Genomic DNA, 143525 nt, shown 5'->3' on the forward strand with positions numbered 1-143525 from the left:
ATTTCAAAACGTTGCTGCTTCTGCTATGTGTGTTGCAGTGTAAGCATGGCTATGCATGTGTATATACATGTGTATGGACTTTGTTTGCTGAGTGTTCTGTTTGCACTTAGTGTTCTCTCTAATGTTGACATGTTACTGAACATGTCAACTTTGGGACACCAACACAGTGAAGAATTCAAAGCGGTCCCAGCATTGAAATGTAGATGAATTTTCTTCTGACATGAGAATTCCCTCACCTGTGCAACTTAAAACTGGATCCCTCTGGCCTCAGAGGAAGGACTTTCGAAATTCAGTCAGAAATGTGAGGAAATAATTGAAAAGAAAATGCGTGTAAATTGTCCATGGGCCTGATACATCACCCCTGCAGTGAGGGGTCACCCGTATTTTTGTTTGTTGAATGTTTTTGTTACATCTCACCCCAGATTTCTGAAACACAGCATCACTGTTTTTATCAATCGATGGATTTTGAATTCTGTGTCTCAACAGATTTGGTGGTTTGTCCTGTTCCTTCATGTCCTGTAGCACGGGGTGGTCGCTGGCAGTCAGCATGCAGAGCCTCTACTTCCTTCATGGCACCCAGCCCACTGCAACCCAATCTGCACCGTTCCACCTCAGCAGTGAATTTTCCTCAAGCATCAGAGCTGAATTTACTGAAGACTTCACTCCTGGTTAAGGTCTGTACTGCCAAAACCCAGGAACAACTGGCCACCCCAAAAGCCTGTGAACTTGGTTTAAGGCGAAACCCCCCCAGTAGGTAACACGCAAGCTGCTGGGTTCCAAAGGTGGAGCATTTGCAGTCTGCGTGTGGTTATTGTATAGGCAGTCCTTTTGGAGGCAGCACAGTGGGGACAAGTCTGGAAGAGGGGAAATTAAGTTGTACTTTAATCACAGCACACCCGTTGTCACGGAACTTCAGTTCATTTGTAAAAATAATCATCTTTCCAAATTAGGAGACAATTGTTTGATACAATCAATAGCTTTTTTAATAGGCCCTTAAGAAGTATCTTCTAGTTAGAAGAAGCCAAGGAAGACTGAAGTTTTCCCTTCCAATTCAGTACGCTGGAAGTAGCAGCAAAGAACATGGCTGATCAGAGACACAGTGGGTTTATGTCGCTCGGTGCCATATCATCCTTTGGAGGCTCAGGTAGGAAAGGCTTGCTCTGCAGAAGGTCAGACTAACTCCCTCTGCATGGCTCCCTTGCCACCCGTCCTCCTCTCTCACGGGGTCTGCTATTTTCCAAGTCTGGTTAAAGCTGTCCAGAAGAGGTGCAGTGTTTACTGGCTCAGAACGGACAGCGGATGCAGAGCGCATGGGAATGTGCGTGACGAGTGCTCTGGGACAGAAGGGGTCTGATGGTGACTTGGTTAATAAATCACTCAAGGAACACCTTCCCTGAAGGGCCATACGCTGCTCCCCTCCCAGTTGCCCTTGATGAACCTTTTCTTTGCTTCAACGCGCGGATATGGCTAAACAGAGGTGGTGGGAAGTGAGCTATCTGTGGAGAGCGGTGGTCGCGGGGCGAGGGCTGGGTTTAATGGGGAGACCATGGCTGTTCAGGAGTCCAGCGCCTTTTGTGGCTGGTCTCTTGACCTTTGCATGAAGCCAGCCTGGGGCGGTACAGTTGCTTGATTTCTGCTGTAATAAGTGTATGCTGTGTGCTGTCCTGATGAGGACAGCTCCTTGTTCTCCTACAGCATCAGCTTGTTTTCCTGCAGTGATTTGCCTGGCATTTGCTTTCTGAAGACAGCAGAATGCACTTTGTCAGGCTTCTATTATTTTATGTCTTCTACCTTTGCTGGTGTGGCGTGGGTTTACTTGTGTGGTGGAGAGAACACTTCAACTGGTAGGAAAGTCTCCGCCAAAGGCTGGGCCAGGTGCCTGTCTTGCAGATGTTTTGGCAGTTCAGCTTGTCAGGTTGCGGTTTGTAAAGGCGTGTTGCAGAATCAGGTACTCTAAAGGCACCCGTATGTGGCTGTGGGCAGCCTGCTCCAGGTGACCCTGCTTGAGCAGTGGGGTGGATCAGGTAACCTTGGTGACTGACTGCATTGTGATGCAGTGCGATGGGACACGGTTGCCGTGTCCTGGAACAGTCTGGGTAACTCCTGCATCTCTCCTCGGGGAGGGCTGCGTGTGTGTTGTGCACCGAGACACTTGGCAGCTACTTCTGGCTGTCCAGGTACTGTCAAAAAGAGCACAATTGGCGAACTGTCACGAGGAACTGTTGCAAGCTGAGCCACGTTACACAGGTATGGCAACTCTTGAATGGAAGTACAGTTGTGTTGGAGAGTAATCACAGGAGGCAGCTGGGCAAACTGGCCCCAATGTCACTTCTGTTCTGCGTGGCTTTTCTCTGTTTTCCTAATCAACGGGAAATCCAAGCTACGTTGTGCATCAGAGGCGGCGCGATCTTAGCTGTTGGGGTTGTTGGGATGGAGAGCTGAAATTCCTTCTTCTTTTTCCTCACCTTCTGCTGTGGATTTGTGCTTCTCGCAGAACTTGCGGAGCACAAGCTCTGCAAGGCAGTTGGGAAGCTGCACTGGAGCAAAATAAGCCTGATTGTAGATTTGTGATAGCGACCATCTCTCTGTTATGCTGTTGGCTTTTTAGACGGAGACCGAGGCTTTGCATTCAATGTCGGACTTTTGCCTGAAACATGGGGCAGGATTTCTGCCTGAGTGGGAAAGGAAGGACCCAGTGCTGTGGGCTAAATGGCCGGCTACCTGCCTTGCTAAATCCTCTGTCTGCACGGGTTAAATATGGCAAAGTGGAAATTCATGGAACTTGACTCCTAAGGTGCAGGAAGTGTCTTTCCCATCTGCTTGTCCTCCAGTGCTTGTGGGTTGCTTCCCGATTTTCTGGGGAAAACGCCCCTGAGCCAGTCAGTAGTTTTCTTCTCAGACTCTTGAGTTGTGCTCAGTGCAGGACCCTGACTGTGATGTGCTGTGAGTTCACGCGCTTGTGGCTTTCATGCTGGCAGAAGGTACTGGGATGTATTCGCAGGTAGAGAGCTTGTGGCTTGAAACTGAGTCGATTCCAGTGCCCAGGCTTTAGAGCATAACCTTTCTTCACCAAAGTAAGGATTCCTAGAGACTGGATGTATTCACAAAAGCTTGCCTTCAGTAACTTTCTGTTGCTCCTAGAGCCTAGTCTTGGACACCAGCTGTGACCTCCTACGTTGTAAGGAAGAGAGGTTATTCGTGCAGGCCTGGGGTGCTTGTAATGTGACAAGAGCAGCAGTATATTTTGTGGAAGAATTTGAGAGTGAAGGAGCTTAAGTGTTGCTTAATGTTCTAATCAAAAGGGGAAAAAGGGAAGGAGCCATCAGCGCTGCATGAAACCTACTAGGCGGCCACTGACAATAAAGAATCAAATAGAAACCAAGGGAAGGGACAAATCATGAGGAAACTCATCCTGTTACTGAGCAGCTTTTCAAAGTAGGATTCTTTCTTTCTGAGGTATTTTCCTGTTACTTACCTTGTCAGTACCTCTGTGGCATTTTTTGTTGGTGATCTCATAGGAATCAGAAAAGCAAAGGGTTCTCCTTTTGCTCTGCTGGGAGATCAAAGTCTGTCCCAAGTGCCATTGTTTTAGGCTGAGAGCTACAAGTGACATACAGGAGATTTCACACTGCGTGCTGATGCCACTTCTGTCAATCTCCAAGCTAGGTATGGCAGCCATGAGTCTATTTTTGCCTTTTTTTGTCTTTATTTACAGTGAAGAATGCAAGAGCTACAGGCTGAGGTAACAACCAGTCTGCTGCAGTTTCCAGAGGTGACACTTCAGGCCCTTGGGCAAGATGGGAAAAGCCCGGATTCTGTGCTGTGCGGGAAGTTTTCTGGAGGTGAGCGTTTTCCTTTAAAGTTGGTCTCCTTACCAAGTTATTCTTGCCTAGAAGGGAGAGGACAACGCTGCTAAGCGCTGCGGCCACACTCCCAGAGTATTTAGTAGGATGCAGAGAGTGATCAGAGAGAGAGCTGCTGCAAGTGGCTGAGCAGGCTAGGCAGCTGACTTTCTAGGTGATCTGACAGTAGAGCTGGGTGCCTCTCTGGACCTCTAGGCTGCTCTTACGGCCAGGTAGACCCTATCTACCGGACTGTCAATGCAGTAATTGAGTTAAGATGGCTTTCTCTTCTCTTCTCTTCCCTTCCAGGGAGAAACGCGCTAGCCTGGCTGGCACGTGGCCCTCATCTGGAGGTAGTGAACTCTGTCACCGGAGAGCGTCTTTCTGCTTACCGATTCAGTGGAGTAAACCAAGAGCTTCCCACTGTTCGTGTGGTAAGGGAGTTTTCCTGGCAGAAGAGAACTGGGCTGCTGGTTGGCTTGGAAGAAGCAGAAGGAAGCGTTCTCTGCCTGTACGACCTTGGGATATCGAGAGTGGTTAAAGCTGTTTTTATTCCTGGACGGGTACGTACTTTTTCTTTGGAGACACGAAGGCTTTGTGATGTTAGGAGCTGCATAATCCTGTCAGAAAACTGTCTTCAAAATATCCCAAACCTCCATAGGCATGCTGCCAATGACTCAGACATGTTCCCAAGAGTGTCCCACTTGCAAGCAGGTGCTTTAGAGCAGAACACGATTTTGTCTTGACTCGGGGTAGTGAGTCTTGGAGCTTTAGCTGGCAGAGGAGAGCTGTGGGCTGTCACAAGCGTATAGCTAGTAGACCAATGAGGCCAATGCGGACAGGACACAAGTCTTACTGGTTGGACTGTTTGCTAGTAAATGGAAGGCACTAACAGGGTTTTGTGCAGGGCTTTTTTGGTTTTTTCCTCTCTCTTTTCCTTGTTGTCATGGGAAGCAAGGGTTTGTTTTTAAATCTTACAGTCCTGTATTTACTTTCTGGCTTTGCTTTTGAATGATTTCTATTGAGCTTTCCAAACAGCAGAAATAGTAATTTGCAGTTTTCCTATAGGTAACTGCTATAGAAGTCATAAGTAATTACGGAGGAGCCAGTGTGAGCACTCAGCACCTACATCAGAGCCTGCGATGTCTCTTTGGAGTGGCAGCAGTGGCTACAGATGCTGGTTACGTCCTTCTGGTTGACCTTTGCTTGGATGATTTATCTGGCAGTCAGAGCGAAGTAGAAGAATCAGGTAAGCTTTCAGTTTTCAAACTGGAATTGAAAAATAAGGCAACTTGTGGCTTTTACCTCAACCCTGAGCATGCCGCTTTGAAGATGCTAGCGTGCAGACATGTGTGACTCCTGATTACAGGCAGCGATTTGACATCCTACAGTCCTGAACAAGCTTCCAAAGCTTCGCAAGCCATGGATTTGGAGGAGTGAAACCTCCAGTTTGTGTCTGTAGCGTTCATATGGTGTTTTGCCTGTTGCAACAGTGGCTTCAGGAGTTGCTGTCACTTCAGATGACAGCTTTGTGGCAAGGCCCAAAGTCCTGGTTTCCAGAGTCTAAGATCCTCTTTTCTGTGGAGGTTATACTTCTACCGGTTTTGAAATGTGAATGGGAGCCCCTGTCTGATGGGAGAGTTTGTGGTTCTTTGAATACATGCACGATGGCAATGGCAAAGAGAGTGCTGCCTAAATAGGTATTTGGCCTGGAGCGGTAGAATTGGATTACAGGTGCTGTCACATCAGTATTTAAAATGCCACCTCCATGGAATCATTTATTGCCTGGTTTGTGTGTGCAGATCTAGAAGTTTTCTTTATTATTCCTGCTGAAGTCCCGGAAAGAAGAGCAATTGCGACCAGGGAACGCAGACATATCTCTTTTCAATTGCAAGCACCTTCAGGACCATCAGTATCAACCCTGTGCTACATAAGCAGAACCAATCAGCTGGTGGTGGGCTTTTCAGATGGCTACCTGTCACTATGGAACATGAAAACTCTGAAGAGGGAGTAAGTAGGCCTTTACGCTCGGCCATGCCTGGGGTAGCACTCTTTTTGCTTAAGGAAGCATGTTAATGTAAAGAGAGGTTTTCTTTTTTCATTGTTGTTGCTGTTGTTTTTGTTTTTTAAACCTGTAGGCACCACGCTCAACCAGAAGGTGGCCGGATTCCTGTCTATGCTGTTACTTTTCAAGAGCCTGAGAATGATCCTCGCAATCGTTGCTACCTCTGGGCCGTTCAGTCTACACAAGAAAGGTGAATAACAAGTTACCACGAGCCACGGAATGAATTTAATTTTTTGTTCAGTATGTGTTCACCTGCAGTTGATACGTGTCTGGTTGTTCTGGTTTTTGTAGCTGCGCAGGAGATTCTCTCGGGTACGGAAGGTACCTGATCTTACAATGAGCTTACAATGCAATCTCAACAGGATTTCACTGTTGGGAAGAGGGAGCTACTAATTCCTGCCTTCTGAATGAAGGCAAAGCAGCAGTGGCTAATCATTTGTGCTTGCATTCTTGAATGATTTCCGTTGTTTCTTGACGACTGCTTCTGACATGTTTGGTATTTGCAGCGTGACACGAAAATACCATTGAGCCCAGCTGAGCTGCAGGTCAGATGTGCCGGGCTGCTGCCCCTAAAGGAGGGAGGTGCCGGCATTGCCCATTCCCTTCTGCCAACTGGAGCAGCCTCTGGAGCCTTTGTGAGCCAGTTCAGCTCACCTGGCAGACAACAGCCACTGTTCAGCAGACAAGTCAATGGTTTCCTGCTGGGCTAAGGAATCAGATCAGAATGTTGCAGGGTGCAGTGGCTTGGCACTTTGGGAGGAAGGGAAGGGAAGGGATGAGATCTCTCTCTCCTTCAGCATCTGGAAACTCCCTAATCAGCTCAGCAGTTTCTATTAGGTTTGACTTGAAAACCTTGTTGACTGAGAACTCTTCCCTTTGAAGAACTACTTCCAACAACTTTTAGTTTGTACAGCAACACCAGACTAAAGCTTTCCAATTGTAGGGTTAGCACTTGCCCCCGAAGCTGTCAGTGTTTCCTCCTTTATGTTTTAATGGCTGAATGTGACCAGCCTGTCGTGTTTTTGGAGGTCGTGGTGCTGGTCTTCTCAGCAAAAGCGTGCCATTAAGATGTCTTCAGTCTAGATCTAATGAAATGAGGACTATAAAGCAGCTTTGTAACCAAATTCCATCACTGATACTTTTTTCAGCGGAGGGGATGTTGTGAGTTTACATCTGTTGCAGCTGGCTTTTGGTGGCAGAAAACGTTTGGCATCCGGACAAGTCATGTATGAGGTAAATGATGCATGTATGAGAGAGGATGAAAGGAGTCGTTTTCTCTATGGGACTATCACCTAAGTTGGCCTGTGCAGTATTTACCCTTAAAATTCAGAGCTGACTGAAAAAAAATAGTAAGTCTTTTGCTGGTGCTTCTTGGGCGTGGCGTTTGTCCACGGTTTTTGAAAGCAAGCCATGGAATTTGATCCTGCAGTGTCATGTGTGGACTGGCTCCTCTTTGCATTGGAATAAAAGTTGGAAATTCAGCAGTTAAAATTAATCTCTGACAGGCTCCTGATACTATTGGTTTTAGTGTTTGTTTATTCTATAATAAAAGTGAGAGTCTCCGCTTAGGCTTCATGTTAGTTTCTCAAAGAGATGGGTTTGATTTTTCTTAGCTGCTGCTCTTGTCTGTTATTTCCAAAGTTACTTGATGAAAGAGAAGGGAGCATGCGTGCTTCACAGACAACTTCAGCATTTTTCTTTGTAGCCAGACATACGTTCTTTCAGATTTAGGAATAATGTCGGATTGGATCTCAAATGCCCTTTCTGCTTGTCGCTTCTTTTTTCCCCAGGGTTTGAAATCCTGCGGCGAATGCTACAGTTTGGATCTCACAGGTGGAATTGGTCCCTTGAGAGGGCAGACCAGGAATACTAAACTACTCAGCTGTCAGACCATTGAAAAATTTAGCCACCCTGATGGCAGTGAGGAAAGCCTTAATGAAGGTTTGTTCATTAGACTAGCTTGCTGGGCTTACTGAAAAGGAAACACTGGATGCCTAGGTTATCTGAGATTCCTCAAGGGAACAAGTGGTTTCCATTTTAATCTCTCTAAAGGCAGTTTAGTTTCAGGAGCTAACAAAAGAGAAATGGCACAGAAGCTCACAACGAGACATCCCTGGAGGTATTTGAGAGGCATGGAGATGTGGTGCTTAGGGACATGGTCCCTAAAAAGAAGTTAATGGTGGACTTGGCAGTGCTAGGTTGATGTTCTTAAAGGTCTTTCCAACCAAAACAAGTCTATGATTCTATTCCAACTGGAGGGAAAATCCATACTGTATATAGTTTCTCACTGGAATCAACGTCCATGTTTTTCTGAAGTGTAGCAAACACAAGGCAGATGACGTTTGCTGCTGAGTCCTGCAACTAATAGTGAAGTGTATGAGGTTCCCTAAATGGTAATAATGAAATCAACAGAAATAGCACCTTGTTCCTTACTCAATTATGGAAAATGAAATGCCACCTACTTTGCTTACGTCCAGCAAATGCATTCTCCCCAGAGAAGAGAGACGGCTCCACTTAGTGAGAGAACTGGAGTAGAATGTTACTGAGCGACACAATTGTATACTAGACATGTTTGCATGCTTTCTGAAAGCATCCTAGGATGCTTTGGGTTTTGCTAAACTCTTCCTCATCCCAATCAGTACGTGTTGTGCTTGGTGACAGAACTAAGGTAAAACGGAAAGTGGTGTTTTAAAAATAGCAGACAAATCGTATTTTCCACCAATGAGAATCAACGTCTTGTCTTTTACAGTCATCTCTCCTGAGACCAGTGTCTCAGTCTTCAGCTGGCAAGTGAATACCTATGGTCAGCGAACACCATCGACTTTTTTGTGTGTATTTGACATTAATCGCTGGTATCAGACTGAAATGCCGGATTCACTAAGGTAGGTTTTTCTTTCGTTGTTCTCCATATATCGCTTTGGAAGAATTCACTGAGCTGTCAGCGTTGAGCTTATGCACTGCTTTTCTTTAAGGGCGGAAGAATTCCTTCACGATTGCCCCTACTTTGCACTGTGGTCGCTGGATGCTGTAACGAGGGTGACTTCTCCAAAGCTCATTTTGGATGTTCTGGTACAGGAGCGGAGTCTCAGTCGGGGAGTTCCTCCATCTCATCCACCACCTGAGCAGTTTTTTCATCCAGGCATCTATAACTTTGGTAGGTATTTCACTGCTTTGAATAGTGCTAAGCTGCCATGGAGGTCAGAGGCCATGGACTGGTTCTCCGATTCATTGTTTGTCACTCCAATACCCAAGGAAAAAGCTCCAGGCCCCTCCCAAGGCCAACTCTGAAACATGTCTTTGAGCTTGCTGTCTGGGTTTTAGTGTTTGTTGCTTTGGTAATGCCGACACTGAAGTGGTGATGGTTATAAAATGAAAGGGCCTTGAACTGAAGCTCACAGCACAGCACCTGGATAGCACTCGAGAGAAATTGTTTTGTATCCCAAACTGCGTCAGTGCTCTGCTGAAGACAACGGGTGCTCAGTTACATCTGTCCAGATACTGCTACGTGCGAGTGTAAAGTGCTCAGAGAGTAACCGTGAGAGTACAGGGGGCTGTCACATGCTCATTGTTTCTGCAGATGGTACGTGCTTGCTGAACTCCGGAGTGGTTCACATGACTTGCACCGGCTTCCAGAAGGAGGTGATCTTTGCTGTACCTCTGTTGCGAGTGTCGGGAGATGTAGCTTTTCCGTGTTCTCTCTTGCCCCACTTTCAGCCTCAGAGACCCTTTATGCTCACCCTGCCCATTCGCAGGCATCATTCCAGTTGCGTCCTGCCAGTTTTAGGTGCGCGGTAATGTTTTAGGGCGACTCTTGGGACTGTAACACTCCTGTTGTCACCCATTGAAGCACGATCGGGGATTGAATGCCTAGAAAGAAATGCAGCATTGCTTTAGGGGAGGGAAAGCCATTACTTCTTTGTTCCTCACCCGTGGAACTGCTGGCATGGCCTGAAGCGAGGGTTTTGATCCCTGATTAACTTGAAGGAGGGGGGCAGAAGGGAGAACAGGAGAAAGTACTGGGCTGTTGGAGAAAAGCAATGCTGTCTTAACCTGTATTTTGTGACTGATGTTTCAGGCGTTGCAGTTGCTAAAGAAATCCGGTCCTTCAATAATCAAAGCCATTCCTGAGACCTACAACAGGTGTCTTGTATCTGGCTTGCTGTCTCCGAGACTGTCTGATGTCTCGCCATCCAGTTTGAGTCAGGTGCGTGCGCATCAGGGGATCACAGGGGAGATCCATCCCTCTTGTTTGCCAGGGCTGCAGAGGCTCCGAGAGGTGATGATATGGTCTTCCTCATATTTGCCCTGAAGCACGAGTGTTGCCTTCAGTTAGCAGAAGTAACAGTCGCCTGAGGTCCCAAGTGCCGTATTTGACTGGCAGCAGCCACAGTGGATCTGGGGCTAGGGAACCATCGGCTTATTCTGTGCCACAGAGAGGCCCAAGGCATCGTGCAGTTAGTGCTGGTCGGGTGCAAGAGGAGGCATTGTTCCCTCAGAGGAACCTCCATCCCCGCCGGTTTCCCAAAGCATTAGGTTTGGCATTTAGTACCTGACAAGGCGGGGAGTCTGCCTCAGAGGCAAACTACTGCATCCTCTGAAAGCAGAGCTATACCTCTGGACTAATTGACTTGTGATCTCTGAATGAATCGGCAGTTAGAGATAAACACTTAGAGTTGAGGGTTCAGATATCAAAATATGTCAGAGTCTCATTTTATTTTGTCTGTTGTGATTAGGAGGAGCAATTTGAAGCGATACTGTCAGCTGCTGTCCGGACAGGCTCTTTAGATTTTCTGACGGGATGCATTAAACATTGGGCATCTGAAGGTAATCCTTGACTTCTGAGGCTGGTTTTATGGTAGACTTTTTAGCTTTGAGTTTGAAGGTGCTGATTCATTTCTTCTTTTGTTTTCTTACAGAGCGGCCAAGTTCTGCTGCCAATTGGCGGTTTGTTCTTGCGTGGACGTGGAACAAAGTGATCTGTACAAAAAATGAGTTGGACCAAATGTGTGAGTACTAATGTGGTCATTCTGCACCTGTAAAATCATTCCTACTGATTGAACTTGCTCAGAAGTCTGCTGGCACCTGTTATTGCACACGGTTCCCTAAGGGAACCTTGAAACTCTGCAATTGCTTTGTATGCTAATGATGGACTATTTCTTCTTGAAAAGGTGCTCCGCTCTTCGATGGTTCTTGCAACTTCATTGACCCACAGACGTTACGGTCTCTTCAGCACTGCCAGTTGCTTTTGACCAACCTTAGCAGAGTCTTAAACTGTTTTCTAACAGAGGCACGAGAGCTTACCGAACAAGGTTTGTAACAGCATCATTCAATCTCTCATACATTCTGTTAAGATTTGGAGTGATGCTTGGGTTGTAATTGTGGAAACAGGAGCTTTGGTTGGTTTTGATGATGGGAAGGCAGTCAGACGCAGCTGGGAGAAGGGGCTTAAATCTGAGAAGTTGTGACTGTCACGTAATATGCACAGAGTTCCGGGACATAGTTTGTTGAGTGGCTGGGGAGGTTACGTTCAGCAAGAAGCTACGCAGGCAGCAGCTGGGTTGAGATGACAGCAAGTGAATGTGGTAGCATTTGCTATAGTAAAAATGTCTGCTATGTGAAAAGCTCTAGTTGCATTTTAACCTCTAGTGAACCTGTTTCTTTGCAGGGGTTGCTTTTTGTTTTGGTGGTGACTGTGTGGGATTCTCTTCAGAGAAGAGAGTCATACCGAGTGAGAATACAAGGAGAAAGATTTCTGCCCTGTTATTTAAATACTTCCTATTGAGTAGGATGAAGGGAATTGTGTAGAAGTGAAGATTTGCAGAAAGAGAAATCATCTTATGCCTTGTTTCAGGTTTTGCCAACTTGAGAAAGAAGCAGTTGGTAACCAGCCTTGTTTCTTTGTATGCGCAAGTGGTTGCCTGGTTCTGTCGATCCAGTCTCCTTCCAGAGGGTTTAGGTAAGCATGAACTGTAATTCATTTGCAACAGGGAGACCATCCGCTCAGCCATGTCTATGGAGACATTCTCAGCTGTGCTTTAGTAGTCGTTTCATCAGTAACAAGTCGTGTTGGTTCCGTGGTCACAGCGTATGCTGGAGTTCTGTTTCTGAAACGGAGCTGTTCCTGTTTGAGCAAGTACGGGGTGTAGAATAATGCAGCCAGTTTCTTTCCTGGGTGCCCTTCTAGAAATACCAACAGTGTTCCTCTGATCTCCAGGAGCTGCTCTTGGCCACAGGTTGAAATCCTTGGGATTTGAAACCAGTAACTAGTAAGGAACAAATACTGGAATGCTCTTTTTTTACAGGAGAAGCATTGCCTGCATGTTTTGAAAATATTGCTTGAGGAAAAAATAAACCTTGGAAATGCTTCCTTTAACTGAGGGATTATGAATTCTATTATCAGCTCAGCTGACATGTTCAAAACCTGCTCCCTTTGAGAACGGGGATTTGGGGTTTTTTTGATAGTGAACTTCAGGTTACACGACAAGTTCTGAAGGCTACCTCAGCTGTAAACCAAAAATGGCACTTGAGACAGGAAGGACTTGAGTCTAGTGTCAAAGGCAGAAAGAACCCTGGCTTCGTTCAGAGTCGGAGGCTTCTCGGTGCTGAGCTCATTTCCTGCTATTTTAGTCAAAGTTTTGCTTTAAAAATGTGCTGTTCCATCTTTAACTTGCTTGGACTTTCTTGCCTGCAGATGACGATGTGCCTTTGGCTCGACCTTTCTACAATTATCCTCTGCTGCAGAGCTACTACACCGGCCATCGACAGCAACTTGAGCGTCTGTCAAGGTAGGCCTTACAGGGAAACTCTGGAAGGCTTCTGCTGCACATCCAGGAGCGGAAGGGAATGGCTGTTGTGTCAACAGTTGTCTCTGCTGTGCTGAATTCATTTGCTGTCAATCCTCCTGGCTTCAGGGATGTGTGTGTTCCTTTGAACACAGAGGTTGCTTTCCTCTGTTAGAATGTTTGTACCTAAGGCTGCTTTGCAGCGTCTCTTGGTGACATCATTGTTTTAAAAAAAGGCCTCTCTCTCCTTGACTAGTGATCTCTGGGAACCATGGTATTGGCCTGAATCCCCTACTCACAAGTACGTCGGTGTTATTTACGCACATGAAGCGGTTGGCAGAGCCAGCACTCGCTGGCTGTTGGATAGAAGTCGGTTCCCAGTGGGAGCTTTCGTCCCTGCCTGGCTGACTAGCATCCGGGTGATAGGCCTTGGATGAGGGGGTCTGAGGTTCTTCTTTGGAAATTGTACTGAAAAGGAAATAAGGGCCTAACACAGATTGGGCTATGACGCTGCTGCAATGACAAACAGGCTCAGGCTGTTTCCACTTTCAAGCCCTTGATCTTGAACCATTTCCTCTGTGCAACCTGAGCCATGTACTCTGTGCAACTCCTTGCTGCCTCTTGTTCCAGAGGAAAATGGGATTCTGACTGCTTGATGATTGATGGAATGGTTTCCCAGTTAGGAGACCAGGCTGAGAAGTTGTGGCAGAGAGATGAAGGAGGAACTGGGAAATATCCCCCTGCTAGTTTACACGTGAGCGTCATTTCTCTGAAAACACACCCCTCCCCTCCATACACCAAGGATTAATGAAAGACAGTTTATAAGAAAACTCTTCATTACTTTTTCATGCCAGGCACTGCTGGATCTCTATTTGCTAGAAAGCATTGAAGAAAGCGACAAGCATGCAATTGTATCCTTTCCAGTTACCGGTATGACACCTTCAGTATGTGCACGTAAATGTTCTGTGATGCTGAGATGTTTGGATTGTCCATCTGGCAGCTCCACTGAGCAGAGGGAGGCTGAGTGAGTAATGGGAGTGCTTTCAGGGTCTGAAGGTAACCTTTCTGAATGGCTGGCAGAAGCCAATGAGCATTCCTTTCTGGTAACTTATTCGGAAGGTGGTTTTGAGCTCAGGACCTGTCTGTCTGCTGTTTCTAAGAGCTTCAAAAGGCAAGACTGATACCTCAGCAGATTTGTCTTCCTCCCATTCTTGTGTTTGCCTTTCATAGTGCTTTTTCTAACTGTAATGTGACCCATCTTTGGTCCTACAAATTTATGATCCTTAATTAGATGCTCGATGCCAGACAATTTACCTGCTGCTAGACATCATGCATTCCTTTCCGAACCAAACAGATGCTTCAATCAACTCCTTCCAAACAGCCTTTGCCATCCCTTGGGATCTGGTTAAGATGATCCAAGGGTTTTGGCTTCTAGACCACAAGGATTATGAAGTAAGTAGATAATGGATTTCTCCAATATGCATTGCAGTACAAGGCTGTAATCTCGAAAATGCTGCTAAAAGCTGCTGCTTAGCTAATAAGGGGTGAGAAAACTTTGGGACCCTTTTTGTAACAGTGCTAAAATATACTCAGCACTAAAGGATGGGTTGAAATTTTAACTGTGTTGCCAGGCAGCTGATTGAAAGAAAGACAAAGTCCTCTTTTGTACTGCTTGCTATCTGAGTTTTCAAAGCCACCCCTTTAGGTTGAGCTGAGCAGAGCAGTTGGATGCTGCCTCAGAGCAGCCTGTCCTGATGTTAGTGTAAGGCGTGTGTCTGGGAGAACAGGTACCTATTTTGTAAGGTATTTCCATAAAGGGCTCTTTGTAGCCAGAGGTTTGGTTAACCCCCAAGAGTGGGAATGACACCGTTGAAAACACACCCTCAGTTCTGTCTGGCACACTGAACTTCTTCTCTGTAAGCACTTAAGAACTGAGGTGAACCTGTCCTGTATGAAGCATTTCCTTGGTAGCTCACAGAAGTTTGTTTAACCCACATGCACCCTCAGTTAAGAAATTGGGAGCTTTTTGCTTTGTGTGCGCAGTTAATAACCATGACCTCTATCTTCTACAGAACTCACTGGCCCTGCTCTTTCACCCAGCTACAATGAGACCTGTGTCATGGCAACACTGGAGAGTTCTTCAGTGCCTCATGTGCCAAGGAGAGCACAGGCAAGCCCTCCGATACATGCAGATGATGAAGCCACCCATGTCAAGCAGCGGGGAAGTGAAGCTTTCCCTCAGTGTGTTGCTGTCCAATAGGTAACGAAATAGATCCCACTATTTTGGCATAATATCTTGGGGCAGCTTTTGGGGCATAATGTTAATAATCTTTGTTATCCTTGTAATAGTCTCAAAAGAAAATAATACAAGAAATTAATTGCAGGTGCCTGGTGGAGGCTTGGGGCCTGTTGCATCAACACAGCACCAAGTTAAACATGGAGGAGCTGCTAAAACACACGTACGAAATCTGTCGGGAGCTGGGACTAATGGAAGATTTATTGAAACTACATTTTACAGTCACTCAACAAGTAAGTGTGGACAACAAATCTTTAAAAAGAGAAGAGGTGGAATCCTAGTACAGTTCTGACAGGTGTTATTTCTCACAGGAGCATTTGGAGAAGTTTTTACTGACCGATGCTGATGTTCAGAGTCATGAATTGCTTTTAGCCCACCAACGGCAGCGTGCCAATTCTAACCCTGCAGAACAGCTGAATCAGTCACTGCAGGTTAATCTTGTGGTAAGCATAAAGGTTCTGGCCAGTGGGCAAGTTTCTCTTACGGGTTACAACTCATTCTTCCTAGTACTCACTAAAAGTCCTGCCTGGGCTTTTTTAACTTTCCTGGAAATATTCAATTCCTCAAAATAGCCAGATAAGGTTTGAGAGCTTCTGTTCTGGGCCTGTGATGCACTGCTTGTTGTCCAGAGCCAAAGTTTTCCAGTGAGTCAGACTCAGCAGGTGGTTTTGCAGGTTGTAGGTCCCATATCACATTTGAAACCTTTCAGCCAGCCGGAAGGTGTCTGCAGGTAGCTTTTCCCTTAGTCCTTGCAATATTCACTTCAGTTTGACCAAGAGAATTAGTAATTGCGCTGTGGATTCGGTCATCTCAGACATGGGTGTTACAGGAGAAGGGCAGAGCCTGCTCTTTTGTGAGCAGATTGAAAATGGCAGGTGCTGACGAGGGTGTGAGAATTGTTTTCCCTCCGAGTGGCAGGTTCTGTAGCTGCACTAGTCTTGCTGCTCGTTGGCTACAAGAACCAGGTGGAATTGGTGGGTGCTGGTGGGTAGAACTTGCTGCTCTTTGGTCACTACGTAGAAATAGCACAGCTCGTTGTGTGCAGTGGACTTCTTGTAATGAGGTGGCTTTTGGCTGTACACCTTTCCTTCACCAGAATGATCGTGATCCTCGCCTGAGAGAGCGAGCAGTCACCAGAAATTCTGTATTAGACCAATGTGGCAAGATCCTTCCCAGAGTGCAGAGGAAGCTGGCTAGAGAGAGCGGCAAACCTTACCATGTGCCTTCATCTGTCATCACAGAAGGTAATTTTAGGAGGGTGAAGGAAGTGTGCAACTAACCATCACTCACTTGGATGAGACAGGGCTGACACCCCTTCTCTCTTGTTTCACAGTCTCCAGACCAACATGGTTATCAACAGCAGCAAAAGAAGGAAATGCAACAAATGTGCATACAAGGGCAACATTCACCAGGAACATTCTGTCCAAAATTGGAGAAGTCTGTATCGGAAATAAGCAGAAAGCCCACGTCACACAACGTGATAGGTAAGAAGCCTCCTAGTAATGTTGTGTCTTGAGCTAGATGCTTGGAAAGAGAGGGAGGGGAAAAGTCCTTATAAGTAATGTTGGAAGAGAGAGGTTTTCTTCTACGGCAATTCTATTTCTGCAAACACATATTTTTACGTGCATTCAGAGTTTTAGATAGCTGCAACCAAATGGACTAGATATTTTTTCAGGGTTCCTTAAAAACCCCTAACATGCTCTGATTCTGTGGATCTAAAGCTATGATTACCATCTACCCATTGGTGTAGGGGTTTGGATGGATGTGACTATGCCATCAAGTTGTGATCTTTTACCTCTTCCTGCCCAGTTTTGGCTTCATTTTTCCAGGCTTAGTTAGAAATAGTCAGAATTCTACAGAATAGAAAAAAGGCTGGGAGTTTTCCAAAGCTATGGTGAAATAAATGGGAATTCCTGTATGTTTGGGCTTCAGAGGACTGAAAGTCATTTACACCTTCCTTGTAATTCCAGCCCTGGAGCTACCAAACCACCAGTCAGAGCACATCGTCTTCCCGATGCAGAGTTGCCCAATGCAGTCGTAGGGACACCAGTTGCACAACGTGGTGGTCGCTGGCACTCAGCATGCAGAGCCTCAACTTCCTTCGTGGCACCCAGCCCACTGCAACCCAACATGCACGGTTCCACCTCGGCAGTGGATTCTACCCAAGCATCAGAGCTGAATTTACTGAAGACTCCACTCGTGGTTAAGGTCTGTACTGCCAAAACCCAGGAACAACTGGCCACCCCAAAAGCCTGTGAACTTGGTTTAAGGCGAAACCCCCCCAGTAGGTAACACACCAACTGCTGGGTTCCAAAGGTGGAGCATTTGCAGTCCGCGTGTCAGTACTGTATAGGCAGTACATTTGGAGACAGTACGGTGGGGACGGGTCTGGAAGAGGGGAAGTTAAGTTGTAGTTAAATCACAGCACGCCCGTTGTCACAGAGCTCCGTGAAATAAGCTTGTTTTTACTGGATAGAACAAAGGAAGTCCAATTTGGAACTCTCACCATGCTTAGATATTGAAAGATGCAATTTGTCGCTTAAATGATCCTGCTTTTAAACCCTTTCCATACTGTGAAATCACCTTCAGCTGAGGAAGGAAGACCTGAACGCTCCTCGCTGAAGCTGGGTGGGGACTTCTACAGCAGGGTCACTTATTTTCGTCTGGCGCACAGATGGATCCATTGATTAGTAAAGGAATCGGCTCTGGCTGTTGCTGTGCTGGGTGGTGCTTCACATGGCAGCGTGCTCAGTCACTGTGTCTGGGGTGCCATGTGAAGCTGTGTGCCTTTTAGAAAAGCTGCATAGATATTGCAAATCTCATCGGGTGGGGAGATAGTGTTGCAGACAAGAAGATGCCCTATCTGTGTTCCGTCAGGTAATCGGTTGGAAACATTTTATGTTGGCATTAAGAAAGAGGCAAGGAGAAACGTGAAAAGCCTGGGGTTTGTCCTTCAGGATTTTCTACCTTTGGGAGAAGAGCAGCGTAGAGGCAAAGCTTTGTCCTTGCTGCTGGCACAGACTCTGTAACTTAAACTAACTTAACATGGTTTTAATGAGTCAACTGTGGTTTAAATGGAGTGGTTTTATCTCTGTTCATAGCGAGCTAAAGCCTTGGCCACATCAGCTCCTGGCTTTTCTGGGATCACCCCTCAGTCTATTCTGAGACCCAGCCTCCGCACCACACCCCTAGCGACTCCCTCTGCATCTCCAGGACGATCCATTTGTCCTGTACGGCCAAAGAAACCGAGAATATCTTTCAGGGAAGAGAACTCGAATGCCAGATGGACTGCTGAGGTAAGCAGGGCTGCACTTAAGGATTGTTACAGTTAAAGGCCTTACTGATTCTGATCTGATTGGGATGGTTTTTTCCCAGTTTGCCAAAAGTCCTTACATTGCGAATAGGGATTGTGCTTCAGAACGGCAGACTTGAATTTGGTCAAAAAAGCCAGGGCAGAGCTTCTGTAACGCCTCGTGCCTACAGCACCATACTCACAAGAAATGCCCATGACCTTGGAGGTCTTTACTTGGCGTTGTTAGGAGCTGTGATTCCAAATGAACGTACCGAAACTGGGAGCAGAACAGGGCCATGTGCTAATCTACACATGCGATCTTTCTGTATATGTACTAAGGAATTGTCATCATCTGCTTTTATTATAACGATGACTGCCTCTTATAGAGAGCTTCTGAATTATAACAGGCGGCCCCTGCGTGCGTGCGCTCGCTCGCTCTCTGATATATCAGTGTCTTACTAATAGAGCAGGGTGGCCAGCTTAATTTACTTGTTCCATCCTACAAGCATAGTGAGTGCTACGGTTCTCATGGTAGTGCGTGCCAGCATCAGCAAAAAGAGGTTTTGAGTTATGATTCTGGGTATGCAAAGCCTCCCTTTCCTTGAAGACACAGTAGTGAACCCGATGTGTAGCTTGATACAAATAGTAAAGGCAAGTACATGCAAGACCCACTTCATCTTGCAGAACAACCAGAAACGGAGCACGCGGGTTGCATACACCGAATGCTCTGTTCTCTGACCCTTACATGCATACATTTTGCTCTGTAGTAGGGAATGTGTTGCACAGCTCTAACTACCTTCAGGGGTGATCTGAAAGAGAAAAGCAGCGTTTCAGTGTCCTCTGTTTCATCCAGCTCCGTCGGAAGTTAATCAGCCTGCTAACTAGTAATGCATTAACAGTCGCTTTTTAACTTTAGGTTCTTGAAGATGGTGCAGATGAGGCGCAAGCCACAGCAGAACCACCTGAAACATCACCGTATAGGAAACTACGTGTTAGTCCTAGGAGACGAAGGAAGCGTAATGTAGGAAAAGTAAAAAGCAGCTGCTTTATTTGTTCTGATGGACAAACACTACCTGTCAGGACGCAATTTGTAGCAGTGACTCCAAGAAGAAGATTGAGAAGAGCAAAGGAAGCTGCATCTTAACTCTTGAGAGAGGCTAGTAAGGAAATGCCTGTTGCTGAAGGTAGCAATATTTTTTCCGCTCCTTCCAGAAAGACTGGATGAGGAAAAAGTGCTAGGAAGGGGACACAAAATCTCTTGCCACAAACAGAATCTCTCTCTACTCGGGAAGACACACAGTCAGGTGAGAAAGTGGAACTCCTTGATACTCCAAGGAGAAGAGCAAGAAGAATTCCACATGCTAAACCATGCAAAACGGATACTGGTGAACAAACACCTGCACAGACAAATGAAGAACCAACCACATCCAGGGCTCCAGTAAGGACAGGACGCTGGGGCAGAAAGCGACTATCAATATAGCTTTAATACTTGTCTATGAAGAACTAAAGTAAATAAATGTTATCTCTGTTAAGTGCTTGAAGTGTTAACTGATTTACTTTGATTCTGTTTTGTTGCCACCTTGTTTGTGTTGCCCGGTGTGCAAATATGGCCGCAGATAACTAATAGAATCCTCCATCAGAACTTCCTCCATGCAAGACTAATCTCAGGGTCATCACCAAAATACATTTATTTGCTGTGATGTAATCGGTTCCCTTGTAATGAATCAAAAACATCCGAGTTGTTCATTTCTGGTGTGGGGAAAAACCACAGGCAGAAGGCAAGCCACAGCTGCTTGTGAGTAGTTGCAATCTATTAGCCTACCCCATTGTCTCCCTCACCAAACTTCCACGTTTCCATTCCAGGAATGCTCTTAATTCCAAAGTAGTCAAGATAGGAAGTCTCTTTTACAGACTTGCAGGTAACTGTGCTGCTGTTCCTTCTGGATTAAAGCTGTTCCTAAAATAGAATGCCTTTGCCAGTGCACTGTGCTGCGTAGGTGAGCACTGTGTGTGAGGCAAAGGGAAAATGCCAGTTAGGGTTACCGATGCGCCCGTTGCTTTAAGCCGGTCCTTGGCTGCGTTTCACCCGACCGGGCTCAAGAGCAGGCTTGTCCCACAGCAGTCACCGACCAGTGAGGTGCATCTTGCCGCTGCATTTGGTTAGCACCCAGACAAAAGCTGAACGTAGTAGTGAATGACTGCTGGTATTTGGATGTGATGAGTGTAATTTCAATACACGGAGAGGGAAGGGGGCAGGAAGGAAGAGTGTGGTTTCTGTGGACAGCACAAGCATATTGGACCCCAGGAATCCAGGGCACAGGGAAACCGTGAGCTTTGATCTGGCCTCTTGGCCTTGCAGTGGCTTCCTAAAGTACAAGAAAGGGCACCCTCTTTGCAGCGGGATCCAGCGGCTGCACAGGCCAGGTAAAATTTTATTCAGAGAAGTAGCCACAACCAGTTTTAGCTCAAGTACACCCAGCTGGAGGCTAGCCAGTGCATTTCTCTGCCATTGTGCCCATTCGTGCAAGTGTGAGGCAAATGACTGGCTTTTGTAGCTGTACTGGTTTGAAGCATATCTAGATTTTACCTACAGTTCAGTCACCATGTGTTGCAGTTTTGTGAGGCTGTGCTGCTGAGACGAGATTTTTTAAGCAGCAGTTACAGTTTTCTGCCAGCCTAAACTATGAACAACGAGCAATTCAAGGCCAAAGTTGCGGCCTGAAAGATAGCAAGCGCCTCTGAGAATCACATATAGGAGAAAACAACCCAGAAGCAGCTGCATTTTGCCACTGGAGAAGGGAGTGAGGAGATGTAACAAGCTGTACAGACACCAAGGCTGGAACAGGGCGGGGGAGGAGGCAGCCCAGGTACTGGAGAGAAAGATGCCCCTGCAGCCCGTGGAGAAACCCATGGGAAAGGCCGAGACCCCACCTGCAGCCCGTGGAGGGGCTCCACGCTGGATGGAGCAGGTGGAGGCACAGAGAAGGCGCCGTGACCCTACGCTGGAACAAACCCCTGCCAGCACTTGCAGCCATGGAGAGAAACAGACATGAGAAGGAGATTTGCACTGGAACAGGTTTGCTCGGGGGAGGCTGGTGACCCCACAGAGGACTGGGACTGAGAGACATTGTGATTTATGACTGCCCGCCATAGCAGTGACCCACACCAGGGCAGCTGGTGAATAGATAAAGCCCGGGGGAAAGGATTCACGTTGGAGAAGTTCATGGAGGACTATCTCCTGTGGGTGAGACCCTACGGTGCAGAAGGGGGAGGGTGTGGAGTGAATGCCCCCCCACACCCTCCGGCCAAGAGGGAAACCAACTTGCAAGGGACTGACCAAAGCCCCCATCTCCCAGTCCCTGTCCCCCTGTACTGCGAGCAGGGGGAAGAAGGGAGCATAATCCTGACTAAAGTCTGCTAAGAAGGGAATGGTGGGGGGAAAGTTTTTTAAGATATGGTTACGTTTGTTTTAAGATCTGATCATGCTCTATAAATCGGTTTTTTAACTGTTCTTTGTAGTTGTAGTGTAGTGTAATAATGTAGTTTTTCTCTTCTTCACTTTGTGTTGAGTCTGTTTTGCCCACGTTGATGACAGAGTGATCTCTCCCTGTCCTTATTTGACTCCTGAGCCTCTTAATATATATTTTCTCCCCTGTCCAACTAAGAAGGGGAGTAGTAGACTGACTTCGGTGGACATCTGGCCTCCAGCCAGGGCTAAACCAGAACACCCTGGAACTCCGTATTACTTCCAAGCACGTTTGCAAATGTTTATTCCTGACTTGGAGGGTTGGTGGCGCCATTCCCACCGGACAGCGGTGAATCAGGATTAGTTCTCCAAGGTATTCAGCCAGTACTGACAGGCACCAGTGTCTGGGACAGAATCCCCTGGGCATTTTGTGCCAGTAGCGCTGACAGAGGTGAGCGACCTGTCTGGCCCATTCACTCGGCTCGAAGCAGGAGAATCACTGTGCACGCTGCAGCTTTGGCAAAAGTTACACGGCTCTTCTCTGATGCCTTCACCAAGGGGCCAGAAACGGTTGGTGGTTCACAAAGGATGATTTTCCTAGTCCCATACAGAATGACCAGATGCAAGATAAACATGCACAGAGCAGGGACCACAACAAAAAAATCCTGTTCTCCCTCTGCATGGACGTTTTTCATCGGTGCTTTGGATTTCTTGATTTTCTTCAGTATGTGACTTGGGAGTCCCCCGAGCAAGCCCTGAGAGAAGGGCTTGCTGAGCACACAAGGGAGCTTTCTGGTGGCTTCTACTGTAACCATAGCCCCAGGCATTAATGGCACCACTTCTCCTGCCCGAGCCCTGCAAACCAAGGGACTTCAGCCACCCCAGAAGACTTCTTCTCCAGACCCTTCGCCACCCCGGTTGCACTCCTCCATCCATCCATCCATCAGCAATTGGCATGGATGCAGAGATGTCAGTCCTGCAACCAAAACTGAACTGCCTGCAGAGCTTCAGATGCAGAATCCCTTTGGTATTTCACAGCTCTAGAATGTGGTTTCCTTTGACAGCCCACAGACACCACCACTGAAACCAGTGGCTAACATAAACAGGCTACTGGCTGAAGCCCATCTCATTCTCACAGCTCTTCCATTCATGCCTCCAGTGGCTTTACTTGGATGACATTTGCTGTCCCACTCTGTTTATGGTTGTCATCTACTTGTTGAGTGTCGTCACTGGCGATGACAAAAATGATAGAGGAAGAACTGAACGTCACTTTCTTCTTTGGCCTGTCCCCTGTTGTCTGAGCCATAACTATTGGACGTAGTCGTTTGCCATTCCCTGTTGCTGGTGTCTCTCTCACAGTCCTCTGGAACCTCATCAGGCGAAAGCACAGGAGCTGCAAAAGGCATCGCCGAAACTGCAAGAGATGACATACAATGAAGTGACAGCTTCCTAAGCGCTCCCCATCAGGTGTGATGTGGTGAAGAAGAGAGGAGCAGAGGAAAAGGCTCCCAATAACAAATTTCTACAGCTCTCCACCTTGTTCCAAGTTCCTCTTGTGCTGTAAGAAACACGGTGGCTTTTTAGTGGGTGCTTTTTCCCTGCACCAGAAAGCTGCACAGGACCACCTCCCCAGCAGAGGGCACTGAAATGCAGTGTAATATATTCCCAGCAGCATGAGCTGTAGCCTATAACCTGCCAGGAAGAAGCCTATGCTCCAAAGGGGCTATTAGTACTGTTCCCATCTTTGGGTATTCATAAAAGTCACACAATTCATCTAGCAGGGGAAGAACAGTCTCAGAAACACTTCATAGGAGTCCACAGAGGGAAGGCAAAAAGGAGAGGAAGGGAATCAAAAGTGATGTTTTCCTCCTTCTACATAAGGCAATTGTTTCCCTCCCTGCTATTTTACTAATATTGAAATATTTTGCTGACATATTTGCTTACCTAAACACAGTCTAAAATCCGAAACAGGCTGTCACTGAGTTTTTTGTGATCATACTTACTTTGTGAGCACACTCTGCTGAGTTGTTTGATCCTTGTGTTGCCGTAATGGAAGAGTCAGAGGCACAGGTTTTTCTTCCTAAAACACAAACGCCAGATACACTGAATTTTGCCTGATGGACTTTTGCTGTGGTAAAGGGATTGATTCAGATGAGGCTTTCTAGTGATCCATTTCATGGGTAAATTGCCAGAAGCAGACACTTAGATTTTGGCACTCCTTCCCCGCCTTTCACGCAAGTATTCATACATGAATTCTGACATTTAAAAATCGGGTATCTGACAGGGCAGTACTTTACACATTATCATCACCCCCCTAGCAGTGTTCAAAGAACAGGCAGATGTGGTGCTTCGGGGGATGGTTTAGTGGTTACCATGGTGTAGGGCGGACTGTTGGACTTGATAATCCTGAAGGTCTTTTCCAAACTTGATGATTCTGTGATCCGATATTTTAATTCTAGTAAATATTTACCATTTATCCTAATTGTTCAAATGTTTAAAAAATAGGCCTGACAGATTAAAGTACATCAGATCTAAAATTACTGAAAGAAGAAAGTCTTTAATGTACCTACCTTTCTACTCATGAAGATATAGATAACTGGATTGTAAGCAGTGCTTGACTTGGCAAAGAAAGATGGCACCACAGATACTGTTGGAGTTACAAGGTTGCTATAGCCGTACGTTACCAGGAGGGGCAGCACTGCATAGGGCATCCAGCATATAAGGAATGTGGAGATCATTAAGAAAAACATTTTAGCCACCTTCTTTTAGAAGTTTGATGACTTGAACTGTCCTGGTAAGCTTCCACACAGCGAAGCTGTAGAAGAAAGAGAAAACATGTAAAAGCTCTGTTTCACTTGAAACTGAAGAGTTCTCAATTTAAAGTAATTTGCCAATTTAGTTTTAGGCTCAGTCACTACACAGTTTATCTTGTGAACCATAATTCCTCAGGAAGCTTACATCATGCTTCCCAGGCTTCTGCTTCTACGAAGTGTAAAAATATGATCTGAAAAGAAGTAGATTAGCAAATCTACTGGAAAGCAAACTATCCAGTGATGTTACAAACCATGCAGCACTTAATCAGTAAAAGCATTTTAGAAAACTAACTTGCCCTCGCCCACTGGTGTAAGCAAGTCCCCTTCGGATTTAGTGGTCCTTTGTCTAACTAGCTAGACAATCCCATAGATTTGTCTTGTGGCACGCAGCTTGAGAAACAAAGCCTCAAGCACTGCCAGGTTAACAGATAACAGGATGGAGCCTTTAGGCCGTGAACCTCCTGGAAACTAAACAAGGTGGCAGCATCCTTGCCGGCCCCCTGCTGGGACAGGCTCCAGGAAAAAGTGTCCTCTATTGTTAAGGTATAGCTGCTGTCTGAGGAGGTTTTAGAAGTTCTATTAGCATGATAAGATAGAGATGCTGCTGTGACAGCAAAACGTTGACCCATCAGATGTAGCCCACGAACACCCTATGTTTGAAAGAAAGCAGCCGTCTGCAGAGCATATAAAAAGGAATGATTCCTTACAATAAATGGACTCGTGCTTGCATCAAGCTGTGTCCCGTCTCTCTCCGTCGCCGCATTGTCTTATCAGCAACGTTAGAGAGAAGAAAATACCATTATTAGATTTCTCTATACTGCTCTGACACTTAGTTTGTTACCCTGCTGGCATTAGGAAACCTCTATTTAAAGCGGAGTAGTAGGCAGCAGGTTCCCAGTGTCATCTGAGCGAGTCATAAAATGCGGAAGAGACAGGACGTGTGCGTGAGCGTTCTTCGTAATGGTTATCGGTTGTGCCAATACTGCTGACCACGAACTTGAATAGACCCAGAATAATTACCCACAGGATATGAAACAAACACTTTCTGACATGAAAAATCTGAACTAAAATGGCTTGCCTTAACACAGAAAACTGGTTTAACAGGACTTCATCTCCACTTGTACAGTTATCTTCTCAAGACTTGCAAAGAGAAAAGGAGGAGTTAGCTAATCAGGAGAACTACAATGTCATCTCTTCCCCCTGTTTCAAGGGAGAATCTGATGTGGATTTGTGAACATGAACAGTTCCGCAACCTGCGTCCCAGTAAAACTACACAACAAATCCATCCTGGGAACTCTGGGTCAATTCTACCCCAGCCTTACATCTAGCGGTCCCTGGTGTGGATGACCATTAAACATTCAAAAGTCTGAAGAGGAAGCAAGACTTGCATCAGCAACTTTCCCTGACACTATTATACTCAGAGAAGTCTTGTATTTGACGTGGCTTACCATTCTTAACGCATAGAGAATATGGCCACAGCAATAGGCCATGACTCCAACAGGTGCTACGAGACTGCTAAGGAAGAAAAGGAGCACAAAGGAGGTATCATTGGGATCTTTCGACCTCCAGTCCACTGAGCAACCCAATCCATGAATTTCCAGGGTATATCTGTTCCAGCCCAGAAGAGGTGCTCCAGTCCAGGCTAATGAATAGAGCCAGATGCATGTTATAGCCCGCCAAGACCAAGAGAAGTCAATCACTTTTCCATGGACTATGCGAATGTAGCGTTCATAGGCAAGAGCAGTGAGAGTCATAATTGAAACAATTCCTGTAAGAAAAAGAAAATAAAATCAATTAAACAGTTCACAAACATTGCCAATGGAATGGAAATCCTCTCAATAACCTGCTTAACAAAGGAAGCACTTAACTCAAAATTAGCTGTCTCATGTTACGAATCTAATACAATAAGCTTTTTGGTGAACACCCCACTACTCACTACTAACTTCAAACGAACTTGAGAACGACTCAGAGCAGGGTGCTGGAATCTGACCCATGGTGTAGGATGTCCAAATAGGACAAGGAGGGAAAAAAAAAAAAAAAAAAAAAGAAGGTGGTAATAGTTTTTCCTAAGCATTACTTCCTTAAGCCAGAGATTGTGTGGCAAGGGGCTTTTCTTTGTTGGCAGTTGTTGGGGGGGGGTTGTTTGTTTTGGTGGTATTGGAGGTTGGTGGTTGAGTTGGTTGGTTGGGGTTTTTTATGGGGGGGAGGAAGTACTAGGTTTGTCTTTTTGTTTTTAAAAGAAAAAGTGATAACCAAGTGTGCTAGAAACCTCGGGAGTTCAGAGTCAAGACTGAAGTCAAAGTGAGCTTTGAACAACTGAAAGCATAGAAATGCAACTTTAACGTCAACAAAACGATGAGGAGAATTCCAACTTCTTTCAAGATTTCTTGTAAATCCTTGCATTCCAAGGAACAAGCAGGAAAGCAAAAGGTTACGCTGCTGAAGGGGCCTCACCTAGAAAACGCTGGGTTATACTTTGTGGCCCCTCCTATCTGGCTGCTATCATAAAAATATAGTTTTTACTGCAATTATTTGTCTGCTCTTTTCCTTTTCTCTCCACCTCAACCCCATGACACACTTAAGAAAGTGTTATGGCAGCAATCAGATTATTTCCCACTCCCAGCATTACCCTGCACATACACTATTATAACTTAATGAATTCAATTCTGTCTTGATTAGAATATAAGGATTTCTATTTCAGTGGTCTGACATTTGATGATCAAAAGCCAATCTGCTCTTCACGCATCTATCAGTCACCTGATATCTGTTAAAATTCATTCAGCAAGCTCATATACACGGCCCCTTAAACAATACAAAAGAGTGTATTTCACAGCACTCTGCAGTTATATAAATACCTGTGTGCAAGTCTGTGTGTATTTTATTTTATTTTTGTAAATGTTTATTTTTTGTATTTATTTTTGTAAGGATCATCTGGCTCAGAGTTCCACAAACAGGTTCAGCAATGTCTAGTATACCAGGGGTGTTTTAAAGCTACTCAGCCTTGAGGCCCCATCTCCACAGAGACAACTCTTGGGGAGCTGTGGAGATAGCTCAAACTGGAGTTATCCTGCAAACCGAGACTAAACAGGGCAGCACTGCGTAATTCAAGGAACCCAAAACCTGTGTTGAGCCTTGAATTCCTTCAACAATATACCCTGAGTCCCAATCAAGCCGCTATTCAGCTGTCTAGCAGAAGATAAAGGCAAGCCAGAGGGTCCCTATTTGGCTTCAGTGGGCACAGACAATGCAAAGGTGTGCAGCAGATAGGGCATAAGATAAGGGGGGAACACTGCTAATGACAAACATGTCCCCTCTGGCATAGTCCTGCCCACTCTCATGGAGATCAAAGACATAAAAACCCTGGGACTGGGTCTGAGACGGGGGAGCAGCATCAACTCTGCAAGGAGACTCTTCCCCCTTGGCCAGGATGTTGGCTAAGGTAACGTACTGGGAGTCCTTCCCTGGAGAGATGGGTAAGTGAATATTTGATATGCTTTAAGCTTCTGATTGACTAATGGACATGTAGTATTTAGTGTGGTAGTGATAAGCACAGTCTTACTTCTAAACTGCACTGGTGCATCTCTCCATTGTATCCGTAAGACTCGCAATAGTGACATATTGAATCTGCATGTGGGTTTTCAATAAATTATTCTCATTTTTTAGTTTGAAACCCTACAGCTGAGTGTCTTTCCATCACAATCTGACCTAGTAAGAAGCACAGACATTTTGTCACACATATATCCAGCTTTCAATTTCTTTGAGTACATTCATATTAGTGCGTTGCATGCACTGATACAGCAGTGAGACGGGTAAAACTACACATTTCACTGCCAAACAGAAAATAAACCTTCTGTCTTCGGAGGTTTCTGCTGTATACCACAGATGTTTCATCTTGATTTGAGAAAAGGTGTCATGGTTCTGCCCCCAGCTGCCAACTGAGCACCGCCCAGCTGCTTGCTCTGGAGGGGGGCAAACCTTGAGGGTTGGGATAAGGATAGTTTACTAGGACAGCAGAGAGAGAAATAACAACAACTGGTGACACACAATGCAGTTTCTCACCAAACTGCACAACTCAGGCCATACAGCTCAGAGGCGTCCTGGAGCTGGACCATTCCCAAAAACTGCGCGTCCTGGAGCTGTGCGCTCCTCCGCCCCAAACCCCCCCTTTATGCCAAGCATGATGTAATCGGTATGGAATAGCCCCTTTGGCCAGTTTGGGTCCCCTCCCAGCTTCCTGAGCACTCCCCACCTTCTGGTCTGAAGGGCAATATGAACAACTGAAAAGTCCCTGACTGGTCGGCAGCACCTAAAAACATCAGGGTGTGATCATCCTGACTCCCAAGCACCATTACACCAACTGCTAGAAAGAAAATTCACTCTATCCTGGATGAAACCAGGACAAAAGGATAAGCTTTTAAGGAAGACAAATTAACAACAGGATGCTTAAACACCAGCACCACGGATCTGGGAAGGCAACTAAGAATTACAGTATCTCGACAAACACGTAGCCTCTGTATCAAGGCATTCATCAGCAAACCCCACATTAATTCTTGTGGAGGGTTCTGGAGACACTGCTGTTTAAAAGTAGTTTCAGGTTTGCTGTTCTCCTTATTTCTCCACGACAGAGGAATTCACCTTTTTTGTGTTCACCTTGTAGAAGCTACCTGGCAAGCATGCACCACATCTAAGTAAACATGCTTTTGAAAGGGTGGGTAAGAGCCTTTTAACTTTCAGATGAGGGACTACGAATGAGCTCAGCAGCAGCAGTTCAGTAGCAGCAACCATTTGACCATGACAAGACAAGGTGCTCCTGCACGCTGGAGTTTTGTATTGCTGAACACAGTAACTTATCTCATTGAATTCAGCAATTAGGCAATACAATGTTTTGGGTGACAGTTATGTATCACACCTAATTTTTCAACAAGCTTTAGCCCCTGCAAACAAATCTAGATAGATGAAAATAATTTCTCCTGGACACAATAGGCTTCTAGTCTATTTTATATACACCTCCCCTATAAAACTACAGCGGAATTAAGCACCTCTTCCACATTCAATCCTGCAAGTGATTAATTCATTTCAAATAAATTGCTAAAGCTGAAAGCATGCTGATAGAGCCTCCAGCTGTCTGAAACACAAGATCCTAAAACTGTCTGCTGAGTAACCATCAAAACTGCTTTTAGTGAAATTAAATCAGTGCATAGAACATGTATCGGTAATGCCAGAGGATGGCACAGGGCATCATTCTTCCAGTGTGCAGAGAAGAGCCATAGATGAAGAAGCTAACAATTATATCCTGATAAATGTTTTGGGTCTGGTTTAAAATAGGTTGTAACTAAAGCCAGGGCCACAGGAGACTCTCGGGCAATTAATCCTTACTTCAGTATTGCTATGGGGGAGGGGGAGCTTGCTTTAAAGTGCATAAATACAATCACCTTTCCTAATTGCACCCCTTCTTTCTCTGCAAACAGTTGAACACACTGCAGCTTTGCACAGGGAAGCACAGTCTGTACAACTGCTTACAAACTTTCCCATCCTCCAGTTCACGTCACTGGAAGGGAAGATGCACCCAGATCTCAATGTTTACTTGCTATCTCATGAAAATCTAGCTGCTGTGTACCAGTGGCAAACGGTCCAGAAATGTCATAATACTGTCAATACTACTGGCAGATGGCTCGGGTGCCATTATTTGTAGCCGGAGCAATTTATGCTTGAGAGGTACATGTTTACACTCACAGCATCGGACCAGCTGACTTCTGAACCCTCAGGGCTTGATCCCATCTTCAGAAGGTGTTACAGCAGACACCCACTGCCTCTGGACAGGCACGATACCAACTTCTCTTGCACGTATCACATCCTGTGTATCACAAAAATCATTTGTCTCATTGTGAAGTGCCAGCAGATGCACACAGAGATTATTATGCCCTGAGCCTGTGTTCCACAACTAAACAAACTCTTGCTTCAGGTTACAGCACATCCATGTCTCTTGACGGAGACATTTGGCTATGTTTATTTGTCAGGTGTCTTCTCCAGCAGTTGCAGCCCAAAACCTATGCTCTCAGTGACAGGCAGTAACCCTCCCATGTAAGAGTTGTATTACTCAACTGGATAAAGGATAAATGCAGATCTCTGCTCCTGGCAGCTTGGTTGACGACCAACTGACCAAAAGAGTTAGAAGCTTTTGCATGAGGAGAGGGTGGCATGCTCAGCAGGACCAGCAGAGGGTTGACTGCACACCCCCATAAAAAGGTGAACCTCACAGGTTAAACACAGCACTTAACTGAAGTAGCTATCCTGCCCTACTAGGACACACTGCCCGTTAGAAAAAGGAATGCTGGAACTCTGTATAACTAAATTAAATGGGGATTACCATCCAAGACAGACAACCACGGCAGCCAAGTGTTGACTGAGACTCCTCAGTTCCCGGATCTGCATTGTTTCCCCCTCACTAGTATGGGTGGCGCTGCGAGTGGCTTTGTAATGACAGAGAGCAGCTCTTCCCATGGGCTCTCTCATGAGGACATCTGTACCTAAGCACACGTGTCTTCACTTCTGAATCTGGTGAGTAAAAACATCATCTGCATTGTTACTTGTGCAGCCAGGACAGATGCAGATGTACAGCAGCCGAAGGGAGCAGAGAATATGAAAACAATACTCCTTACAAAAGGAAAGGCTGTTATAGCTTCAAGCCTCAAGATCTGGCTATTATAATTGGATGCTAAGCTAATCATGCCTAGTTACTCTTACTTTCATTATGCCTAGCTAATACTAACCTAATTATGCCTCGCTTTCCATTACTTCACATTGTAGCTGAAGAGAGTAATTCAGGCATTGGACCTTCCTGAACATCAGGTTGTGCGTTGACTCTCTACTTCCATATGACAGACTACACACATACACACGCTTTTCCAATACATGATTACAACAAATTCCTCCCATAGAAGCACACTGTGGCAGAGGAAAATAATACCATGAGGCACAGGAAGATGAAATTTTGCAAGCCAGCGATGCTAGCTGAACCACTGTAGCTAAGTGGAATTTGCCTCTATTTCCTTAGGAACGCATTTATTCAATACAAGGATGTAGGAAAGCATCAACACTGGACACATTTATAGCAACAAATTATATATCACAACTGAAAAAAGTGAAAAAAATAATCACACGTGATCAAGCACTTTGCTTGCCAGTTTCTCTTTCATTCCTTCTATTTGTTCCACTTTGGAAGATGACAGAGATGATTATAGTCTGGGTTTTTTTATTATCCATACTACACCTCTAATTTTTAGACCGTTTATGCAAAATGCCTTGATCAAAAATAGCAACCATAATGTGTGAGGGATCAAGACAGGAACGGACATACACCTCACTTCTCCTGTGCAAGCCTGATGTTTAGCTGCCTAGCAGAACCTAGCTGGCAGATGCTTGAGTTTCCCAAGTATTCCAGAGAGCTGTGCACCACAGAAATCATCCAATACACTAGCTAGACATTGCACAAATGTCTAACTACATCCCGCATCCACCACAGCTTCCGAGACCCGAGATTTTTGCTGTACTTCACAACAGCAGTCAAATCGATCAGGGGAATCATGCACCTTCCTCCCTACAGATTTTGGAAGTGGAAGTAGCAGGGCAGCAGTCCTTCTGCGGCACTAAAAATCCCACTTCACGGGAACCGGTGGCTTCCCAAATCCCGACCAGCCTGTGACACTGCTACCGGCTGGAAGACAGCATTTGCACTCCACACAGGGACAGAGAAACCCACGGCCGTGACTGCCACACGCCGGGAGCTTTATCGGCGGGCAGTCGGGACACCGGGGGGCTGCGGCCTCCGGCAGGGCGCCCCTGCCCCGAGGGGCGCGTCCAGGCTGCCGCCTGCCCCACCCAGGCGGGACACTGCCCGCCCGACAGCCCGAGCCGTCCCGTGCTCCTCACCCACACACCGATCGCCGCCCTTCCTCACACAAAGCTCATCCGGGCTGTGCCACAGGCGGGCACCTCCGGGGCCTTTTCGACCAACGCTGCAACTCCCCGGGCGGGAGCCCGAGAAGGATTCGCGGTGAATTTTCCGGGAGCTCCGGATCGCTTTTCTCAGCGCCGTCGACTTTCGTGCCAGAACTCTGACGCGCGGCGCCGCCGGGAGAGGGGCCACGGGAGTGAGGGATCCCCAGGGTCGGCTCCTCGCCGGCCCTGCCCCGGGCAACCCCGCCGTGCCCCGGCTCCCACGGCGAGGAACGCGGCTCCCCCGCGAGGGAGCCGCGCACCCCGGCAAAGCGGGAAGGAGGGAACGGGGCGAAGCCGTGAGGGACGCGGCGGTCGCTTCAGGGAGGAGGGGAGCGACGGTTGGAGCGGAGCTACGTGACGGTTGGGGACAGTGCGCGGGGCCCCGGAGAAAGCGGGCAAGGACGGAGAGGGCAGCCGAGAGAAGGGACCCAGCGCCACAGGGAGGGGACGCGGCCCCGTTACCTACCGAAGAGGCTGTTGCTGAAGCCGTCCCAGACGCAGCCGGCGGAGTCCCACACCCAGCGGCTCCTCAGACAGCACAGAAAGGTGAGACTGGCGCCGAACACGGCCATCAGCAGGTCGCTGAGGCTGATGTTGACGAGGAAGAGGTTAGTGGGCGTACGGAGCCGTTTGAACTTGTAGTAGAGCACCAGCACCAGCAGGTTGTTGCACAAGCCCAGCATACCGATAGCGGCGACGAGCAGCGCCAGCAACTCGTAGGTGCCGGCGCTGAAGAGAGGCCGCTCACCCGGCACCTCCCGTCCCGCAGCCGCGGGCTCCGGGCGGCTCGTCGTCCCCGTGCTGTTGCCCGAGGGCATGGCTCGCCGCTCGCAGCCCGCCGCAGCGGGGCTAAACCTCCCGACCAGCTCCCAGCCCCATCGGTGACAGCTAATGCGGGCGGGAGAAGGAGGAGCCCCCTTCGGCCGCCCGCCCACGAAGGGCGCGCCCTCGGGTGGCTTCGCTCTGTGCCGGTCTAAGGTGGGCCCGGCCCCTGGCCCTGCCGCCGCCCCAGTGGTCAAGGCGTTTCTCCCGGCATTATAAAGCCTGCGAGCGCGGTCTGGCCGCCACACGACGCCCGTGGGCGGCCGCACGGCTCCTTCTCAACAAACACCTCACCTCGCCCTCTCAGAAGCTGCGGTGAGCAGCCTGGTCACGGCCAGGACGTGGCTGTCCCCTCCTCTTCAAATCCTCCGCGCGTTTTGGGCTCGGTACGGCTGCCTTCTGCAGCACTTTCACCTGGGGAGCCGCTTTTCAGGCAAGACCTCTGCGCCCTGCTCCAGGAGGAGGTAGAAACCGCTGAACTTAGGCTGCTTCTCCAGATAACCTGCCAATGAAAACTCCTATTATGGCAATAGCTTCTGAGGTGCTTCCCCACAGGGCTCAGAGGTGGCTCCAGTAGTTGCATCCTCACAGAGCAACCAGCAGCATCACAGGCCAGGGGAACTTGTGATGCAAGTGAACACATTTTTGTCAGCCACAGAGCATCGATACCAAACCTTACACCTGCTTTTATACCTTTCTTTCCACTGTGTGTTGTGTGGCAATGGTACAGCATTGCGCAAGCTGCCTGTGTACAGCTCTAGTTGGTTTTATTCAGGGTGCTGTACTGACCCCCAGCTGTGCTGGGTCTGTCTTCAAACCCAGCCTGTCCTGACTATAGTGCAGTGACTTTTGCTCAGTATGTTATCCACCTTGCCAGACACAACACCATTCTTCCTTACAGAACAAATCACAGAATCACAAGGTTGGAAAAGACCTTTGAAGATCAAGTCCAACCATTCCCATCCTAAGCTAAGCCATATACCTAAGTACGTCATCAACCCTTTTTTTGAACACATCCAGGGAAGGTGACTCAACCACTTCCCTGGGCAGCTGTTCCAGGCCCTGACAACTCTTTCAGTAAAAAAAATTTTTCTAACATCTCATCTAAGCTACCCTGGCACAGCTTCATGCCATTTCCCCTTGTCCTATCTCCTGTTACTTGGCTGAAGAGACAACTGCCCACCGCTCTACAACCTCCCTTCAAGTAGTTGTAGGTGGTGATAAGGTCTCCCCTCAGCCTCCTTTTCTCCAAGCTAAACAGCCCCAGCTCCCTCAGCCGTTCCTCATAGGATTTGCCCTCCAGCCCCTTCACCAGCCTGGTTGCCCTTCTCTGCACTTGCTGCAGGACCTCAATGTCCTTTTTATGCTGAGGAGCCCAGAACTGGACACAGTACTCAAGGTGTGGCCTCACCATTGCCGAGTACAGGGGCACAATTACCTCCCTAGACCTACTGGCCACACTGTTTTTGATACAAGCCAAGATGCCATTGGCCTTCTTGGCTGCCCGGGCACACTGCTGGCTCTTATTCAGCCTGCAGTCAACCAACACCCCCAGGTCCTTCTCTTCCTGACAGCTCTCCAGCCAACCTCCCCCAAGCCTGTAGTGGTACATAGGGTTGTTATGTCCCATGTGCAGCACTCTACACTTGGCCATGTTAAAATTCATCCCCTTGGTCTCAGCCCTTCGGTCCAGTCTGTTCAGATCAGAGCCATCCAATCGGTTCAGAGCCTCCCTAGTTTAGTGTCATCTGCAAACTTACTGAGGGAACATTCAATCCCTTCATCGAGGTCATTGATAAAGATGTTGAACAAGACTGGACGCAGGACTGAGCCCTGGGGGATGCCACTCGTGACCGGCCTCCAGCTGGATTTGGTTTCATTCCCCACCATCCTTTGGGCTCATCCAGCCAGCCAGTTTTTAACCCAGTTGAGGGTCCACCTGTCAAGGCCAGTGGCAGCCAGTTTCTCAGTCAGAATGCTGTGAGAAACCATGTCAAAGGCTTTACTGAATTCCAGGTAGACCACATCCACAGCCTTCCCCTTGTCCATTGAGCGGGTCACCTTGTCATAGAAGGTGATCAGGTTAGTTTGACAGGATCTACCTTTTGTAAACCCATGTTGACTAGGCCTGATCCCCTGGCCATCTCGCATGTGCTGCATGATAACTCCCAAGATGACCCTCTCCATGATCTTCCCCAGGACTGAGGTCAGACTGACAGGCCTGTAGTTCCCCGGATCCTCCTTCCGGACGTTCTTATATATGGGGGTAACATCTGCCAGCCTCCAGTCGAGTGGAACTTCCCCAGTCTGCCAGGATTTCTGATAGATGATGGAAAGGGGTTTGGCTAGCACATCTGCCAGCTCTCTCAGCACCCTCGGGTGAATCCCATCAGGCCCCATTGACTTGTTAGTGTCTAACTGGCCAAGTAGGTTGCTAATCATTTCCTCCTTAACCATGGGAATTTTGCTATTCTTCCCCTCTCTGTCAGCCAGAGGATGAGTACTCAGGGAATAACCATCTTTACTATTATAGACTGAGGTAAAGAAGGCATTAAGGACCTCAGCCTTGCCCTTATCCCTTGTCACTAATGTTCCCTCAGTATCCAATAAGGGCTGGAGATTCTCCTTGATCCTCCTCTTACTGTTAATGTACCTATAGAAGGACTTCTTATTATCTTTTACAGAACTGTCCAGTCTGAGTTCCAGTTCAGCTTTAGCCCTTCTGACTTTCTCCCTACATGATCTCTCTAAATTCCTATAGTCGTCCTGAGACACCTGCCCCTTCTTCCAAAGGTCATATTTTTCCCTCTTTTCCCCAAGATCTTCCTGGATCTCCCTAACCAGCCAAGCTGGCTTCCTTCCTTGCCAACTCCTCTTCTGACAGACTGGGACAGCCAGTTCTTGTACTGCCAAGATTTCCTTCTTGAGGAGCAACCAACCCTCTTGGGCTCCTCTGCCCTCAAGGGCTGCCTCCCATGGAATCTTATTGAGCAGCTTCCTGAACAGACCAAAGTCAGCCCTATGGAAGTCTAAGGTGCTTGTTCTGGTGTCTCCCTTTCTTAATTCTCCCAGTACTAAGAATTCTATAACTCATGATCCCTATGCCCCAGGCATCCTCCAACCTTCACATCCCCCACTAGGCCTTCTCTGTTTACAAACAACAAGTCCATCAAGGCACCTTCCCTGGTGGGTTCATTCACCAGCTGGGTCAGGAAGTTGTCTTCCAAACACTCCAGGAATCTGCTATCCTGCTTCCTCCCTGCTGTATTGTACCTCCAGGAGACATCCGGTAAATTGAAGTCCCCAATAAGGACGAGGGCTAGTGGTCATGAGATGTCTCCCAGTTGTTTAAAAACCAACTCATCAGCTTCCTCCTCCTGATCAGGTGGTCTATAGTAGACCCCCATCACTATATCTCCCTGATTTCGTTTTCCTCTGATCTTTACCCAGAGGCACTCAACCCTTTCATCATCATACTCCAGTTCCAGGCAGTCAAAACATTCTCTGACACACAGGGCTACCCCACCTCCTCTCCTACCCAGCCTGTCACACCTGTATAGTTTGTAACCAGCAATTGCAGTACTCCAATCATGTGAATTGTCCCACCGCGTTTCAGTGATGACAATCACATCATAGTCTCCCTTAGTAACAAGGGCTTCTAATTCCTCCTGTTTATTGCCCATGCTGCGTGCATTTGTGTAGATGCACTTCATCTGGTCTATTGATCTTGTTATGCTCCTCAGGGAAGCCTTGTTTCCCAAGTGACAGCTGATTAAGTTACCTAGCCCATTGGTAGTAGTTACATTTCTACTCTGAATTATTACACTACCCCCCGGATTAACTAGGGTGGCTGACCGGAGGTCATTGCCAGCACACTGTTCCTCAATAACTTGTCCACCACAACCAGATTTTTGCCATCTAGCCTGGCCCTGTCCCCCTCCCCCTTCCTATCTAGTTTAAAGCTCTATTAATGAGCCCCTCAAGCTTCTTTCACAGTCTCCTTCTGCCCCTTGGGGATAAGTTCTCCCCATCCCTGGAAGGCAAGGCTGATGAGTCTAGAGCTAGCTCATTGTCAAAGAACCCAAAGTTCTGTTTCTCACACCATGCTCTGAGCCAGGTAGTAATTTCCTGGCTCTTCTCCTTCCATCCCTCCCCATTCCCCGTAGTAGGAATGATGGAGGAAAACACAACCTTTGCTCCAGATCCTTGTACCATGCGTCCCAGGGCCCTTAAATCTTCCCTAAAGGTCCCCAGTTTTATGTATTTCATTACTACCAATTTGGAAAATTCAAAGCGGGTAATAGTCCGTGTGCCTGACCAAGGTTGGGAGTCTCTTTGTTAAGTCCCTAACTGAAGCTCCCTTAAGGCAGCAGACTTCCCTGTGTAGAGGGTCCAGCCTACAGATCGGGCCCTCAGTTCCCTCCAAACGGGAATCACCTAAAGCAATGACCTGTCTTTTTGTTTTAACAGAGCCTGTTTTGATAGTATGCTTAGGGGGTCTTGTCCTAGGGAACACAACCTCAGGAGTCATTTTCCTATCAGCTGTCTCATTACCTGGCTGGTCCCCTTCTAGTAGGGCCTTGTATCTATTGCTCAGAGGAACTTGAGGAGGAAGGACAGGCATGGAAGGCACTCTCCTACTACCCTTGTCATGTACCTGCTTCCATTCATCCCTTCCATTAAGACTGTCCTGCCTGGGGAAGGGTACAGGGTCCCTCTGGTCCTGGGCGCTGTCAGCTGGGATCTCACATTTCTGTGGCTGGGAGGACAGAACCTGGCTCCTCCAATCTATCTTTATTTCAGCCTCCCTGATGCTCATGAGCCTGTCTAGTTTATCTTTGAGAACATCTACCTCTTCTTGTAGGTATGCTGCTCTGCTGAGGAGATCCCTAATTAGTTCACACAGCTATGGATCAAATCACTTTGAAATGCCTAGTTCATAAGTAATTATGGTTGTAATATATGATTTACTGGTTCTAGCAAAATAAATTTCCCCAATTAACTTTGCAGCAGTTGTGATTGTGTGTGAAGAGGGATGCAATATTTCTTGTCTCCTATGTGACTATTAAGTTTCCATGTGGCTAATAGCTGATAAGCAGTTAAATCTTTTCCTGTAAAGCATCTGAAAAAAGGGAGGTGTGGGTGGGATTGAACTGGGTGTTTCTATTGCTAGGCTGTGATTTAGTAAGGACTTCACACTGCTGAAACCTTTGATTCACACTGATGTTAGAAGAGCATTTATTAAAGAGCCAATTGGCAGTTTTATGAAAGTTATAAATTTAAAAAATAAAGGAAAAATATGAGAAATCCTGAGGAAATCTGCTAACTACACATTTAAATAAATCACTTGCTATTTTATACCATCAAGAGGTTGAAGACTCCTCTCTTAAAGGTCTGGAAAGAAGCAATGCTCTCGTTTAAATGATGAGTGAACGGCCTTTTATTTACACCTGCCTAGAAAAAATAAGCTCTTTCACTAATTGTCAAAGTTTTCAGAGACTTTTGTCAAATCTACTGTCATCCCAAGTTACAGTTTTCAGAATCCATGGTTAGTCTCTAGGACAGAGTAAATGAACTACCTACTAGCCCAGATTTCAAAGAAAAAAAAAAATCAAATGTGTGCTCATTTAATTCTGCATAGCTTGATTACAGTAACAGTTTTTGTTTCCTGTGAGAGGTGGGTGTTAGCCATGCTATTGCTCACTCCAAAAATCAAGAAAATACTTTATCATTAGTAGCAATGTTTGATACATAGAGAGACAAGCAGAAGTTGCTCAAATGATGGGTTTAGAAGGGACACTGAATTGGTCCCCGTCTGTGTTGGGTTTTTTGTATTCCTGTGCTTTTGTAGTGAATGAACAGAATAATTCCACTGAGTTTCAGAAACTTGCAGTCTTTGCATGTTAATACCCAACACAAAATAGATAAAATAGAAACTATGCATTATACAACATATATATATATATATATGCAAGCAGTAGAGAAGTAACTGCACTTTCTTTATACAAATAGAGGCCACAATAGGCTTTTCTGTCTGAAACAAAGGCAGTTGGTTTGATTCTTTTCCTGAACTGCTTTAAGCATGCAGACACCTGTGAAGGCTTGTTTTGGCACCAGCTAGCACTCTGGCTTTCTGTTGGAGTATGACTGATAAAGGATTTAGGTTTTCACATCAGAGATTTATTACTTGAATGGAAAGGGTACCCTGTTCCCATTTTATTGATGCTAGTATCTAAGTCAATGTTATAATCAGTTTGCTTTTAACAAGAGGCTGTAAACATTATGCAAACAGCTATTCTATATGCTACAGAAAATTGGAATGACTGTATGTGTATTCTTCTAATGTTTCTTATCTGATTAACTGTTTTACTAATGATTTCAGACCTGTAAAGGAATGTCAATGCCTTCACATACTGTAGAAGAGCAAAAGTTTTTGTCACTGGGGGTAAGTATTGGAGTTTTTTCCAAGAGATTGTTCTGTTGTGAAATTTTTTCTCAGAGATCAAATAAATGATTTAATATCTTAAGAATTTAAATAATAGCTACTGTCTTAAATTATATGAAATAGAGGCCTTATTTTTAATTAATGAGTGTCTCACTGAAAAGATCCTGGGCCTGACAGGCGTCTCTCCAGGGGTCAGTCTGGATTTGATTCAAGTATCATGTTATTTATATAATAAAATAGGACAAACAGCATGTTGAACCACTCTAAAGCACTTTTCCAAGCGACAGTGGTTACTGTCATAGCTGGATTATACAAACTACTCCTTGCAGTATCAGCAGGGCTCCCATCCTTACCTATAACTCTTTGGTCTTCCTTTCCTGCCTTAATCACAGTGGCCCAGCTTAATACATCTTTGCTGCTCTTCCTTCTCAACATGTTTCCCCAAAGCTTCACTCTTCATCCTTTCTCCCAAAACAGCCTGCAGAAATAGCACATTGACATCTACTTCTTCCCTGTTATTCAATGATTTTATGAGTCTTTCTGTTGCAGTGGTCATATTTTGTGCTGCAGAAATGTGACTGGAGTATGACAGCAGTCGTCTTTGTGTGTTGTGTCTGCCAGGGTGGTGCCCTGCGGTGACATCAATGCTGCCTTATCTCCAGGTCTTAACATGAGAGTCTGGCTAAAAACTTTGTTAAAAATTGTTTTGAACAATGTATCATGTGGGAATTCTTATTTCTATGTTTAATAACATTAAGAAAATAGATATGGCCAAGGCTCTTCTGTGCAGCCTTGATAATACGCAAGAGAGTAAAATAAATTGGAGGGGGGGGGGAAAGACCTAGACATGGAAAATAATGCAATTCAGGTTGAACTGTAGCAGTTTGCTAGAGGGAAAACTGTGACAGATATCAAAATAAATATCAGACAGTTCTATTGATTTTTCTAGTTACAAGATTGAAAGGGAAAGCAATAGGGCTATAGGCAAGTTATTAGTGATCATTCTGAAGTTCAGTCTTGGGTGAGATTTTATTTACATTGATTACCTTGCCACAAAAAGTCCTCTGCAGACATTGACTGACAACATGAAGTAGGGAGGCCCTATAAAATGTGGTTAGTATTTCCTGCAGGTAGAACTGGGGGATTTTACTGCAGTAATAAAACTAGGGTGAAGTACCTGAATAGGGCAAGGCGATTACATGGCAACTAGTAAAAGTTTGTTACATGTTGGAAATTCTTCTTATAGCAGGAGAAAAATCTGTATCACCTTCCTAAGGAAATAAGAATAGCTATGGTAGGCCAGACCAAAGGTTTGCCTAGCCCCCTATTCCCTCACTGACTGTGGCCAAGCAATAAACACCTATGGCAAAGAACAGGAATATGGAAATTATGCAGCAATACTTGCCCTAGGTACATGTGCTAATGAAATATCTCTTCTGTAGGTAGCAAAGCATTAATGCCTCTAAATCTGACACAAGTAAAACCTCATGTTGTACTAGAATTCGTTGTGTGGTTGATGTGAGCCATGTTTGAGAGATCAGATGAATATGGAAAAAAGGTGGGGGAAAAGTATCCCAAAAGTTGAAGAAGTGTATTCCTTGTATCATAGCAAAATAACAATTAACAAGGAATAACATCGCTATCCTTAAAAGCCATCAGGTGTACAATTCTTAAAGGGAAAAATAAGAGCAGTGATGTTCTGTAAGAGTCTTCTGAATACTGGCAGCTGCAGAAAGAAATATCCTCCTCAGTTTAAAAGGGAGTTTGACATTTTTGAAAAGGACTGATTGCATATTTGTCCGTGATGGTTGGAGAGCACACTTGGAATGCAGGACTTCCTATCCTGTCTAAACAGCTACATAATCAAAATATTTTAGGAGATGAGCTTTTATCATTTAATATCACTGCTTTTTTTAATTTGTCTTGACTGTCACTGCACAAAAATACACAAAGTATGGCAACATGATAAAAGTTTAATAATATTGTGTTCAAGGCGTCTGCAGTGATAATTGTGAAAAAAAGTACAGGAACTGTACTTCTAATAATCTTCTAATTTATTCTTGGGTCGTAACGTTTGCGTCGGGTTGATTTGGGTTGCTTGTTCCTGTCTTGCTTGTTCATTCACTGGCCTTCATCTTGATATTAAAAAGCATCCTCCTGCCACACCCTCATTCTCAGTGCTTAGTCCTGATGCTTTCCTTGAACACAAAAGGAAATTATTCCTGAGATGGATTACTAAGAGTCACAGAAGAGAGTGGGAATGCATGGCCAAAGATAATGACAGGGTGGGATCATCCTTCTCAGTTTCGCTGTGACATTTGTATCAGTCAGGGGCTACTGTGAAGCTGCACCCCAAATTAAGAATTCAGTGTTTGAGAGATCCATCTACTAAATTCTTCAAAAGTTAAGCTTTAGAGTTCAGTGCTTTATTAATAAAATACACTGCTCACATTGGCAAAGCAATCTGACTAGAGCACACTGTCTGCCTCTGTACCTTAAAAGCCATCTCTCTCCTTTGTCTGGCTGAGAAATGCACGTTGATGGTAGGGCTAATGAGAGAAATGGTTTCAAATGAGCATAGGCTAGACCTGTTGATTAGAAAGCCTGCAATTTTACCTGTAATACGCCCTAAAAATCAAAGACCAGAGCAGTTAATTCAAGGATCATAACACAGACATTTCTTGGTGACATGTGCAAGCATTTGTTAAAAACCCCTATGTTTATATGTTACATTCAGCAATTAAAAGGAAAAAAAAAACCCAAAAGCTACAGCCTTTGATTGCAGGTTAGCTTCTAAAGTACTCAGGGATAAATCTGCTAAGCATTTTACTAAGCCCCAGTGTACTGTTACTTAGCCAGGCCTATAGCACAAATGGTGCGTAAAATACCACTAAGAACTTACTGTTAAAAATAATATTTTAACCCCCTGCTCTTCCATATTTTACTTGTATGTGAATATGGTTGTGAGTTTGCCAGTCCTGGGACACAACCTAATTTTGTTTTCCATATATTTGACGTTTGTAATAACGAGTAAGAAGGATACAAACAAACCTGGTACAGAGTTGACCTTTCATGCTGAAAGCTAGACAACTTAAATAAAAGCTTGATGGCAGCCTAAAATATGATGCCTATAGTAATTTAGAAAAACTTTCCTGTGTAGAATTTTGCACTGATATTATATTGAATGGTAAAGTGATAGGATTTTCCTCTTATTCTCTATCCATTTCAAGTCTAACTATGTTTTAATCATCACCTCAGGGAACAGCGACAGTTAAAATCAAATTGTGTATGTATATAAAAGCTGGAGACAATGAGTTTTAAATCATATGATACATCAACTTCTATTTATTTCTTCAAATCCAGCTATTGTTCTCCTGTGAGCAATAAAGTAGAAGAAAAAAGAAAAGCTATTACTGATTTCTAAATCCAGCAGTAGCATCTTAACACTGATAAAAGGAAGCCCCCTGTGCTTGCTCAGTATCCTTTGTGTGTTCCTGGAACAAGTGAAGTAGCTGGTGGGTTTTGTCTGATTTTTCTATTTACTGGCACTATACATAGGTATTGACACTTTCAGGACTCCCAGGAATCCTTGTTATAGAAACCGTATTCCAGGTCTACACTAATCCTAGCTCTCACAAGCATAAGGATAAGACTCTTCTATGATGCAGTCTATATTTAAGAATATATGAAGACAGATAAGGCAGCACACACACACACAAAAAAAGAGATATTGGTCAATATGAAGAACCTGTGAATTCATGTTAATTTACCAGATGTCTAGCAGTTCTGAAGAGGTTTTGCAGATGTTGTTAGCCCAAGATTGTTTCAAAGGCAGGCTTGAAGGAATGGCAAGTTATTTTAAAGAATAAGGGGTCCTGTAGAGAGAAACCAGGAGTTATATTTTCTAGTTTATCATTGGATGCCAAGATATGCTTAGCTTTCATTTTCCATTCAAATATGCTATTGTTCTCAAGGGGGTTTCAACACCACTGGAAAGGAGACATCCCAGCAGACCTGTAATACCACACAAATTGCAAAGCTGTGAGAGTGAGTGAGACAGTCTGACAAAGGACCACATGTTCAAAGAATGCTTTGGAATCCATAACATCTAGCTAGAATAGAGCTGTTGTCATAAAAAAAAACCCTTTAAAAAAACCCCAAACGTTATCACATGCTTTCATAATTATTTGTCTTTGAATGGAGAACACCGAGCTGAGCCCGTTACGATTCAAATCCCTGATTTCACAGAATCTTAAAAAAGCTACATCTGGTATGTAGACAGATAATTCATCCTCAAGCTTTTCTTGAATGTGCCTACTACCCATGCCTTCTGTGTCAGGACTTTGAATCCTGGAGGCATGTTTTGAGCACAGAGAAAATAAATGTTCCAGCCAAAGTTCCAGTGGAGCAGCAAATATTAGGGCCAGTCAGGCATTAGTCCAGAACGAGGGGAGAGAACATGTCTACTGTAAGCAAAATCTGCCATTGTCTCCACATCAGTAAAAGGAACAAAAACTAATCCACTGTTTCACATAAGAAGCAAACAGCGTTGCTAATGCAGGGCAAAGTTTTCTTTTTTTGATGAGACTTGTAAAGAACATCTATAGTCTCTTTAAGCTACTTCCTGCCGTGCTTAAATAGTTTTGCTTGAAAGAGCTGCTGAAAATAAACTGGTTCCTGCTGGTCAGCTACTTAGCCACGTCTCCCCTTTCCTGTGCAGGCTCTGTCTGTACACTGTGCACGTACCGCTCTTCGCAGGGTTGCCTTCTCAGTTACACTTGTGAAATGATCCGGCATAAACCAAAATGACTTTCTGTTGTAGCTACTTTAAGAGAAGATCATTTCTCCACTGAGCCTCCCTCATTTAGAGAGGGGCTACATAAACAGTGAAATCAATTTAACTGGGAGAACAGTAATACTTAACGGAGGAAAGGTAGGTGGGGTGCTCCAAGATGAATCACATCTTGCTGTATCAAGAAGCAAAAGAGTAGACCTCTCTAGAGAGAGACTGACCAATGACAGTGGGCTGAGCAAGCTTATGGACCATCCCTGGAGAGCAGACTGCAAGTGCTGACCTTGGACTCTTCTCTTTGTCAACAAAAATCAGTTGAGCTTCACCGTCTTGGAGTTCTGTGGCTATTCTTTTAGAGCATGTACTTCCTAGCCTGTGTGTTGGTTTTGCTTTCTGCACTTCACTTTAAGCTGAGAGAAAATCAAAACTCAAAGTGAAGTCTGGAGAAAATAGGGCTGTTTCTTTTATTGTGTGTCAAAATAGAGTGTTCAGCTAATTGCATAAAATTCATACAGTGGCAATATTTGGCAGGAATTGAAAGTTAAAATACAAATAAATTAATGTAAAATTTAAACTGGACTCATGTTTTCTTGAAACTCATATTAAAAATATGAAATATTGCAGAGCATTAGGTACAGTTGTGTTTGTAAACCCGGGAGTATACTGATACATTTTTAATATCTCTGTGTTTTGTTTCATTTGTTCAAGTCACAAATTCAGTCATCAGCAGTTACTGTTTCCTATCTGCCCTCAACTTTCATGTCTGTTCCCCTTCTTCTGCATGCCCATCCTCTTCCATAGAGTTGGTTAGTCCTTCATTTCCTGGCTAATTAGACACATATATAATTTTGATGTTTTTGTCAATTAGATCTTTGAAGGAAAAAATGTCTGAGACCCCAGTCTATTTCTGCTCCTATGGGACTAGCACATGTAGTCACATCCACTGCCCCAAACCTTCTGCTAGCAAAGTAAAAAGGCTTTGAAAAGCAAATCAATTATGTGGTTTTAATACAAGTTTGGGGATAAGTTGAAATCCAACTCTCAGAATGAAAAACTGTGGTACTAATTATTTGTAATAATGATTTGTAATACCAGTGACTGTGCAGTCTGTGTGTGTGTGAATATAAAGAAATATTTTTAATTCCAGGTCACGACAAACTGCTTCGTCTGTGGCATCCTGCTATTCATAGTAGGCCCACAGGGCAGCTATCAGGACACCAACATAGCGTTGTGGAAATTGTGACAAATGAAAAGGATCAACATGTCATCAGCCTTTCCTCTGCAAAGGTAAAAGACTTTTCTTAACTTTATGGAAATCAGTGCTTTAAAAGTGCAAGTAGGAAGCTGGTTTTGAGCCAGTACATCTGATAATACCTAGTCCTAATCTTATTCCTTATCAGTTCATTTATTTTCATAAAAATGTGGAGGGTATTGAATTACCAAATTGTTTTATGCTGAGAAGCAAGACTAGAATGGGACTATTGGACGTATTTTGACAAAAGCATACTTCCAATGCTAGATATTAACATTCTAGTAATTTCCATATTACTGGGGTAACTGCCAGAATTATAACATAACCTGAATGCTTCATTCAGCAGTCATCACCTGATCATAAGCAGGCAGTGTCCCTGTAGTTTTCCCAGGATACCTGATCCTTCTTGAACTGCCTGTTCAGTTCCTTCTTGCCTTAAAGTTTCACCAGCAGGTCCCAACTCAGCCATGCTGGTCTCTTCTCTTCTTTTGCTGATTTCTAACACCTGGAAGTTTGCTTTCCTAAATTTCATGGTCCTGATTGTGCTCTTTGCCTGACACATACCCCTTAGGACTCTGAACTCCACCAGTGTGTGTGTCCCTGGAGCTGAGGCTGCCGCCAGTCTTGACAACCCTGATGAGCTCACTTGCACTAGTGACTAGGGAATTTCCCAGGGAACTTTTAAGGTTACATTAAATACATACTTTTTTTTTCCACCCAAAAAAGCAAAGACCAATTTTCTTTCAGATCTGCTTAGCATAGGGAAATCAAAATAGCTTCTCTATTTTGTTTTCATCTTTCAGTGACTGTTATATAGGAGGCTGCTGATGCAAAGTAAGGAGATCTTCTATAACTTTAGTGAAAATAACAGAGAGAGATCAATGATCTCGTGGAAGGACTGTAACCAAGGGAAACAAAATCTCTCCGTATTCAGCAGATTTTGCATTAGTTTGACAGAATACCAGAACTAGGGAAAATCTGAGGAAAATTTAAATTAATACATTTTCTGGACATTCCCAACATTACATTTAACCTAAAACATGTCAGAAATACACATTAAAATAAAAGCTTTCTCATCGTGCCATTTTTTCGGCTAAAAATCCATTTTTCAGTCTGAAGAGTAATGGCTGAGTTAAGTGTTTCAAAGATACTGCAAACACTATATATCTTTTACAAGAGTGCTAGGGGATTTTACAAGAGTACTAGTTGATGATATTAGCTTTAGTTCCATACTGTAGAGCATTCATGTATGCCACAGCTAAGACAGAAATGTAAAAATGAACCAGTCCTACCCCATGGTTTCACAGCACTAGTGCAAAAAAAAAAAAAAAACCCCAAAACAAACCCCAAAACAAACTAAACAAACAAAAAACCCCACAAAAAACAACCAAAGCCAAAAACATAGGGAATTCGTATTACAGTGGAGGAACTAGTTTACAAGATTATTAGCTCTAACAGTCTCAACATCCCACAGCATTGAAAGCCCAGGAGAAGGGGAGGGAGGAATCAGTGTGTTAAGTGTCAAAAGAAGTATCTTATGCAACACAACGGTCTCAATAAAAACCAAATGTCTCTGTGAAGAGAACAGTAAGATCGTGCGGGCCTGAAACCAAAACCTAAAACTCCATAAAGGAAACGGGTTGTCTTTGTTTCCTCAAGTACAAGTCTTCTTCAGAACCAGTAAGTCCCTTGTAGCTGCATGCCAGATTAAAAGCAATATTGAAGTTATCCAAGGAGTTTAGGAAAGCAGACATAAACTCTTTTGTGTGATGCTTATTTTTAAAACCTTCTCTTTAACCATATGTCAAAAATTTCAAATAGAAATGAGTGAAAGAATTTTACTACACACAAGGTTTAGTATTATGCACTAGACCAGTGACATAAATGCAAGAGTACGTTGTTGCCTTTCTGTTGTAAGGCTTCTTAAGCATATGTTTTATCTGCACTGTCTACAAGCAATTGGTTTGATCACTGCAAGAATTTCAGGTGTTTTCTGAGTCTGCAATTTTTGCTTCTGAGGTCTGTGTTTTGTTTTAGTCCCATGAGATAGTCCTTTTGTTATGAAATATGAGTACATAAGAGTTTAAAATTTTTGATCTATGAAAACGTGCAAGATGTAAAAAGACAAACAAACAAAAAAATACCTCAACAAAACCCAGTCTGATTACCTGGAGGTCAATTTGTTGAATATGCCAAGCATCAATTAGAGCTAAACATGTTGCTTGTTTTATTCAAGTTACTTTTAAGATGTTTGTGCTTTATTTCATAGGACTGTTCTGCTGCCTTTTTATCTGTTTCTGGAAGGTCTGATTGCATCTAAATCAATTCAACTAAGGGGTATGCATGCTGGAAGTCTCTACTTCTTTAAATTAGTAATAGTGATCTCTTAAGGTTCAAAACTACTGCAGAATCTGCATGAGTTTCCTTCAGCAGAGTGTAGTTTAGCCGTGATTCATTATGACAAATGTGCAATCCACCTCCTGAATGAACTTGAAAATTTGAGTGGCAATTGTTCTAACACAGGCCTTGCTACGCTGCGTGTTCTTAGTACTTTGCTGAAAAGTAAAATGCAAGTACTATGTGGATTATTTTCTTTAAATCAGATTCTTATGCACGACAGTCTTTGTTGTGACAGTTTGCAATTTCAGGCTGTGTCCTACCTGAATTTCAAGAACTCCAAGCAGCGCTCTCACCCTGGTGCAAAACTTGGCTGTACCCCCACCTAGCATGAGCATAAGGGCCAATATGCTGACCATTCTCTTGCACCCTACATCCCAGCACACTTATCTCCACAGAAGGGAACCTAGGCATGAAAAAAGCAGAGATTCTCAGCACTTTTTGTCCAGGTTCTCGTTCAGATTAGCAGGGAGTGAGGACCCTGGGACGAACTGCAGCACAGTAAGTGTACTGTACAGTTGAGAGACAATGGTAACATTTACATGTACCATTGTGGCACTTGACCTGAGTACTCTGGTGAAGGTTATAGAATTTGTGCTTTCATCAATGCCTGTGATAAAACAAACAAAACCCCCTATCTGTGGCTTGTGCATTTGAAATCAATCTTGTTTCTGTCAGTCCACCTGTATATAGGGTCATCTTAAAGAAAATAGCAATTATTTAGCTACTGCTGCATACTACTAAGTAGAAGAATCAAAAATACAGCTCTACTATAATAGAATTAATCTGGATGATCTTGATAGAGGTGTCTTCAATAAACAACAAAGAAGATCACTTTGGCCCTCCTTCATTCTTAATCAAAGTGGTGTTATGCAATCGAGTGCATAGACAGCTGGAGGTAAGTCCAGATCTTTCTACAATCTCTTCTAAAAGGAGAGGTGGTACCAGAACCTGAACTTTATATATTTTTGTTTACAAGAATATTCCCAGCCTTTATACAGTTCTATGGTATCACTTGAAAACAGAAACCTTTTTTTATTAATTAGTGAAAGGAAGTTTTTTGGTCTTTTTGCTTTTAAAAGTAATATTATTTTTGGCAGCTAATACCAAAAGAGCAATGCACATGTTTATGCATGGCAGGAGAGTAGTGCAATAAAGAGGGTGATTTCTTCTTGCATCTCCACTCTGGGGCATGGCAGAATTTCATTGCATTTGTAGTTTCTTCAAAATCTGATGCAGCTAATTTCATGCAAGCACATGAATCACAAGGTTGGAAAAGACCTTTGAAGATCATCAAGTCCACCCAAGGTGTTCAGTGCAAGCTGCCTTTGCAATTGCCTTTGCCATCTCTTGGGGTTTGGTTAAGCCGATCCAAGGGTTTTGGCTTCTAGACCACAAGGATTATGAAGTAAGTAGATAATGGATTTCTTCAATATACATTGCAGTACAAGGCTGTAATCTCGAAAATGCTGCTAAAAGCTGCTGCTTAGCTAATAAGGGGTGAGAAAACTTTGGGACTTTTTTTGTAATAGCGCTAAAATATACTCAGCACTAAAGGATGGGATGAAATTTTAACTGCGTTGAGAGACAGCTGATTGAAAGAAAGACAAAATCAACTTTAGTACTGCTTGATATCTGAGTTTTCAAAGCCAGCCCTTTAGGTTGTGCTCAGCAGAGCAGTGGTTTGGGTATTTCCAGTATTAAAACCGTGATCGCAGTGGTGAGGTTTGAGACACAAGACTGCATGAGACACTTTTCAACCAAATTCCTGTGGTTCCAATGCAGAAGCTCGTTCTTTGCCTGTCCTGATGTTAGTGTAAGGCGTGTGTCTGGGAGAACAGGTACCTATTTTGTAAGGTATTTCCATAAAAGGCTGTTTGTAGCCAGAGGTTTGGTTAACCCCCAAGAGAGGGAATGACACCGTCGAAAACACACCCTCAGTTCTGTCTGGCACACTGAAGTGCTTCTCTGCAAGCACTTAAGAACTGAGGTAAACCTGTCCTGTATGAAGCATTTCCTTGGTAGCTCACAGAAGTTTGTTTAACCCACATTCACCCTTAGTTAAGAAATTAGGAGCTTTTTGCTCTCTGTGTGCCAATGTGTGAGCATCTTGAAAACTTTCATCCAGCCGTGCCAATTATATCCCCGCACTCCATCTGAATCAGTCACTGCAGGTAAATCTTGTGGTAAGCATAAAGGTTCTGGCCAGTGGGCAAGTTTCTGTCTAGGGGTTACAACTCATTCTTCCTAGTACTCACTAAAAGTCCTGCCTGGGTTTTTTAACTTTCCTGGAAATACTAGGAATATTTGATTTCTCAAAATACCCAGATTAGTGTTTTGTGAGCTTCTGTTCTGGGCCTGTGATGCACTTCTTGTTGTCCAGAGCCAAAGTTTTCCAGTGAGTCAGACTCAGCAGGTGGTTTTGAAGGTTGTAGGTACCACATTTGAAACCTTTCAGCCAGCCGGAAGGTGTCTGCAGGTAGCTTTTCCCTTAGTCGTTGCAATATTCTCATCAGTTTGTCCAAGAGAATTAGCAATTATGCTGTGGATTCGGTCATCTCAGGCATGGGTGTTTCAGGAGGAGAAGGGCAGAGCCTGCTCTTTTGTGAGCAGATTGAAAAAAGAAGAAAGGCTTGTACTTGTCCAAAGCTATGGTGAAATAAATGTGAATTCCAGTATGTTTGGGCTTCAGGGGAATGAAAGTCATTTACACCTACCTTGTAATTCCAGCCCTGGAGCTACCGAACCACCAGTCAGAGCCCATCATCTTCCCGATGCAGAGCTGCCCAATGTGGTTGTTGGGACACCATTCTCAAAACGTGCACTAAAATCTTCCACATACAGTAGATGTCCAGTCTGAGTATTTCAAAACGTTGCTGCTTCTGCTATGTGTGTTGCAGTGTAAGCATGGCTATGCATGTGTATATACATGTGTATGGACTTTCTTTGTTTGCTGAGTGTTCTGTTTGCACTTAGTGTTCTCTGTAATGTTGACATGTTACTGAACATGTCAACTTTGGGACACCAACACAGTGAAGAATTCAAAGCGGTCCCAGCATTGAAATGTAGATGAATTTTCTTCTGACATGAGAATTCCCTCACCTGTGCAACTTAAAACTGGATCCCTCTGGCCTCAGAGGAAGGACTTTCGAAATTCAGTCAGAAATGTGAGGAAATAATTGAAAAGAAAATGCGTGTAAATTGTCCATGGGCCTGATACATCACCCCTGCAGTGAGGGGTCACCCGTATTTTTGTTTGTTGAATGTTTTTGTTACATCTCACCCCAGATTTCTGAAACACAGCATCACTGTTTTTATCAATCGATGGATTTTGAATTCTGTGTCTCAAGAGATTTGGTGGTTTGTCCTGTTCCTTCATGTCCTGTAGCACGGGGTGGTCGCTGGCAGTCAGCATGCAGAGCCTCTACTTCCTTCATGGCACCCAGCCCACTGCAACCCAATCTGCACCGTTCCACCTCAGCAGTGAATTTTCCTCAAGCATCAGAGCTGAATTTACTGAAGACTTCACTCCTGGTTAAGGTCTGTACTGCCAAAACCCAGGAACAACTGGCCACCCCAAAAGCCTGTGAACTTGGTTTAAGGCGAAACCCCCCCAGTAGGTAACACGCAAGCTGCTGGGTTCCAAAGGTGGAGCATTTGCAGTCTGCGTGTGGTTATTGTATAGGCAGTCCTTTTGGAGGCAGCACAGTGGGGACAAGTCTGGAAGAGGGGAAATTAAGTTGTACTTTAATCACAGCACACCCGTTGTCACGGAACTTCAGTTCATTTGTAAAAATAATCATCTTTCCAAATTAGGAGACAATTGTTTGATACAATCAATAGCTTTTTTAATAGGCCCTTAAGAAGTATCTTCTAGTTAGAAGAAGCCAAGGAAGACTGAAGCTTTCCCTTCCAATTCAGTACGCTGGAAGTAGCAGCAAAGAACATGGCTGATCAGAGACACAGTGGGTTTATGTCGCTCGGTGCCATATCATCATTTGGAGGCTCAGGTAGGAAAGGCTTGCTCTGCAGAAGGTCAGACTAACTCCCTCTGCATGGCTCCCTTGCCACCCGTCCTCCTCTCTCACGGGGTCTGCTATTTTCCAAGTCTGGTTAAAGCTGTCCAGAAGAGGTGCAGTGTTTACTGGCTCAGAACGGACAGCGGATGCAGAGCGCATGGGAATGTGCGTGACGAGTGCTCTGGGACAGAAGGGGTCTGATGGTGACTTGGTTAATAAATCACTCAAGGAACACCTTCCCTGAAGGGCCATACGCTGCTCCCCTCCCAGTTGCCCTTGATGAACCTTTTCTTTGCTTCAACGCGGGGATTTGGCTAAACAGAGGTGGTGGGAAGTGAGCTATCTGTGGAGAGCGGTGGTCGCGGGGCGAGGGCTGGGTTTAATGGGGAGACCATGGCTGTTCAGGAGTCCAGCGCCTTTTGTGGCTGGTCTCTTGACCTTTGCATGAAGCCAGCCTGGGGCGGTACAGTTGCTTGATTTCTGCTGTAATAAGTGTATGCTGTGTGCTGTCCTGATGAGGACAGCTCCTTGTTCTCCTACAGCATCAGCTTGTTTTCCTGCAGTGATTTGCCTGGCATTTGCTTTCTGAAGACAGCAGAATGCACTTTGTCAGGCTTCTATTATTTTATGTCTTCTACCTTTGCTGGTGTGGCGTGGGTTTACTTGTGTGGTGGAGAGAACACTTCAACTGGTAGGAAAGTCTCCGCCAAAGGCTGGGCCAGGTGCCTGTCTTGCAGATGTTTTGGTAGTTCAGCTTGTCAGGTTGCGGTTTGTAAAGGCGTGTTGCAGAATCAGGTACTCTAAAGGCACCCGTATGTGGCTGTGGGCAGCCTGCTCCAGGTGACCCTGCTTGAGCAGTGGGGTGGATCAGGTAACCTTGGTGACTGACTGCATTGTGATGCAGTGCGATGGGACACGGTTGCCGTGTCCTGGAACAGTCTGGGTAACTCCTGCATCTCTCCTCGGGGAGGGCTGCGTGTGTGTTGTGCACCGAGACACTTGGCAGCTACTTCTGGCTGTCCAGGTACTGTCAAAAAGAGCACAATTGGCGAACTGTCACGAGGAACTGTTGCAAGCTGAGCCACGTTACACAGGTATGGCAACTCTTGAATGGAAGTACAGTTGTGTTGGAGAGTAATCACAGGAGGCAGCTGGGCAAACTGGCCCCAATGTCACTTCTGTTCTGCGTGGCTTTTCTCTGTTTTCCTAATCAACGGGAAATCCAAGCTACGTTGTGCATCAGAGGCGGCGCGATCTTAGCTGTTGGGGTTGTTGGGATGGAGAGCTGAAATTCCTTCTTCTTTTTCCTCACCTTCTGCTGTGGATTTGTGCTTCTCACAGAACTTGCGGAGCACAAGCTCTGCAAGGCAGTTGGGAAGCTGCACTGGAGCAAAATAAGCCTGATTGTAGATTTGTGATAGCGACCGTCTCTCTGTTATGCTGTTGGCTTTTTAGACTGAGACCGAGGCTTTGCATTCAATGTCGGGCTTTTGCCTGAAACATGGGGCAGGATTTCTGCCTGAGTGGGAAAGGAAGGACCCAGTGCTGTGGGCTAAATGGCCGGCTACCTGCCTTGCTAAATCCTCTGTCTGCACGGGTTAAATATGGCAAAGTGGAAATTCATGGAACTTGACTCCTAAGGTGCAGGAAGTGTCTTTCCCATCTGCTTGTCCTCCAGTGCTTGTGGGTTGCTTCCCGATTTTCTGGGGAAAACGCCCCTGAGCCAGTCAGTAGTTTTCTTCTCAGACTCTTGAGTTGTGCTCAGTGCAGGACCCTGACTGTGACGTGCTGTGAGTTCACGCGCTTGTGGCTTTTGTGCTGGCAGAAGGTACTGGGATGCATTCGCAGGTAGAGAGCTTGTGGCTTGAAACTGAGTCGATTCCAGTGCCCAGGCTTTAGAGCAGAACCTTTCTTCTCCACAAGAGCCTAGTCTTGGACACCAGCTGTGACCTCCTACGTTGTAAGGAAGAGAGGTTATTCGTGCAGGCCTGGGGTGCTTGTAATGTTGCAAGAGCAGCAGTACATTTTGTGGAAGAATTTGAGAGTGAAGGAGCTTAAGTGTTGCTTAATGTTCTAAACAAACGGGCAAAAAGGGAAGGAGCCATCAGCGCTGCATGAAACCTACTAGGCGGCCACTGACAATGAAGAATCAAATGGAAACCAAGGGAAGGGACAAATCATGAGGAAACTCATCCTGTTACTGAGCAGCTTTTCAAATTAGGATTCCTTCTTTCTCAGGTTTTTTCCTGTTACTTACCTTGTCAGTACGTCTGTGGCATTTTTTGTTGGTGATCTCATAGGAATCAGAAAAGCAAAGGGTTCTCCTTTTGCTCTGCTGGGAGATCAAAGTCTGTCCCAAGTGCCATTGTTTTAGGCTGAGAGCTACAAGTGACATACAGGAGATTTCACACTGTGTGCTGATGCCACTTCTGTCAATCTCCAAGCTAGGTATGGCAGACATGAGTCTATTTTTGCCTTTTTTGTCTTTATTTACAGTGCAGAATGCAAGAGCTACAGGCTGAGGTAACAACCAGTCTGCTGCAGTTTCCAGAGGTGACACTTCAGGCCCTTGGGCAAGATGGGAAAAGCCCGGATTCTGTGCTGTGCGGGAAGTTTTCTGGAGGTGAGCGTTTTCCTTTAAAGTTGGTCTCCTTACCAAGTTATTCTTGCCTGGAAGGGAGAGGACAACGCTGCTAAGCGCTGCGGCCACACTCCCAGAGTATTTAGTAGGATGCAGAGAGTGATCAGAGAGAGAGCTGCTGCAAGTGACTGAGCAGGCTAGGCAGCTGACTTTCTAGGTGATCTGACAGTAGAGCTGGGTGCCTCTCTGGATCTCTAGGCTTCTTTTACTGCCAGGTAGACCCTATCTACCGGACTGTCAATGCAGTAATTGAGTTAAGATGGCTTTCTCTTCTCTTCCCTTCCAGGGAGAAACGCGCTAGCCTGGCTGGCACGTGGCCCTCATCTGGAGGTAGTGAACTCTGTCACCGGAGAGCGTCTTTCTGCTTACCGATTCAGTGGAGTAAACCAAGAGCTTCCCACTGTTCGTGTGGTAAGGGAGTTTTCCTGGCAGAAGAGAACTGGGCTGCTGGTTGGCTTGGAAGAAGCAGAAGGAAGCGTTCTCTGCCTGTACGACCTTGGGATATCGAGAGTGGTTAAAGCTGTTGTTATTCCTGGACGGGTACGTACTTTTTCTTTGGAGACACGAAGGCTTTGTGATGTTAGGAGCTGCGTAATCCTGTCAGAAAACTGTCTTCAAAATATCCCAAACCTCCATAGGCATGCTGCCAATGACTCAGACATGTTCCCAAGAGTGTCCCACTTGCAAGCAGGTGCTTTAGAGCAGAACACGATTTTGTCTTGACTCGGGGTAGTGAGTCTTGGAGCTTTAGCTGGCAGAGGAGAGCTGTGGGCTGTCACAAGTGTATAGCCAATAAGGAAATTCCATTTTTGAAAAATAGCAAAGATTTGTTAAGTTTAATAGATTTGTTAAGTCTAATTAAGCTGGAAATTGGAAAAGGGAAATATAAGATGGGTTATGTTGCATATCGAATCTGTACCTAGAGCAGTGAGTTGAAATCAAATGGAGTGTTAGCTATGGGGTTTCTTCAGAAGATTCCTTTACCACCACAAAGTGGTTCAGGAGAAAATATGAAGACACCTTTGGGGGAAGCTTGGCTGTTGTGTGACGGAGGTTATGAATTCTGGAAGAAAGCCAAAGCTGATGTGAATTTTTGCCCTGCATGCTCTCGATTGAAAACGCATTTGGACTGTTGCTTTCATTTTGCTTCCTGTCTTTTTGGTGAGTAGATCAGTGAGGTCAGTGTGGACAGGACACAAGTCTTACTGGTTGGACTGTTTGCTAGTAAATGGAAGGCACTATCAGGGTTTTGTACAGGGCTTTTGTGTTTTTTTCCTCTCTCTTTTCCTTGTTGTCATGCGAAGCAAGGCATTGTTTTTAAATCTTACAGTCTTGTATTTGCTTTCTTGATTCCTATATGCTAATTCTGGCTTCCTTTTCAAATGATTTCTATTCGTCAGAGCCTGCGATGTCTCTTTGGAGTGGCAGCAGTGGCTACAGATGTTGGTTACATCCTTCCGGCTGACCTTTGTTTGGATGATTTATCTGGCAGTAAGAGCGAAGTAGAAGCATCAGGTAAGCTTTCAGTTTTCAAACTGGAATTGAAAAATAAGGCAACTTGTGGCTTTTACCTCAACCCTGAGCATGCTATGTGAATGGGAGCCCCTGTCTGATGGGAGAGTTTGTGGTTCTTTGAATACATGCACGATGGCAATGGCAAAGAGAGTGCTGCCTAAATAGGTATTTGGCCTGGAGCGGTAGAATTGGATTACAGGTGGTGTCACATCAGTGTTTAAAATGCCACCTCCATGGAATCATTTATTGCCTGGTTTTGTGTGTGCAGATCTAGAAGTTTTCTTTACTATTCCTGCTGAAGTCCCACAAAGAAGAGCAATTGCGACCAGGGAACGCAGACATCTCTCTTTTCAATTGCAAGCACCTTCTGGACCATCAGTATCAACCCTGTGCTACATAAGCAGAACCAATCAGCTGGTGGTGGGCTTTTCAGATGGCTACCTGTCACTATGGAACATGAAAACTCTGAAGAGGGAGTAAGTAGGCCTTTATGCTCGGCCATGCCTGGGGTGGCACTCTTTTTGCTTAAGGAAGCATATTAATGTATAGAGAGCTTTTCTTATTTCATTGTTGTTGCTGTTGTTTTTGTTTTTTAAACATGTAGGCACCACACTCAACCAGAAGGTGGCCGGATTCCTGTCTATGCTGTTACTTTTCAAGAGCCTGAGAATGATCCTCGCAATCGTTGCTACCTCTGGGCCGTTCAGTCTACACAAGAAAGGTGAATAACAACTTACCACGAGCCACTGAATGGATTTAATTTTTTGTTCAGTATGTGTTCACCTGCAGTTGATACGTGTCTGGTTGTTCTGGTTTTTGTAGCTGCGCAGGAGATTCTCTCGTGTACAGAAGGTACCTGATCTTACAATGAGCTTACAATGCAATCTCAACAGGATTTCACTGTTGGGAAGAGGGAGCTACTAATTCCTGCCTTCTGAATGAAGGCAAAGCAGCAGTGGCTAATCATTTGTGCTTGCATTCTTGAATGATTTCCGTTGTTTCTTGACGACTGCTTCTGACATGTTTGGTATTTGCAGCGTGACACGAAAATACCATTGAGCCCAGCTGAGCTGCAGGTCAGATGTGCCGGGCTGCTGCCCCTGAAGGAGGGAGGTGCCGGCATTGCCGATTCCCTTCTGCCAACTGGAGCAGCCTCTGGAGCCTTTGTGAGCCAGTTCAGCTCACCTGGCAGACAACAGCCACTGTTCAGCAGACAAGTCAATGGTTTCCTGCTGGGCTAAGGAATCAGATCAGAATGTTGCAGGGTGCAGTGGCTTGGCACTTTGGGAGGAAGGGAAGGGAAGGGATGAGATCTCTCTCTCCTTCAGCATCTGGAAACTCCCTAATCAGCTCAGCAGTTTCTATTAGGTTTGACTTGAAAACCTTGTTGACTGAGAACTCTTCCCTTTGAAGAACTACTTCCAACAACTTATAGTTTGTACAGCAACACCAGACTAAAGCTTTCCAATTGTAGGGTGAGCACTTGCCCCCGAAGCTGTCAGCGTTTCCTCCTTTATGTTTTAATGGCTGAATGTGACCAGCCTGTCATGTTTTTGGAGGTCGTGGTGCTGGTCTTCTCAGCAAAAGTGTGCCATTAAGATGTCTTCAGTCTAGATCTAATGAAATGAGGACTATAAAGCAGCTTTGTAACCAAATTCCATCACTGATACTTTTTTCAGCGGAGGGGACGTTGTGAGTTTACATCTGTTGCAGCTGGCTTTTGGTGGCAGAAAACGCTTGGCATCCGGACAAGTCATGTATGAGGTAAATGATGCATGTATGAGAGAGGATGAAAGGAGTCGTTTTCTCTATGGGACTATCACCTAAGTTGGCCTGTGCAGTATTTACCCTTAAAACTCAGAGCTGACTGAAAAAAAATAGTAAGTCTTTTGCTGGTGCTTCTTGGGCGTGGCGTTTGTCCACGGTTTTTGAAAGCAAGCCATGGAATTTGATCCTGCAGTGTCATGTGTGGACTGGCTCCTCTTTGCATTGGAATTAAAGTTGGAAATTCAGCAGTTAAAATTAATCTCTGACAGGCTCCTGATACTATTGGTTTTAGTGTTTGTTTATTCTATAATAGAAGTGAGAGTCTCCGCTTAGGCTTCATGTTAGTTTCTCAAAGAGATGGGTTTGATTTTTCTTAGCTGCTGCTCTTGTCTGTTATTTCCAAAGTTACTTGATGAAAGAGAAGGGAGCATGCGTGCTTCACAGACAACTTCAGCATTTTTCTTTGTAGCCAGACATACGTTCTTTCAGATTTAGGAATAATGTCGGATTGGATCTCAAATGCCCTTTCTGCTTGTCGCTTCTTTTTTCCCCAGGGTTTGAAATCCTGCGGCGAATGCTACAGTTTGGATCTCACAGGTGGAATCGTTCCCTTGAGAGGGCAGACCAGGAATAGTAAACTACTCAGCTGTCAGACCATTGAAAAATTTAGCCACCCTGATGGCAGTGAGGAAAGCCTTAATGAAGGTTTGTTCATTAGACTAGCTCGCTGGGCTTACTGAAAAGGAGACACTGGATGCCGAGGTTATCTGAGATTCCTCAAGGGAACAAGTGGCTTCCATTTTCATCTCTCTAAAGGCAGTTTAGTTTCAGGAGCTAACAAAAGAGAAATGGCACAGAAGCTCACAATGAGACATCCCTGGAGGTATTTGAGAGGCATGGAGATGTGGTGCTTAGGGACATGGTCCCTAAAAAGAAGTTAATGGTGGACTTGATGATCTTAAAGGTCTTTCCAACCAGAACAAGTCTATGATTCTATTCCAACTGGAGGGAAAATCCATACTGTATATAGTTTCTCACTGGAATCAACGTCCATGTTTTTCTGAAGTGTAGCAAACACAAGGCAGATGACGTTTGCTGCTGAGTCCTGCAACTAATAGTGAAGTGTATGAGGTTCCCTAAATGGTAATAATGAAATCAACAGAAATAGCACCTTGTTCCTTACTCAATTATGGAAAATGAAATGCCACCTACTTTGCTTACGTCCAGCAAATGCATTCTCCCCAGAGAAGAGAGACGGCTCCACTTAGTGAGAGAACTGGAGTAGAATGTTACTGAGCAACACAAGTGTATACTAGACATGTTTGCATGCTTTCTGAAAGCATCCTAGGATGCTTTGGGTTTTGCTAAACTCTTCCTCATCCCAATCAGTACGTGTTGTGCTTGGTGACAGAACTAATGTAAAACGGAAAGCGGTGTTTTAAAAATAGCAGACAAATCGTATTTTCCACCAATGAGAATCAATGTCTTGTCTTTCACAGTCATCTCTCCTGAGACCAGTGTCTCAGTCTTCAGCTGGCAAGTGAATACCTATGGTCAGCGAACACCATCGACTTTTTTGTGTGTATTTCACATTAATCGCTGGTATCAGACTGAAATGCCGGATTCACTAAGGTAGGTTTTTCTTTCGTTGTTCTCCATATATCGCTTTGGAAGAATTCACTGAGCTGTCAGCGTTGAGCTTATGCACTGCTTTTCTTTAAGGGCGGAAGAATTCCTTCACGATTGCCCCTGCTTTGCACTGTGGTCGCTGGATGCTGTAACGAGGGTGACTTCTCCAAAGCTCATTTTGGATGTTCTGGTACAGGAGCGGAGTCTCAGTCGGGGAGTTCCTCCATCTCATCCACCACCTGAGCAGTTTTTTCATCCAGGCATCTACAACTTTGGTAGGTATTTCACTGCTTTGAATAGTGCTAAGCTGCCATGGAGGTCAGAGGCCATGGATTGGTTCTCCGATTCATTGTTTGTCACTCCAATACCCAAGGAAGAAGCTCCAGGCCCCTCCCAAGGCCACCTCTGAAACATATCTGAGAGCCTGCTGTCTGGATTTTGGTGTTTGTTGCTTTGGTAATGCCGACACTGAAGTGGTGATGGTTATAAAATGAAAGGGCCTTGAACTGAAGCTCACAGCACAGCACCTGGATAGCACTCGAGAGAAATTGTTTTGTATCCCAAACTGCGTCAGTGCTCTGCTGAAGACAACGGGTGCTCAGTTACATCTGTCCAGATACTGCTACGTGCGAGTGTAAAGTGCTCAGAGAGTAACCGTGAGAGTACAGGGGGCTGTCACATGCTCATTGTTTCTGCAGATGGTACGTGCTTGCTGAACTCCGGAGTGGTTCACATGACTTGCACCGGCTTCCAGAAGGAGGTGATCTTTGCTGTACCTCTGTTGCGAGTGTCGGGAGATGTAGCTTTTCTGTGTTCTCTCTTGCCCCACCTTTATGCTCACCATGCCCATTCGCAGGCATCATTCCGGTTGCGTCCTGCCAGTTTTAGGTGTGCGGTAATGTTTTAGGGCGACTCTTGGGACTGTAACACTCCTGTTGTCACCCGTTGAAGCACGATCGGGGATTGAATGCCTAGAAAGAAATGCAGCATTGCTTTAGGGGAGGGAAAGCCATTACTTCTTTATTCCTCACCCGTGGAACTGCTGGCATGGCCTGAAGCGAGGGTTTTGATCCCTGATTAACTTGAAGGAGGGGGGCAGAAGGGAGAACAGGAGAAAGTACTGGGCATTTGGGGAAGAAAAGCAATGCTGTCTTAACCCGTATTTTGTGACTGATGTTTCAGACGTTGCAGTTGCTAAAGAAATCCGGTCCTTCAATAATCAAAGCCATTCCTGAGACCTACAACAGGTGTCTTGTATCTGGCTTGCTGTCTCCGAGACTGTCTGATGTCCCGCCATCCAGTTTGAGTCAGGTGCGTGCGTATCAGGGGATCACAGGGGAGATCCATCCCTCTTGTTTGCCAAGGCTGCAGAGGCTCCGAGAGGTGATGATATGGTCTTCCTCATATTTGCCCTGAAGCATGAGTGTTCCCTTCAGTTAGCAGAAGTAACAGTCGCCTGAGGTCCCAAGTGCCGCATTTGACTGGCAGCAGCCCCAGCGGATCTGGGGCTAGGGAGCCATCGGCTAATTCTGTGCCACAGAGAGGCCCAAGGCATCGTGCAGTTAGTGCTGGTCGGGTGCAAGAGGAGGCATCAGTCCCTCAGAGCAACCTCCATCCCCGCCTGTTTCCCAAAGCATTAGGTTTGGCATTTAGTACCTGACAAGGGGGGGAGTCTGCCTCAGAGGCAAACTACTGCATCCTCTGAAAGCAGAGCTATACTTCTGGACTAATTGACTTGTGATCTCTGAATGAATCGGCAGTTAGAGATAAACACTTAGAGTTGAGGGTTCAGATATCAAAATATATCGGAGTCTCATTTTATTTTGTCTGTTGTGATTAGGAGGAGCAATTTGAAGCGATACTGTCAGCTGCTGTCCGGACAGGCTCTTTAGATTTTCTGACGGGATGCATTAAACATTGGGCATCTGAAGGTAATCCTTGACTTCTGAGGCTGGTTTTATGGTAGACTTTTTAGCTTTGAGTTTGAAGGTGCTGATTCATTTCTTCTTTTGTTTTCTTACAGAGCGGCCAAGTTCTGCTGCCAATTGGCGGTTTGTTCTTGCGTGGACGTGGAACAAAGTGATCTGTACAAAAAATGAGTTGGACCAAATGTGTGAGTACTAATGTGGTCATTCTGCACCTGTAAAATCATTCCTACTGATTGAACTTGCTCAGAAGTCTGCTGGCACCTGTTATTGCACACGGTTCCCTAAGGGAACCTTGAAACTCTGCAATTGCTTTGTATGCTAATGATGGACTATTTCTTCTTGAAAAGGTGCTCCGCTCTTCGATGGTTCTTGCAACTTCATTGACCCACAGACGTTACGGTCTCTTCAGCACTGCCAGTTGCTTTTGACCAACCTTAGCAGAGTCTTAAACTGTTTTCTAACAGAGGCACGAGAGCTTACCGAACAAGGTTTGTAACAGCATCATTCAATCTCTCATACATTCTGTTAAGATTTGGAGTGATGCTTGGGTTGTAATTGTGGAAACAGGAGCTTTGGTTGGTTTTGATGATGGGAAGGCAGTCAGACGCAGCTGGGAGAAGGGGCTTAAATCTGAGAAGTTGTGACTGTCACGTAATATGCACGGAGTTCTGGGACATAGTTTGTTGTGGGGATCGTGCAAGTGGCTGGGGAGGTTACGTTCAGCAAGAAGCTACACAGGCAGCAGCTGGGTTGAGATGACAGCAAGTGAATGTGGTAGCATTTGCTATAGTAAAAATGTCTGCTATGTGAATAGCTCTAGTTGCATTTTAACCTCTAGTGAACCTGTTTCTTTGCAGGGGTTGCTTTTTGTTTTGGTGGTGACTGTGTGGGATTCTCTTCAGAGAAGAGAGTCATACCGAGTGAGAATACAAGGAGAAAGATTTCTGCCCTGTTATTTAAATACTTCCTATTGAGTAGGATGAAGGGAATTGTGTAGAAGTGAAGATTTGCAGAAAGAGAAATCATCTTATGCCTTGTTTCAGGTTTTGCCAACTTGAGAAAGAAGCAGTTGGTAACCAGCCTTGTTTCTTTGTATGCGCAAGTGGTTGCCTGGTTCTGTCGATCCAGTCTCCTTCCAGAGGGTTTAGGTAAGCATGAACTGTAATTCATTTGCAACAGGGAGACCATCCGCTCAGCCATGTCTATGGAGACATTCTCAGCTGTGCTTTAGTAGTCGTTTCATCAGTAACAAGTCGTGTTTGTTTCGTGGCCGCAGCGTATGCTGGAGTTCTGTTTCTGAAACGGAGCTGTTCCTGTTTTATCAAGTATGGGTAGAATAATGCAGCTACCTCAGCTCTAAACCAAAAATGGCACTTGAGACAGGAAGGTCTTGAGTCTTGTGTCATACTGGCACAAAGGCAGAAAGAGCCTTGGCTTCATTCAGAGTCGGAGGCTTCTCGGTGCTGAGCTCATTTCCTGCTATTTTAGTCAACGTGTTGCTTTAAAAATGTGCTGTTCCATCTTTAACTTGCTTGGACTTTCTTGCCTGCAGATGACGATGTGCCTTTGGCTCGACCTTTCTACAATTATCCTCTGCTGCAGAGCTACTACACCGGCCATCGACAGCAACTTGAGCGTCTGTCAAGGTAGGCCTTACAGGGAAACTCTGGAAGGCTTCTGCTGCACATCCAGGAGCGGAAGGGAATGGCTGTTGTGTCAACAGTTGTCTCTGCTGTGCTGAATTCATTTGCTGTCAATCCTCCTGGCTTCAGGGATGTGTGTGTTCCTTTGAACACAGAGGTTGCTTTCCTCTGTTAGAATGTTTGTACCTAAGGCTGCTTTGCAGCGTCTCTTGGTGACATCATTGTTTTAAAAAAAGGCCTCTCTCTCCTTGACTAGTGATCTCTGGGAACCATGGTATTGGCCTGAATCCCCTACTCACAAGTACGTCGGTGTTATTTACGCACATGAAGCGGTTGGCAGAGCCAGCACTCGCTGGCTGTTGGATAGAAGTCGGTTCCCAGTGGGAGCTTTCGTCCCTGGCCTGGCTGACTAGCATCCGGGTGATAGGCCTTGGCTGAGGGGGTCTGAGGTTCTTCTTTGGAAATTGTACTGAAAAGGAAATAAGGGCCTAACACAGATTGGGCTATGACGCTGCTGCAATGACAAACAGGCTCAGGCTGTTTCCACTTTCAAGCCCTTGATCTTGAACCATTTCCTCTGTGCAACCTGAGCCATTTACTCTGTGCAACTCCTTGCTGCCTCTTGTTCCAGAGGAAAATGGGATTCTGACTGCTTGATGATTGATGGAATGGTTTCCCAGTTAGGAGACCAGGCTGAGAAGTTGTGGCAGAGAGATGAAGGAGGAACTGGGAAATATCCCCCTGCTAGTTTACACGTGAGCGTCATTTCTCTGAAAACACACCCCTCCCCTCTATACACCAAGGATTAATGAAAGACAGTTTATAAGAAAACTCTTCATTACTTTTTCATGCCAGGCACTGCTGGATCTCTATTTGCTAGAAAGCATTGAAGAAAGCGACAAGTATGCAATTGTATCCTTTCCAGTTACCGGTATGACACCTTCAGTATGTGCACGTAAATGTTCTGTGATGCTGAGATGTTTGGATTGTCCATCTGGCAGCTCCACTGAGCAGAGGGAGGCTGAGTGAGTAACGGGAGTGCTTCAGGGTCTGAAGGTAACCTTTCTGAATGGCTGGCAGAAGCCAATGAGCATTCCTTTCTGGTAACTTATTCGGAAGGTGGTTTTGAGCTCAGGACCTGTCTGTCTGCTGTTTCTAAGAGCTTCAAAAGGCAAGACTGATACCTCAGCAGATTTGTCTTCCTCTCATTCTTGTGTTTGCCTTTCATAGTGCTTTTTCTAACTGTAATGTGACCCATCTTTGGTCCTACAAACTTATGATCCTTAATTAGATGCTCGATGCCAGACAATTTACCTGCTGCTAGACATCATGCATTCCTTTCCGAACCAAACAGATGCTTCAATCAGTTCTTTCCGAACAGCCTTTGCCATCCCTTGGGGTCTGGTTAAGATGATCCAAGGGTTTTGGCTTCTGGACCACAAGGATTATGAAGTAAGTATCTCACAGTTTTCTTTGGTGTTCATTGCAAATTCTATTACTCACAGAAGTTTGTTTAACCCACATGCGCCCTCAGTTAAGAAACTGGGAGATTTTTTGGTTTTTGTGCGCAGCTTAATAGCCATGACCTCTATCTTCTACAGAACTCACTGGCCCTGCTCTTTCACCCAGCTACAATGAGACCTGCGTCATGGCAACACTGGAGAGTTCTTCAGTGCCTCATGTGCCAAGGAGAGCACAGGCAAGCCCTCCGATACATGCAGATGATGAAGCCACCCATGTCAAGCAGCGGGGAAGTGAAGCTTTCCCTCAGTGTGTTGCTGTCCAATAGGTAACGAAATAGATCCCACTATTTTGGCATAATATCTTGGGGCAGCTTTTGGGGCATAATGTTAATAATCTTTGTTATCCTTGTAATAGTCTCAAAAGAAAATAATACAAGAAATTAATTGCAGGTGCCTGGTGGAGGCTTGGGGCCTGTTGCATCAACACAGCACCAAGTTAAACATGGAGGAGCTGCTAAAACACACGTACAAAATCTGTCGGGAGCTGGGACTAATGGAAGATTTATTGAAACTACATTTTACAGTCACGGAACAAGTAAGTGTGGACAACAGGTCTTTAAAAAGAGAAGAGGTGGAATCCTAGTACAGTTCTGACAGGTGTTATTTCTCACAGGAGCATTTGGAGAAGTTTTTACTGACCAATGCTGATGCTCAGAGTCATGAATTGCTTTTAGCCCACCAACGGCAGCGTGCCAATTCTAACCCCGCAGAACAGCTGAATCAGTCACTGCAGGATCCTTCATCTGTCATCACAGAAGGTAATTTTAGGAGGGTGAAGGAGTTGTGACACTAACCATCACTCTCTTGGATGAGACAGGGCTGATACCCATTCCCTCTTGTTTCACAGTCTCCAGACCAACGCCATTATCAACAGTAACAAACAAAGCTAATGCAGGAAATGTGCATACAATGGCAACATACATCAGTAATGTTTTGTCCAAAATTGAAGAAGTCCGTATTGGAATTGAGCAGAAAGCCCACGTCACACAACGTGATAGGTAAGCAGCCTTCTAAAAATGCTGTGTCTTGAGCTAGATTCTTGGAAAGAGAGGGAGGGGAAAAGGCATTATAAGTAATGTTGGATGAGAGAGGTTTTCTTCTAGGACACTTCTATTTCTGCAAACACATATTTTTACGTGCTTTCAGAGTTTTAGATAGCTCAAACCAAATGGACTAGAGGATCTTTCAAGGTTCCTTCCAAACCCTAACATTCTCTGATTCTGTGGAGCTAAAGCTATGATTACCATCAACCCATTGGTGTAGGGGTTTGGATGGATGTGACTATGCCATCAAGTTGTAATCTTTTACCTCTTCCTGCCCAATTCTGGCTTCATTTTTCCCAGGCTTAGTTAGAAATAGTCAGAATTCTACAGAATGGAAGAAAGGCTGGGAGTTTTCCAAAGCTATGGTGAAATAAATGTGAATTCCAGTATGTTTGGGCTTCAGAGGATTGGAAGTCATTTACACCTTCTTTGTAATTCCAGCCCTGGAACTACCAAACCACCAGTCAGAGCCCATCGTATTCCCGATTCAGAGTTGCCCAATGCGGTTGTTGGGACACCAATTGCACAACGTGGTGGTCGCTGGCACTCAGCATGCAGAGCCTCAACTTCCTTCGTGGCACCCAGGAAACTAAAACCGAAACTGCAACGTTCCATTTCAGCAGTGAATTCTGCCCGAGCAAAAGAGCTGAATTTACTGAAGACTCCACTCGTGGTTAAGGTCTGTACGGCCAAACCCAGGAACAACTGGCCACCCCAAAGGCCTGTGAACTTGGTTTAAGGCAAACCCCCCCCAGTAGGTAACACACAAACTGCTGGGTTCCAAAGGTGGAGCATTTGCAGTCTGCGTGTGGTTATTGTATAGGCAGTATTTTTATAGGCAGTATGGTGGGGACGGGTCTGGAAGAGGGGAAGTTAAGTTGTAGTTAAATCCCAGCACGCCCGTTGTCACAGAGCTCCGTGAAATAAGCTTGTTTTTACTGGATAGAACAAAGGAAGTCCAATTTGGAACTCTCAATATGCTTAGATATTGAAAGATGCAATTTGTCGCTTAAATGATCCTGCTTTTAAACCCTTTCCATACTGTGAAATCACCTTCAGCTGAGGAAGGAAGACCTGAACGCTCCTCGCTGAAGCTGGGTGGGGACTTCTACAGCAGGGTCACTTATTTTCATCTGGTGCACAGATGGATCCATTGATTAGTAAAGGAATCGGCTCTGGCTGTTGCTGTGCTGGGTGGTGCTTCGCATGGCAGCGTGCTCAGTCACTGTGTCTGGGGTGCCATGTGAAGCTGTGTGCCTTTTAGAAAAGCAGCATAGATATGGCAAAACTCATTGGGTGGGGAGATACTGTTGCAGACAAGAAGATGCCCTATCTGTGTTCCGTCAGGTAATCAGTTGGAAACATTTTATGTTGGCATTAAGAAAGAGGCAAGGAGAAACGTGAAAAGCCTGGGGTTTGTCCTTCAGGATTTTCTACCTTTGGGAGAAGAGCAGCGTAGAGGCAAAGCTTTGTCCTTGCTGCTGGCACAGACTCTGTAACTTAAACTAACTTAACATGGTTTTAATGAGTCAACTGTGGTTTAAATGGAGTGGTTTTATCTCTGTTCATAGCGAGCTAAAGCCTTGGCCACATCAGCTCCTGGCTTTTCTGGGATCACCCCTCAGTCTATTCTGAGACCCAGCCTCCGCACCACACCCCTAGCGACTCCCTCTGCATCTCCAGGACGATCCATTTGTCCTGTACGGCCAAAGGAATCGAGAATATCTTTCAGGGAAGAGAACTCGAATGCCAGATGGACTGCTGAGGTAAGCAGGGCTGCACTTAGGGATTGTTACAGTTAAAGGCCTTACTGACTCTGATCTGATTGGGATGGTTTTTTTCCCAGTTTGCCAAAAGTCCTTACATTGCGAATAGGAATTGCGCTTCAGACCGGCAGACTTGAATTTGGTCAAAAAAGCCACGGCAGAGCTTCTGTAACGCCTCGTGCCTACAGCAACATACTCACAAGAAATGCCCATGACCTTGGAGGTCTTTACTTGGCGTTGTTAGGAGCTGTGATTCCAAATGAACGTACCGAAACTGGGAGCAGAACAGGGCCATGTGCTAATCTACACATGTGATCTTTCTGTATATGTACTAAGGAATTGTCATCATCTGTTTTTATTATAACGATGACTGCCTCTTATAGAGAGCTTCTGAATTATAACAGGCGGCCCCCGCGCATGTGCGCTCGCTCTCTTTCTGATACATGAGCTTCTTACTAATAGAGCAGGGTGGCCAGCTTAATTTACTTGTTCCATCCAACAAGCATAGTGAGTGCTACAGTTCTCGTGGTAGTGCGTGCCAGCATCAGCAAAAAGAGGTCTTGAGTTATGATTCTGGGTATGCAAAGCCCAGGTTAATCTTACGGTAAGCATAAAGGTTCTGGCCAGTGGGCAAGTTTCTCTTAGGGGTTACCAGCTGTTCTTCATAGTACTCCCTAAAGGTCCTGCATGGTTTTTTTAACTTTCCTGGAAATATTCAATTTCTCAAAATAGCCAGCTTCAGATATGTGTTTTGTGAGCCTTCGCTCTGGGCCTGTGATGCACTTCTTGTTGTCCAGAGTCAAAGTTTTTGAGTGAGTCAGACTCAGCAGTGGATTTTGCAGGTTGTAGGTCCCGCATTTGAAACCTTTCAGCCAGCCGGAAGGTGTCTGCAGGTAGCTTTTCCCTTAGTCCTTGCAATATTCACATCAGTTTGTCCAAGAGAATTAGCAATTGCGCTGTGGATTCGGTCATCTCAGGCATGGGTGTTTCAGGAGGAGAAGGGCAGAGCCTGCTCTTTTGTGAGCAGATTGAAAATGGCAGGTGCTGACGAGGGTGTGAGAATTGTTTTCCCTCCGAGTGGCAGGTTCTGTAGCTGCACTAGTCTTGCTGCTCGTTGGCTACAAGAACCAGGAGGAATTGGTGGGTGCTGGTGGGTAGAACTTGCTGCTCTTCAGTCACTACTTAGAAATAGCACAGCTCGTTGTGTGCAGTGGACTTCTTGTAATGAGGTGGCTTTTGGCTGTACACCTTTCCTTCACCAGAATGATCGTGATCCTCACCTGAGAGAGCGAGCAGTCACCCGAAATTCTGTATTAGACCGATGTGGCAAGATCCTTCCCAGAGTGCAGAGGAAGCTGGCTGGAGAGAGAGCTAAGCCTTACCATGTGCCTTCATCCATCATCACAGAAGGTAACTTTAGGAGGGTGAAGGAAGTGTGCAACTAACCATCACTCACTTGGATGAGACAGGGCTGATACCCATTCCCTCTTGTTTCACAGTCTCCAGACCAACACCATTATCAACAGTAACAAACAAAGCTAATGCAGGAAATGTGCATACAATGGCAACATTCATCAGTAATGTTTTGTCCAAAATTGAAGAAGTCCGTATCGGAATTGAGCAGAAAGCCCACGTCACACAACGTGATAGGTAAGCAGCCTTCTAAAAATGCTGTGTCTTGAGCTAGATTCTTGGAAAGAGAGGGAGGGGAAAAGGCATTATTGCCGGTAATGCTGGATGAGAGAGGTTTTCTTCTAGCGACGATTCTATTTCTGCAAACACATATTTTTACGTGCTTTCAGAGTTTTAGATAGCTCAAACCAAATGGACTAGATGATATTTCAAGATTCCTTCCAAACCCTAACATGATCTGATTCTGTGGAGCTAAAGCTATGATTACCATCAACCCATTGGTGTAGGGGTTTGGATGGATGTGACTATGCCATCAAGTTGTAATCTTTTACCTCTTCCTGCCCAATTCTGGCTTCATTTTTCCCAGGCTTAGTTAGAAATAGTCAGAATTCTACAGAATGGAAGAAAGGCTGGGAGTTTTCCAAAGCTATGGTGAAATAAATGTGAATTCCAGTATGTTTGGGCTTCAGAGGATTGGAAGTCATTTACACCTTCTTTGTAATTCCAGCCCTGGAACTACCAAACCACCAGTCAGAGCCCATCGTATTCCCGATTCAGAGTTGCCCAATGCGGTCGTTGGGACACCAATTGCACAACGTGGTGGTCGCTGGCACTCAGCATGCAGAGCCTCAACTTCCTTCGTGGCACCCAGGAAACTAAAACCGAAACTGCAACGTTCCACCTCAGCAGTGAATTCTGCCCGAGCAAAAGAGCTGAATTTACTGAAGACTCCACTCGTGGTTAAGGTCTGTACGGCCAAACCCAGGAACAACTGGCCACCCCAAAGGCCTGTGAACTTGGTTTAAGGCAAAACCCCCCCAGTAGGTAACACACAATCTGCTGGGTTCCAAAGGTGGAGCATTTGCAGTCCGCATGTGGTTATTGTATAGGCAATACTTTTGTAGGCAGTACGGTGGGGACGGGTCTGGAAGAGGGGAAGTTAAGTTGTAGTTAAATCCCAGCACGCCCATTGTGACAGAGCTCCGTGAAATAAGCTTGTTTTTACTGGATAGAACAATGGAAGTCCAATTTGGAACTCTCACCATGCTTAGATATTGAAAGATGCAATTTGTCGCTTTAAATGATCCTCCTTTTAAACCCTTTCCATACTGTGAAATCACCTTCAGCTGAGGAAGGAAGACCTGAATGCTCCTCGCTGATGCTGGGTGGGGACTTCTACAGCAGGGTCACTTATTTTCATCTGGTGCACAGATGGATCCATTGATTAGTAAAGGAATCGGCTCTGGCTGTTGCTGTGCTGGGTGGTGCTTCGCATGGCAGCGTGCTCAGTCACTGTGTCTGGGGTGCCATGTGAAGCTGTGCCTTTTAGAAAAGCAGCATAGATATGGCAAAACTCATTGGGTGGGGAGATAGTGTTGCATACAAGAAGATGCCCTATCTGTGTTCCGTCAGGTAATCAGTTGGAAACATTTTATGTTGGCATTAAGAAAGAGGCAAGGAGAAACGTGAAAAGCCTGGGGTTTGTCCTTCAGGATTTTCTACCTTTGGGAGAAGAGCAGTGTAGAGGCAAAGCTTTGTCCTTGCTGCTGGCACAGACTCTGTAACTTAAACTAACTTAACATGGTTTTAATGAGTCAACTGTGGTTTAAATGGAGTGGTTTTATCTCTGTTCATAGCGAGCTAAAGCCTTGGCCACATCAGCTCCTGGCTTTTCTGGGATCACCCCTCAGTCTATTCTGAGACCCAGCCTCCGCACCACACCCCTAGCGACTCCCTCTGCATCTCCAGGACGATCCATTTGTCCTGTACGGCCAAAGGAATCGAGAATATCTTTCAGGGAAGAGAACTCGAATGCCAGATGGACTGCTGAGGTAAGCAGGGCTGCACTTAGGGATTGTTACAGTTAAAGGCCTTACTGACTCTGATCTGATTGGGATGGTTTTTTTCCCAGTTTGCCAAAAGTCCTTACATTGCGAATAGGAATTGCGCTTCAGACCGGCAGACTTGAATTTGGTCAAAAAAGCCACGGCAGAGCTTCTGTAACGCCTCGTGCCTACAGCAACATACTCACAAGAAATGCCCATGACCTTGGAGGTCTTTACTTGGCGTTGTTAGGAGCTGTGATTCCAAATGAACGTACCGAAACTGGGAGCAGAACAGGGCCATGTGCTAATCTACACATGCGATCTTTCTGTATATGTACTAAGGAATTGTCATCATCTGCTTTTATTATAACGATGACTGCCTCTTATAGAGAGCTTCTGAATTATAACAGGCGGCCCCCGCGCACGTGCGCTCGCTCTCTTTCTGATACATCAGCTTCTTACTAATAGAGCAGGGTGGCCAGCTTAATTTACTTGTTCCATCCAACAAGCATAGTGAGTGCTACAGTTCTCGTGGTAGTGCGTGCCAGCATCAGCAAAAAGAGGTCTTGAGTTATGATTCTGGGTATGCAAAGCCCAGGTTAATCTTACGGTAAGCATAAAGGTTCTGGCCAGTGGGCAAGTTTCTCTTAGGGGTTACCAGCTGTTCTTCATAGTACTCCCTAAAGGTCCTGCATGGTTTTTTTAACTTTCCTGGAAATATTCAATTTCTCAAAATAGCCAGCTTCAGATATGTGTTTTGTGAGCCTTCGCTCTGGGCCTGTGATGCACTTCTTGTTGTCCAGAGTCAAAGTTTTTGAGTGAGTCAGACTCAGCAGTGGATTTTGCAGGTTGTAGGTCCCGCATTTGAAACCTTTCAGCCAGCCGGAAGGTGTCTGCAGGTAGCTTTTCCCTTAGTCCTTGCAATATTCACATCAGTTTGTCCAAGAGAATTAGCAATTGCGCTGTGGATTCGGTCATCTCAGGCATGGGTGTTTCAGGAGGAGAAGGGCAGAGCCTGCTCTTTTGTGAGCAGATTGAAAATGGCAGGTGCTGACGAGGGTGTGAGAATTGTTTTCCCTCCGAGTGGCAGGTTCTGTAGCTGCACTAGTCTTGCTGCTCGTTGGCTACAAGAACCAGGTGGAATTGGTGGGTGCTGGTGGGTAGAACTTGCTGCTCTTCAGTCACTACTTAGAAATAGCACAGCTCGTTGTGTGCAGTGGACTTCTTGTAATGAGGTGGCTTTTGGCTGTACACCTTTCCTTCACCAGAATGATCGTGATCCTCACCTGAGAGAGCGAGCAGTCACCCGAAATTCTGTATTAGACCGATGTGGCAAGATCCTTCCCAGAGTGCAGAGGAAGCTGGCTGGAGAGAGAGCTAAGCCTTACCATGTGCCTTCATCCATCATCACAGAAGGTAACTTTAGGAGGGTGAAGGAAGTGTGCAACTAACCATCACTCACTTGGATGAGACAGGGCTGATACCCGTTCCCTCTTGTTTCACAGTCTCCAGACCAAAGCCATTATCAACAGCAGTAAAAGAAGGAAATGCAGGAAATGTGCATACAAGGGCAAGATTCACCAGGAACATTCTGTCCATAATTGGAGAAATCTGTATCAGAATTGAGCAGAAAGCCCACGTCACACAACGTGATAGGTAAGCCTCTCCCTAATACTGTTGTGTCTTGAGCTGGATGCTTGGAGAGAGAGGGAGGGGAAAAGGCATTATAGGTAATGTTGGATGAGAGAGGTTTTCTTCTAGCGACGATTCTATTTCTGCGAATACATATTTTTACGTGCTTTCAGAGTTTTAGATAGCTCAAACCAAATGGACTAGAGGATCTTTCAAGGTTCCTTCCAAACCCTAACATGATCTGAATCAATGAAGCTAAAGCTATGATTACCATCAACCCATTGGTGTAGGGGTTTGGATGGATGTGACTATGCCATCAAGTTGTAATCTTTTACCTCTTCCTGCCCAATTCTGGCTTCATTTTTCCCAGGCTTAGTTAGAAATAGTCAGAAATATACAGAATGGAAGAAAGGCTGAGAGTTGTCCAAAGCGTATCTAAACCAAAGGGGTTTTCTGCTATGACAACTCTGTTTCTGCAAACATGTATCTTTACCTGACACTAAATGTGTTTACAGAATTTCACATAGCAGAAACCAGACATGTATGGGAAGAAAGGCTGGGATTTATCCAAACCTATGGTGAAATAAATGTGAATTCCAGTATGTTTGGGCTTCAGAGGATTGGAAGTCATTTACACCTTCCTTGTAATTCCAGCCCTGGAACTACCAAACCACCAGTCAGAGCACATCGTCTTCCCGATTCAGAGTTGCCCAATGCGGTTGTTGGGACACCAGTTGCACAACGTGGTGGTCGCTGGCACTCAGCATGCAGAGCCTCTACTTCCTTCGTGGCACCCAGCCCCCTGCAACCCAATCTGCACCGTTCCACCTCAGCAGTGAATTCTGCCCGAGCATCAGAGCTGAATTTGCTGAAGACTCCACTCGTGGTTAAGGTCTGTACTGCCAAAACCCAGGAACAACTGGCCACCCCAAAGGCCTGTGAACTTGGTTTAAGGCAAAACCCCACAGTAGGTCACACACAAACTGCTGGGTTCCAAAGGTGGAGCATCTGCAGTCTGAGTGTGTTTATTGTATAGGCAGTATTATTGTAGGCAGCACGGTGGGGACGGGTCTGGAAGAGGGGACGTTGTAGTTTAATGACAGCTTGCCTGTAGTCACAGATGCAATTTGTCGCTTAAATGATCCTCCTTTTAAACCCTTTCCATACTGTGAAATCACCTTCAGCTGAGGAAGGAAGACCTGAACGCTCCTTGCTGAAGCTGGGTGGGGACTTCTACAGCAGGGTCACTTATTTTCATCTGGTGCACAGATGGATCCATTGATTAGTAAAGGAATCGGCTCTGGCTGTTGCTGTGCTGGGTGGTGCTTCGCATGGCAGCGTGCTCAGTCACTGTGTCTGGGGTGCCATGTGAAGCTGTGTGCCTTTTAGAAGAGCAGCATAGATATTGCAAAATCATGGGGAGGGGAGATACTATTGGAGACAAGAAGATGCTCTCGGGGTAATCAGTTGGAAACATTTTATGTTGGCATTAAGAAAGAGGCAAGGAGAAACGTGAAAAGTGTTGCCTTTCTTAGGCGTGGCGACCTGGTTCAGGAATGGCAACGGCGCCACACTCTGGCAGCACGGTCCATTCAGCTCACAGACACCAATGTGGTGGACGGCAAATGGCGTTTATTAGCAAGGGGCACAGTGTTTTAAAGCCTAGGGCTACGATGTCACTTCCCTCCTCTTACATCACCGGCTACCTACTACTGGTTACCTGAGGAGAGGGGGGGTCCTACCTTTCCATACAGACTGACATCTTCCGACCGCCAGGCCCTATCTACCAACAGAAAAGCCTGGGGTTTTCTACCCTTGGAAGAAGAGCAGCATTAGAGTCAAAACTAAGGAATTGTCATAATCTGTTTTTATTATAACGATTACTGCCTCTTATAGAGAGCTTCTGAATTATAAAAGGAGGCCCCTCGCACGCTCTCTCTCTCTGATATATCAGCTTCTTACTAATAGAGCAGGGTGGCCAGCTTAATTTACTTGTTCCATCCTACAAGCATAGTGAGTGCTACACTTCTCTTGGTAGTGCGTGCCAGCATCAGCAAAGAGAGATCTTGAGTTATGATTCCGGGTATGCAAAGCCCAAGTTAATCTTATGGTAAGCATAAAGTTTCTTGCCAGTGGGCAAGTTTCTCTTAGGGGTTACCAGCTGTTCTTCATAGTACTCCCTAAAAGTCCTGCCTGTTTTTTTTTAACTTTCCTGGAAATATTCAATTTCTCAAAACAGCCAGCTTCAGATCTGTGTTTTGCGAGCCTTTGCTCTGGGCCTGTGATGCACTTGTTGTTGTCCAGAGCCAAAGTTTTCCAGTGAGTCAGGCTCAGCATGTGGCTTTGCAGGTTATAGGTCCCGCATTTGAAACCTTTCGGCCAGCCGGATGGTGTCTGCAGGTGCCTTTTTCATTTTTCTTGGCTAAAAGAACCAGGTGGAATTGGTGGGTGCTGGTGGGTAGAACTTGCTGCTCTTCGGTCACTACTTAGAAATAGCACAGCTCGTTGTGTGCAGTGGACTTCTTGTAATGAGGTGGCTTTTGGCTGTACACCTTTCCTTCACCAGAATGATCGTGATCCTCGCCTGAGAGAGCGAGCAGTCGCCAGAAATTCTCTATTATACCAATGTGGCAAGATCCTTCCCAGAGTGCAGAGGAAGCTGGCTAGAGAGAACACCAAGCCTTACCATGTGCCTTCAGCCGTCATCAGAGAAGGTAATTTTAGAGGTTGAAGGAGGTGTGCAACTAACCATCACTCACTTGGATGAGACAGGGCTGATACCGATCCCTCTTTTTTCACAGTCTCTCTTTTAACTTTATGTTCTTGAAGATGGTGCAGATGAGGCACAAGCTTCAGCAGAACCACCTGAAACATCACCATATAGCGAACAACGGGCTACTCCTAGGAGAGGAAGGAAGCCTCCACCAGTGGAAATCAAATTCATATCTCCTTTTGCAAGTCCAGTGGATGGAACAAAAAGCAAACAGAAAGAAACTGCAGATGCAGCAGAGAGGACTGCGAAAGAACAGAAGACGACTCTCTAGTTTCCTTAAGCCAGTTCTGTACACCACTTTTTGTAGTCATCACAATTGTGTGGATTATTTAGAGGAAAAATGTTCATCTAATTTGGAAGAGATAATTTATATAAATTATTGTACGATTTCATAAACAAATTGTTTTCAATTAGTAGATTTCCTTAGTCAATGCAGTTATCTATTTTATATTAAGAATTCATATGTTATATATTATATAAACACAGTTTATTTGAGGAATGTTAAATAAAAAATGTATCCTTCACAATTTGCTTACTGTCTGATATCTTTTTGAGGGAATAGTGGGTTCAATGACCTGTACCGCTCAGAAAATTTAATGTTTGTTTGCTGACCCTCAGAAGCTTTGTAAAGATAGGTTAGAATTCCTGTGACAAGTAACCCTTACAACTTGGTTGAAGCCAAAACCCCCACAGTAGGTAAGACACAAACTGTTGGGTCCCAAATGAGGACCATTTGCAGTCCGTGGGTGGTTATTTTATAGGCAGTATTTTTGGAAGCAACGCGATAGCAGCAAAGAACTTGGCTGCTCAGGGACAGGGTGGGTATATGTTGCTCGGTGCCACATCATCCCTAGGTGGCTCAGGTAGGAAGGGCTTGCTCTGCAGGAGGTCAGACTAACTCCCTCTGCATGGCTCCCTTGCCACCCGTCCTCCTCTCTCATGGGGTCTGCTATTTTCCATGTCTGGTTAAAGCTGTCCAGAAGAGGTGCAGTGTTTGCTGGCTCAGAACGGACAGCGGATGCAGAGCGCACGGGCACGTGCGTGACGAGTGCTCTGGGACAGAAGGGGTCTGATGGTGACTTGGTTAAGAAATCACTCAAGGAACACCTTCCCTGAAGGGCCATACGCTGCTCCCCTCCCAGTTGCCATTGATGAACCTTTTCTTTGCTTCAACGCCGGGATTTGGCTAAACAGAGGTGGTGGGAAGTGAGCTATCTGTGGAGAGCGGTGGTCGCGGGGCGAGGGCTGGGTTTAATGGGGAGACCACAGCTGTTCAGGAGTCCAGCGCCTTTTGTGGCTGGTCTCTTGACCTTTGCATGAAGCCAGCCTGGGGCAGTACAGTTGCTTGATTTCTGCTGTAATAAGTGTATGCTGTGTGCTGTCCTGATGAGGACAGCTCCTTGTTCTCCTACAGCATCAGCTTGTTTTCCTGCAGTGATTTGCCTGGCATTTGCTTTCTGAAGACAGCAGAATGCACTTTGTCAGGCTTCTATTATTTTGTGTCTTCTACCTTTGCTAGTGTGGCGTGGGTTTACTTGTGTGGTGGAGAGAACACTTCAACTGGTAGGAAAGTCTCCGCCAAAGGCTGGGCCAGGTGCCTGTCTTGCAGATGTTTTGGCAGTTCAGCTTGTCAGGTTGCGGTTTGTAAAGGCGTGTTGCAGAATCAGGTACTCTAAAGGCACCCGGATGAGGCTGTGGGCAGCCTGCTCCAGGTGACCCTGCTTGAGCAGTGGGGTGGATCAGGTAACCTTGGTGACTGACTGCATTGTGATGCAGTGCGATGGGACACGGTTGCCGTGTCCTGGAACAGTCTGGGTAACTCCTGCATCTCTCCTCGGGGAGGGCTGCGTGTGTGTTGTGCACCGAGACACTTGGCAGCTACTTCTGGCTGTCCAGGTACTGTCAAAAAGAGCACAATTGGCGAACTGTCACGAGGAACTGTTGCAAACTGAGCCACGTTACACAGGTATGGCAACTCTTGAATGAAAGTACAGTTGTGTTGGAGAGTAATCACAGGAGGCAGCTGGGCAAACTGGCCCCAATGTCAACTTCTGATCTGCGTGGGCTTTCTCTGTTTTCCTAATCAACGGGAAATCCAAGCTACGTTGTGCATCAGAGGCGGCGCGATCTTAGCTGTTGGGGTTGTTGGGATGGAGAGCTGAAATTCCTTCTTCTTTTTCCTCACCTTCTGCTGTGGATTTGTGCTTCTCGCAGAACTTGCGGAGCACAAGCTCTGCAAGGCAGTTGGGAAGCTGCACTGGAGCAAAATAAGCCTGATTGTAGATTTGTGATAGCGACCGTCTCTCTGTTATGCTGTTGGCTTTTTAGACTGAGACCAATGCTTTGCGTTAAATGTCGGGCTTTTGCCTGAAACATGGGGCAGGATTTCTGCCTGAGTGGGAAAGGAAGGACCCAGTGCTGTGGGCTAAATGGCCGGCTACCTGCCTTGCTAAATCCTCTGTCTGCACGGGTTAAATATGGCAAAGTGGAAATTCATGGAACTTGACTCCTAAGGTGCAGGAAGTGTCTTTCCCATCTGCTTGTCCTCCAGTGCTTGTGGGTTGCTTCCCGATTTTCTGGGGAAAACGCCCCTGAGCCAGTCAGTAGTTTTCTTCTCAGACTCTTGAGTTGTGCTCAGTGCAGGACTCTGACTGTGACGTGCTGTGAGTTCACGCGCTTGTGGCTTTCATGCTGGCAGAAGGTACTGGGATGTATTCGCAGGTAGAGAGCTTGTGGCTTGAAACTGAGTCGATTCCAGTGCCCAGGCTTTAGAGCAGAACCTTTCTTCACCAAAGTAAGGATTCCTAGAGACTGGATGTATTCACAAAAGCTTGCCTTCAGTAACTTTCTGTTGCTCCTAGAGCCTAGTCTTGGACACCAGCTGTGACCTCCTACGTTGTAAGGAAGAGAGGTTATTCGTGCAGGCCTGGGGTGCTTGTAATGTGACAAGAGCAGCAGTATATTTTGTGGAAGAATTTGAGAGTGAAGGTGCTTAAGTGTTGCTTAATGTTCTAATCAAAAGGGGAAAAAGGGAAGGAGCCATCAGCGCTGCATGAAACCTACTAGGCGGCCACTGACAATAAAGAATCAAATAGAAACCAAGGGAAGGGACAAATCATGAGGAAACTCATCCTGTTACTGAGCAGCTTTTCAAAGTAGGATTCTTTCTTTCTCAGGTTTTTTCCTGTTACTTACCTTGTCAGTACGTCTGTGGCATTTTTTGTTGGTGATCTCATAGGAATCAGAAAAGCAAAGGGTTCTCCTTTTGCTCTGCTGGGAGATCAAAGTCTGTCCCAAGTGCCATTGTTTTAGGCTGAGAGCTACAAGTGACATACAGGAGATTTCACACTGCGTGCTGATGCCACTTCTGTCAATCTCCAAGCTAGGTATGGCAGACATGAGTCTATTTTTGCCTTTTTTTGTCTTTATTTACAGTGAAGAATGCAAGAGCTACAGGCTGAGGTAACAACCAGTCTGCTGCAGTTTCCAGAGGTGACACTTCAGGCCCTTGGGCAAGATGGGAAAAGCCCGGATTCTGTGCTGTGCGGGAAGTTTTCTGGAGGTGAGCGTTTTCCTTTAAAGTTGGTCTCCTTACCAAGTTATTCTTGCCTGGAAGGGAGAGGACAACGCTGCTAAGCGCTGCGGCCACACTCCCAGAGTATTTAGTAGGATGCAGAGAGTAATCAGAGAGAGAGCTGCTGCAAGTGGCTGAGCAGGCTAGGCAGCTGACTTTCTAGGTGATCTGACAGTAGAGCTGGGTGCCTCTCTGGACCTCTAGGCTGCTCTTACGGCCAGGTAGACCCTATCTACCGGACTGTCAATGCAGTAATTGAGTTAAGATGGCTTTCTCTTCTCTTCTCTTCCAGGGAGAAACGCGCTAGCCTGGCTGGCACGTGGCCCTCATCTGGAGGTAGTGAACTCTGTCACCGGAGAGCGTCTTTCTGCTTACCGATTCAGTGGAGTAAACCAAGAGCTTCCCACTGTTCGTGTGGTAAGGGAGTTTTCCTGGCAGAAGAGAACTGGGCTGCTGGTTGGCTTGGAAGAAGCAGAAGGAAGCGTTCTCTGCCTGTACGACCTTGGGATATCGAGAGTGGTTAAAGCTGTTTTTATTCCTGGACGGGTACGTACTTTTTCTTTGGAGAAATGAAGGCTTTGTGATGTTAGGAGCTGCATAATCCTGTCAGAAAACTGTCTTCAAAATATCCCAAACCTCCATAGGCATGCTGCCAATGACTCAGACATGTTCCCAAGAGTGTCCCACTTGCAAGCAGGTGCTTTAGAGCAGAACACGATTTTGTCTTGACTCGGGGTAGTGAGTCTTGGAGCTTTAGCTGGCAGAGGAGAGCTGTGGGCTCTCACAAGCGTATAGCTAGTAGACCAATGAGGTCAATGCGGCCAGGACACAAGTCTTACTGGTTGGACTGTTTGCTAGTAAATGGAAGGCACTAACAGGGTTTTGTGCAGGGCTTTTTTGGTTTTTTCCTCTCTCTTTTCCTTGTTGTCATGGGAAGCAAGGGTTTGTTTTTAAATCTTACAGTCCTGTGTTTACTTTCTGGCTTTGCTTTTGAATGATTTCTATTGAGCTTTCAAAACAGCAGAAATAGTAATTTGCAGTTTTCCTATAGGTAACTGCTATAGAAGTCATAAGTAATTACGGAGGAGCCAGTGTGAGCACTCAGCACCTACATCAGAGCCTGCGATGTCTCTTTGGAGTGGCAGCAGTGGCTACAGATGCTGGTTACGTCCTTCTGGTTGACCTTTGCTTGGATGATTTATCTGGCAGTCAGAGCGAAGTAGAAGAATCAGGTAAGCTTTCAGTTTTCAAACTGGAATTGAAAACTAAGGCAACTTGTGGCTTTTACCTCAACCCTGAGCATGCCGCTTTGAAGATGCTAGCGTGCAGACATGTGTGACTCCTGATTACAGGCAGCGATTTGACATCCTACAGTCCTGAACAAGCTTCCAAAGCTTCGCAAGCCATGGATTTGGAGGAGTGAAACCTCCAGTTTGTGTCTGTAGCGTTCATACGCTGTTTTGCCTATTGCAACAGTGGCTTCAGGAGTTGCTGTCACTTCAGATGACAGCTTTGTGGCAAGGCCCAAACTCCTGGTTTCCAGAGTCTAAGATCCTCTTTTCTGTGGAGGTTACTCTTCTACCGGTTTTGAAATGTGAATGGGAGCCCCTGTCTGATGGGAGAGTTTGTGGTTCTTTGAATACATGCACGATGGCAATGGCAAAGAGAGTGCTGCCTAAATAGGTATTTGGCCTGGAGCGGTAGAATTGGATTACAGGTGGTGTCACATCAGTGTTTAAAATGCCACCTCCATGGAATCATTTATTGCCTGGTTTGTGTGTGCAGATCTAGAAGTTTTCTTTATTATTCCTGCTGAAGTCCCGGAAAGAAGAGCAATTGCGACCAGGGAACGCAGACATATCTCTTTTCAATTGCAAGCACCTTCAGGACCATCAGTATCAACCCTGTGCTACATAAGCAGAACCAATCAGCTGGTGGTGGGCTTTTCAGATGGCTACCTGTCACTATGGAACATGAAAACTCTGAAGAGGGAGTAAGTAGGCCTTTACGCTCGGCCATGCCTGGGGTAGCACTCTTTTTGCTTAAGGAAGCATGTTAATGTAAAGAGAGGTTTTCTTTTTTCATTGTTGTTGCTGTTGTTTTTGTTTTTTAAACCTGTAGGCACCACGCTCAACCAGAAGGTGGCCGGATTCCTGTCTATGCTGTTACTTTTCAAGAGCCTGAGAATGATCCTCGCAATCGTTGCTACCTCTGGGCCGTTCAGTCTACACAAGAAAGGTGAATAACAACTTACCACAAGCCACGGAATGAATTTAATTTTTTGTTCAGTATGTGTTCACCTGCAGTTGATACGTGTATGGTTGTTCTGGTTTTTGTAGCTGCTCAGGAGATTCTCTCGGGCACGAAAGGTACCTGATCTTACAATGAGCTTACAATGCAATCTCAACAGGATTTCACTGTTGGGAAGAGGGAGCTACTAATTCCTGCCTTCTGAATGAAGGCAAAGCAGCAGTGGCTAATCATTTGTGCTTGCATTCTTGAATGATTTCCGTTGTTTCTTGACGACTGCTTCTGACATGTTTGGTATTTGCAGCGTGACACGAAAATACCATTGAGCCCAGCTGAGCTGCAGGTCAGATGTGCCGGGCTGCTGCCCCTGAAGGAGGGAGGTGCCGGCATTGCCCATTCCCTTCTGCCAACTGGAGCAGCCTCTGGAGCCTTTGTGAGCCAGTTCAGCTCACCTGGCAGACAACAGCCACTGTTCAGCAGACAAGTCAATGGTTTCCTGCTGGGCTAAGGAATCAGATCAGAATGTTGCAGGGTGCAGTGGCTTGGCACTTTGGGAGGAAGGGAAGGGAAGGGATGAGATCTCTCTCTCCTTCAGCATCTGGAAACTCCCTAATCAGCTCAGCAGTTTCTATTAGGTTTGACTTGAAAACCTTGTTGACTGAGAACTCTTCCCTTTGAAGAACTACTTCCAACAACTTATAGTTTGTACAGCAACACCAGACTAAAGCTTTCCAATTGTAGGGTTAGCACTTGCCCCCGAAGCTGTCAGCGTTTCCTCCTTTATGTTTTAATGGCTGAATGTGACCAGCCTGTCGTGTTTTGGGAGGTCGTGGTGCTGGTCTTCTCAGCAAAAGTGTGCCATTAAGATGTCTTCAGTCTAGATCTAATGAAATGAGGACTATAAAGCAGCTTTGTAACCATATTCCATCACTGATACTTTTTTCAGCGGAGGGGACGTTGTGAGTTTACATCTGTTGCAGCTGGCTTTTGGTGGCAGAAAACGCTTGGCATCCGGACAAGTCATGTATGAGGTAAATGATGCATGTATGAGAGAGGATGAAAGGAGTCGTTTTCTCTATGGGACTATCACCTAAGTTGGCCTGTGCAGTATTTACCCTTAAAACTCAGAGCTGACTGAAAAAAAATAGTAAGTCTTTTGCTGGTGCTTCTTGGGCGTGGCGTTTGTCCACGGTTTTTGAAAGCAAGCCATGGAATTTGATCCTGCAGTGTCATGTGTGGACTGGCTCCTCTTTGCATTGGAATAAAAGTTGGAAATTCAGCAGTTAAAATTAATCTCTGACAGGCTCCTGATACTATTGGTTTTAGTGTTTGTTTATTCTATAATAGAAGTGAGAGTCTCCGCTTAGGCTTCATGTTAGTTTCTCAAAGAGATGGGTTTGATTTTTCTTAGCTGCTGCTCTTGTCTGCTATTTCCAAAGTTACTTGATGAAAGAGAAGGGAGCATGCGTGCTTCACAGACAACTTCAGCATTTTTCTTTGTAGCCAGACATACGTTCTTTCAGATTTAGGAATAATGTCGGATTGGATCTCAAATGCCCTTTCTGCTTGTCGCTTCTTTTTTCCCCAGGGTTTGAAATCCTGCGGCGAATGCTACAGTTTGGATCTCACAGGTGGAATCGTTCCCTTGAGAGGGCAGACCAGGAATACTAAACTACTCAGCTGTCAGACCATTGAAAAATTTAGCCACCCTGATGGCAGTGAGGAAAGCCTTAATGAAGGTTTGTTCATTAGACTAGCTTGCTGGGCTTACTGAAAAGGAGACACTGGATGCCTAGGTTATCTGAGATTCCTCAAGGGAACAAGTGGCTTCCATTTTCATCTCTCTAAAGGCAGTTTAGTTTCAGGAGCTAACAAAAGAGAAATGGCACAGAAGCTCACAACGAGACATCCCTGGAGGTATTTGAGAGGCATGGAGATGTGGTGCTTAGGGACATGGTCCCTAAAAAGAAGTTAATGGTGGACTTGATGATCTTAAAGGTCTTTCCAACCAAAACAAGTCTATGATTCTATTCCAACTGGAGGGAAAATCCATACTGTATATAGTTTCTCACTGGAATCAACGTCCATGTTTTTCTGAAGTGTAGCAAACACAAGGCAGATGACGTTTGCTGCTGAGTCCTGCAACTAATAGTGAAGTGTATGAGGTTCCCTAAATGGTAATAATGAAATCAACAGAAATAGCACCTTGTTCCTTACTCAATTATGGAAAATGAAATGCCACCTACTTTGCTTACGTCCAGCAAATGCATTCTCCCCAGAGAAGAGAGACGACTCCACTTAGTGAGAGAACTGGAGTAGAATGTTACTGAGCGACACAATTGTATACTAGACATGTTTGCATGCTTTCTGAAAGCATCCTAGGATGCTTTGGGTTTTGCTAAACTCTTCCTCATCCCAATCAGTACGTGTTGTGCTTGGTGACAGAACTAAGGTAAAACGGAAAGCGGTGTTTTAAAAATAGCAGACAAATCGTATTTTCCACCAATGAGAATCAACGTCTTGTCTTTTACAGTCATCTCTCCTGAGACCAGTGTCTCAGTCTTCAGCTGGCAAGTGAATACCTATGGTCAGCGAACACCATCGACTTTTTTGTGTGTATTTGACATTAATCGCTGGTATCAGACTGAAATGCCGGATTCACTAAGGTAGGTTTTTCTTTCGTTGTTCTCCATATATCGCTTTGGAAGAATTCACTGAGCTGTCAGCGTTGAGCTTATGCACTGCTTTTCTTTAAGGGCGGAAGAATTCCTTCACGATTGCCCCTACTTTGCACTGTGGTCGCTGGATGCTGTAACGAGGGTGACTTCTCCAAAGCTCATTTTGGATGTTCTGGTAAAGGAGTGGAGTCTCAGTCGGGGAGTTCCTCCATCTCATCCACCACCTGAGCAGTTTTTTCATCCAGGCATCTACAACTTTGGTAGGTATTTCACTGCTTTGAATAGTGCTAAGCTGCCATGGAGGTCAGAGGCCATGGACTGGTTCTCCGATTCATTGTTTGTCACTCCAATACCCAAGGAAAAAGCTCCAGGCCCCTCCCAAGGCCAACTCTGAAACATGTCTTTGAGCTTGCTGTCTGGGTTTTAGTGTTTGTTGCTTTGGTAATGCCGACACTGAAGTGGTGATGGTTATAAAATGAAAGGGCCTTGAACTGAAGCTCACAGCACAGCACCTGGATAGCACTCGAGAGAAATTGTTTTGTATCCCAAACTGCGTCAGTGCTCTGCTGAAGACAACGGGTGCTCAGTTACATCTGTCCAGATACTGCTACGTGCGAGTGTAAAGTGCTCAGAGAGTAACCGTGAGAGTACAGGGGGCTGTCACATGCTCATTGTTTCTGCAGATGGTACGTGCTTGCTGAACTCCGGAGTGGTTCACATGACTTGCACCGGCTTCCAGAAGGAGGTGATCTTTGCTGTACCTCTGTTGCGAGTGTCGGGAGATGTAGCTTTTCCGTGTTCTCTCTTGCCCCACTTTCAGCCTCAGAGACCCTTTATGCTCACCCTGCCCATTCGCAGGCATCATTCCAGTTGCGTCCTGCCAGTTTTAGGTGCGCGGTAATGTTTTAGGGCGACTCTTGGGACTGTAACACTCCTGTTGTCACCCGTTGAAGCACGATCGGGGATTGAATGCCTAGAAAGAAATGCAGCATTGCTTTAGGGGAGGGAAAGCCATTACTTCTTTGTTCCTCACCCGTGGAACTGCTGGCATGGCCTGAAGCGAGGGTTTTGATCCCTGATTAACTTGAAGGAGGGGGGCAGAAGGGAGAACAGGAGAAAGTACTGGGCTGTTGGAGAAAAGCAATGCTGTCTTAACCTGTATTTTGTGACTGATGTTTCAGACGTTGCAGTTGCTAAAGAAATCCGGTCCTTCAATAATCAAAGCCATTCCTGAGACCTACAACAGGTGTCTTGTATCTGGCTTGCTGTCTCCGAGACTGTCTGATGTCTCGCCATCCAGTTTGAGTCAGGTGCGTGCGCATCAGGGGATCACAGGGGAGATCCATCCCTCTTGTTTGCCAAGGCTGCAGAGGCTCCGAGAGGTGATGATATGGTCTTCCTCATATTTGCCCTGAAGCATGAGTGTTGCCTTCAGTTAGCAGAAGTAACAGTCGCCTGAGGTCCCAAGTGCCGCATTTGACTGGCAGCAGCCACAGTGGATCTGGGGCTAGGGAACCATCGGCTTATTCCGTGCCACAGAGAGGCCCAAGGCATCGTGCAGTTAGTGCTGGTCGGGTGCAAGAGGAGGCATTGTTCCCTCAGAGGAACCTCCATCCCCGCCGGTTTCCCAAAGCATTAGGTTTGGCATTTAGTACCTGACAAGGGGGGGAGTCTGCCTCAGAGGCAAACTACTGCATCCTCTGAAAGCAGAGCTATACCTCTGGACTAATTGACTTGCGATCTCTGAATGAGTCGGCAGTTAGAGATAAACACTTAGAGTTGAGGGTTCAGATATCAAAATATGTCAGAGTCTCATTTTATTTTGTCTGTTGTGATTAGGAGGAGCAATTTGAAGCGATACTGTCAGCTGCTGTCCGAACAGGCTCTTTAGATTTTCTGACGGGATGCATTAAACATTGGGCATCTGAAGGTAATCCTTGACTTCTGAGGCTGGTTTTATGGTAGACTTTTTAGCTTTGAGTTTGAAGGTGCTGATTCATTTCTTCTTTTGTTTTCTTACAGAGCGGCCAAGTTCTGCTGCCAATTGGCGGTTTGTTCTTGCGTGGACGTGGAACAAAGTGATCTGTACAAAAAATGAGTTGGACCAAATGTGTGAGTACTAATGTGGTCATTCTGCACCTGTAAAATCATTCCTACTGATTGAACTTGCTCAGAAGTCTGCTGGCACCTGTTATTGCACACGGTTCCCGAAGGGAACCTTGAAACTCTGCAATTGCTTTGTACGCTAATGATGGACTATTTCTTCTTGAAAAGGTGCTCCGCTCTTCGATGGTTCTTGCAACTTCATTGACCCACAGACGTTACGGTCTCTTCAGCACTGCCAGTTGCTTTTGACCAACCTTAGCAGAGTCTTAAACTGTTTTCTAACAGAGGCACGAGAGCTTACCGAACAAGGTTTGTAACAGCATCATTCAATCTCTCATACATTCTGTTAAGATTTGGAGTGATGCTTGGGTTGTAATTGTGGAAACAGGAGCTTTGGTTGGTTTTGATGATGAGAAGGCAGTCAGACGCAGCTGGGAGAAGGGGCTTAAATCTGAGAAGTTGTGACTGTCATGTAATATGCACAGAGTTCCGGGACATAGTTTGTTGAGTGGCTGGGGAGGTTACGTTCAGCAAGAAGCTACGCAGGCAGCAGCTGGGTTGAGACGACAGCAAGTGAATGTGGTAGCATTTGCTATAGTAAAAATGTCTGCTATGTGAAAAGCTCTAGTTGCATTTTAACCTCTAGTGAACCTGTTTCTTTGCAGGGGTTGCTTTTTGTTTTGGTGGTGACTGTGTGGGATTCTCTTCAGAGAAGAGAGTCATACCGAGTGAGAATACAAGGAGAAAGATTTCTGCCCTGTTATTTAAATACTTCCTATTGAGTAGGATGAAGGGAATTGTGTAGAAGTGAAGATTTGCAGAAAGAGAAATCATCTTATGCCTTGTTTCAGGTTTTGCCAACTTGAGAAAGAAGCAGTTGGTAACCAGCCTTGTTTCTTTGTATGCGCAAGTGGTTGCCTGGTTCTGTCGATCCAGTCTCCTTCCAGAGGGTTTAGGTAAGCATGAACTGTAATTCATTTGCAACAGGGAGACCATCCGCTCAGCCATGTCTATGGAGACATTCTCAGCTGTGCTTTAGTAGTCGTTTCATCAGTAACAAGTCGTGTTGGTTCCGTGGTCACAGCGTATGCTGGAGTTCTGTTTCTGAAACGGAGCTGTTCCTGTTTTAGCAAGTACGGGGTGTAGAATAATGCAGCCAGTTTCTTTCCTGGGTGCCCTTCTAGAAATACCAACAGTGTTCCTCTGATCTCCAGGAGCTGCTCTTGGCCACAGGTTGAAATCCTTGGGATTTGAAACCAGTAACTAGTAAGGAACAAATACTGGAATGCTCTTTTTTTACAGGAGAAGCATTGCCTGCATGTTTTGAAAATATTGCTTGAGGAAAAAATAAACCTTGGAAATGCTTCCTTTAACTGAGGGATTATGAATTCTATTATCAGCTCAGCTGACATGTTCAAAACCCGCTCCCTTTGAGAACGGGGGTTTTGGGTTTTTTTGATAGTGAACTTCAGGTTACATGACAAGTTCTGAAGGCTACCTCAGCTGTAAACCAAAAACGGCACTTGAGACAGGAAGGACTTGAGTCTAGTGTCAAAGGCAGAAAGAGCCCTGGCTTCGTTCAGAGTCGGAGGCTTCTCGGTGCTGAGCTCATTTCCTGCTATTTTAGTCAAAGTTTTGCTTTAAAAATGTGCTGTTCCCTCTTTAACTTGCTTGGACTTTCTTGCCTGCAGATGACGATGTGCCTTTGGCTCGACCTTTCTACAATTATCCTCTGCTGCAGAGCTACTACACCAGCCATCGACAGCAACTTGAGCGTCTGTCAAGGTAGGCCTTACAGGGAAACTCTGGAAGGCTTCCGCTGCACATCCAGGAGCGGAAGGGAATGGCTGTTGTGTCGACAGTTGTCTCTGCTGTGCTGAATTCATTTGCTGTCAATCCTCCTGGCTTCAGGGATGTGTGTGTTCCTTTGAACACAGAGGTTGCTTTCCTCTGTTAGAATGTTTGTACCTAAGGCCGCTTTGCAGCGTCTCTTGGTGACATCATTGTTTTAAAAAAAGCCCTCTCTCTCCTTGACTAGTGATCTCTGGGAACCATGGTATTGGCCTGAATCCCCTACTCACAAGTACGTCGGTGTTATTTACGCACATGAAGCGGTTGGCAGAGCCAGCACTCGCTGGCTGTTGGATAGAAGTCGGTTCCCAGTGGGAGCTTTCGTCCCTGGCCTGGCTGACTAGCATCCGGGTGATAGGCCTTGGCTGAGGGGGTCTGAGGTTCTTCTTTGGAAATTGTACTGAAAAGGAAATAAGGGCCTAACACAGATTGGGCTATGACGCTGCTGCAATGACAAACAGGCTCAGGCTGTTTCCACTTTCAAGCCCTTGATCTTGAACCATTTCCTCTGTGCAACCTGAGCCATGTACTCTGTGCAACTCCTTGCTGCCTCTTGTTCCAGAGGAAAATGGGATTCTGACTGCTTGATGATTGATGGAATGGTTTCCCAGTTAGGAGACCAGGCTGAGAAGTTGTGGCAGAGAGATGAAGGAGGAACTGGGAAATATCCCCCTGCTAGTTTACACGTGAGCGTCATTTCTCTGAAAACACACCCCTCCCCTCCATACACCAAGGATTAATGAAAGACAGTTTATAAGAAAACTCTTCATTACTTTTTCATGCCAGGCACTGCTGGATCTCTATTTGCTAGAAAGCATTGAAGAAAGCGACAAGCATGCAATTGTATCCTTTCCAGTTACCGGTATGACACCTTCAGTATGTGCACGTAAATGTTCTGTGATGCTGAGATGTTTGGATTGTCCATCTGGCAGCTCCACTGAGCAGAGGGAGGCTGAGTGAGTAACGGGAGTGCTTCAGGGTCTGAAGGTAACCTTTCTGAATGGCTGGCAGAAGCCAATGAGCATTCCTTTCTGGTAACTTATTCGGAAGGTGGTTTTGAGCTCAGGACCTGTCTGTCTGCTGTTTCTAAGAGCTTCAAAAGGCAAGACTGATACCTCAGCAGATTTGTCTTCCTCTCATTCTTGTGTTTGCCTTTCATAGTGCTTTTTCTAACTGTAATGTGACCCATCTTTGGTCCTACAAATTTATGATCCTTAATTAGATGCTCGATGCCAGACAATTTACCTGCTGCTAGACATCATGCATTCCTTTCCGAACCAAACAGATGCTTCAATCAACTCCTTCCAAACAGCCTTTGCCATCCCTTGGGATCTGGTTAAGCTGATCCAAGGGTTTTGGCTTCTAGACCACAAGGATTATGAAGTAAGTAGATAATGGATTTCTTCAATATACATTGCAGTACAAGGCTGTAATCTCGAAAATGCTGCTAAAAGCTGCTGCTTAGCTAATAAGGGGTGAGAAAACTTTGGGACCCTTTTTGTAATAGTGCTAAAATATACTCAGCACTAAAGGATGGGTTGAAATTTTAACTGTGTTGCCAGGCAGCTGATTGAAAGAAAGACAAAGTCCTCTTTTGTACTGCTTGCTATCTGAGTTTTCAAAGCCACCCCTTTAGGTTGAGCTGAGCAGAGCAGTTGGATGCTGCCTCAGAGCAGCCTGTCCTGATGTTAGTGTAAGGCGTGTGTCTGGGAGAACAGGTACCTATTTTGTAAGGTATTTCCATAAAGGGCTGTTTGTAGCCAGAGGTTTGGTTAACCCCCAAGAGTGGGAATGACACCGTTGAAAACACACCCTCAGTTCTGTCTGGCACACTGAACTTCTTCTCTGCAAGCACTTAAGAACTGAGGTGAACCTGTCCTGTATGAAGCATTTCCTTGGTAGCTCACAGAAGTTTGTTTAACCCACATGCACCCTCAGTTAAGAAATTGGGAGCTTTTTGCTTTGTGTGCGCAGTTAATAACCATGACCTCTATCTTCTACAGAACTCACTGGCCCTGCTCTTTCACCCAGCTACAATGAGACCTGTGTCATGGCAACACTGGAGAGTTCTTCAGTGCCTCATGTGCCAAGGAGAGCACAGGCAAGCCCTCCGATACATGCAGATGATGAAGCCACCCATGTCAAGCAGCGGGGAAGTGAAGCTTTCCCTCAGTGTGTTGCTGTCCAATAGGTAACGAAATAGATCCCACTATTTTGGCATAATATCTTGGGGCAGCTTTTGGGGCATAATGTTAATAATCTTTGTTATCCTTGTAATAGTCTCAAAAGAAAATAATACAAGAAATTAATTGCAGGTGCCTGGTGGAGGCTTGGGGCCTGTTGCATCAACACAGCACCAAGTTAAACATGGAGGAGCTGCTAAAACACACGTACGAAATCTGTCGGGAGCTGGGACTAATGGAAGATTTATTGAAACTACATTTTACAGTCACTCAACAAGTAAGTGTGGACAACAAATCTTTAAAAAGAGAAGAGGTGGAATCCTAGTACAGTTCTGACAGGTGTTATTTCTCACAGGAGCATTTGGAGAAGTTTTTACTGACCGATGCTGATGTTCAGAGTCATGAATTGCTTTTAGCCCACCAACGGCAGCGTGCCAATTCTAACCCTGCAGAACAGCTGAATCAGTCACTGCAGGTTAATCTTGTGGTAAGCATAAAGGTTCTGGCCAGTGGGCAAGTTTCTCTTAGGGGTTACCAGCTGTTCTTCATAGTACTCCCTAAAAGTCCTGCCTGGGCTTTTTTAACTTTCCTGGAAATATTCAATTCCTCAAAATAGCCAGATAAGGTTTGAGAGCTTCTGTTCTGGGCCTGTGATGCACTGCTTGTTGTCCAGAGCCAAAGTTTTCCAGTGAGTCAGACTCAGCAGGTGGTTTTGCAGGTTGTAGGTCCCATATCACATTTGAAACCTTTCAGCCAGCCGGAAGGTGTCTGCAGGTAACTTTTCCCTTAGTCGTTGCAATATTCACTTCACTTTGACCAAGAGAATTAGCGATTGCGCTGTGGATTCGGTAATCTCAGACATGGGTGTTTCAGGAGGAGAAGGGCAGAGCCTGCTCTTTTGTGAGCAGATTGAAAATGGCAGGTGCTGACGAGGGTGTGAGAATTGTTTTCCCTCCGAGTGGCAGGTTCTGTAGCTGCACTAGTCTTGCTGCTCGTTGGCTACAAGAACCAGGTGGAATTGGTGGGTGCTGGTGGGTAGAACTTGCTGCTCTTTGGTCACTACGTAGAAATAGCACAGCTCGTTGTGTGCACTGGACTTCTTGTAATGAGGTGGCTTTTGGCTGTACACCTTTCCTTCACCAGAATGATCGTGATCCTCGCCTGAGAGAGCGAGCAGTCACCAGAAATTCTGTATTAGACCAATGTGGCAAGATCCTTCCCAGAGTGCAGAGGAAGCTGGCTAGAGAGAGCGGCAAACCTTACCATGTGCCTTCATCTGTCATCACAGAAGGTAATTTTAGGAGGGTGAAGGAAGTGTGCAACTAACCATCACTCACTTGGATGAGACAGGGCTGATACCCCTTCTCTCTTTTTCACAGTCTCCAGACCAACATGGTTATCAACAGCAGCAAAAGAAGGAAATGCAACAAATGTGCATACAAGGGCAACATTCACCAGGAACATTCTGTCCAAAATTGGAGAAGTCTGTATCGGAAATAAGCAGAAAGCCCACGTCACACAACGTGATAGGTAAGAAGCCTCCTAGTAATGTTGTGTCTTGAGCTAGATGCTTGGAAAGAGAGGGAGGGGAAAAGTCCTTATAAGTAATGTTGGAAGAGAGAGGTTTTCTTCTACGGCAATTCTATTTCTGCAAACACGTATTTTTACGTGCATTCAGAGTTTTAGATAGCTCAAACCAAATGGACTAGATATTTTTTCAGGGTTCCTTAAAAACCCCTAACATGCTCTGATTCTGTGGATCTAAAGCTATGATTACCATCTACCCATTGGTGTAGGGGTTTGGATGGATGTGACTATGCCATCAAGTTGTGATCTTTTACCTCTTCCTGCCCAGTTTTGGCTTCATTTTTCCCAGGCTTAGTTAGAAATAGTCAGAATTCTACAGAATAGAAAAAAGGCTGGGAGATTTCCAAAGCTATGGTGAAATAAATGGGAATTCCTGTATGTTTGGGCTTCAGAGGACTGAAAGTCATTTACACCTTCCTTGTAATTCCAGCCCTGGAGCTACCAAACCACCAGTCAGAGCACATCGTCTTCCCGATGCAGAGTTGCCCAATGCAGTCGTTGGGACACCAGTTGCACAACGTGGTGGTCGCTGGCACTCAGCATGCAGAGCCTCTACTTCCTTCGTGGCACCCAGTCCACTGCAACCCAACATGCACCGTTCCACCTCGGCAGTGGATTCTACCCAAGCATCAGAGCTGAATTTACTGAAGACTCCACTCGTGGTTAAGGTCTGTACTGCCAAAACCCAGGAACAACTGGCCACCCCAAAGGCCTGTGAACTTGGTTTAAGGCGAAACCCCCCCAGTAGGTAACACACAAACTGCTGGGTTCCAAAGGTGGAGCATTTGCAGTCTGCGTGTCAGTACTGTATAGGCAGTACATTTGGAGACAGTACGGTGGGGACGGGTCTGGAAGAGGGGAAGTTAAGTTGTAGTTAAATCCCAGCACGCCCGTTGTCACAGAGCTCCGTGAAATAAGCTTGTTTTTACTGGATAGAACAAAGGAAGTCCAATTTGGAACTCTCAATATGCTTAGATATTGAAAGATGCAATTTGTCGCTTAAATGATCCTGCTTTTAAACCCTTTCCATACTGTGAAATCACCTTCAGCTGAGGAAGGAAGACCTGAACGCTCCTCGCTGAAGCTGGGTGGGGACTTCTACAGCAGGGTCACTTATTTTCGTCTGGTGCACAGATGGATCCATTGATTAGTAAAGGAATCGGCTCTGGCTGTTGCTGTGCTGGGTGGTGCTTCGCATGGCAGCGTGCTCAGTCACTGTGTCTGGGGTGCCATGTGAAGCTGTGTGCCTTTTAGAAGAGCAGCATAGATATGGCAAATCTCATCGGGAGGGGAGATAGTGTTGCAGACAAGAAGATGCCCTATCTGTGTTCCATCAGGTAATCAGTTGGAAACATTTTATGTTGGCATTAAGAAAGAGGCAAGGAGAAACGTGAAAAGCCTGGGGTTTGTCCTTCAGGATTTTCTACCTTTGGGAGAAGAGCAGCGTAGAGGCAAAGCTTTGTCCTTGCTGCTGGCACAGACTCTGTAACTTAAACTAACTTAACATGGTTTTAATGAGTCAACTGTTGTTTAAATGGAGTGGTTTTATCTCTGTTCATAGCGAGCTAAAGCCTTGGCCACATCAGCTCCTGGCTTTTCTGGGATCACCCCTCAGTCTATTCTGAGACCCAGCCTCCGCACCACACCCCTAGCGACTCCCTCTGCATCTCCAGGACGATCCATTTGTCCTGTACGGCCAAAGAAACCGAGAATATCTTTCAGGGAAGAGAACTCGAATGCCAGATGGACTGCTGAGGTAAGCAGGGCTGCACTTAAGGATTGTTACCGTTAAAGGCCTTACTGACTCTGATCTGATTGGGATGTTTTTTTCCCAGTTTGCCAAAAGTCCTTACATTGCGAATAGGGATTGTCCTTCAGAACGGCAGACTTGAATTTGGTCAAAAAAGCCACGGCAGAGCTTCTGTAACGCCTCGTGCCTACAGCAACATACTCACAAGAAATGCCCATGACCTTGGAGGTCTTTACTTGGAGTTGTTAGGAGCTGTGATTCCAAATGAACGTACCGAAACTGGGAGCAGAACAGGGCCATGTGCTAATCTACACATGTGATCTTTCTGTATATGTACTAAGGAATTGTCATCATCTGCTTTTATTATAACGATGACTGCCTCTTATAGAGAGCGTGCCAGCATCAGCAAAAAGAGGTTTTGAGTTATGATTCTGGGTATGCAAAGCCTCCCTCTACTTGAAGACACAGTAGTGAACCCGATGTGTAGCTTGATACAAATAGTAAAGGCAAGTACATGCAAGACCCACTTCATCTTGCAGAACAACCAGAAACGGAGCACGCGGGTTGCATACACCGAATGCTCTGTTCTCTGACCCTTACATGCATACATTTTGCTCTGTAGTAGGGAATGTGTTGCACAGCTCTAACTACCTTCAGGGGTGATCTGAAAGAGAAAAGCAGCGTTTCAGTGTCCTCTGTTTCATCCAGCTCCGTCGGAAGTTAATCAGCCTGCTAACTAGTAATGCATTAACAGTCGCTTTTTAACTTTAGGTTCTTGAAGATGGTGCAGATGAGGCGCAAGCCACAGCAGAACCACCTGAAACATCACCGTATAGGAAACTACGTGTTAGTCCTAGGAGACGAAGGAAGCGTAATGTAGGAAAAGTAAAAAGCAGCTGCTTTATTTGTTCTGATGGACAAACACTACCTGTCAGGACGCAATTTGTAGCAGTGACTCCAAGAAGAAGATTGAGAAGAGCAAAGGAAGCTGCATCTTAACTCTTGAGAGAGGCTAGTAAGGAAATGCCTGTTGCTGAAGGTAGCAATATTTTTTCCGCTCCTTCCAGAAAGACTGGATGAGGAAAAAGTGCTAGGAAGGGGACACAAAATCTCTTGCCACAAACAGAATCTCTCTCTACTCGGGAAGACACACAGTCAGGTGAGAAAGTGGAACTCCTTGATACTCCAAGGAGAAGAGCAAGAAGAATTCCACATGCTAAACCATGCAAAACGGATACTGGTGAACAAACACCTGCACAGACAAATGAAGAACCAACCACATCCAGGGCTCCAGTAAGGACAGGACGCTGGGGCAGAAAGCGACTATCAATATAGCTTTAATACTTGTCTATGAAGAACTAAAGTAAATAAATGTTATCTCTGTTAAGTGCTTGAAGTGTTAACTGATTTACTTTGATTCTGTTTTGTTGCCACCTTGTTTGTGTTGCCCGGTGTGCAAATATGGCCGCAGATAACTAATAGAATCCTCCATCAGAACTTCCTCCATGCAAGACTAATCTCAGGGTCATCACCAAAACACATTTATTTGCTGTGATGTAATCGGTTCCCTTGTAATGAATCAAAAACATCCGAGTTGTTCATTTCTGGTGTGGGGAAAAACCACAGGCAGAAGGCAAGCCACAGCTGCTTGTGAGTAGTTGCAATCTATTAGCCTACCCCATTGTCTCCCTCACCAAACTTCCACGTTTCCATTCCAGGAATGCTCTTAATTCCAAAGTAGTCAAGATAGGAAGTCTCTTTTACAGACTTGCAGGTAACTGTGCTGCTGTTCCTTCTGGATTAAAGCTGTTCCTAAAATAGAATGCCTTTGCCAGTGCACTGTGCTGCGTAGGTGAGCACTGTGTGTGAGGCAAAGGGAAAATGCCAGTTAGGGTTACCGATGCGCCCGTTGCTTTAAGCCGGTCCTTGGCTGCGTTTCACCCGACCGGGCTCAAGAGCAGGCTTGTCCCACAGCAGTCACCGACCAGTGAGGTGCATCTTGCCGCTGCATTTGGTTAGCACCCAGACAAAAGCTGAACGTAGTAGTGAATGACTGCTGGTATTTGGATGTGATGAGTGTAATTTCAATACACGGAGAGGGAAGGGGGCAGGAAGGAAGAGTGTGGTTTCTGTGGACAGCACAAGCATATTGGACCCCAGGAATCCAGGGCACAGGGAAACCGTGAGCTTTGATCTGGCCTCTTGGCCTTGCAGTGGCTTCCTAAAGTACAAGAAAGGGCACCCTCTTTGCAGCGGGATCCAGCGGCTGCACAGGCCAGGTAAAATTTTATTCAGAGAAGTAGCCACAACCAGTTTTAGCTCAAGTACACCCAGCTGGAGGCTAGCCAGTGCATTTCTCTGCCATTGTGCCCATTCGTGCAAGTGTGAGGCAAATGACTGGCTTTTGTAGCTGTACTGGTTTGAAGCATATCTAGATTTTACCTACAGTTCAGTCACCATGTGTTGCAGTTTTGTGAGGCTGTGCTGCTGAGACGAGATTTTTTAAGCAGCAGTTACAGTTTTCTGCCAGCCTAAACTATGAACAACGAGCAATTCAAGGCCAAAGTTGCGGCCTGAAAGATAGCAAGCGCCTCTGAGAATCACATATAGGAGAAAACAACCCAGAAGCAGCTGCATTTTGCCACTGGAGAAGGGAGTGAGGAGATGTAACAAGCTGTACAGACACCAAGGCTGGAACAGGGCGGGGGAGGAGGCAGCCCAGGTACTGGAGAGAAAGATGCCCCTGCAGCCCGTGGAGAAACCCATGGGAAAGGCCGAGACCCCACCTGCAGCCCGTGGAGGGGCTCCACGCTGGATGGAGCAGGTGGAGGCACAGAGAAGGCGCCGTGACCCTACGCTGGAACAAACCCCTGCCAGCACTTGCAGCCATGGAGAGAAACAGACATGAGAAGGAGATTTGCACTGGAACAGGTTTGCTCGGGGGAGGCTGGTGACCCCACAGAGGACTGGGACTGAGAGACATTGTGATTTATGACTGCCCGCCATAGCAGTGACCCACACCAGGGCAGCTGGTGAATAGATAAAGCCCGGGGGAAAGGATTCACGTTGGAGAAGTTCATGGAGGACTATCTCCTGTGGGTGAGACCCTACGGTGCAGAAGGGGGAGGGTGTGGAGTGAATGCCCCCCCACACCCTCCGGCCAAGAGGGAAACCAACTTGCAAGGGACTGACCAAAGCCCCCATCTCCCAGTCCCTGTCCCCCTGTACTGCGAGCAGGGGGAAGAAGGGAGCATAATCCTGACTAAAGTCTGCTAAGAAGGGAATGGTGGGGGGAAAGTTTTTTAAGATATGGTTACGTTTGTTTTAAGATCTGATCATGCTCTATAAATCGGTTTTTTAACTGTTCTTTGTAGTTGTAGTGTAGTGTAATAATGTAGTTTTTCTCTTCTTCACTTTGTGTTGAGTCTGTTTTGCCCACGTTGATGACAGAGTGATCTCTCCCTGTCCTTATTTGACTCCTGAGCCTCTTAATATATATTTTCTCCCCTGTCCAACTAAGAAGGGGAGTAGTAGACTGACTTCGGTGGACATCTGGCCTCCAGCCAGGGCTAAACCAGAACACCCTGGAACTCCGTATTACTTCCAAGCACGTTTGCAAATGTTGATTCCTGACTTGGAGGGTTGGTGGCGCCATTCCCACCGGACAGCGGTGAATCAGGATTAGTTCTCCAAGGTATTCAGCCAGTACTGACAGGCACCAGTGTCTGGGACAGAATCCCCTGGGCATTTTGTGCCAGTAGCGCTGACAGAGGTGAGCGACCTGTCTGGCCCATTCACTCGGCTCGAAGCAGGAGAATCACTGTGCACGCTGCAGCTTTGGCAAAAGTTACACGGCTCTTCTCTGATGCCTTCACCAAGGGGCCAGAAACGGTTGGTGGTTCACAAAGGATGATTTTCCTAGTCCCATACAGAATGACCAGATGCAAGATAAACATGCACAGAGCAGGGACCACAACAAAAAAATCCTGTTCTCCCTTTGCATGGACGTTTTTCATCGGTGCTTTGGATTTCTTGATTTTCTTCAGTATGTGACTTGGGAGTCCCCCGAGCAAGCCCTGAGAGAAGGGCTTGCTGAGCACACAAGGGAGCTTTCTGGTGGCTTCTACTGTAACCATAGCCCCAGGCATTAATGGCACCACTTCTCCTGCCCGAGCCCTGCAAACCAAGGGACTTCAGCCACCCCAGAAGACTTCTTCTCCAGACCCTTCGCCACCCCGGTTGCACTCCTCCATCCATCCATCAGCAATTGGCATGGATGCAGAGATGTCAGTCCTGCAACCAAAACTGAACTGCCTGCAGAGCTTCAGATGCAGAATCCCTTTGGTATTTCACAGCTCTAGAATGTGGTTTCCTTTGACAGCCCACAGACACCACCACTGAAACCAGTGGCTAACATAAACAGGCTACTGGCTGAAGCCCATCTCATTCTCACAGCTCTTCCATTCATGCCTCCAGTGGCTTTACTTGGATGACATTTGCTGTCCCACTCTGTTTATGGTTGTCATCTACTTGTTGAGTGTCGTCACTGGCGATGACAAAAATGATAGAGGAAGAACTGAACGTCACTTTCTTCTTTGGCCTGTCCCCTGTTGTCTGAGCCATAACTATTGGACGTAGTCGTTTGCCATTCCCTGTTGCTGGTGTCTCTCTCACAGTCCTCTGGAACCTCATCAGGCGAAAGCACAGGAGCTGCAAAAGGCATCGCCGAAACTGCAAGAGATGACATACAATGAAGTGACAGCTTCCTAAGCGCTCCCCATCAGGTGTGATGTGGTGAAGAAGAGAGGAGCAGAGGAAAAGGCTCCCAATAACAAATTTCTACAGCTCTCCACCTTGTTCCAAGTTCCTCTTGTGCTGTAAGAAACACGGTGGCTTTTTAGTGGGTGCTTTTTCCCTGCACCAGAAAGCTGCACAGGACCACCTCCCCAGCAGAGGGCACTGAAATGCAGTGTAATATATTCCCAGCAGCATGAGCTGTAGCCTATAACCTGCCAGGAAGAAGCCTATGCTCCAAAGGGGCTATTAGTACTGTTCCCATCTTTGGGTATTCATAAAAGTCACACAATTCATCTAGCAGGGGAAGAACAGTCTCAGAAACACTTCATAGGAGTCCACAGAGGGAAGGCAAAAAGGAGAGGAAGGGAATCAAAAGTGATGTTTTCCTCCTTCTACATAAGGCAATTGTTTCCCTCCCTGCTATTTTACTAATATTGAAATATTTTGCTGACATATTTGCTTACCTAAACACAGTCTAAAATCCGAAACAGGCTGTCACTGAGTTTTTTGTGATCATACTTACTTTGTGAGCACACTCTGCTGAGTTGTTTGATCCTTGTGTTGCCGTAATGGAAGAGTCAGAGGCACAGGTTTTTCTTCCTAAAACACAAACGCCAGATACACTGAATTTTGCCTGATGGAGTTCTGCTGTGGTAAAGGGATTGATTCAGATGAGGCTTTCTAGTGATCCATTTCATGGGTAAATTGCCAGAAGCAGACACTTAGATTTTGGCACTCCTTCCCCACCTTTCACGCAAGTATTCATACATGAATTCTGACATTTAAAAATCGGGTATCTGACAGGGCAGTACTTTACACATCATCATCACCCCCCTAGCAGTGTTCAAAGAACAGGCAGATGTGGTGCTTCGGGGGATGGTTTAGTGGTTACCATGGTGTAGGGCGGACTGTTGGACTTGATAATCCTGAAGGTCTTTTCCAAACTTGATGATTCTGTGATCCGATATTTTAATTCTAGTAAATATTTACCATTTATCCTAATTGTTCAAATGTTTAAAAAATAGGCCTGACAGATTAAAGTACATCAGATCTAAAATTACTGAAAGAAGAAAGTCTTTAATGTACCTACCTTTCTACTCATGAAGATATAGATAACTGGATTGTAAGCAGTGCTTGACTTGGCAAAGAAAGATGGCACCACAGATACTGTTGGAGTTACAAGGTTGCTATAGCCGTACGTTACCAGGAGGGGCAGCACTGCATAGGGCATCCAGCATATAAGGAATGTGGAGATCATTAAGAAAAACATTTTAGCCACCTTCTTTTAGAAGTTTGATGACTTGAACTGTCCTGGTAAGCTTCCACACAGCGAAGCTGTAGAAGAAAGAGAAAACATGTAAAAGCTCTGTTTCACTTGAAACTGAAGAGTTCTCAATTTAAAGTAATTTGCCAATTTAGTTTTAGGCTCAGTCACTACACAGTTTATCTTGTGAACCATAATTCCTCAGGAAGCTTACATCATGCTTCCCAGGCTTCTGCTTCTACGAAGTGTAAAAATATGATCTGAAAAGAAGTAGATTAGCAAATCTACTGGAAAGCAAACTATCCAGTGATGTTACAAACCATGCAGCACTTAATCAGTAAAAGCATTTTAGAAAACTACCTTGCCCTCGCCCACTGGTGTAAGCAAGTCCCCTTCGGATTTAGTGGTCCTTTGTCTAACTAGCTAGACAATCCCATAGATTTGTCTTGTGGCACGCAGCTTGAGAAACAAAGCCTCAAGCACTGCCAGGTTAACAGATAACAGGATGGAGCCTTTAGGCCGTGAACCTCCCGGAAACTAAACAAGGTGGCAGCATCCTTGCCGGCCCCCTGCTGGGACAGGCTCCAGGAAAAAGTGTCCTCTATTGTTAAGGTATAGCTGCTGTCTGAGGAGGTTTTAGAAGTTCTATTAGCATGATAAGATAGAGATGCTGCTGTGACAGCAAAACGTTGACCCATCAGATGTAGCCCACGAACACCCTATGTTTGAAAGAAAGCAGCCGTCTGCAGAGCATATAAAAAGGAATGATTCCTTACAATAAATGGACTCGTGCTTGCATCAAGCTGTGTCCCGTCTCTCTCCGTCGCCGCATTGTCTTATCAGCAACGTTAGAGAGAAGAAAATACCATTATTAGATTTCTCTATACTGCTCTGACACTTAGTTTGTTACCCTGCTGGCATTAGGAAACCTCTATTTAAAGCGGAGTAGTAGGCAGCAGGTTCCCAGTGTCATCTGAGCGAGTCATAAAATGCGGAAGAGACAGGACGTGTGCGTGAGCGTTCTTCGTAACCGTTATCGGTTGTGCCAATACTGCTGACCATGACCTTGAATAGACCCAGAATAATTACCCACAGGATATGAAACAAACACTTTCTGACATGAAAAATCTGAACTAAAATGGCTTGCCTTAACACAGAAAACTGGTTTAACAGGACTTCATCTCCACTTGTACAGTTATCTTCTCAAGACTTGCAAAGAGAAAAGGAGGAGTTAGCTAACCAGGAGAACTACAATGTCATCTCTTCCCCCTGTTTCAAGGGAGAATCTGATGTGGATTTGTGAACATGAACAGTTCCGCAACCTGCGTCCCAGTAAAACTACACAACAAATCCATCCTGGGAACTCTGGGTCAATTCTACCCCAGCCTTACATCTAGCGGTCCCTGGTGTGGATGACCATTAAACATTCAAAAGTCTGAAGAGGAAGCAAGACTTGCATCAGCAACTTTCCCTGACACTATTATACTCAGAGAAGTCTTGTATTTGACGTGGCTTACCATTCTTAACGCATAGAGAATATGGCCACAGCAATAGGCCATGACTCCAACAGGTGCTACGAGACTGCTAAGGAAGAAAAGGAGCACAAAGGAGGTATCATTGGGATCTTTCGACCTCCAGTCCACTGAGCAACCCAATCCATGAATTTCCAGGGTATATCTGTTCCAGCCCAGAAGAGGTGCTCCAGTCCAGGCTAATGAATAGAGCCAGATGCATGTTATAGCCCGCCAAGACCAAGAGAAGTCAATCACTTTTCCATGGACTACGCGAATGTAGCGTTCATAGGCAAGAGCAGTGAGAGTCATAATTGAAACAATTCCTGTAAGAAAAAGAAAATAAAATCAATTAAACAGTTCACAACCATTGCCAATGGAATGGAAATCCTCTCAATAACCTGCTAACAAAGGAAGCACTTAACTCAAAATTAGCTGTCTCATGTTACGAATCTAATACAATAAGCTTTTTGGTGAACACCCCACTACTCACTACTAACTTCAAACGAACTTGAGAACGACTCAGAGCAGGGTGCTGGAATCTGACCCATGGTGTAGGATGTCCAAATAGGACAAGGAGGGGAAAAAAAAAAAAAAAAATAAGGTGGTAATAGTTTTTCCTAAGCATTACTTCATTAAGCCAGAGATTGTGTGGCAAGGGGCTTTTCTTTGTTGGCAGTTGCTGGGGAGGGGTGTGTTTGTTTTGGTGGTATTGGAGGTTGGTGGTTGAGTTGGTTGGTTGGGGTTTTTTATGGGGGGGAGGAAGTACTAGGTTTGTCTTTTTGTTTTTAAAAGAAAAAGTGATAACCAAGTGTGCTAGAAACCTCGGGAGTTCAGAGTCAAGACTGAAGTCAAAGTGAGCTTTGAACAACTGAAAGCATAGAAATGCAACTTTAACGTCAACAAAACGATGAGGAGAATTCCAACTTCTTTCAAGATTTCTTGTAAATCCTTGCATTCCAAGGAACAAGCAGGAAAGCAAAAGGTTACACTGCTGAAGGGGCCTCACCTAGAAAACGCTGGGTTATACTTTGTGGCCCCTCCTATCTGGCTGCTATCATAAAAATATAGTTTTTACTGCAATTATTTGTCTGCTCTTTTCCTTTTCTCTCCACCTCAACCCCATGACACACTTAAGAAAGTGTTATGGCAGCAATCAGATTATTTCCCACTCCCAGCATTACCCTGCACATACACTATTATAACTTAATGAATTCAATTCTGTCTTGATTAGAATATAAGGATTTCTATTTCAGTGGTCTGACATTTGATGATCAAAAGCCAATCTGCTCTTCACGCATCTATCAGTCACCTGATATCTGTTAAAATTCATTCAGCAAGCTCATATACACGGCCCCTTAAACAATACAAAAGAGTGTATTTCACAGCACTCTGCAGTTATATAAATACCTGTGTGCAAGTCTGTGTGTATTTTATTTTATTTTTGTAAATGTTTATTTTTTGTATTTATTTTTGTAAGGATCATCTGGCTCAGAGTTCCACAAACAGGTTCAGCAATGTCTAGTATACCAGGGGTGTTTTAAAGCTACTCAGCCTTGAGGCCCCATCTCCACAGAGACAACTCTTGGGGAGCTGTGGAGATAGCTCAAACTGGAGTTATCCTGCAAACCGAGACTAAACAGGGCAGCACTGCGTAATTCAAGGAACCCAAAACCTGTGTTGAGCCTTGAATTCCTTCAACAATATACCCTGAGTCCCAATCAAGCCGCTATTCAGCTGTCTAGCAGAAGATAAAGGCAAACCAGAGGGTCCCTATTTGGCTTCAGTGGGCGCAGACAATGCAAAGGTGTGCAGCAGATAGGGCATAAGATAAAGGGGGGAACACTGCTAATGACAAACATGTCCCCTCTGGCACAGTCCTGCCCACTCTCATGGAGATCAAAGACATAAAAACCCTGGGACTGGGTCTGAGACGGGGGAGCTGCATCAACTCTGCAAGGAGACTCTTCCCCCTTGGCCAGGATGTTGGCTAAGGTAACATACTGGGAGTCTTTCCCTGGAGAGATGGGTAAGTGAATATTTGATATGCTTTAAGCTTGTGATTGACTAATGGACATGTAGTATTTAGTGTGGTAGTGATAAGCACAGTCTTACTTCTAAACTGCACTGGTGCATCTCTCCATTGTATCCGTAAGACTCGCAATAGTGACATATTGAATCTGCATGTGGGTTTTCAATAAATTATTCTCATTTTTTAGTTTGAAACCCTACAGCTGAGTGTCTTTCCATCACAATCTGACCTAGTAAGAAGCACAGACATTTTGTCACACATATATCCAGCTTTCAATTTCTTTGAGTACATTCATATTAGTGCGTTGCATGCACTGATACAGCAGTGAGACGGGTAAAACTACACATTTCACTGCCAAACAGAAAATAAACCTTCTGTCTTCGGAGGTTTCTGCTGTATACCACAGATGTTTCATCTTGATTTGAGAAAAGGTGTCATGGTTCTGCCCCCAGCTGCCAACTGAGCACCGCCCAGCTGCTTGCTCTGGAGGGGGGCAAACCTTGAGGGTTGGGATAAGGATAGTTTACTAGGACAGCAGAGAGAGAAATAACAACAACTGGTGACACACAATGCAGTTTCTCACCAAACTGCACAACTCAGGCCATACAGCTCAGAGGCGTCCTGGAGCTGGACCATTCCCAAAAACTGTGCGTCCTGGAGCTGTGCATTCCTCTCCCCCAACCCCCCCCTTTATGCCAAGCATGATGTAACCGGTATGGAATAGCCCCTTTGGCCAGTTTGGGTCCCCTCCCAGCTTCCTGAGCACTCCCACCTTCTGGTCTGAAGGGCAATATGAACAACTGAAAAGTCCCTGACTGGTCGGCAGCACCTAAAAACATCAGGGTGTGATCATCCTGACTCCCAAGCACCATTACACCAACTGCTAGAAAGAAAATTCACTCTATCCTGGATGAAACCAGGACAAAAGGATAAGTTTTTAAGGAAGACAAATTAACAACAGGATGCTTAAACACCAGCACCACGGATCTGGGAAGGCAACTAAGAATTACAGTATCTCGACAAACACGTAGCCTCTGTATCAAGGCATTCATCAGCAAACCCCACATTAATTCTTGTGGAGGGTTCTGGAGACACTGCTGTTTAAAAGTAGTTTCAGGTTTGCTGTTCTCCTTATTTCTCCACGACAGAGGAATTCACCTTTTTTGTGTTCACCTTGTAGAAGCTACCTGGCAAGCATGCACCACATCTAAGTAAACATGCTTTTGAAAGGGTGGGTAAGAGCCTTTTAACTTTCAGATGAGGGACTACGAATGAGCTCAGCAGCAGCAGTTCAGTAGCAGCAACCATTTGACCATGACAAGACAAGGTGCTCCTGCACGCTGGAGTTTTGTATTGCTGAACACAGTAACTTATCTCATTGAATTCAGCAATTAGGAGATACAATGTTTTGGGTGACAGCTATGTATCACACCTAATTTTTCAACAAGCTTTAGCCCCTGCAAACAAATCTAGATAGATGAAAATAATTTCTCCTGGACACAATAGGCTTCTAGTCTATTTTATATACACCTCCCCTATAAAACTACAGCGGAATTAAGCACCTCTTCCACATTCAATCCTGCAAGTGATTAATTCATTTCAAATAAATTGCTAAAGCTGAAAGCATGCTGATAGAGCCTCCAGCTGTCTGAAACGCGAGATCCTAAAACTGTCTGCTGAGTAACCACCAAACTGCTTTTAGTGAAATTAAATCAGTGCATAGAACATGTATCGGTAATGCCAGAGGATGGCACAGGGCATCATTCTTCCAGTGTGCAGAGAAGAGCCTTAGACGAAGAAGCTAACAATTATATCCTGATAAATGTTTTGGGTCTGGTTTAAAATAGGTTGTAACTAAAGCCAGGGCCACAGGAGACTCTCAGGCAATTAATCCTTACTTCAGTATTGCTATGGGGGAGGGGGAGCTTGCTTTAAAGTGCATAAATACAATCACCTGTCCTAATTGCACCCCTTCTTTCTCTGCAAACAGTTGAACACACTGCAGCTTTGCACAGGGAAGCGCAGTCTGTACAACTGCTTACAAACTTTCCCATCCTCCAGTTCACGTCACTGGAAGGGAAGATGCACCCAGATCTCAATGTTTACTTGCTATCTCATCAAAATCTAGCTGCTGTGTACCAGTGGCAAACGGTCCAGAAATGTCATAATACTGTCAATTAATGTGACATTGAAAGCTGGCAGGGTTTGGGTTTTGGTTGGTTTGTTGGGGGGCTTTTTACCCTTATAAAACCAGTTTACACTTACGAAAGCCAAAGGTCTCCAATCACACTTTAGTAAAGATAGCCCAGCAGTCACAGAGAGGTACGATTTAATTACATAAAACCTACCCCAGAGTACACCCTGACTATGCAAACTTCCACCAAGAGACTGCCTCAGCTACACAACACAATTTTGGTTCCTTTTCCTTAAGACTGTTCCTGTTATGTTCAATTTTTCCACTGCTTTCCTCCCTTGATTAATTAAACGTATCAGAAAGTGTGTAGAACAACAACTACTGGCAGATGGCTCGGGTGCCATTATTTGTAGCTGAAGCAATTTATGCTTGAGAGGTACATGTTTACACTCACAGCATCCGACCAGCTTACTTCTGAACCGAGCCTGTGTTCCACAACTAAACAAACTCTTGTTTCAGGTTACAGCACATCCATGTCTCTTGACGGAGACATTTGGCCATGTGTATTTGTCAGGTGTCTTCTCCAGCAGTTGCAGCCCAAAACCTATGCTCTCAGTGACAGGCAGTAACCCTCCCATGTAAGAGTTGTATTACTCAACTGGATAAAGGATAAATGCAGATCTCTGCTCCTGGCAGCTTGGTTGACGACCAACCGACCAAAAGAGTTAGAAGCTTTTGCATGAGGAGAGGGTGGCATGCTCAGCAGGACCAGCAGAGGGTTGACTGCACACCCCCATAAAAAGGTGAACCTCGCAGGTTAAACACAGCACTTAACTGAAGTAGCTATCCTGCCCTACTAGGACACACTGCCCGTTAGAAAAAGGAATGCTGGAACTCTGTATAACTAAATTAAATGGGGATTACCATCCAAGACAGACAACCACGGCAGCCAAGTGTTGACTGAGACTCCTCAGTTCCCTGATCTGCATTGTTTCCCCCTCACTAGTACGGCTGGCGCTGCGAGTGGCTTTGTAATGACAGAGAGCAGCTCTTCCCATCGGCTCTCTCATGAGGACATCTTTACCTAAGCACACGTGTCTTCACTTCTGAATCTGGTGAGTAAAAACATCATCTGCACTGTTACTTGTGCAGCCAGGACAGATGTACAGCAGCCGAAGGGAGCAGAGAATATGAAAACAATACTCCTTACAAAAGGAAAGGCTGTTATAGCTTCAAGCCTCAAGATCTGGCTATTATAATTGGATGCTAAGCTAATCATGCCTAGTTACTCTTACTTTCATTATGCCTAGCTAATACTAACCTAATTATGCCTAGCTTTCTATTACTTTACATTGTAGCTGAAGAGAGTAATTCAGGCATTGGACCTTCCTGAACATCAGGTTGTGCGTTGACTCTCTACTTCCATATGACAGACTACACACATACACACGCTTTTCCAATACATGATTAAAACAAATTCTTCCCATTGAAGCACACTGTGGCAGAGGAAAATAATACCACGAGGCACAGGAAGATGAAATTTTGCAAGCCAGCGATGCTAGCTGAACCACTGTAGCTAAGTCCCACGAATTTGCCTCTATTTCCTTAGGAACGCATTTATTCAATACAAGGATGTAGGAAAGCATCAACACTGGACACATTTATAGCAACAAATTATATATCACAACTGAAAAAAGTGAAAAAAATAATCACACGTGATCAAGCACTTTGCTTGCCAGTTTCTCTTTCATTCCTTCTATTTGTTCCACTTTGGAAGATGACAGAGATGATTATAGTCTGGGTTTTTTTATTATCCATACTACACCTCTAATTTTTAGACCGTTTATGCAAAATGCCTTGATCAAAAATAGCAACCATAATGTGTGAGGCATCATGACAGGAACGGACATACACCTCACTTCTCCTGTGCAAGCCTGATGTTTAGCTGCCTAGCAGAACCTAGCTGGCAGATGCTTGAGTTTCCCAAGTATTCCAGAGAGCTGTGCACCACAGAAATCATCCAATACACTAGCTAGACATTGCACAAATGTCTAGATACATCCCGCATCCACCACAGCTTCCGAGACCCGAGATATTTGCTGTACTTCACAACAGCAGTCAAATCGATCAGGGGAATCATGCACCTTCCTCCCAGCAGCCCAACAAAGGCATGCGGCTGCACGCTGTGAAATCAAGATTTCCTCAGGAAAGCTGGAAAGCTCACGGAAGACTTCAGTGCACACAGTGTGTGTGTGTGTGCATGCACAGAGATCTACCTCTGCCAGGAAGGAGGATCTTTAAAATCTGGTTCCTTATTAGCCAAGCACTTCCTTTCACAAGGAACTGTTCTAAAGGTCACATAGGAATTCTGAGGAAGAAAACGGTAACGAGCCTACAGATTTTGGAAGTGGAAGTAGCAGGGCAGCAGTCCTTCTGCGGCACTAAAAATCCCACTTCACGGGAACCGGTGGCTTCCCAAATCCCGACCAGCCTGTGACACTGCTACCGGCTGGAAGACAGCATTTGCACTCCACACAGGGACAGAGAAACCCACGGCCGTGACTGCCACACGCCGGGAGCTTTATCTGCGGGCAGTCGGGACACCGGGGGGCTGCGGCCTCCGGCAGGGCGCCCCTGCCCCGAGGGGCGCGTCCAGGCTGCCGCCTGCCCCACCCAGGCGGGACACTGCCCGCCCGACAGCCCGAGCCGTCCCGTGCTCCTCACCCACACACCGATCGCCGCCCTTCCTCACACAAAGCTCATCCGGGCTGTGCCACAGGCGGGCACCTCCGGGGCCTTTTCGACCAACGCTGCAACTCCCTGGGCAGGAGCCCGAGAAGGATTCGCGGTGAATTTACCGGGAGCTCCGGATCGCTTTTCTCAGCGCCGTCGACTTTCGTGCCAGAACTCTGACGCGCGGCGCCGCCGGGAGAGGGTCCAAGGGATTGAGGGATCCCCAGGGTCGGCTCCTCGCCGGCCCTGCCCCGGGCAACCCCGCCGTGCCCCGGCTCCCACGGCGGGGAACGCGGCTCCCCCGCGAGGGCGCCGCGCACCCCGGCAAAGAGGGAAGGAGGGAACAGGGCGAAGCCGTGAGGGACGCGGCGGTCGCTTCAGGGAGGAGGGGAGCGACGGTTGGAGCGGAGCTACGTGACGGTTGGGGACAGTGCGCGGGGCCCCGGAGAAAGCGGGCAAGGACGGAGAGGGCAGCCGAGAGAAGGGACCCAGCGCCACAGGGAGGGGACGCGGCCCCGTTACCTACCGAAGAGGCTGTTGCTGAAGCCGTCCCAGACGCAGCCGGCGGAGTCCCACACCCAGCGGCTCCTCAGACAGGACAGAAAGGTGAGACTGGCGCCGAACACGGCCATCAGCAGGTCGCTGAGGCTGATGTTGACGAGGAAGAGGTTAGTGGGCGTACGGAGCCGTTTGAACTTGCAGTAGAGCACCAGCACCAGCAAGTTGTTGCACAAGCCCAGCATACCGATGGCGGCGACGAGCAGCGCCAGCAACTCGTAGGTGCCGGCGCTGAAGAGAGGCCGCTCACCCGGCACCTCCCGTCCCGCCGCCGCGGGCTCCGGGCGGCTCGTCGTCCCCGTGCTGTTGCCCGAGGGCATGGCTCGCCGCTCGCAGCCCGCCGCAGCGGGGCTAAACCTCCCGACCAGCTCCGAGCCCCATCGGTGACAGCTAATGCGGGCGGGAGAAGGAGGAGCCCCCTTCGGCCGCCCGCCCACGAGGGGCGCGCCCTCGGGTGGCTTCGCTCTGTGCCGGTCTAAGGTGGGCCCGGCCCCTGGCCCTGCCGCCGCCCCAGTGGTCAAGGCGTTTCTCCCGGCATTATAAAGCCTGCGAGCGCGGTCTGGCCGCCACACGACGCCCGTGGGCGGCCGCACGGCTCCTTCTCAACAAACACCTCACCTCGCCCTCTCAGAAGCTGCGGTGAGCAGCCTGGTCACGGCCAGGACGTGGCTGTCCCCTCCTCTTCAAATCCTCCGCGCGTTTTGGGCTCGGTACGGCTGCCTTCTGCAGCACTTTCACCTGGGGAGCCGCTTTTCAGGCAAGACCTCTGCGCCCTGCTCCGGGAGGAGGTAGAAACCGCTGAACTTAGGCTGCTTCTCCAGATAACCTGCCAATGAAAACTCCTATTATGGCAATAGCTTCTGAGGTGCTTCCCCACAGGGCTCAGAGGTGGCTCCATCCTCACAGAGCAACCAGCAGCATCACAGGCCAGGGGAACTTGTGGTGCGAGTGAACACATTTTTGTCAGCCACGGAGCAGCGATACCAAACCTCACACCTGCTTTTATACCTTTCTTTCCACTGTGTGTTGTGTGGAAAGGGTTCAGCATTGCGCAAGCTGCCTGTGTACAGCTCTAGTTGGTTTTATTCAGGGTGTTGTACTGACCCCCAGCTGTGCTGGGTCTGTCTTCAAACCCAGCCTGTCCTGACTATAGTGCAGTGACTTTTGCTCAGTATGTTATCCACCTTGCCAGACAAAACACCATTCTTCCTTACAGAACAAATCACAGAATCACAAGGTTGCAAAAGACCTTTGAAGATCATCAAGTCCAACCATTCCCATTCAAAGCTAAACCATATCCCTAAGTACATCATCAACCCTTTTTTTGAACACATCCCTGGGCAGCCTGTTCCAGGCCCTCACAACTCTTTCAGTAAAATTTTTTTTTCTAATATCCAATCTAAAGCTGCCCTGGCACAGCTTCATGCCATTTCCCCTTGTTCTATCTTCTGTCACCTGGCTGAGGAGACCATCGCCCACCTCTCTAGAACCTCCCTTCAAGTAGTTGTAGGTGGTGATAAGGTCTCCCCTCAGCCTCCTTTTCTCCAAGCTAAACAGCCCCAGCTCCCTCAGCCGTTCCTCATAGGATTTGCCCTCCAGCCCCGTCACCAGCCTGGTTGCCCTTCTCTGGACTCGCTCCAGGACCTCAATGTCCTTCTTATGGTGGGGAGCCCAGAACTGCACAGAGTACTCAAGGTGTGGCCTCACCATTGCCGAGTACAGGGGCACAATTACTTCCCTAGACCTACTGGCCACACTGTTTTTGATACAAGCCAAGATGCCATTGGCCTTCTTGGCTGCCCGGGCACACTGCTGGCTCATATTCAGCCTTCAGTCACCCAACTACCCCAGGTCCTTCTCTTCCTGACAGCTCTCCAGCCAACCTCCCCCAGGCCTGTAGAGCTGCATGGGGTTGTTATGTCCCATGTGCAGCACTCTACACTTGGCTGTGTTAAACTTCATCCCGTTGGTCTCAGCCCATCTGTCCAGTCTGTTCAGATCCCTCTGAAGAGCCTCCCTACCCTCAGGCAGATCAACACTTCCTCCTAGTTTAGTGTCATCTGCAAACTTACTGAGGGAGCATTCAATCCCTTCATCAAGGTCATTGATAAAGATGTTGAACAAGACTGGACCCAGGACTGAGCCCTGGGGGACGCCACTCGTGACCAGCCTCCAGCTGGATTTTGTTCCATTCACCACCACCCTTTGGGCCCGGCCATCCAGCCAGTTTTTAACCCAGCTGAGCGTCCACCTGTCAAGGCCAGTGGCAGCCAGTTTCTCAGTCAGAATGCTGTGAGAAACCGTGTCAAAGGCTTTACTGAAGTCCAGGTAGACCACATCCACAGCCTTACCCTGGTCCATTAAGCAGGTCACCTTGTCATAGAATGTGATCAGGTTAGTTTGACACGATCTAACTTTTGTAAACCCATGTTGACTAGGTCTGATTCCCTGGCCGTCATGGTTGCTTGCTTTACTAGCTGACTCACATGTGTGCTGATGTGTGACAGCCTCCTTAGGGGCCCAAGTGAAACTTTCCATTTGGATCTATTCTTGGTTTAGATGGTAGACAAAAAAAAAATACATGTATGAGTACCTTCACACACAACAACAACATTTTCCTGGAGAATTTCTGCAGGAACCAGCAAAAATGCATTCTCAATCTGTCCCTCCCCTTTCCAGGAATCGGAGTGGCTTTTCGCTGCCAACCTCTCCTCATTCTAATCAAGAGAATGCAAATTAATGACTTCACCACCTGGAAGATCTGTGTGCAAACGCAAATGCATGCTTGATGAAGAACAAGTAATGCCACGAACAGCTTTGTTCACCTTCAGTTACAGCTCAGGTATATGTATTATGCTGAGAATATTCATGTAAAGGTGCCATGGACTTGGGAACAGGGTGATAACCTGGAAAGGTACCAGACTTTAGCGTCAGCACCGGGTAGTGATACAAACAGAACCAGAGGTATCGCAGCCATGAAATGGGGACATTAGCAGTAGTTTAAAGGAACTAATTCAGGGCTGGGGTGTTGTTCCTGTGTTAACGCGCTTTCAGCTAGAGGGAAAAGAAATTCCCTTTTCCCCTGCTCCAGTAAGACACCCAAGGGTTCCACTATTCCCTAAAGAACTGAAGATGTGGTGGAAGAGAAAGACAATGCAGATAGAAGGCAAGGACTAGTGCTCTTACAGGGCAAACGTTCTGCCCGATCTCAAGACAGTGGGGAGCATCTCAAACAATTTTGGCTAGTCAGTGAGTGCTCTGGGTGCCAATTTCAAAAGAAAGAGGTAGCTGTGATTCTCCTTTCTGCATGGCCCCACCCTGCACGCACCTAAGGCGGCACTGGGAACAAAGACCAGAAAGGTCTTTGTGGTACCTTGGTACAGGAGTATTCTGACTTCAAGGTCTCAACTGAAATCTCATGTGCCAGGTTACTTGTGATCCTGAGTCGTGACCTGGAGCCTCTCGGTGAGTAGGGTTCTGTGGCAGCAAGAGTTCACCGGTATGATTGCCAGCTTGAGATGCCAAGCCAGAGTCCCCTCTTTTTGCTTACGTAGCGCTTGGTGCAGCTGTCATGCAGCTGCATCGCACAGGAACTCGTGTGGGAGATAAAACCGAAGGGGCAAACCCAGGCTTGGATCAGGCTGTAAGAAGAGCTCCCCCTCTTACCTTGTTCTCTATTAATAAAGGATGTCTGAAACAGAGGGCTGCCATGAGGAAAGTGGCTCTGCTCTCCAAGTGCCCGGTTTCAAGAATGCTTTGAAGCAGTTCAAGATACTAGTGGAAAAAACTGTGACACAGCAGAGAAAGAAGAGATCAGGATTGCACATTGAAGGTGATGGTACGAGAGACTTTTTCTGATGGAATGGTGTAATGTTCATTTTGAGAGAGGTTGTCATAGAGATGAGAATATAAGAAAGACTTCAAATTAACATTCCAACCGTGGCTTCCTGATTGCGACAGGAAACAGGCAGGCTGTGCTGTGAGAGTGCTGTTCTCCTTCAAATAGGACCTTTTGTTACATTATAATGCTATGGTGATCACTCAAAAAATATAATTGGTGGAGTTGCATATGTATAGTGGCACAGTGCAATGTATCTAGTGATCTTTGAAAGCATAAACAAAATGAATTATGTAAATCCTGCTGCTTAATTGTAAATAATCAGGGCAAAGTTTTGCTTTTCTCAATGCAAGTGGCTATTGTTGCATGAATGGCTAAACTTTATCCTAGGATGCCCTTCAGACTGACAACCCAGAATTGTGGTATGAAATAAAGGAAGAAATAAGAGGTGAGATTTTTCTCACCTATTCTTATACCTGTTTCTTATCATGTATTGCAAATCAAAAAAGAATTTTGAAAAGACTGAACATTAAGACTGATTTTTTTTTCTCAAGATACTGTAGTGAATACAATGTGCCGAGCTGGAATTGGTATACTATTGCTATTGAAGGAGAAATAAAACAGGAGGTAGGGGGGTAAGGAAGGAAGCTGCACCTTGCCAGTTTTTAATTCTGTGGATAATGCTTTTCCCATACAGATGAGATAGACTATGATAAGTTCTGTAAAACCACACAGACGCTTTTTGGTCCAGAAGTCAAGGATTATAATGTTAAGGCTTTTTTCAGGAAGATTAGCAACAATCTTGACACAAGGACAGAATGGTGTGAGGTAAGGATTTCTAAAAGTCTATTAAATACAAACAACTAATTTGAATCTTTAAAGATGAGAGTATTAAGGTGTTGATAATGTGTTTTCATGAGCTCCATACCTTTCAAAATCATCTGTTTCACCAGTGACAGGCTTCCATCATATTCTATGTAAATCAGGAGTGAATGTAATTGTTTAAAATGTGACTTGGAGAGATTTGTTAACCTTGGTTGCTGTGATTGAAATCCCATGTTTTCTTACCTATCTGCAGCTATTGGATATTGATAAGGCCATAAATAGTCATTTGTAGACCATTAGGTTTTATATTTGTGGGCTAAGCATTGCTTTCTGCAGCAAATGTCGCCCTAATATATGCTTCAACCTTTATGTTGCTCTACATTATTTTTCTTTATCTACTTTAGAAAATAAGAGTTACCCTTCTCTGGATCTCAGATGTGGATGCTGCCTTGATCAGTAAAGATGACCTGTAGGAGTAGGAAGCCTTAAGGAAAATTCTCAGTGCATAGTTTAGTTAATGCTACTGTAAATCAAGACAAATCTGATAAGTGTTTGTATATTAAACTCTTGCATAACGATAGTACCCTGGGCTGCATCAGAAGAAGCATGGCCAGCACGTTGAGAGGTGATTCTTCCCCTCTACTCTGCCCTACAAAGACCCAACCTGGAGTATGGTTTCTAACTCTGGAGCCCTCAGCACAAGGATATAGATTTCTTGAAGTGGGTCTATGAGGATGATGAGAGGGCTGGAGCACCTCTCCTACACAGACAGGCTGAGAGACTTGGGCTTCTCCAGGCTGAAGAAGTGAAGGCTCTGAAGGGAGACCTCATAGCAGCCTTCCAGTACCTGAAGGGGACCTACAGGAAAGCTGGGGAAGGGGTGTTTGAAATGCTGTGTAAGGATAGATTGAGGGGCAATGGTTTTAAAACAGATCAAGGTAGGTTTAGATTGGTGATGTGGCAGTGATGTGGCAGTGATGTGGCTTTTTGCTTTTTCAGATGAGAATTCTTGCAACCACCAGTGTTGAAATAAGTTAATATTTCTCCTCTGTTAAGTGATTTGAATTAAAAATTGGCAGGTACTAAAGTGAGTAATTGGAAACCAATAGAAAGTAGAGATGGCTAGCAATACATTCTTAACATCAGTTATTTTAATAATCTGTGTTATTCCACTGCTATTTCCAACCTTCAGACTTCTGCATAATTTGGCACAGGGTGCCATATGTCACACAGATTCAACTTATTCCTTTCAGTTACAGGAAAACATTGGGTAACTTGATTTCTCTCCTGTGATAGAAAGAAGCCTCAGATAAATGCTGGTTCTTCTACTAAATTGTTCTGTACCAGGTAGGACCTGAAGGACCAGGTTTTCCTGCTCATTCCTCCTTAATTGTTATCAGACATCTGACTTCTCTCTTCCAAGATCATCCTGTTAACTGAGTTGTTTCTCCCAACTAGATGAGAAATACTGGGCTAAGTCCCCTCTCAAGGCATCTCCTGATTGACTTGGAAAGATTTAATTACCAGGACAGCATATATGGGGAATAGAACTTTTAATGAGAGGGGGTCATTACATCTGTAAACTAGCACTAGTTGTGTGCTTGGATTACTATGGATCACCATTCATATGCACTTGGATCACTATTTAGTTGTTTCAAAGTAATACCTGGGTTGCATTTCTAGGCACATAAATGAAATAAACTTTTCGACATCAGTGTTTTAAATCTTTTTATCAGGGTTTGTTTTTAAAATTCAACTAAAACACAAAAAACAAAGGGATGTCTATCCCTTTGATTTTATCTATAAGTGGTCAAGTGCAAAGATACTTTTTACTACTTGCTTTTGATTTTCCTTTTGCCTTTCTTCCACCTCATTACCTGTGATAGTCTGCAAAACTCTTGCAAGATGCAGCTCTGTTACTTTGACTGAATCATCACAAACCAGCACTACAAAATAGTTTAATTACAAATGCAAAACCAACTTTTCCATACTACTTAGTCAATACTATCTGACACTATTGTAAGGACTCCAAAAAACCACAGATAATAAGGTCTTCTGTTAGAATTCCCAAGCAATCCATAAGGCCCTTCTGGGATGGACATTTTCCACACGTTCATTGTAGAAAGCAGCACAAGAAAGCCTTGTAAATGTATTATTGCCCATGGGCCTTCAGGAAGCAGAGATGCTATCTCCTGTGATAAAGTGTTGCCATAATTCTGTCAGGATTTTGGAGCCTTTACACTGAGAGCAAAATCAATATTTTGTACAGCAATGGAAATAAAAGTAAAGTATCAGCAGCTGCTTCCAGTCTTGTGCTTTTTGTTTAACTCACTCAGTGGATGTAAACTGTATGTTTGGCAACATTGGTCTGTCTGTTAGCTGATTACAAGTACTTCCAGGGGAACTGGCCCTTAGAAGTTATAGGGAGATATAGCTTATTTGAAGAACTGCCAAAAATGTGTTGATTAAGTCTATTAAAAGTTTTTTTGCCATTTTAACTTAAGAAAAGATGCCACAGTCAGTGTTATTTTACAGTTCTTCTGAATTATTAAAATAATGCATAGTTGTGCTGTTGCAGACTTAATGATACATGAACTTAATACAGAAGATAAATATAAAAGCCTATGCAATAAAGTGTGAAATAGTATTGCTGAAATAAGGTATTTCCATTTCAATCCCACCTCATTTGAAAGGTCCACTACAATTTTTTTTGAAGAAAAATGTTTAAATGAGAAAATAATGTTTAAAAAAACCCCAAATAATTTCTGGGCAGTGTAGTAGTGAATTTGAGCTCCCAATCTTACACTTTCAAGAGAAATTATTCTACACTGATGTGTAGAATTGCATGTATTCTTTAAAGATGGTTTTGTACTTTATACAGGCAGTTGTGTTGCAAATATTTGTAAATATTTTATCTACTTATTGGGACAATTAACTATTTAAGACAAGGTGATACATTTACAGAGAAAATCCTTCTTTAGCTACCTTTTTTATTTTCATTAGGATAGTGCTTGGATCAATGGATGCGATTTCCTACCTCATCTGAAATGTGTCGTGGCTGTAACTGAAAGCACAGTCGTTGTCTGGGACTACAAATCAACAGGGAGAGAGGTACTATATTGGATCAGGCAAATGTTAAAAAAGGAAGCCTGAGAAAATTAGTGTTTGTTTTCAATGCATGTTCACATTCCTTTTGTCTAATAGGATAGAGGTATGAACTTTTCTTTGTAGGATCTCTGTGAAACCATGGAATGCTAAAAAAAGAATACCCTTTCCACACCAAATGGGATTATTAGGCTCTCTTGAAAACTTGGAAGAAAGAGGAAAATTTTGGACACTTTTGCAAGCAAACCCCACCCCTCCAATTATTTTCTAAGTATATCTAATGCATATATGCACATATATAGCTAATGTGTGTGTGCATATGTATATCTGAGAATGTATCAAGGGACAAGTCCCTCTGGATGACATCTTGTCCCTCTGGTGTGTTGATTGCACCACTCAGCTTGGTGTCATCTGCAAACTTGCTGAGGGTGCACTTGATCCCACTGTATATGTCGTTGATAAAGATATTAAACAACACCTGTCCCAGTACGGATCCTTGAGGGACACCACTTGTCACTCCTCTCCATCTGGACACTGAGCCATCCATCAAGCCTTTGGATTTTTTTCTCAACATAAAAAGGCCTCTCCCCAAGCTCATAGAGATGAATAGAAGTCTTTCCGTCCATCCAACTGGACTTCATGGAGTCAGGCAGTGAAACCAATAAACTGTGTAATGCAGACAACCCAAAATCCCATTTCCAGGCTTTCTCAGTCTAGCAAAATACCACAATGGCTTACAGGTGCATTCCATCCCACTATCTCCATTTCTGAAAATTCAAACACCTGTCAATAGAAGTACACTTGGTGCCCCCAGGTTGTATTACTAATTAAGACTGATATAATTTCTGTCTGTGTCTTATTGTGGCATTTTGTGGTTTGAATAATTCTTTAATTTGGCCATTTTCTATTGCCTTATAGATAGAATCTTGTTTTTTAACGGGAAAACATATGTAGTCTTAGAAAATATACTGTCCCATTTAGTGTGGAGAGCTCCTCCCTAAAATTTGTAATTAATATTTCCTCACTGAAATGGAAAAAAACCTACCTATGAAATAAAGCCTCACTGAAATTCTTATGGTTTTCATTTAACTTCACCTGGTGATGGCCTTCCATGACTCTCCAGTATCAGGAAACAGCTATTGCAGGGGGAGCTTGAAAAAACAATCTCAAGAATTGAATGCTGATGCAAGTATATAAGTTTAGTAAGTGCTCAGTCAACTTATTTATCTAAAAAACTATCTACCATATTTCACAGAGTAATTACTTTATCATCAAACCAATGGAGAATAGTCTGCTCTGTGTTTGCACGGTGACTTTGTCAGAAGACCTGGCTCAGGATAATATCCTAATGGGAGATGATAAGGGTTATGTTTATCTGCTTACTGTGACCAATGATGACTTCAGATTGAAACGATGTAAAGGCAAAAAAGAGTCACAACTTCAAGTCCTGGACTCCAAAACTTTTAACATGTAAGTTGTTTATTATCAGTATGGCAAATTTGTTTGTTTTCTCTGGCCTAAATGGAGGGTTAGGTTTTGTGTGTAATTTATCCCACCTAACAAAGAGAGTTTTGTCAAAGTGCAGTAAGCATTTCACACTGCAACATGCACTTGGTTGTCACGTGAAGGAAATGTTAACATTTTCAGTAGGAGTTCTCACAGATGATTTTACAACAGAGATGCTGCAGGGTAAGATTTCAGGGAAGAATTCACAGTTGCTGTTACTCAGCTTGATGTGGGCACAGCTTTATTTGCCCAATTAGATGGAATCATAATCACTACTAGAGAAGTGCATGATTCAAGCCTAACTAACTCTGCTGGCTTTTGAGCAGGATGTTAAATGCTGGCATTCTTTTGTATAATCTCTCTGACAAGATCCCTATCCACCTATGGACATATTATCATAGTAATCTCGACAGTGGAATCAAGTGTACCCTCAGCAGGTTTGCTGATGACACCAAGCTGTGTGGTGCAGTCAACCACAGGCTGTGCAAATCTCATGAAGTTCAAGAAGGCCAAGTCCAAGGTCTTGCACATGGGTTGGGGCAGTGCCAAGCACAAATGCAGGTTGGACAGAATGGATTGAGGGTAACCCTGAGAAGGGTTTGGGGGTGTTGGTGGGTGAGAAGTTTGATATGCTCTGCAGTGTCTGCTTGTACCCCAGTAAGGATGAAACTTCCCAGCAGCTTGAGGGAGGTGATTCTTCTCCTCTGCTCTGGTGAGACCCCACATGGAGTACTGTGTCCAGCTCTGCACAACCCTCATCCCACTCCCCCACCCACCCCCCCCCCAACAAAAGAAGGACATGAAGTTATTGGAAGATGAAGTTATTATGAAGATGATCCTAGAGCTGGAGCACCTCTCCTATGAAGACAGGCTGAGAGAGTTGTGCTTGTTCAGCCTGGAGAAGAGAAGACTCTGGGGAGACCTGATTGTAGCCTTTAAGTACATTAAGGGATCTTATAAGTAAGAGTGGGACAGAGATTTTACAAGTGGATGTAGTGACAAGATGAGGTAATGGCCTTAAGCTGGAGGCAGGTAGATTTAAATTAGATAGAAGGAAGAAATTCTTCCCTGTGAGTGTGGTGAGCACTGGCACAGGCTGCCCCAAGAAGCTCTGGCTGCCCCCTGCCTGGCAGTTCTCAAGGCCAAGTTGGATGGGTCTTTGGGTAATGTGGTCAAGTGGTGGGTGTCCCTGCCCATGGCAGGGGGGATGGATCTAGGTGGTCTTTGAGGTCCCTTCAAACCCAAAGCAGTCAGTGACTCTAAGAATACCTCAATTTGTATTTCCAGTGTTAAACGCAAGCTACATGATGACTGGGTTGTGAAAGTTAAGTATATTTCTGACCTAAATTGTTTTGGATCCTGCTCTTCAGACAGCATTCACTCATTTGTTTTGGATAATGTAAAGCGACTGGAGGACAACTTGTAAGTATGTGACATCTGAAGAAGCACTCATTTTGCTGTACAACTCTGCATGAGATTGGTGCCTTGCAAGATTCTAGAAGTAATGGTAGTACAAACAAAAATACAAGTACTTAAATACTTGAACATGTTTTGATGTTTAGCTTTTGATGTAGGAGAGAACTGTCCATATATGTTCTTTCCTCACAATCCTTAAAAATAGTCTTGTCTGCTTCAACTTCTCAGCAGGCAAATTTCAGTTAGAAAATGGATTGCTTTGTTCCATGTATAGCATGTATCCATTCATTTAAAATCTATATCCACAAAATACATATTCAGCTAAGCTTCATTTACAGTTTCAGCTTCGTAAGTTCATTACATAAGCTTAAACCAAGAAAGCAATTTATTCTGAGGGCTGTGAAATGCATTGACTATGCAGAAGGAAAGGGATTGTGGCTTCCTTACATGTACTGTATCATGTGTATGGCCTGTCAGTGCTATAGCTTATTCCAAGCCTTACTAGTCCACGATTTTAGAATGGTTTATAACTGAGTTAACACATTTTACAAACACAATTTGATGTGAAAAGGATCTATAAATAACATATAGATAGATCTTTTCACAGAATCACAAGGTTGGAAGAGACCTTTGAAGATCATCAAGTCCAACCATTCCCATCCTAAGCTAAACCATATCCCTAAGTACCTCATCAACCCTTTTTTTGAAGACATCTAGGGATGGTGACTCAACCACATCCCTGGGCAGCCTGTTCCAGGCCCTGACAACTCTTTCAGTAAAAATTTTTTCTAATATCCATTTCTTGAATAAAAAGGGTACCCTGTTCACATTTTATTGATGCTAGTATCTAAGTCACTGTTATAATCAGTTTGCTTTTAGCAAGGGGCTGTAAACATTATGCAAATAGCTATTCTATATGCTACAGAAAATTGGAATGACTGTATGTGTATTCTTCTAATGTTTCTTATCTGATCAACTGTTTTATTAATGATTTCAGACCTGTAAAGGAATTTTCTGTACCTAGAGGGGTCAATGCCTTCACGTACTGTAGAAGAGCAAAAGTCATTGTCACTGGGGGTAAGTATTGGAGTTTTTTCCAAGAGATTGTTCTGTTGTGAAATTTTTTCTCAGAGATCAAATGACTGATTTAATATCTTAAGAATTTAAATAATAGCTACTGTCTTAAATTATATGAAATAGAGGCCTTACTTTTAATTGTTGAGTGTCTCACTGAAAAGATCTTGGCCCTGACAAGCATCTCTCCAGGGGTCAGTCTGGATTTGACTCAAGTATCATGTTATTTATATAATAAAATAGGACAAACAGCATGTTGAACCACTCTAAAGCACTTTTCCAAGTGACAGTGGCTACTGTCATAGCTGGATTATACAAACTACTCCTTGCAGTATCAGCAGGGCTCCCATCCTTCCCTATAACTCTTTGGTCTTCCTTTCCTGCCTTAATCACAGTGGCCCAGCTTAATACATCTTTGCTGCTCTTCCTTCTCAACATGTTTCCCCAAAGCTTTACTTTTCATCCTTTCTCCCAAAACAGCCTGCAGAAATAGCACATTGACATCTACTTCTTCCCTGTTATTCAATGATTTTATGAGTCTTTCTGTTGCAGTGGTCATATTTTGTGCTGCAGAAATGTGACTGGAGTATGACAGCAGTTGTCTGTGTGTTTTGTCTGCCAGGGTGGTGCCCTGCGGTGACATCAATGCTGCCTTATCTCCAGGTCTTAACATGAGAGTCTGGCTAAAAACTTTGTTAAAAATTGTTTTGAACAATGTATCATGTGGCAATTCTTACGTCTATGTTTAATAACATTAAGAAAATAGATATGGCCAAGGCTCTTCTGTGCAGCCTTGATAATATGCAAGAGAGTAAAATAAATTGGAGGGGGGGAAAAAGACCTAGACATGGAAAATAATGCAATTCAGGTTGAACTGTAGCAGTTTGCTAGAGGGAAAACTGTGACAGATATCAAAATAAATATCAGACAGTTCTATTGATTTTTCTAGTTACAAGATTGAAAGGGAAAGCAATAGGGCTATAGGCAAGTTATTAGTGATCATTCTGAAGTTCAGTCTTGGGTGAGATTTTATTTACATTGATTACCTTGCCACAAAAAGTCCTCTGCAGACATTGACTGACAACATGAAGTAGGGAGGCCCTATAAAATGTGGTTAGTATTTCCTGCAGGTAGAACTGGGGGATTTTACTGCAGTAATAAAACTAGGGTGAAGTACCTGCATAGGGCAAGGCGATTACATGGCAACTAGTAAAAGTTTGTTACATGTTGGAAATTCTTCTTATAGCAGGAGAAAAATCTGTATCACCTTCCTAAGGAAATAAGAATAGCTATGGTAGGCCAGACCAAAGGTTTGCCTAGCCCCCTATTCCCTCACTGACTGTGGCCAAGCAATAAACACCTATGGCAAAGAACAGGAATATGGAAATTATGCAGCAATACTTGCCCTAGGTACATGTGCTAATGAAATATCTCTTCTGTAGGTAGCAAAGCATTAATGCCTCTTAATCTGACACTAGTAAAACCTCATGTTGTACTAGAATTCGTTGTGTGGTTGATGTAAGCCATGTTTGAGAGATTAGATGAATATGGAAAAAAAGTTTGGGGAAAAGTATCCCAAGAGATGAAGAAGTGTATTCCTTGTATCATAGCAAAATAACAATTAACAAGGAATAACATTGCTATCCTTAAAAGCCATCAGGTGTACAATTCTTAAAGGGAAAAATAAGAGCAGTGATGTTCTGTAAGAGTCTTCTGAATACTGGCAGCTGCAGAAAGAAATATCCTCCTCAGTTTAAAAGGGAGTTTGACATTTTTGAAAAGGACTGATTGCATATTTGTCCGTGATGGTTGGAGAGCACACTTGGAATGCAGGACTTCCTATCCTGTCTAAACAGCTACATAATCAAAATATTTTAGGAGATGAGCTTTTATCATTTAATATCACTGCTTTTTTTAATTTGTCTTGACTGTCACTGCACAAAAATACACAAAGTATGGCAACATGATAAAAGTTTAATAATATTGTGTTCAAGGCGTCTGCAGTGATAATTGTGAAAAAAAGTACAGGAACTGTACTTCTAATAATCTTCTAATTTATGCTTGGGTCGTAACGTTTGCGTCGGGTTGATTTGGGTTGCTTGTTCCTGTCTTGCTTGTTCATTCACTGGCCTTCATCTTGATATTAAAAAGCATCCTCCTGCCACACCCTCATTCTCAGTGCTTAGTCCTGATGCTTCCCTTGAACACAAAAGGAAATTATTCCTGAGATGGATTACTAAGAGTCATAGAAGAGAGTGGGAATGCATGGCCAAAGATAATGACAGGGTGGGATCATCCTTCTCAGTTTCGCTGTGACATTTGTATCAGTCAGGGGCTACTGTGAAGCTGCACCCCAAATTAAGAATTCAGTGTTTGAGAGATCCATCTACTAAATTCTTCAAAAGTTAAGCTTTAGAGTTCAGTGCTTATTAATAAAATACACTGCTCACATTGGCAAAGCAATCTGACTAGAGCACACTGTTTGCCTCTGTACCTTAAAAGCCATCTCTCTCCTTTGTCTGGCTGAGAAATGCACGTTGATGGTAGGGCTAATGAGAGAAACGGTTTCAAATGATCATAGGCTAGACCTGTTGATTAGAAAGCCTGCAATTTTACCTGTAATACGCCCTAAAAATCAAAGACCAGAGCAGTTAATTCAAGGATCATAACACAGACATTTCTTGGTGACATGTGCAAGCATTTGTTAAAAACCCCTATGTTTATATGTTACATTCAGCAATTAAAAGGAAAAAAAATCCCCAAAAGCTACAGCTTTTAATTGCAGGTTAGCTTCTAAAGTACTCAGGGATAAATCTGCTAAGCATTTTACTAAGCCCCAGTGTATTGTTACTTAGCCAGGCCTATAGCACAAATGGTGCGTAAAATACCACTAAGAACTTAGTGTTAAAAATAATATTTCAACGCCCCCGCTCTTCCATATTTTACTTGTATGTGAATATGGTTGTGAGTTTGCCAGTCCTGGGACACAACCTAATTTTGTTTTCCATATATTTGACATTTGTAATAATGAGTAAGAAGGATACAAACAAACCTGGTACAGAGTTGACCTTTCATGCTGAAAGCTAGACAACTTAAATAAAAGCTTGATGGCAGCCTAAAATATGATGCCTATAGTAATTTAGAAAAACTTTCCTGTGTAGAATTTTGCACTGATATTATATTGAATGGTAAAGTGATAGGATTTTCCTCTTATTCTCTATCCATTTCAATTCTAACTATGTTTTAATCATCACCTCAGGGAACAGCGACAGTTAAAATCAAATTGTGTATGTATATAAAAGCTGGAGACAATGAGTTTTAAATCATATGATACATCAACTTCTAACTCTATTTATTTCTTCAAATCCAGCTATTGTTCTCCTGTGAGCAATAAAGTAGAAGAAAAAAGAAAAGCTATTATTGATTTCTAAATCCAGCAGTAGCATCTTAACACTGATAAAAGGAAGCCCTCTGTGCTTGCTCAGTATCCTTTGTGTATTCCTGGAACAAGTGAAGTAACTGGTGGGTTTTGTCTGATTTTTCTATTTACTGGCACTATACATAGGTATTGACACTTTCAGGACTCCCAGGAATCCTTGTTATAGAAACCGTATTCCAGGTCTAGACTAATCCTAGCTCTCACAAGCATAAGCATAAGACTCTTCTATGATGCAGTCTATATTTATGAATATATGAAGACAGATAAGGCAGCACACACACACACAAAAAAAGAGATATTGGTCAATATGATGAACCTGTGAATTCATGTTGATTAAACAGATGTCTAGCAGTTCTGAAGAGGTTTTGCAGACGTTGTTAGCCCAAGATTGTTTCAAAGGCAGGCTTGAAGGAATGACAAGTTATTTTAAAGAATAAGGGGTCCTGTGTGTGAACAGTAACGTAGAGAGAAACCAGGAGTTATATTTTCTAGTTTATCATTGGATGCCAAGATATGCTTAGCTTTCATTTTCCATTCAAATATACTATTGTTCTCAAGGGGGTTTCAACACCACTGGAAAGGAGACATCCCAGCAGACCTGTAATACCACACAAATTGCAAAGCTGTGAGAGTGAGTGAGACAGTCTGACAAAGGACCACATGTTCAAAGAATGCTTTGGAATCCATAACATCTAGCTAGAATAGAGCTGTTGTCATAAAAAAAAACCCTTTAAAAAAACCACAAATGTTATCACATGCTTTCATAATTATTTGTCTTTGAATGGAGAACACTGAGCTGAGCCTGTTACAATTCAAATCACATCTATAGTCTCTTTAAGCTACTTCCTGCCGTGCTTAAATAGTTTTGCTTGAAAGAGCTGCTGAAAATAAACTGGTTCCCATTGAAGTTCCTGCTGGTCAGCTACTTAGCCACGTCTCCCCTTTCCTGTGCAGGCTCTGTCTGTACACTGTGCACGTACCGCTCTTCGCAGGGTTGCCTTCTCAGTTACACTTGTGAAATGATCCGGCATAAACCAAAATGACTTTCTGTTGTAGCTACTTTAAGAGAAGATCATTTCTCCACTGAGCCTCCCTCATTTAGAGAGGGGCTACATAAACAGTGAAATCAATTTAACTGGGAGAACAGTAATACTTAACGGAGGAAAGGTAGGTGGGGTGCTCCAAGATGAATCACATCTTGCTGTATCAAGAAGCAAAAGAGTAGACCTCTCTAGAGAGAGACTGACCAATGACAGTGGGCTGAGCAAGCTTATGGACCATCCCTGGAGAGCAGACTGCAAGTGCTGACCTTGGACTCTTCTCTTTGTCAACAAAAATCAGTTGAGCTTCACCGTCTTGGAGTTCTGTGGCTATTCTTTTAGAGCATGTACTTCCTAGCCTGTGTGTTGGTTTTGCTTTCTGCACTTCACTTTAAGCTGAGAGAAAATCAAAACTCAAAGTGAAGTCTGGAGAAAATAGGGCTGTTTCTTTTATTGTGTGTCAAAATAGAGTGTTCAGCTAATTGCATAAAATTCATACAGTGGCAATATTTGGCAGGAATTGAAAGTTAAAATACAAATAAATTAATGTAAAATTTAAACTGGACTCATGTTTTCTTGAAACTCATATTAAAAATATGAAATATTGCAGAGCATTAGGTACAGTTGTGTTTGTAAACCCGGGAGTATACTGATACATTTTTAATATCTCTGTGTTTTGTTTCATTTGTTCAAGTCACAAATTCAGTCATCAGCAGTTACTGTTTCCTATCTGCCCTCAACTTTCATGTCTGTTCCCCTTCTTCTGCATGCCCATCCTCTTCCATAGAGTTGGTTAGTCCTTCATTTCCTGGCTAATTAGACACATATATAATTTTGATGTTTTTGTCAATTAGATCTTTGAAGGAAAAAATGTCTGAGACCCCAGTCTATTTCTGCTCCTATGGGACTAGCACATGTAGTCACATCCACTGCCCCAAACCTTCTGCTAGCAAAGTAAAAAGGCTTTGAAAAGCAAATCAATTATGTGGTTTTAATACAAGTTTGGGGATAAGTTGGAATCCAACTGTCAGAATGAAAAACTGGGGTACTAATTATTTGTAGTAATGATTTGTAATACCAGTGACTGTGCAGTCTGTGTGTGTGTGTGTGAATATAAAGAAATATTTTTAATTCCAGGTCACGACAAACTGCTTCGTCTGTGGCATCCTGCTATTAATAGTAGGCCAACAGGGCAGCTATCAGGACACCAACATAGCATTGTGGAAATTGTGACAAATGAAAAGAATCAACATGTCATCAGCCTTTCCTCTGCAAAGGTAAAAGGCTTTTCTTAACTTTATGGAAATCAGTGCTTTAAAAGTGCAAGTAGGAAGCTGGTTTTGAGCCAGTACATCTGATAATACCTAGTCCTAATCTTATTCCTTATCAGTTCATTTATTTTCATAAAAATGTGGAGGGTATTGAATTACCAAATTGTTTTATGCTGAGAAGCAAGACTAGAATGGGACTATTGGACGTATTTTGACAAAAGCATACTTCCAATGCTAGATATTAACGTTCTAGTAATTTCCATATTACTGGGATAACTGCTAGAATTATAACATAACCAGGCAGCGTCCCTGTAGTTTTCCCAGGAGACCCGATCCTTCTTGAACTTCCTGTTCAGTTCCTTCTTGCCTTAAAGTTTCACCAGCAGGTCCCGCCTCAGCCATGCTGGTCTCTTCTCTTCTTTTGCTGATTTCTAACACCTGGAAGTTTGCTTTCCTAAATTTCATGGTCCTGATTGTGCTTTTTGCCTGACACATACCCCTTAGGACTCTGAACTCCACCAGTGTGTGTGTCCCTGGAGCTGAGGCTGCCGCCAGTCTTGACATCCCTGATGAGCTCACTTGCACTAGTGACTAGGGAATTTCCTAGGGAACTTTTAAGGTTACATTAAATACATACTTTTTTTTTCCACCCAAAAAAGCAAAGACCAATTTTCTTTCTGATCTGCTTAGCATAGGTAAATCTAAATAGCTTCTCTATTTTGTTTTCATCTTTCAGTGACTGTTATATAGGAGGCTGCTGAAGCAAAGTAAGGAGATCTTCTATATCTTTAGTGAAAATAACAGAGAGAGATCAATGATCTCGTGGAAGGACTGTAACCAAGGGAAACAAAATCTCTCCATATTCAGCAGATTTTGCATTAGTTTGACAGAATACCAGAACTAGGGAAAATCTGAGGAAAATTGAAATTAATACATTTTCTGGACATTCCCAACATTACATTTAACCTAAAACATGCCAGAAATACACATTAAAATAAAAGCTTTCTCATTGTGCCATTTTTCAGCTAAAAATCCATTTTTCAGTCTGAAGAGTAATGGATGAGTTAAGTGTTTCAAAGATACTGTAAACATTACATCTCTTTTACAAGAGTGCTAGGGGATTTTACAAGAGTACTACTAGTTGATGATACTAGCTTTAGTTCCATACTGTAGAGCATTCATGTATGCCAGAGCTAAGACAGAAATGTAAAAATGAACCAGTCCTACCCCATGGTTTCACAGCACTAGTGCAAAAAAAAAAAAGCAAAAACCAAGACAATCCCCAAAACAAACTAAACAAACAAAAAACCCCACAAAAACCAACCAAAGCCAAAAACTTAGGGAATTCGTATTACAGTGGAGGAACTAGTTTACAAGATTATTAGCTCTAACAGTCTCAACATCCCACAGCATGGAAAGCCCAGGAGAAGGGGAGGGAGGCATCAGTGTGTTAAGTGTCAAAAGAAGTATCTTATGCAACACAACGGTCTCAATAAAAACCAAATGTCTCTGTGAAGAGAACAGTAAGATCGTGCGGGCCTGAAACCAAAACCTAAATCTCCATAAAGGAAACAGGTTGTCTTTGTTTCCTCAAGTACAAGTCTTCTTCAGAACCAGTAAGTCCCTTGTAGCTACATGCCAGATTAAAAGCCATATTGAAGTTATCCAAGGAGTTTAGGAAAGCAGACATAAACTATTTTGTGTGATGCTTATTTTTAAAACCTTCTCTTTAACCATATGTCAAAAATTTCAAATAGAAATGAGTGAAAGAATTTTACTACACACAAGGTTTAGTATTATGGACTAGACCAGTGACATAAATGCAAGAGTACGTTGTTGCCTTTCTGTTGTAAGGCTTCTTAAGCATATGTTTTATCTGCACTGTCTACAAGCAATTGGTTTGATCCCTGCAAGCATTTCAGGTGTTTTCTGAGGCTGCAATTTTTGCTTCTGAGGTCTGTGTTTTGTTTTAGTCCCATGAGATAGTCCTTTTATTATGAAATATGAGTACATAACAGTTTAACATTTTTGATCTGTGAAAACGTGCAAGATTTAAAAAGACAAACAAACAAAAAAATACCTCAAGAAAACCCGGTCTGATTACCTGGAAGTCAAGTTGTTGAATATGCCAAGGATCAATTAGAGCTACATGTTGCTTGTTTTATTCAAGTTACTTTTAAGATGTTTGTGCTTTATTTCATAGGACTGTTCTGCTGCCTTTTTATCTGTTTCTGGAAGGTCTGACTGGATTTCAGTCGACCTCTTTTGACACTGCTCAAGTCTGTTCACATACCTTTGTGAGCGAGGCAGATGATTCCCAAAGTACAGATTACTCAGCAGGTCACTTGTGTCTATAGCAAAGTGCCACGTGTGTGTGGTAGGAGAAGGAGGAAAAGGGTAGAGCAGAGCTCTGAAAGGGTTGGGGGCTATAACAGCAGTTTATACAGCCCTTAGTAAATGCAGATCTCCCGTATAAAGAGGCTTACTGTCTCAGAGAGCCTACTTAAAAAAATAGAAAAACCACCTGTGTAAATAGAAGAATAATCTCTGTTTGCAATAGAGATTGCAACTAAATCAATTCAACTAAAGGGTATGAAAGCTGGAAGTCTCTAATTCTGTAAATTAGTAATAGTGATCTCTTAAGGTTTAAAACTACTGCAGAATCTGCATGAGTTTCCTTCAGCAGAGTGTAGTTTAGCCGTGATTCATTATGACAAATGTGCAATCCACCTCCTGAACGAACTTGAAAATTTGACTGGCAGTTGTTCTAACACAGGCCTTGGTACGCTGCGTGTTCTTAGTACTTTGCTGAAAAGTAAAATGCAAGTACTATGTGGATTATTTTCTTTAAATCAGATTCTTATGCACGACAGTCTTTGTTGTGAGAGTTTCAGGCTGTGTCCTAACTGAATTGCAAGAAGTCCAAGCAGCGCTCTCACCCTGGTGCAAAACTTGGCTGTACCCCCACCTAGCATGAGCATAAGGGCCAATATGCTGACCATTCTCTTGCACCCTACATCCCAGCACACTCATCTCCACAGAAGGGAACCTAGGCATGAAAAAAGCAGAGATTCTCAGCACTTTTTGTCCATGTTCTCCTTCAGATTAGCAGGGAGTGAGGACCCTGGGACGAACTGCAGCACAGTAAGTGTACTGTACAGTTGAAAGACAATGGTAACATTTACATGTACCATTGTGGCACTTGACCTGAGTACTCTGGTGAAGGTTATAGAATTTGTGCTCTCAGCACCGCCTGTGATAAAACAAATAAAACCCCCTATCTGTGGCTTGTGCATTTGAAATCAGTCTTGTTTCTGTCAGTCCACCTGTATATAGGGTCATCTTAAAGAAAATAGCAATTATTTAGCTAGTACTGCAAACTACTAAGTAGAAGAATCATAAATACAGCTCTACTATAATAGAATTAATCTGGATGATCTTGATAGAGGTGTCTTCAATAAACAACAAAGAAGATCACTTTGGCCCTCCTTCATTCTTAATCAAAGTGGTGTTATGCAATCGAGTGCATAGACAGCTGGAGGTAAGTCCAGATCTTTCTACAATCTCTTCTAAAAGGAGAGGTGGTACCAGAATCTGAACTTTATATGTTTTTGTTCGCAAGGAGAAATTTTATCACTGCCACTGCTTAATTAAGCAAGAGTTCTCACATCTTTCTAGAATCATGCGATGACACAAACCAGGCATCACTCACATACATCCAGTGAAAGAAAAATAACAGTTTTTCCTTATTCTCCCCCAGATCAGTTCTGCTTGTCAGCATGGGAGACATGTTTTTTCTGAGCAGAGCTTTCATCTTGCAGCACGTTGGGTGGGGTTTTTTTGTGGTGGATCTCAATAGATCTGAAGAAAAAACACACTCACTGGGGTGTCAAAAATAAATACCATATTTGGTGACAGACAACCTCCGAACACTGCACTGAAATCTGGGATTCAAGTGAATTGTTTTGAGGAGACTTCTTTATTTACACTCGAGTATTTTGGCCAGCATGCAATACAGATTGCTGGAAAGCACTGAAGAAACTCTCTGTGATATCCAATTTAACTAAAACCAAATTACCCCGAGCCAGTAATAACAAAACAAACTTCTTATCTTGACAGCAGTCAAGAAAGAATTTGAAATTTGAACTCAAATGATGGTTCCATTTAAGAAAAAAAGAAAGATTCCTTAAACTAGTCCAGTACATGAGCATTTCTTGAGATTATTAGTAAACTGCTGTAAGGCAGCTATTAAAAATTATTTGTACATCAATTTATTTTATCACAAAATGTTGGGGAATGGCTCGCAGAACGGGGCCATTCGGATTATATGCAGCTGGTGGGCCAACAGAATGACACTCGCCTGGAGGGAACTACTGCGAATGGCCTTGACATGCCTAGGCCAAACTAGGCCTCCGGCACAGCTGGTGGGGGGGGGGGAGGCTCGGCAAGGTCGCCGCGTCCTTGAAGGGGGAAAACAACCGAGGCATAGCCGGCTGGAACCAGTAGAAGGGGAATTCCACCTCGAACAAGAAACAACAAGTGGGCGTGTTATGCAAATGCGACCTTTTCGGGCTTAACCTATAGGCAGGCTGTATTTGAGATGTATCCCGTGCTGGAACATATATAAAGCTACGAGCTGCGCAATAAAGTTGGCACCCTGTTATGATTCATATTGGATTGCTGGTGTCGGTTTTATTTTCCTTCTCGTCAAGTGGCGCCCGAACAGGGACCCCGATTTTTTTCTAGCAGGGGTCAACCTTGGAAAGACCAGAAGGCAGTTACCGGTGCGACGGGAGCCGGTGTCGGCGACTCCTCCGGGAAGAGGCACTACGAGCCTGGGAGGACGGCATGGAGCCGGGACCTGCGGGTTAGGAGCGCTCCGTCGTAGGAGTAGGGGACGCGCGGAAAATACGGCTGGCCAGCATGGATAAAGAGGTAGCGTTTTCCCTACTTCAAAGCTTTTTAGAAAAGCGAAAAGTTAATTTTATTCTTAAACATCTGTCCGGTTTGTGTGCCTATGGTTGTACAAAGGGATTTTTCAAGTTAGGGGATGATTATTTTGATTGGAACCGGTGGAGGGAATTTGGCAATGAACTTTGGAACGATGTTATAGATGGAAAAAAGGAAGCCAAAGCTCTCCAGGTCCCCTGGCGAGAGACTATTAATGCGATCGCCAAATATAAAGAGGAGAGAGCCCTGGCTGTTTCGGTGTCAGCGAAACTTGATGGAACACGAGGGGTGGCTTCTCAGGTGGAAAATCACCAAGCGCAGGCTTTTAATTTGTTAGCTTCAGGACCGCCTGCTGTCGGCCTGCCAGTGAAAGTCGCTAAGACCCCGGCAGAAGCGGAACAGCGAACGCAGGAGGCTGTTGCCGCGCTATCACCCTCTAAACAAGAGTCCGACGTTGCCTGCGTAGCGGAGTTTTCTTCTCCCTTACCCTCCGCGCCACCTTTGTCAGTGGCTTTGAACCCTTTTCTACAAGATACTGCGGTCCAGACTTAAGCGCTGCCCTCTCGGAGGTGCTCTGTTTCAACACTGAATCCTTTTGTAGAAGGTTACGGTCGGGCGGGGACTCCCCTCAATTGTTCTAACAGTAGCTCTAGTGATTTAGATAGCGATGTAGATTCTGTGAAAGAGTTGTCTGATTTGTTTGAAAAGTTGTTGAAGATTTGTCAAAAGAGAGGGGGGAAACCAGAGCCGGTTTTTGCGAAGCAGCCTAAGAGAAAAAGCAAATTGCGGATTAAGGGCAAAGCTGCAGATCGGGAAATACGGGAGGAGAGAGAGCTGAAACTCCCTCGTCCTCGCTGCCAACCATGGCCAAAAATAGCAAAGCAAGCCATGGAAGCGGGTGACGTTGCAACAGCAAATGAACTTTTAAAAGCCATGCCTGTAATATATAAGCAGCAAGGGGAGGGGGATGATGTATATACCGCGGGTGAGCACGACCCGTTTGATTGGAAGTTGTTAGTACAACTGAGGGACACCGTGCGTCAGACGGGTTTACATAGTGAGCCTAGTAAACAGATGCTTCAGTATATTTTTTCTGCGAGTGGTGGTATTTTACAGGAAGATATTAAACAGGTGATAAGAATGATACTTACCCCGTCGCAAGCCATGCAGTATGAAAGCCACCTTCAGCGGCTCTGTAACACTGCCGCTACTTTGCCCAGGGCAGAGGGAGATCCGTTAGCGGGCGTGACGGCAGCACAGTTGATAGGGACTGGTACTTATTTTGGGGTGCAGGCTCAGCTAGGGCTTCCTCCAGCCGTTTTACAGGAGGCTATGCGATTGGCACAGATAGCCCTAAGCGAAGTTAAAGCTGGTAGCGTAACTCCATCGTATTTGTCGGTAAAGCAAAAGCCGAACGAATCATATGCCAGCTTTTTGGACAGATTGCACCAAGCTTTAGACCAGTCAGATCACCCTGAGCATGTAAAGACTACTCTTGGTGAGAAATTGGCTTTTGAGAATGCGAACGCACGGACTAGGGATGTTTTGGTCACCCTCCCTCCTCATGCCTCTGTACAGGACATGCTAGAAAGGGCTTTGCGTTTAGAAAGTGCGGGCGCGTTAATGGCAGAAAGGGCGTTCCCCTTGATAGCCCCAGAGCCGCCGCTTGAGCAGGCAGCCGCCAAGGTGTTAAAGGAGATATCTGAAAAACAAAGCCGCATTGTGGAACAACAAGCTAAAGTACTAGATAACGTGATGGCAGCCTTGACGCCACTAGTCCAACGCAAAGAAATAAGAGGGCGACAAAAAAAGATCAGGTGTTTTCGATGCGGACAACAGGGGCACTTTCGAGATCACCGCAGGGCAGCGGCTGTATTTTGTGACCACTGTAATTCTCGCTCCCACGCCACTGTAACTTGTCGGCGTCAGGGAAACTGGAAGCAGAGCGCGTCTGGTCCCCGCGCGCAGACACAAGTAGCGGCACCAGTCAAACGCAGCCCGCCACCCGAGGCAGCCTCGGCTTGGACTTGGCAACAGCAGTAAACTGTGTTTTGATAGATTCGCGACCTGTTGCCATTGAATCTACTACCCGGGGGCCCATACTAATTAATGGCAAAGCTGTTGGCGGTGTACTTGTTGGTCGCTCGTCATCTGCTGTAAAGGGACTAATAGTTATCCCGGGAGTGATTGACTATGTGGGAATCATTAAAATTATGGTACAGACTCAGTTCCCACCAATACAAATTCCTGCAGGGAGTCGTATAGCACAGATTGTTCCCCTTCCACAACTCGCCGAAGGAATGACACCACGCCTTACGAACGAAAGGGGGGCTGGTGGCTTTGGTTCCACAGGACCTGCCGCAATGCTTACTCTATCTATGGGCGTACGGCCAGAGGCTACCGTGACGTTATCGAATGGAGCTGATAGTTTTCAGCTCATTATGCTCTTAGATACGGGAGCTGATATTACAATTGTGTCCACCCTGTGCTGGCCTAGAGACTGGCAGACGCTTCCCAGCGTGAGAGGGGTAGAAGGAGTTGGTGGAGCAGCTGCAGTGCGACAATCACCGGCGCCTATTCATATTCAACTAGACAATCGACATGCTAACATCCCCATTACGGTAATGCCTCTGCCCCAAGGCGTGAGCGGACTGCTCGGTCGCGACGCTTTGAGACAATTTGATGTGCGACTTAAAAATGGCCTCGGATTTTTGCTGATGGCCACTGTTCGGTACAATTTCCCGCTGCAGCTCCAGTGGGTCAGTGACACCCCCATCTGGATAGAGCAGCGGCCGTTAACAAAGGAGAAGCTGCAGCAAGCACATAACCTTGTACGGGGAGCAGTTGGCTGCAGGACATTTAAAGCCATCAACTAGTCCCTGGATTGTTTGGAACCAAGACGGTCAATGGCAACAACACATACTTAAGGGAGAGCCTACTGACTCTTTACAAACGTTAGAGTTGCTTGCAGTGGTGTGGGCTACCTTTAGATGGTTCACAATGCCTCTCAATATAGTAACTGATTCTCTCTATGTAGCAGGGATTGTGCGCCGCATAGAGACTGCCTTTATTCGTGACATCAAAAACCTACGGCTTTTTGAACTCTTGAGAAAGTCTGATAATGGTCCAGCTTATGCTGGGGAAAAAATAAGACGTTTTATGCAAAGATGGGGTATTCACCATGTCAGAGGCATCCCCAATTCTCCAACGGGTCAGGGCATTGTAGAAAGGGCACACCAAACTTTCAAACAGTATTTGTTCAAGTATTCTCAAATAGCAGATGTTCAGGAGAAACTTGCTATGACATTATTCACCCTAAATCATTTGTGTATTTTTGGCGAGAGTGATTCCCCACCAATAGTTCTACATGCCCCAAAGGGGCGCCAGGACAAAAGAGTTCCAATGTTTGTACACTATCGGGACCTAAAGACTGGACAATGGCAGGGCCTGGCTGAGGTTCAATATCTTGGACGGGGTCATATGTGTGTGCTTGCACCTACAGGATCACTATGGGTACCAGCGAGATGGACCCGCCCTGCGGCCAGCCAGCAAGTTCGTCCTGACTGTGACATTGTTAGAGATCTGTCTCCTAACGACGCAGACGCGGGCCATCCACAGGGTGGACGACAGAACCAATATGTGGGTGACTTGGGCTAATCAGACTGGCAACTTAGATTTTTGTCTGAGTATGCAGTCAACTACTAGCCCTTTTAAAACGTGCCTCGTGGGTATACCCGGTTTTGAAGAGGCTGCCTTTGCTGCCTACGCCACTAATAACTGTCACTCTTCTTCCACCGTAGCTAGTTGTACTGCCACATTAATCCGCTCCCTTAACACCACCTTACCCTGGGATCCACAAGAACTAGAATTGCTGGGTGCTAAAGCGGTGGGGTCAACGTCCAAAGGTCACACTCAGACGTGTGTCACATTTGGTGATAGGTTTAGTGGCAGGAACGGTTTTGAAACCTTTATTGGTGACACTCAGCCTCATGCGCGGGTCAACAAAGGGTGGAACGAATCAGGCTGGACGGAAGTGTTGCCAGGGCCCAACTTCAGACCATGGAATTACACATTTTTGTGGCACCAATGAGACCACTCTTGACGGTTATAATGTCTCTCGCCCCTTAGGTGCTTATGGGGCAGCTGATCTATATAGCCCACTGTCATCAACAATTGGACCATTATTGTGGAACAATAACACCCCAAAAGCTCTTCCCCCAAATGTGTTTTTAATCTGTGGGGATAGAGCCTGGCAGGGCATCCCAAAAAACGCATATGGTGGGCCGTGTTACCTAGGAAAACTTACCCTTTTTGCCCCTCATCAAAGGGACTGGCTAAACCTGACTAAGATAGCACGTCCTGTTAAACGAGGCGTGCCTTTAGATAACTCCTGTCGTGATGATGTTCAATTGTGGTCTGTGATGGCCAACACTTTTGCTACAGCCTTTTTTCCGGGTTTGGCTGCAGCTCAAGCCCTCAAACAGTTGGAGTGGTTGGCATGCTGGTCGATTAAGCAAGCCAATGTTACCACGGATGTTTTGTCACAATTGCTGCACGATCAAGACAGCTTGTGTCATGCTTTATTGCAGGATTGTGCTGCCATTGATTTCTTGTTATTAGCACATGGTCATGGGTGTGAGGACATTGAAGGGATGTGTTGTTTTAATCTTTCTGACCATAGTGCATCTCTTCACAAGAAATTGGCTTGGCTGGAGTCTCACACTCAAAAAGTTGTTAAAAATGTGAATCCCTTTGATGATTAGCTACAGTAAGCTTTTGGTGGACTCTCTCCTTGGTTATTCAACTTGTTGAGAGAAGGTTTACGCTTTATAGGTATAGTATTGTTGGTGTTAATTCTTTTGCGCGTTGCTTATGCCTGCATTATGAAAAGTGTTAAGCGAATGGCACAAACTAACATTCTGATAGCCCAAAAACAAAAAGGGGGAATTGTTGGGGAATGGCTCGCAGAACGGGGCCATTCGGATTATATGCAGCTGGTGGGCCAACTCGCCTGGAGGGAACTACTGCGAATGGCCTTGACATGCCTAGGCCAAACTAGGCCTCCGGCACAGCTTGGGGGGGGGGGGCTCGGCAAGGTCGCCGCGTCCTTGAAGGGGGAAAACAACTGAGGCATAGCCGGCTGGAACCAGTAGAAGGGGAATTCCACCTCGAACAAGAAACAACAAGTGGGCGTGTTATGCAAATGCGACCTTTTCGGGCTTAACCTATAGGCAGGCTGTATTTGAGATGTATCCAGTGCTGGAACATGTATAAAGTTGGCACCCTGTTATGATTCATATTGGATTGCTGGTGTCCGTTTTATTTTCCTTCTCGTCAACAAAAGTTAAATTTACTTTCTTGGTTTATAAAATAAGAACACCTACAATTTAAGCAGAGACATAGATTTGTAAAAAATTTCTATATGACCTTTAGTCGTACGAATTAGTATTTCCATAGTAGTGACACTGAGGAAGAAAGGAAGGCATAGGCAGGGATTGTCATAATTCGGTGCTGCTGGATTTGCTTCAGAATATAACATTCCTGGAAATAAATCTGTTTCTGATCTCCCAGGTTGTGAAGACCTTAAAAGTAACAGTGTGAATTGGTGCAATTAGTGTGGCAGTCCACAGCCATGTCTTTTCCTTCAGCTCCTCAGTTAAGTGAATTTACTAAGAGATCTGAAATATTGACGTGAATTCCTTGTTCCTAATCATAGGAACATGTTCCAAACCTTGTGTTGAGATGTCCTGCAAACAAAACTTATGCTGTGTGCTGAATTACATACCACAGACCAACAGGAACCACGTTCCTCACAACTACACTATCGTTTGTTTGCCCATTCTTATTCTTATACCTGAAGCCTGAAGTATTTATTACTACCTTTTTTTCACGTTACAGAACTCTGTGAAGGCATTCAGGAAGCACTGAGGAAAATACAAGCAGGCACAGGGGCAGGGGCAATTAAACCTGTAGCTGTGGCAGGAAGTGGGTCATTACCTAAAAGATGCTGCTGCACTGGTAACTCTCTGTAGAAACAAGATTAAGGCCAATGGCAGAGACCAGACTGCACAGCCCTTGTACTGAAAGGCTGGAAGTACTGCAGCCCTTGTACTGAAAGACATGAAGCAGTGACAACCACACTCTCTCACTTAGTGCCTAGTGGGGATTCACAGCTAGAACAGTGGAGGCTACAGCTTCACATCTTGCCTACTTGAGTTGTCAGTGAAGTTGGTGAGAGAAAATTTGCTGCACCAGTTGTTCTGTTGATTTTACTAGAATGCCTCCAGCGGTGGCTTTGGTCAAAAGTACCAACACCTAAGTGAGTCAGGTGAACAAAGTTTGAGCCTACAGGCATAAAACCAAGCTGTTTTGTTTGATGACCTGTAGTGCTAGGGTAGCAAGTATATTCCCAGCCTTTATACAGCTCTATGGTATCACTTGAAAAGAGAAACCTTTTTTTTTAATCGGTGAAAGGAAGTTTTTTGGTCTTTTTACTTTTAAAAGTAATATTATTTTTGGCAGCTAATACCGAAAGAGCAATGCACACGTTTATGCATGGCAGGAGAGTAGTGCAATAAAGAAGGTGATTTCTTCTTGCATCTCCCCTCTGGGGCATGGCAGAATTTCATTGCATATGTAATTTCTTCAAAATCTGATGCAGCTAATTTCATGCAAGCACATGAATCACAAGGTTGGAAAAGACCTTTGAAGATCATCAAGTCCAGCCAATGCCATCCTAAGCTAAACTGTATCCCTAAGTACCTCATCTACCCTTTTTTTAAACACATCCCTAGGCAGCCTGTTCCAGGCACTGACAACTCTTTCAGTAAAAAATTTTTTTCTAATGTCCAATACATACAGTTCTGAGCTGAAATTTCCCAATACTAAATTAAATCTGTTATATAGGTTAGTTTCATTCTCATAGAACCCAAAGGCAGATTTTTAGCATTTCAGGGGGAATCAAAGGGAAGTAAGATATGGGGAGAGAAGGGGGGGAGTGTTGTTTTGTTTTGTTGTTTTTTTTTTTAACTTTTGCTAATTTACTCAAACCTTAATCTTATCAGTCTCCAGTCCTCTCTCTCCAGACATGCTTTATGGCAAACAAGCTGTGTGATATCCCAGTGGGAAGTCCTAAATGTCTTTTGCCTGTCTGGAACTGAGCAGGTGATGGTATCAGTGCCTGTTTAGGTTAGTGTGGATGTTTTCCGAATTGATTTTGAAAGAACATGACTTTTTTTAAGGGTATATTTATAATACAGTCATTAGTTTTCCCAGAAAAGTAGAGCAGCTGAGCTGGAAGCACAATGTTTAATTTATGTCAAACCATTGCTAATCACAGCTGTTACTGAAATGTATATCAACAATATTGAATTTAATTGAGATAATTTGAAAAAGAGGCATTTGGGAAATCTTCTCCAGTCATCCTTCACTGAAATTATGTGGTCACATCTATAGCAGATACATTTTTTCTATGCTGCTTTGAAATTCAAAATTAATCCTCCCTTGCTGCTATGTTTTGATTCTCTTTGGTTTATTTGCTTCTCCCAGATATTAAGATTTTTCTTCTCGTATACTGTATAATCCTTCAAGAGCATTGAATAATCTTCTTCGAACTTTTCATGTAACTTACCCAATTTTCTGTGATTTCCTGTCCCATTTTCCAATATTCAAATCACTTTATTGCTTAGGTAGTCTGTGGAAAAACCCTATAAAATTAGCCTACAGAAGAGAAGACTCAAGAGGGAGCTCATCTCTGTATGTAACTACTAGAAGGGAGGGTATAAGAAGATGGAGCCAGGCTGTTCTCAATGCTGCCCTTTACAGGACAAGATAAAAAACTGAAACACAAGATATTTTGTCTGAACATCAGGAAACACTTGAGGGAATAGCAAGTCTAAGCACTGGCACAGGGTGCCCCATAGGGGTTGTGAAGTCTCCCTCTGTGGAGATAGTCAAAAGCCATCTGGACATGGTCCTGGGCTCTAGATGGCCCCGCTTGAACAGAGGGGTGACACAAGATGACCTCCAGAGACCCCTTCTCACCTCAACTGTTCTATGATTCTGTGAAAAAAGCAAAAGGGATTTTAATTAATTTAAAATGTAATTTTTTGACTCATACCTACATTTTCCTCCTCTAGTTTTTACACTTAAGACAGTGTATAGCATACATGCATGCTTGCAATCAGCATGCAGCTGAACTGTTTCAGGAACATAGAGTCCTATCTGCAGTTGCATCTTTTCAAAAGGATGGGTTTCTCAGTATATCTGAGAATGCGCAATTTTCCTTCAGGAATGGATTGTCCTCGTGTATTCTCAGCATATGTGAAGGAAATGATCCATTAGATGTTCTGTTTCTGGGCAAGTATTTGCTGGCTAAAGTATGAAATAATCTGTATTTGCTGCACTTGGAAATAGAACAAGATCTATGTTCAGCCTGTGCTGATTTCTATAGTTCTACTGGAAAACTGAGATCTAGGGTTTAAGCGATATTAAAAATAAATTTCCAGACCTGAGGTTTTCTGGTTGTTTATTTTCCTATGGGGAAAATAAATAAATAAAAAAAGATATTCAAAAGGTTAATGAGTTGTTGTATATCTGAAAATTACTTTAAACTCTATCTCTGAGGTGAGAACATCATTCTAAGCCTGGCTGGGTTTTGAGCTCTTTGGTTCAGGCTTCCATGGGTAGTCACCTCTGTCCTACACCTGTTTCTGACTCACACACCATCTAAATGTCCACTGAACCTGTTCTCCAGAAGTGTTGAGGGTTATTTCGTTTTTGCAGTAGGTGTCAGTTAGGTCTAGTGCCAGCACACTGAGCACACAGCACACAGACAGACATACAGAACCTTTAAACACACTCAGTCGTTGCATAGCACCCAGTAAATATCCCACAGGTACGTTACTATAGGATTAGACCCGCTATTGACTATAACTCACAGTTTGATTTCTTTCCAGCATTCCTCCATGTTTGGGAAAAGGACATTAACCTTATATGTTACCAGGTTAATGATACTATTTGAGGAAGTGATTTGAAACATTCATCATTTTGAACTTCACTGAATTGGCTGGCATCAGTTATAGCACCATCTGCTGCACCACGTTGCATTAATGTGCTTAGAACTAAATCCTCCTTGCCTTAGCCTTACGAGTAATCCCAATGACATCAATTTGTTCCTAAGTCTTCTAATAACTACAGGGAGTTGTGGGACTTTGCAGGATCAACTTCAGGGATCATAGGACAGAAGATGGCATTCTCTGCAGATCACTTACTGTGAAGAACTGCACTTTGATCTCTGCTACGTGCCTGGGAACTTTTGTCTTTGAGGACTCAGATGTTCTTTATGAATTTGTATTTTTTTTACTTAGACCACGAATGCTTCAGTGACCCCCTGAAACAGAAAATAGGGGAGAGAGAAAATCAGCTTTAATTGTTGCTTACTTTTCCCGTCTATGCCCACAGCAAATGCTGTGGTTAGTGCAACTTCTCTCTGCTCCAAGAGGGATTTTCCTGTAAAAGTTGTTTTTTATAAATTCTTTTGAAGATACCCAGCATGACCATTCTCCAAAACTGAGGAAAGCAGTCTTTTTCAAAACCCAAATTTTCCCTAACTTATAAAAGCATCAGCAGGATGTGAAAGTTTGGAAGCACTTAAAGGTAGTTTCCGTTTTCTCTTGAGAGTTAGTGATATTTTCTTTAGATCAGTTTTATAGTTACCTTCTTGTTCTTAACTAGCAGTAATTCGAAGGGATTATCATTTGATGGGAGGAGTGGGATAAGGGGGTTGTCAGCAAGTCCTGGACTTCAGTTCTTTTCTATCTCAGTTAATTACAGCCAGAAAGGGGCAGAAGAGGACGCACTTCTTCCACAGTCAATAACAATCCATCAGGAGATAAGTGTTCCCAAGACTGAACTTTACTGTACCAAGAGCATGTAAAATATTTATTTACCGATTCTGTCTTGCCTTATTTCCTATCTTCTTTCTGTCTCCCTCTGTTGTTCCCATTTTAGTTGCTAAGATGAATCTTTTGCTCTTTGTGTGTGTATTAAGAAAAACAGAAGAGAGGGGTGTTGCTGGTTTTACGTGCTTGTAAAACACAGCTTTTAGACCAGATGGAAAATGCAATTTAGGCTGTTTTCTAGTTGTTTCCAAAAAGAATTGAAGCTCCTTCTCTCCACACTCCTTCCTAAAGTGGATTTTTTTGCTTGAATATAGTCTGTATTCTGTGGTTTCAGAAGACACAGTCTAGAAAAGTTTTACCATAACGAATATGTTTTCAAAGGGCTTCAGGGGGTTTCCTGGCATTTGTCAGGCTGCTGTGGGAAGTTCTTCAATAAATAAGCAGAATGGTAAAATTACTATTAACAAAATGTTCCTAAGGCAACTGCCCCTAGTCACCTCCTAATGTCCAAATAAACATGCCCTTCATTGCCCCTCTTTGTGCATGAGTTCATGCCCAGCCATGTGTGTTGATGCAGATGAACAGCAGTGACACCACATCTTGCGGCCACGCTGGTAATGCCTTGTGTGGGAGTTACTCGTGTGGAAGAGTGCTTTATGTAATCTCCCTGCCCTTGGGCTGGGAAAGGAGGAAGAGATTTATGAATGCTGTGATGTGTCTGCGTTTTTGATGTCGCTTTAAGTGACTGCATTTTTTTAATGTGGTACTGGCATTAGTAGCTGGACAAGCAGCAAGAAATAGTACAAGAGGCTCTTACGCATATTCACTTGGGCTGTAAAATCATCTCTCTTTATTGCTATGATGAAATAAGCTGTCAAATTTATGTTTCAGGTGTTGAACAACTTAACTTGAATAGTCCATGAGATTATTGGAATTGCCTCTCTTTGGTTGTGTTTTGTATAATTTTACTAACTTTGTAGCAGATCTGAATGGTGTTTCTGGAAAAGTAATTATATCTGTTTAATGACTTATTCCTTTTACCTGACTAGAGTAGCTCCATACATACCTACTTCTGATTAATCTTCAGTTCTTAAGGCTGTTTTTGCATGCTGTAATTGTGACTGTGTCAGAATTGAGCTTGGAGATCTACCTGCAGCACTGCCCTAACTTTCTTGAATTCATCACCAATTCTTCTATTTTTGTTGGTCTACTGTCAGCTGGATAAACAGGTTCATCATTTTCTATTCAACTGGATTTCCTTTCTCAAGCCTTCTCACTCTCTGTTTCTCCCTATATGCTTAGAAATTGCATATCTGAATAAACTCCTGAAATGTAATCAGAATCAACATATGTTTTTGTGTTAAAATCCCAATTAAAAATGCAGCCCCACCTTTAATAACAGAATTGAATGAATACAATAACTTCCACAAGTACCTATATAAAATTCACCATATTTTTGGCAGCTGGATAATTGAAGGCAGATCTTATGACAGAATAACTTTTGAGGGCATAGCAAGATTATCTCTCAGGGAAATTCACCACAATAAAAGCCATGGGATCTGAAAAATGAAATCATTATTTCTAGCAGAATTAAGAGTATTTTTCATGGATAACAGTAAGTTAAACCCAGGTTTTAATCAGCTAGGATCAATAAGTTCTGCTAACATATAATTATTGATTTAATAAGTCTAGACTTCAAGGAAGTGCCTTGTTTACAGTTGAAACTGAAAGTGAGAACAAACATATCTAATATATTTAGTGTTCCTTATAGGATAGTACCCTGACTGTGATCAGGAGCATTCAGTTATGGGGAGCACAAGGACTGTACATGCATAAAACTGCATCTGCTGTCAGTCAAAGATTTCCAAGATTCCTTTATCCAGAACACACTAAAATTTTCCTTTGTACTGTGGCATGCCATTTGATTTCCAGGTTCAAATAGAAGCTTTTATACTATTGGTGTTTACCTGTACATGACTGAAAGTATGACACAATGGAGTCAACTTGTCATAAAGTAGAACCAGTTCTCAGGAGACTGGGTTCTACTGTGGATTTGTCAGCTCAAGATCACAAAACATCTTTCCTGTGCCTTTTATCCTCAGAAAAACGTGTATAAAGATACCTTTGATATTCGTCTTGCTTATTTTGAGATGTACCACATTAAACAATGTGTTTGCTATTGAAGGCTGTAATATTACTGTTATAGAAACAAAAAGGGCTTGCAAACCTAGTCGTAATAGAGGAATAAATATTTTTCCCCCTCTCTCTCCTAGATTTTTAGAGTGTGGGATATACAGACCCTTTCATTGCTGCAGGTCTTCCATGACAGTCAAGGGAGTCCTCAAGAGCTGGGGACTTTTGCCATGGTATTTGACAACAATCACGGCACACTTATCACTGGTATGTTACAGCAGTTGATGCATGAGAGCATCCCCCTTCGACTAGGATGTGATTTCGTTTATGATTGTATAGAACTGAAATTGAATACAAGAACAAGGTATATGAGATATACCAGTACTGGGAGATAAGAATATTTGCACGTTAAGACAATT

At 44.7% G+C, this 143525-nt stretch overlaps 3 protein-coding genes and 2 pseudogenes across 5 annotated transcripts; 3 read left to right on the forward strand and 2 right to left on the reverse strand.

Annotated features, from left to right (window-relative positions):
* Positions 1-3721: 3721 nt before the first annotated feature.
* LOC311189399 (protein ELYS-like) lies at positions 3722-19421 on the forward strand (the record flags this gene model as incomplete). The annotated part of the gene is made up of 27 exons (XM_084261067.1): positions 3722-3842; positions 4152-4405; positions 4911-5091; positions 5645-5852; positions 5981-6097; positions 7056-7140; positions 7698-7848; positions 8657-8789; positions 8880-9061; positions 9485-9546; positions 9983-10111; positions 10641-10731; positions 10824-10913; positions 11076-11216; positions 11759-11863; positions 12599-12692; positions 13320-13443; positions 13544-13600; positions 13995-14141; positions 14762-14949; positions 15074-15218; positions 15297-15428; positions 16082-16229; positions 16319-16469; positions 16956-17193; positions 18087-18281; positions 19194-19421. 27 exons carry the CDS (start codon positions 3722-3724, stop codon positions 19419-19421), a joined length of 3897 nt encoding a protein of 1298 aa, XP_084117193.1.
* A 3469-nt stretch (positions 19422-22890) lies between these two features.
* On the reverse strand, positions 22891-33372 carry LOC311189400 (opsin-3-like; annotated as a pseudogene). The gene is made up of 4 exons: positions 33021-33372; positions 26005-26324; positions 24314-24558; positions 22891-23157 (listed from the first exon to the last, which is right to left on the reverse strand). The product of its transcript is annotated as an opsin-3-like (transcript).
* Positions 33373-54783: 21411 nt separating this feature from the next.
* LOC311189401 (protein ELYS-like) lies at positions 54784-71337 on the forward strand (the record flags this gene model as incomplete). Its single annotated transcript, XM_084261068.1, has 27 exons — positions 54784-54904; positions 55209-55501; positions 56323-56437; positions 56706-56913; positions 57042-57158; positions 58117-58201; positions 58759-58909; positions 59704-59836; positions 59927-60108; positions 60532-60593; positions 61016-61144; positions 61674-61764; positions 61857-61946; positions 62109-62249; positions 62805-62909; positions 63314-63407; positions 64036-64159; positions 64260-64316; positions 64710-64856; positions 65006-65193; positions 65318-65462; positions 65541-65672; positions 68999-69146; positions 69236-69386; positions 69877-70114; positions 71006-71200; positions 71281-71337. The coding sequence occupies 27 exons, from the start codon at positions 54784-54786 to the stop codon at positions 71335-71337; spliced, it is 3699 nt and encodes a 1232-aa protein (XP_084117194.1).
* A 7703-nt stretch (positions 71338-79040) lies between these two features.
* On the forward strand, positions 79041-94577 carry LOC311189402 (protein ELYS-like; the record flags this gene model as incomplete). The annotated part of the gene is made up of 27 exons (XM_084261069.1): positions 79041-79161; positions 79466-79719; positions 80225-80405; positions 80959-81166; positions 81295-81411; positions 82370-82454; positions 83012-83162; positions 83957-84089; positions 84180-84361; positions 84785-84846; positions 85283-85411; positions 85941-86031; positions 86124-86213; positions 86376-86516; positions 87059-87163; positions 87899-87992; positions 88621-88744; positions 88845-88901; positions 89295-89441; positions 90062-90249; positions 90374-90518; positions 90597-90728; positions 91385-91532; positions 91621-91771; positions 92259-92496; positions 93390-93584; positions 94350-94577. 27 exons carry the CDS (start codon positions 79041-79043, stop codon positions 94575-94577), a joined length of 3897 nt encoding a protein of 1298 aa, XP_084117195.1.
* A 3465-nt stretch (positions 94578-98042) lies between these two features.
* LOC311189403 (opsin-3-like) lies at positions 98043-108927 on the reverse strand (annotated as a pseudogene). Its single transcript has 4 exons — positions 108576-108927; positions 101157-101476; positions 99466-99710; positions 98043-98309 (listed from the first exon to the last, which is right to left on the reverse strand). The product of its transcript is annotated as an opsin-3-like (transcript).
* Between the last annotated feature and the right edge of the window lie 34598 nt (positions 108928-143525).

Source organism: Gallinula chloropus (genome assembly GCF_964237585.1).
Source record: "Gallinula chloropus genome assembly, chromosome: 3".
NCBI lineage: Eukaryota > Metazoa > Chordata > Aves > Gruiformes > Rallidae > Gallinula > Gallinula chloropus.